Source organism: Netta rufina (genome assembly GCF_964035555.1).
Source record: "Netta rufina genome assembly, chromosome: 1".
Lineage (NCBI taxonomy): Eukaryota > Metazoa > Chordata > Aves > Anseriformes > Anatidae > Netta > Netta rufina.
In genome coordinates, this window is record NC_140123.1 from 119,481,379 (window position 1) to 119,604,176 (window position 122,798).

At 46.6% G+C, this 122,798-nt stretch overlaps 4 protein-coding genes across 4 annotated transcripts; 3 read left to right on the top strand and 1 right to left on the bottom strand.

Moving 5' to 3' along the window:
• Positions 1–10,897: 10,897 nt before the first annotated feature.
• Positions 10,898–50,276, top strand: BOC (BOC cell adhesion associated, oncogene regulated; the record flags this gene model as incomplete). Its single annotated transcript, XM_084302033.1, is given in 20 exon segments — positions 10,898–10,969; positions 10,971–10,998; positions 33,962–34,135; positions 34,455–34,733; positions 37,577–37,723; positions 38,179–38,322; positions 38,563–38,856; positions 39,528–39,800; positions 40,313–40,611; positions 42,335–42,500; positions 43,219–43,329; positions 44,018–44,224; positions 45,033–45,214; positions 46,289–46,394; positions 46,590–46,712; positions 47,307–47,528; positions 47,927–48,150; positions 48,707–48,786; positions 49,291–49,488; positions 50,066–50,276. Coding segments are annotated over 20 exon segments (3,510 nt in total). The 3' UTR covers positions 50,247–50,276.
• A 405-nt stretch (positions 50,277–50,681) lies between these two features.
• On the bottom strand, positions 50,682–93,388 carry CFAP44 (cilia and flagella associated protein 44; the record flags this gene model as incomplete). The annotated part of the gene is given in 38 exon segments (XM_084295421.1): positions 50,682–50,696; positions 52,262–52,513; positions 52,884–53,018; positions 54,337–54,503; positions 55,209–55,410; positions 56,344–56,460; positions 57,600–57,730; positions 59,115–59,225; positions 60,197–60,389; positions 60,823–61,026; positions 62,352–62,855; positions 65,044–65,221; positions 65,867–66,029; positions 66,429–66,622; positions 67,601–67,731; positions 68,061–68,223; positions 68,651–68,706; positions 70,579–70,849; positions 71,778–71,923; positions 72,402–72,620; positions 73,480–73,632; positions 75,351–75,461; positions 76,825–77,034; positions 78,812–78,906; positions 80,144–80,243; positions 81,243–81,290; positions 81,660–81,815; positions 83,046–83,210; positions 83,720–83,834; positions 84,661–84,877; positions 85,201–85,303; positions 86,359–86,521; positions 87,535–87,706; positions 88,407–88,508; positions 88,949–89,035; positions 92,954–93,002; positions 93,004–93,135; positions 93,269–93,388. Coding segments are annotated over 38 exon segments (5,850 nt in total).
• Positions 93,389–94,061: 673 nt separating this feature from the next.
• Positions 94,062–105,937, top strand: ILDR1 (immunoglobulin like domain containing receptor 1; the record flags this gene model as incomplete). Its single annotated transcript, XM_084295541.1, has 8 exons — positions 94,062–94,107; positions 95,786–95,956; positions 97,250–97,399; positions 98,096–98,215; positions 98,369–98,515; positions 102,765–102,896; positions 104,296–105,104; positions 105,896–105,937. 8 exons carry the CDS (start codon positions 94,062–94,064, stop codon positions 105,935–105,937), a joined length of 1,617 nt encoding a protein of 538 aa, XP_084151667.1.
• A 6,070-nt stretch (positions 105,938–112,007) lies between these two features.
• LOC311221870 (apovitellenin-1) lies at positions 112,008–113,335 on the top strand (the record flags this gene model as incomplete). Its single annotated transcript, XM_084305855.1, has 3 exons — positions 112,008–112,068; positions 112,410–112,569; positions 113,236–113,335. The coding sequence occupies 3 exons, from the start codon at positions 112,008–112,010 to the stop codon at positions 113,333–113,335; spliced, it is 321 nt and encodes a 106-aa protein (XP_084161981.1).
• Positions 113,336–122,798: the final 9,463 nt, after the last annotated feature.

Here is a 122,798-nt window from a genome sequence, read left to right on the forward strand (position 1 = left end):
TGCTGCGAGGAGGAGCGATCATTTTCCTTTCTGGGTCTCCCCGCGCTCCCTCCAGCCCTCTGCTCTCTCTTTCCCTCTCATCTATTTCCTTTGACGCCAGGCCCAGGCCCACTGCCAAGTCTCAGATCCATTAGCGAGGTGCCTCGCTGACTGAAGCACAAATCAGGATGGATCCGGGTGCAATTAACAGCTTCTAGCACCTCATCTGGAAGGCATTAGCCTGGCTTTTGGGGGAGGGGGTTATGGGTTGGGAGGAGAAGTGAGAAATAAGAGGGAATGGATATAGATGCCAAACAGAATAAATAAGCTATTTCTGCCCCTCTTAGGAACCACCATCCAGCATCTGACAGCAGCACACAAGCAGATGTGCAGTCGCCATCAGCGGGGAGTGCAGTTACTCCCAATGATGTCCCAAAGCAAGGCTTGTGGTTATGGGACCTGTAAGTACACTTTGGTCTACCTTGTCCTCATCTTCCTATGGTGCTCTATTCCGTCTGGCTCTCAGTGTACTAAAATCCCTAACAGCATGATGCTCTGGTGTCTCTCTTGCACTAGGAGAGCCAAGACAGACCAGCATATATTGGTTATGGTGGCCCATAGGTGTATTGTAGACCAAGAAGCCACAGATAATACAATTCTCACCTGAACAAATACATTGGCCTTCACCCAGCCTCGTACATACCATCGAGGAAACCTCTGGTAATGCTCTCAGCAGAGACAAAGGCCAGCCCCACTCCTCACCAGCTTGCTTGGGGTGCACAAATGCACAAGTGTCTGTGGCTCTCGGGCAGCCTCAGCCCTAATCTAAAGGGATAAGGCAAGCCTACTTGTGGTGTAGCCGTCACGCTCCCAGACAGGGCATGCTGTTTTCTAAAATGGTGTACGCTGGGGGGAAAACAAACACCAATTGCCCTCTCCTCGTGTGGCAGAGCCCGCTAGCCTGCAAGGCAAGGGAGCCTGGCTTTTATTTACACATCTGGGTGCGATCCCAGTGCCCAGGCGCCAGCTCCCCGTGCCACAGCTCACAAGGTTTTCCACTTCCAGGGCCACCTGCTGATGGCCAGAGGCTGAGGAAGCCAAGGCGTCCTCCGAGCCAGTGATCTCATGTTATTCCTGCACAGGCAGCAGCTGGAAGTAGCTGGAGACAGCCCTCAGAGTAATTTTTCCTATGCCGGCTGTTGCCAAACGATGGTCTGTGGAGCCCTGCTGGTTGGTGAGCTCATGGAAAGCCATCTGCACCTGGGCTCAGGGGCCATCCGGCCGAAACGGTGGTGACATAGGTGCGGGGCTGCGTAGGGGAAATGTGGAGGGCTGGTATTTGTTGGTTCAAGGAGCCTGGGACGTGTTGTTACAGCCGGTGCTCTCTGTCGTATTCCTGCTGGCAGACACACGTATGGCAAGTGGATGCAGAGGGCAGCGAGGGGGAGTGGATGCGCTCGGCCGTGCCTTGCTGCCTGCGGAGGAGGACGCATGCTCGCGCTCGGCCGGCGGCTGCCTGCACATATTCCCTTGTTTTCCCGGCTGGGATGGAGGGAGAAGGCCTGGTTTCGGTTAAGCCCTTGGTCACACGAAGATGCCTTTCCTATTACTCTTTTGTTTTCCCTTCCCAGTACTGTTCCCGTTTAACTCTTCCAGCTCTCCCCCGGGGTGCAGCTCACCCTTCCCGAGGGATGGCCCCAGGCAGGGGCAATTCGGGAGCAAGGGGCGGTCGTGGGGGTCCAGGGCTGGAGCCCCCCAACCCCACATACAGGCTTGAAGAAGCTGGTGCAGGGGAGGATGACAGTGCTGGGAAGAGCTGGGGTGCCAGGAGGAAGATACTCCAATGCCACAGTGCTGAGCTGTGGTGGAAATACCTAATGAGTCAGTCACGGTGTTATCATGGCTGAATTTGGCTCCAAACTCCAAATCTGCGAAGGGGGAGCGCTGAGGGGGGGGCAGAAAAGAAAACATGTGAAGGCCTTTTCAAAACCAAAGACCACAAGAAAAAACTTCCTATAAACAAATCAAATGGAAATATTTTTTTAGTTCTATAAACATTTCCCCTTGAAGCGTTCAACCCAAATATTGCATCACTGTGCTAAGACATAAACAAAGCGTACAGTGAAAGAGATGCACACCAACAATAGACTAGCCTGTTTGCCTTGTCCGGGCTGTGAGAAGTGCAAAAAATAAACAAACAGGGCAAAGAGTGACAAGCAGAAGAGAGAGATGCCTGAGGAGTGCTTGTCTGAGCTTTTGAGGGAGGGGAGACCCCCACCACTACCAATTCCCACTGAAGTTCAAGGAGGAAATTCGGCTCCTTCGGGGTCCTGAGGAAATCCCAGGTCACAGGACACAGGGCAGATCGGCCAGATGGCAAGGTGGCCCCAGGGTTTTCCCCAAATACATTAACCCTTTGTAGGGTTGTTTAAAAAAATGTGTTTTACGCAAATATCTCTTGGGTAGAGATATATTAATTTTGTGGTGATGGTAATGGTGGTAGCACGAACAAAAACGGCCAAGCTGAGCTGTGTTTGATACTGCTGTCGTGCTTCCCTACAGGAAGTCCAGCCTCTTGACCATGGAGAGGTTGTTGTCCTCTGAGCAGCAGCGAGCAGGCCTTCAGAAGGGGGCAGGGTCTGGGGGCCTGGTTTTTAGTTTGGATGCACTCTAGGAGGAAGAATTTGGCACTAAATGAGAAAATCTGACATCCCACACACACCCAAGAAACATGCCTGAGAGGCAACAGCGTTGGGTCATGCTGGGGGCCTCAGGGCTGTATTTTGCTCTGTCTTCTTTGGGTATAAGTACCTCTAATATGGCACAGCCTCATTTTTCATGTTTTGGAGACATGCTATGACCCCACGCACGAAGATCCTCAGTGATGGCACACAGAGAGACCTGGACAAGGACGGGATGGGAGGATGAGGCAGCAGAAGCAGGTAAGGGATGAGGTGGTGAGCACCATAGCACAACCACATGAGACAATTCGCTTATCATTCAGTATCATGGTCTAACTGGGACTGGTATATCACTCACCCCTCACAAGCACGCTGTAGGATCTCCTGTTATGTCTCTCCTACCAAGAGAGACAGGCAAGGAGCTGCACAAGGAGCTGCTCTGGTGGGAGGGGAATTCCCTGTCCTTGCAGCTCACGCAAGGGACACTGTAGGAAAGGCCACAAAAAAAAAAAAAAGCAAGCTGCCCCGCAGTTCAGTCTCATGGGAAAGCTTCACTACCAGAAAGCTGGTATAACTTGAAACCTCTCGAGCAAACTGACCCTATATTCTGATGAGAGGAAAGAGGAAGGAGATTATGCTTGATCGCTCAGCTGGGGTCACTCTGCTTGGTCAGTGCAATGAGCAGAAGAAACCTGGATTTCCCTGGTGGCTTTATGCCCTCACTCCACGAGTGCTCAGCAACCCCAGCCACGTGGTATGCAGGCCTGCATGGTACAGCAAACCCTCGGAGAGCATTTGATCTGCCCAGGCTCCCTACAAAAGCTTCTTGATGCGTGCTTTGGTCTCGTCAAAATGACTTCAGGTGCTGCTGCAGGAGGTGATTTACGAGAGGAGGCCAGAAGAAAGGGCCTCACACACTTCTCGCGTTACATTGCCTCCACACCGCTGGGAATTTGGGGGCGCCTGCACCCGGGTAGCTGAGGGAGAACTGGGCCCAAACTCAGACTATCTGCCTGACCAACAGGCAGGACCAAAGGGCTGCGAGCACTAAGCAGGGGTGGTCCAAAACAGCAGGCCCAAGTAGGCCCAGAAGTAACGAGGAGAGCTGTTCCTGTACCACCAAAAACCCGAGTTGTACGGAAAGGATTGCTCCCCTTTTTTGCCTTCCACAAGGAGCCTGCGGGCATGGTCTGTGCCAGGCAGGAGGGGATTGCATGGATCTTGGCCTCGGTGCCACCAGGCAGGCTACGCAAGGGTGTTGGGAGCACCGATGGCTCGCAGGGCTTCAGGAGGTGGTCCACAACTGGGTCACAGCATCCTCCTCCAAGTCCTCCCCCCGTACCCTCATGCCTCGTGCAACATCTAACACATGCAGCCAAATGAAACAGCGGCAAATAAAAGCAGTTGGGGAATTAAAAAAAAAAAAAAAAAAAAAAAAAAGCAGAATTTCAAAGCTTTGGCTGATCTTTCTTTGGCAGCGCACGCTGGCTGCTGTGTGGTATCACTCTGTGAAAGAATCTGTGGATTTTTTATTATTTTTTTTTTCTTCACCCAAAGGTTAGTTTGTTCTCTGGATTAAAAAAGGCTCAGAAACACTAAGCTGTATAACCTTTTAAAGTCCATCTAACCCTTGTCCTCAGAAACCGTATACCCCTGAGCACCGCGGCCTTGCTATCAGCCGTGCTTCTCTTTTCTAAAGGGGGACCTGGTTTCTAAAGTTACAAAGAAATGCCTGGGAGGTGCTTTGCTATCCTGCTCTTTAACATGCAACGGGAGTGTGTGTGTGCACAGCCTAATGAGAGGACAAAACCGGGCAGACGCGCGGAGAGGCACGGAGCTGTAAGAGCAGCTTTCTTTTACACGGTCCGCAGATTGCAGTGGGGTGTCAGCCTTTGGTTTCCGAGACAAAAGTAGCATTTTGGAGGGGAGAGCGTTAAAGGAGTAACGCAGGCAGGCAATGCGTAGCCAGCCTAACCCGAAGGAGAGGCACTTCAAGCAGTTCAGAAGTCAGGGGCTGCAAGTCTAAACACCAGAGGGCTGGGATATTGCTGAGGGTGGTATGAAAGGGTCGCTCCAGGAATAATGAACAAAGATAGAAAGGCAGGTTGGTACCACTATGATATTTTAGGAGATGCCTCTGTCTGAGCTGGACAAGAGCACACCAGGGAGCACCCCTCTCCTAGGGCAGTCTCTTGCGGGCTCCCCAGGTTTGGCTAGCTGCAGGGACACGGCTGCACAAGATCAGCTTATGAAGGGTGGCATCTCTGATGTTCCTTGAGAGGTGAGGAACCTCCCCTGGCCAGGGGGGCCTCCAGGAGAGGGGAGTTGTCCTCGAAGGACTAGGGGCTAGCCGAGTAGGACCCACCTGCACTACGGGTGCTTCCCCACATGCCTCGTCATCTCCAGGCTGGGCTGTGGGCTCACAGATTTTTTTCCAGGCTGTTTCTCCGGGATCCCTGACAGAGCCCATCAGAGCTGCCTTTTATCAGCACTGCATGCCCTAGCGAGCCTGACCCGGCTCAAAAGTACTCCGTGCAGGGTCAATCCGGATGGATTTCACGCTGGGGATGCAGGTGATGGCAGGGTGGGGGCACGGGGACAGACAGGGGGCTGGCGGGGACAAGGACTTTTTGGAGGGCTCTTCCAAGGGGCAGAACAAGGCACAGGTGATGAAAAAGAAGGAAGGCAAGGCAACAGGTGTGTGGGGAAGCGGTGGAGGAGGAGAGATTACGGGTAAATAATAGGTGAATAGACCGACTGCCACAAAGAGAGAATGTGATGTAAAGGAGATCTGCATGCCTTAAAACGTAAGCTCCCTTGCTGATAGACATGACAGGTAGCTATTTATCATCAGTGTAATTACTCGGGGACTGCACCCCAGCTAAAGGGGTCTTTTCAGCCTTCAGCATTAACCCAGAACACCTTTAGGATGCCTCCCTATCTTGGCTGTTGATGTCTGTAAACCCCAAAAGACTTACTTCAGATTAAGGGAATCAGTAAAAAGTGTGAAATCCTAAACCCTGTAGTGATGGGAATAAGACTCCTATTGACTATATGGTAGCACCAGATTTCCACGCAGCATCTCCACAGAGAAAAAAAAGTGGTTCCTCTGGCATGAGAAGGAACTGCTTTTTTGCATCACTGTCCCAGCAAAAGAGGAAATGCACGGCCTTGATTTTATGTTCTGTCCCATCAGGCTTATAACTCTGAGGTGGATTTTGGTGATGAAGCCACAGGCAGGAGGGCAGGTGTTGAAGAATCAGCGTGAGCTCTTTCTGCACACACCAGGTTCGTGGTGCTCCTGTGTCCATGCTCAGGACTTCCCATACTGCTCTGTGGTCATGATCATAAACGTGGCTGCATTGGCACGATCCTGCATTGGAAAGCAGGATCTCAGGGGGAAAAAAGACTGTTTACTTAGGGTGTTTGAGCTCCTTACTCAAGCAAAAAGTTTTGCCTTTTGCACGGGATTATTTCCAATTAGCAAAGGCTTTGCTTAAAGACCCTGTCCCCCACCTAAAATGCTTAGTGGCATTGTAAAGCACACCCCAAATACAAGATGATCTCTCCAACTGTAGATTCCTGAACTTTTTAAGACAAGGAGACAAATGAACATGAACTTGACCATCTCATAGACCTGGAAGCCCTGGAGTCCAAATATTTTTTATCAATGAGCCGACCACTAACAGAATGATACTTCTTTAGAAAGTCCCCATTATGCATATAATGCGACACCAGGAGTGTAGGCACAGCTATACCTACATGTAACACATTTTATACCAATATAACTTTCACTGTGCAAAAGGAGAATGACACATTTCTGGGGGAATCTTTCTTATATGCTGGTTTTACAGTGTCTGAAATAGGGACTGTAACGATAAAACCACCCTGTTGCCAGCCCCTACCCGAAACCAGGCAGATCTACCACCAGTTTACCCTTCAGGTTACAAGAATTACACCACACACGTATTCTGAAATAACATCTCAGCCAAAGTGGGACATCTCTGTCCGACTTCAGGGCGAGCTTCTCACAAGCAAGTCTAAGTCCCTGACTTGGGCCCTAGTGGTGAAACTAAACTGACCTCAGGCTGGTTGAGTTTACTCCCGCACAGATTTCCTAATATAGCCAGGCCCTATCTCTTGTCATCCCGTCCCACCCCCCTCTTTAATTTGGCTCTCTTGAGTTTTGATGACTGAATTGCTTCCTTCTTTCTTTCTCTGATTACTTTCTTAATCTTCTGCCCCTGCAAGATGCTTAGATCCTGAATCCCTGTACAAATACACTTTCCTTTCTAAGCTGTTCACCAGCCAAACAAGGTTTTATTTGTTTATTTAATTTGACAAGCCGGGAGAGAAATGATCCCATTTCCTATGGATTATCGAAGTAACAAATAGCTTTACAAGAGGGTAAACAAAGCAAAACTCATGCTGAAACCCCTTTGAACCAGGGGCTTCCCATTCGCTTCCCCACTTGGGTTGGAGGCTGCTGCCCTCGGACCAGCCAGCTCCTGGAGATGCATCCTTGCCACTTTCTTGTCCTCTCTCATCAGACTCATCATGAATTCCCTACAAGGCAGCCACATGGCTTTGAGGGGGGCTTTCTGCACCTTGCCTTTGGCTCCATGGCCCAATGCCTCCCGTGGGAACAGGAAAACCTGGGGGCAAGTCCAGGAGCCTCGATGGAGGCAGGAATGCTGCACGGATTTTTGCTGGGAGTTTCACTTGACTCAAAGGCTGGGCCTGGACATCTGGAAGCATCACTGTGCACACACCTCCTGCAATGTGTATTTCTGAAAAGAGAGAGGCACAAATTTGGGCTAAAATTTACAGAGAGTCAGTTAGTAGTGCTGATTTCCCCAGGAAAACAGCCAGGACAGCAGCGTGCAGGTCACCATTTTTTCGGGGAGCCCAGGTTTGGGGGCTGGGGGCTGCCTGTCTCTCCCCCACCCCCAGCATCCCCGTCTGTTTATTGCTCCGTCCATAATTGGGAGGCATGTGTGGATGAATTAAACATAGCAGGGCGGATGAGAAAACTCTCCCTCTTAGCTGGCTGAATGAGCAAATTTAACTGAGCCTGTTACCCACTGCGTATCGTGCCGACATGCCAGGGTCCGGTTTCCTTTGAGCTCGCCCTTTCATGCGGAGTCCCTCGGTGCCCCCCGCCTTGCTCCGCACAATGTCAAACAGCTGGAGCTCCTGCGGCCCCGAGGAGGAGCCTTTGCATCCGACAGCAGCAGCAGTGGGAATTTTGCCTGGGATCGCAGAGGGCTGGGGCCAAGGATCGGGATGCTCCGGCACCTCCCGAGGGGGACGGGTCCCCCCCAGCCGCAGCTTGCCCATAGTAAAAGCTTCCTTAAACCCTACAGAATGGGGCTAAAGGAGGGGTTTTTGGCTTTCTCGCTGCTTTGAACTTCAGCCAGGTCAATGACAACCTGAGGGCAGTTCTGGTGGGTGGTTTGAAGTAAAGGGGTGCCAGCCTAGAGCCCGTGAGCTCATCTGTGGGTGCACAGGGGACATGGCTGCATGAACCCGCTTCCTACTTCATCCCCAAGGCATTTCGTAGAGTGATGTGGGAAGAATAGTAAATGAAGGGTGCTGCTGCACCCCACGTTTCCTCCTCTCTGCGGATAAACAGGGAATGCAATCCTGTGGGGCCGCAATCCTGGCCTTTTTTTTTTTTTTTTTTTTTTTTTTTCCTAGCATGAAACAAGCCCCAGGGCACTTCTTTGCACAGGGTAGCTTTATTTCTTCTCCCTCGCCTCTTTCTTCCCACCTCTGTAAGCCTAAAACTCGTCAGGGCTAATTCAATTCCTGTTTTAATTTAGGACAGTTTACGACTGCTCTAAATTAGGAAACCGCTGCTTTTCAGATAAGGCAGGTGCTAGAGGTCTCAGCACTTGTAAAAATTAGCCCACTTAGTGAGGTGTCTACATATGGATTTAGCACCTAAGGGCTGTGTTGCTGGGCAATGAAAAGAAAAAGCTTGGACTCTGGGAAACAGATCTTTAAAAGATAATTGGACAGCAAAGTTAATGCTGGGGAGGAAGGAAGTTTGTGTTCAACTTGGTAAGCCTGCCCATTCATGTGCAAGTCAAGGAGCCATCAGCACATATTTCCTTGGAACTCCAGAAACCCCGCAGACGAATGAGTTTTGAAATTTTCAGTACCCCATCATAAAATGAGGAAACGAGAAACTCAAAACCAAGCAGAAACAACATCATCAACAAAAATCAGATTTAAAAACTGTATCACGCGTATCATCTATGCCCTGTGCATGGCAAAGGTGTGAGAAACCTGTTCATAGTTCGTAAACAGTCCTAGTCTGACCTTGCAGCGGCAGCAGATTTGTTTCAAACTTGTCTTTATTGCAGGACTTTTAAAGGATTTCCCAGCACCTCTGGGGTAATTTTACTAGCTTGTGTGTTGTTGGGCACATATACATCCTTTGGAGTGGAGGGAGGCAGGGAGCAGGAGCTGGTTTGGTTTAATCGCAGGGATTGGTGTCTTTGCCTTTTTTGAAGATTTGTGCCTGAAATGATTTACCCAAGGGTAAGCACTTGCCAGGGGGGATGGTTGGAAGAAAAAGTCTTCTTCTTGTCTCACTTTTCTCCACGTCCCCTTCAGAGAAGCTGTATTTGAGGGTTAATTTGTGGAGGAAACTGGTCTGCGAGGCAGTGATGGAGATGTTTGAACTCCATTCACACAACTGGGGAAACTGAGGCACGCAGTGTCGACCGGGACTTGCCCAGTCGCACCCTGCAAGCCATCACCAGAGCCTGGAGGAAGGATCTAACTCTCCTGCAGACATGCAACACGCAGAGCTGAGCATAACACAGAAACCTGGCATGGCTCGGTGTTGGCAGGTTTGCCAGAAAGAGCAGGGATGGCTGAAGAAGCTGCCCGGCTTGTGAGGCTGCGGGTCAGGGCATGCCGGGGCACGGTTGCTCATAGGTACCTCCGGCGGGTGCCTGCTGCTGAGCTGGCAGACCCGTAGGAAAGCTGTCCGACCCCTTGAATTTCAACAGGTGCTTGGCGAAACTTCCACACAACTTTCCCAGCGTGGTCCCTACAGGGCGACGAGGTCAATCAGAAGGTCTACCACAACACCTCACGTGATATCCACCCCCAGATGCTCTCACAGCCTGAACATCGCCTCCTACAACCCCAAACCCCTCAGTCCCTGATGCCCACGGTGGCACTGCCTGTCCCTCCCGACCCCATGCTGAGGCAGCCGCTCCGTGTGGTGAGCTCTGGCGGCCATCTCCCCTCCGGGCCTGGGGGAGCCATGGCCCTGCCGCCACCATCCCGCTGGCCACCCCGTTGTTGCCCTAGCCGCCACGGTGGCCTCCCTCCTTGTCAGGCCAAACTTTTCGGCCCAACTTTCCCGCTTCCGCCTGCCGGGGGGAGTGCGGCAGCCGGGCGGGCAGCAGCCCCGTGGGTGCCGGCGGCCTCCCTTCGGGGTAGGCAGCGGCCAGATGATGCTGGTTATTGTTATTGCTGGGGGTGTGTGTGTGTGTGAGGGTGAACAAGCGGCCGCTGCCTTGCTTTTTGGGGAAGGGAGTTGAATTTTGTGTTTTCTCCCTCCTCTGGCTCCTCCTCTTCATCCCTCCTCCTCCTCAGGGGGAGGGGAGGAGGGAGAGGCGCTGGGGCAGGAGTAGCCGGAGCAGGGAATTGTTTGGGAGTTCAGTCATCCAAAAGCCGTCTCCCGTATGGAGGGTCTGGCTCCCCGCGTCCTCGCTCCCCTTCCCTCCTCCTCCTCCTCCTCCTCCTCCTCCTCCTTCTCCTCCTCCTCCTCCTCCTCCTCCACCCGTGCTGCTCTCCCCGCCGTGCCTCAGCTCCGCATATAACCAGCCGCAAAACACCGCCGGCAACCCCCAAGTCAAGGGCCCCCACCTTCCCCTCCCTTTTTCCCCCCAAAACAGGCTTTTTTTCCTTTCTCTCTCTCTTTTTTTTTTTTTTTTTCCTCTTTTTATTATTACTATTTTTCTTTTCTCTGTGTGTGTGTGCTGAATTCCCCGCAGATCCGGCCTGGAAGTTGCCAGCTCCTGGAGTTAAGCCTCTTTGTTGCTTCGCTCAATTTCGGGCACGGTCGCGTTCCCCCCGCCTGCTGGGCCGGAGCCCCCGGTGAGTGAAGCGGAGGGGAGCGGGCCAGGGGGGCGTCCAGCCAAAGGGGCGAGGGGCTTTCCCCCTCCTCAGCCCCCTGGCTTTGTGCCGGAGTTGGGGAAGTTGCCGTCGGGATGCCGGGAAGGGGTCAGCGGGCGCGCCAAGGAGGTGACAAGAGAAGAGCGATGTCCCGCCGGCCCCAGCCTGTGCGGGGTTTGGGTTTGTGCTGGGGCAGGTGGGATTTGGGGAGCGGGTCAGCCTCCCCCAGCCCTTCCTCCTCGGCCAGGCGGCGTTAATGGAGGGCCCGGAGCACATCCACACCGCGGTGCTCCGGCGCTTTGCTTAAAACTTCCCCTAAAGCTTGGTCCACGACATCTCCCTGTCCTCGCCACCGGCTGGCCGAGGAGTGCGGTGGAGAGAGGGAGAAGGAAAAGAGCTGTGCAAAAAAAAAAAAAAAAAAAGAAAATGTTTTCGTCTCCTGTTGCTCCAGCTCTTGTCAAAAGCAGATGGGAGTTTGCAGGCAAGTCGCAGCCCCTGCAAACACAACCAAATACACTTTGGTTTGTGCTGTGTGAAGGGGCTTTGCTCCTGCAAAGACGAGCGTGGGTGGGTAATCCGTGAGCAAAATTTCAGTCCTTCTCTTGTGCAACGGTAGATTTTTATCGCTGGTGCAAGGACGAGGCGCGATTTGGGTTGGGGGAAGTGACTTTCTGCTCTGCGGCGGGATGCTGGAGGAGTCGTGCGTGTGCGCCTTGCTGCTGGTGCTGGAGCTTTGGCAGGTCTCGGTGGTGGCTGCAACTAGCAAATGTGCTGGGGACAAAGCGGGATGCAGCATTTGTAGCCATGTCCAAATGAGACTTTTCCCAGTGCTCTGCATATGCTAATAATTACTTTGAAAAGTAACAAGGGGCTTTTCCCAATACCTCCAGCTGGCAAAAGGTATTTAATAGAAATCTGGTGTCTTTGAGCGCTTCCTCGGCTAATTCTGGCACCCTGAGTGTGATTTCACTGGCATTATGGGAAAGGCAGTTCAGGTCTATTAAAGGTTTTTTTTGTCCTTGTTTGTTTTAAAGAAACTCTCTTGACCTCTCTGCAGCGTTATGCAAGTGGGATAACAGGCTTCCACACACACTGTGTGCCCGCCCGTAATTCCAGGCATGTCTTAAATTGTTTGATTTCCTTGGTGTCCAGTTCTAATTTCTATATCCCTACCACGGTATCTTTTGGGTACGTTAATTCGCAATCTGCCGTTAAAGTTTATTTTCCCATGGGCTAAAAAACTATCGTGGAAAATATTAGAAGAATGTGGGTGCTTTTGCGAGTAGGGCTTTAACTTTGTTTTCTTGTTTTGAACTGCCTCAGTGTGCCTACGTTTGAAGGAGGGCTCCTACATATATATGCATAAATACATACATGCACGTGGTTTTTTCAGTGGGTTGGATATTGAGGTTTATGGCTCTGGCAAGGACTTCAGCAGAAACATTTCACGGGTTTGCAATGAAGATTTGTTCTGTTTATTTAAGTGACCTAAAGAAATGAAGGTGAAATAACTTCCCTCACTAATGGGAGTCATCTTGGGACCTTCTAAAGTAAATAGGACAATTAGGGAGAGCTGTGAGCTCCCTGCTGAGTGAGTGATATTCTCTGACAAGAAATAAATGGAGTTTTGTTCTATGTACTTTTTTAAACCCTCCCACCCCCTCCCAGCTACAATTACAGAGGCTCATCCCACACTACAACACAGACAAGAGGTGTTTGCTGTGAGGGTTGGAGTCAGGTAGGGAGCAGTCCTCCCCGCTGGGGAAAATGAGGCAGGTTCATCTGAAGAGTGCACAAGGGTCCTGTGCAGATTTGGAAAGTAAGTTCAATTTCTCCTCTCTCTCGTACATACATGCACACCCATGACACCTTTCTTTGAGAGATATCCCAGCACAAACAGCTGACACCACAAACATCTCTTCTCTGCTTGGTGCAAAGGAGAACTTTTACAGGTGAATATATGTGCTACAAACTGGCATGTGAGTCTTATGGATGCTCTGTAGCCCTGTGGTCTGGAAAATATAGCTTTTTTGTATCATGTACTGACACGATATTCCCAGTAAGTACAGGATGAGAGGCTCTTCACCACTGCAAAGTGAAGCTGGGTGCCTGGTGTTTGCAGAGGCCTTCCCAGCCAGTCGGGTGTGAGACTCTCAGTTTGGAGTTTTGCTGTTTTAGAGGACAGGTGAATTATTGCCCAGTGCAGGTGGGGTTGGGAAGCGAGCAGCCTGCTCTGTCCCCACTCCCCTCAGAGATGCTGAGGGGACACTTCCTTCCCTCAGTTAAGAAAGCTAATCTGTTTAGAGCAGACCTGATATTTTATTGTTTCTCTCCTTCCTTACGGGCTGACCATGCTTGACTAAAATACCAGGCAAGGTATGAGCAACAGGAGGAAAGACCCTCTTCAGGTGGATGCAGAGGTTTGGATGTTGAGCTGTCAGGACTGTGACCAATGCACATGCGTTGCATGAGCTTAAACAATTTCCCTCATAGCCCCGTGCCTCAGTTTCCCCCTGCAGAAAATAGGACTGAAGCCTGTGCAGGTGGGGTGAGTTGCCACCCAAATTGCCATCAAGAGCAGTGTCCCTTGTGTCTCAGGGCAGAGCTCAGACACACCAGGGGACACAAGCTTGGCCATGCTCCTCTGCACCTCCAAAATCTTTCCCTGTGCCCAGGTGGAGACAGGCCATCTCCCAAAGGGCCCCTTACCTACCAGGTTGGTAAGTCTCAGTCACTCAGCCCTCAAAAAGTCCCAGCAGCAGTAGGCCAGAGTAACTCTGGGTTCACACGAGTTTCTTGGGCAATAAATAATGGTCAGCTGGTCATTTTAGTGCCTGAAACTCTGTGCCTCAGATGTATGAGGAGCAATTCCCCTGGACTTCTTTGACGTGCAAGGGTATTTTGATGTGTTACTGCTTGCGTCTTGTGGACCAGGGATTGCAAATCTCTTGGTTTAAACCATAGCCTCCCAGGCTAGGAGCTCTGCCCTGCAAAGTCTGCTGCTGGGATGGGGTATCCCACAACGCAGAAGCTCTCTTGCAAAACCTTCAGAGACTTCCTGTTTCTGGTTAGACTGAAAACATCCTGAGGGAAAAACCTGCTGCTGTGTACTTTGGTGCTCCTGTGGTCAAGGCTCAGCTTAAAAGGTTGTTAAGTATTCCAGCTCCTAGGCCACAAGGACAATTTGCAGGGTAATGAATAAAGGGATTGCAGGTCCCGGTGAAGACCGGCTTCCATTTTTTATTTTTTTTTTCTCCTAAATGTATTTTTGAGCAACTGTTCGACCAAATGCATCGCAAGCATCTTTCCTGATTTCCTGGTGCCTGGTTCAGTCCTTCTTGGCCCTGAATCCCACGGCATTGTTCCCGCTGCTCCCTTGGCTGAGCGCAGCGCTCGCAGGATGGGAAGCCTCCAAAATTTGCTTTGCACGCACATTTGCGCGCAAGGCTCCTTCAAATCTGCTCTCCACAGGAGCGTGGGGTGGGCTCCAGCAGCACAGCAGAGACAAAAGGGGCTGGAGCACGGTGGAAGCGGAGGAGCTCGGAGAGTTGTTTGTTGTAGGGGAAAAGCCTGCGGTGCTGAAGCTGCCGCGGGCAGTGCGGGGTTTTGTACGTAAACAGGGAAGGACAGATCCCTGCCCTGAGGAGCCTGCATGCTCCTTTTATTAAAAGGGCCCCTTTTCTTCCCTGCAAGAGGACGAGCAGGCTGAGGGGCTCAGCTGTGCCTGATGGAGTTGTTAGCAGAGCACCTGGCACAGAGGAGGCTCAGTGGCTGAGAGGGGCTCTCGGGCTGCTCTTGTGCCTTACAGGAGCACTCGAGCAGGAGCCAGTGCCAATTTATTTTGGCTCTGCCGGGACCGATGGAGGAAAATGTGCTTCGGGGAGCGTGTGGGACGTGCTCGAGCTTCTTCGCCCTCTTTGTGGGCAGTGTGCCAGCACAGAGGTGAGAGCCAAATTTTACCCTCCCTTTCAGCTCGGCTGCTCCGGGGATGCTGCAGCCCCGTGGCCAAAACCTTCCCCGAGCTCCCCTTGGACGTGGGGCTGGGGATTGCACCTTGTGCCCGTGCAGCGGGTCGGAGGCTGGCTGGGCATCGTCCAAACCACGCAGCAGCATGTTGCTGCTATGAAAACCCGCTGCCGTGGGGATCACAAGAGGTTTGGGGCTGTGGTGTGTGTCTGTGAGAGCCAGATGGTGGCTTGGAAAGTGGGCACCTTCTGTGAGCTCCTGCTCCTGGCAGAGGGAGCGAGTCTTTCACCCTGAGCCCTGTGATGGCGATGCCATTTTTGCTCTGCAAGGTCTGCGCTGGATGGAAAAGGGATTAGCCAGCCAGTCCTGCACTTGTGCAGAGCTGTGGCCCTACAGCCCTGCCAAGTGCAAGGATGGGTTTGCTGCCTGCCATGCCAGCGAGTCTGAACAAGCTTCTGTGTCTAAAGGCTGTGCATCGGGCTCTTCTGCCCCTTAAATCCTAAAAGTGGAGAGAAAAAGGGTGTGAAGGTCCCTGTCAGAGTTGCGTTGGCAGCTTTCAGGTATCACAGGGAGGTTGCTTTTTGTTTTATTGCCTAATTAACAGAGGACAGGTGAGGCAGAGCTCAATGTTGGGCTTGGTGTGGTAAAGAAAGCTTGTGCAGATGCAAACCTACTGAGGTAGTGTTTGAGAAATAAACCTCAAATGTGGGTGCACTGGCCTGAAATATACCATTTATATGCAAAAAGCAGCTTCCTTTGGTAATGTCACTCTCACTTATTGTGCTACTTTGAGGAAGAGCAGCTACCCAGCTCAGTGATGCCAGCCTTTTAGGGCAGGAGAGCTGGCTTTGGTTCTTTGCATCCCGATTCCCCCCCGGCTTAGGGCAAGTTTCCTCACTTCTCCACCTGCACAACCTGAGAGCGGCGCTTCCCTGCCTCCTTGTGGTGCCGAGGGTAGGGCTGCTGGAGATCCGCAGAGGCCGTGGCTTTGCTGGCTGCCACAAAAACCCTCTCGGATTAGGACCGCCGTGGGTTTCGGCTGCTGCGGTCGCCTCAGGGGACGTCCACCCGTGCGTGCGGGGTGGATGTGGGCTCTGGTTTTGCTCTGGGGGCAGGCTGGCTGTCCAGCTGGAGAGGAGCCGCTCGCTGAGCAGGACCCGTGGGGAGCCTAGCGTAGGTAGCAGCCCTGCAGCTGCAGCAAATTTATGGCTGCAGCCAGCGGTGGTACAGAGAGGCCATTGTAGTCTTATGTACTACTGTACAGTGTGTATCTCGACAAGCAAAGTGGCTCCTGTTTTTTTTTTTTTTTTCCCTCCTCCTCTCCATCCCTCCGTGTCTAGCTTTATGAAGTTCCACCCCTTAAATTGCAAATTTGGCCTTATCTTCAAAGAAGCCCTCTGGTGCCAAGCTTTTAAAGGTAGGTAGGAGGCAAGAGCAAAAACATCAAATCCATTAACAGCCCGGTTGCCAGAGAAAATGTTTTTTAAAACAAAATCTGAAAGTTTAGTGTTCGAGATCCAACACCAAGATTGAATACAAGTATGGGCCTTGTCCCCGGAGAGTGGCAGTACTGGGAATATGCTGGCAGAGACCACGGAACGAGGATTCTTGTGCATGCACGCACACAAATAGACAATTATTTGGAAGCCAATGGCGTTCTGGATGCTGAATAATAATTTACTTCAGCTAGCGCCTTCTGTCCCAAGTTGCTCCCTGGGCTGTAGCTGACGTGGAGCCTTCTCGTGGCTCCAGCCCTCTGCTGGATGGCAGTCCCCTCTGGGGCAGGAAGGTGGTGCTTGCTTGCACGTTTCTTGGCCGTGGGTGGTAAAAGGGACGAGCTGGCCCCGCTTCTTCAGAGCCCGCTGCTGTGCCTGAGCGATTCCTTTGGCCCCCCTGAATCTAAGCTGATGGTGAATGTGATTTATTTGTTGTTTTTCCCCCTCACCGAAAGCTGCTTGTTGAACAAACCCAAGCACTGTCAGGTTGAAGGGGTGGCTTCGAGTCACGGTGTCCGGAGATGTTTTCAGAAACGCGCTGGGTGGGATTTTTCAGGAGCACCTGGCGTGACTTAATGGCATGGTGGAGAGTTTCTGCCAGCCTTTGCATCCCCGTGGGGACTTCCTTACCCCTCAGCTGGCCAAGCTGGACATCTGGCATGTAGCTCTTGGGCACCTCTGGAGCCTGATGCTTGTGGGGTGAGACAGGGCTGTGAGAAGACGGAGCACAGAGGGCTCCTAAGAGAGGCATGAAGCTGCTCTAGATGTGTCCACCATCACCAGGGACACATCCAAAGCTGGAGCTGGCCTGAAGCAGAGAGATCTTTGCTTCAGAGGAGGCGAGGAGTAGACCTTGTGTGCCAACTTGTGCCTGAGCACTTGACCTAATGGTGTAGAGGAAGAGTGTGAGACAGCACAAGGGTGACTTGCTTTGGAGGCCCTTGCCCCTCTTGCACCACCTCAGCAGTGGTGAACATTGCACGAGTAGCTTAGTGCCTTGGCACCTGAGCTCCAGGTCCTGTTGGAGACTTCTGCCCAGCCAGCAGAGAGGGAGAAGGTCTCAGGTTGATGGTCAGCCATGCTCGGTGACCGTGCAGCCCGTGGGCTCCACAAACACGCAGCACAAGCTGTGGGACACTGCTGACTGCCTCATGGAGTCTGCTGGCTTTTGTGCAAGCAAGGGTCAACTATTTGTGTTAACACACTAGGTTAAGCAGGAACATACGTGCTGTTTGTACAGTGGTAGGGTTTTCCTCATGATTGCCTGGCTGCAGATTTGGGGTGGAGGGAGAAGAAGCACAAAGTGGACAATGTCAAGAGCAAAGTGGCAAGTCCATGTTTATCACTGATGCCTGACCACCTCGCCTGCTCTCTGCCCTATAATCTGCCTCCCCTGGGACAGCTTTGGACACCCCTACCATCCGAGCCACTTCAAAGAACCACCTTCCCAAAAATTTCCCAAACGAGTGACCAAGCAAACAAGCACGGATTTCAGCAGCCACAAAAATCTGAGCGTAACCCAGTTTGTGCGTAGCCGAAGCATTGAAGATAAGTAGAGGTTTCTTAACACTGGCTCCCTGGGCAAAGGCCTGAGGAAGGTCTGCCATGCCACCACTGTATTCCAAAACCTAAATTATTATTTGTATTGTAGTAGTGTCTACAAGGTTTAACTGAGACGGGGACCCAGCCACGTTAGACGCTGTTGAAACAGCAAGACAAAAGCAGGACCAGAGATGAAAACAAAGCATGAAGAAGGACTTGTGTGCCTTGGGGTCACTCAGCACATTGGGGTTGGAGCTTACTATGGACACTGTGTTGCCTGATACCCAGCCCCGTGCTCCATCCTCCACCTTGCCCTGCTCTTCAGAAGAGCATCATTGGGGATATTTTGCCTCAGAGCTCTCTTCAGCTGAGAGTTGTCCATAGCAGAGTTTCATCTTCATTAGCCCTTGCATCAGTCACCGAAGGATGGTGGCTCCAGTGAGTGGTTGTCCACCTGGGGCCCCTGGCACTGCAGGTGTTGTTGGTAGTGTCTTGCCCCTGCAGGACTTGGTGGCTGAGGGGAAGGGAATGACTTCGGTTCTCTCCTGTCAGCTGGTTTTTGGTTGTGGTGTGGTGCTTTGAAGGATAGCTGGGAGAGCGGGGAGCCAGCGTAATGAAAGTGCGTGCTGCGAGCAAAACGGTCTTGCTGCATAAATACCGCGTGCCTTCTTTCTCCGGGGGTCTGGGACTGTGCTCCTCCTGCTCTGGAGGCACTTAATTTTAGCACACGAGCCAAGGATGAGCTCTAGCAGACACTGCCAAGGCCAAGCCCACATGCTGCAGCCCAGATGCAAGAGGACGCGCTGCTTGCTGCTCTGCAGTCAGCACATAAATACCGTGTGTTGCAGGGAGGTGCAGGAGGAGGGATGAGGAATAAAAGAGGTGCTCTTCCTGAGAGCTCCCGACCGCGTTGAACATTGGGCTGGGGACGTGCTGGGTGCCTGGATGCCCAGCTCCTGCTTGGTGCAGGTAGCCCGGGATGCTGTGGGGTGGGGAAGATACCAAAAAAAAAAAAAAAATGGGTTGTGCCACCCATCTCTCCTCATGCTTAGTGAAAATAACATCTCCCTTCTTCCCAGCATACGCATCCCTCTCAGTTCTGCTTTCTTCTCGGACTTGGCAGTGGGAAATGATACTGGGATTACAGTGGGTCCTGCGAACGCGCGCCCGTTCCCCAAGCACGTGCTGCCTCCTAAAGGATGTGGGGGCTGCTGCTGGGCCCTCACGCTTCCCTCCTTCCCAATTTCCTGGCTTCAATTCACCCTCTTCTGCCTGAGGTCCCTGTGCCGGGGCCGAGCAAGGCTTGTTGGGCCATATCCCGAGCGCCCCTGTCCTTACTTGTTCTGGGGAGGGCTGATAAGGCACCGCTGGCGGTGCCTCCGCGCTGCTGGAGCGCGACCCGAGGCGAGCGCAGGGTGCTGGCGTGTCGGAGCGGGTTTGGGGAGCCCTTGCCCAGGCAGGCAAGGCTGCAGCCTCCCCGGAGGCCGCTCTTGGAGACAGACCAGCCTCCCTGGAAAGGGGAGCCATGGCTCCGCTTCCCTCCTTCCCCTCATTACCCGCAGATCGGGGCCCAGGGGTCCAGAGGTGAACTTATCAGCATTTCAGATCTCCCGACGCTGGGCCTGGAGGTGTTTGTGTGGGCCTGGAGGCGTTTGTGTGGACCCAGCTCCCTTCAGGCGGCCGGAGGAGAGGCTCAGCAAGGCTGGCAGACACGGCGTGTGGCAGGCCAGGAGGCTTCAGCAGGACATCTCTGAGCAAGGCAGCCTTGGCAGGGAGCCCGCAGCCTGGAGCCTCCAGGGCTTTCTGCTGAAGCAGTCGATAAGTAAAAGCTGCTGGTAGATAAGGGATAGGAAGGCAGATCCTAAAATAGAGAGCATTGGAAAGTCACGCCTGGGGTGGCCTTCAAGGGATCGCCTCCACCACAGACTCCTCGCGTGCTGTTCTTGAAGGTCTCCTTAACTACTGAGGCCCTTATTGGGGGCTGTAAAATAAATAAATAAATAAATAAATCGTTTTCCATGTAACACTTCTGTAGTCAATAGAGAAAGCTGGCAGAGGTTTCTCTGTGGCTTTTATAGCAGGGGCTCCCCAGGGGCTTTGCTGAGGTACAGAGCCCCAGAGGCTGCGAGGGGTCTGTTCCCCTCTTGCACGAGGGAGGACGCCCCTACCAGATGTTTGTTATCGGCAGGGCAGGGGGGGCTGGAAAACAGACAGACTTCAGCTGGCGAGAAGCACAGAGGGAAATTATCATCGTTTCCCTATTAGGCTTGTAGAGGGAGTGCTGGAAGCTGCTTTTTGTCCCGTTGTTACACTTCATGTTTAGATAGCTTATCTCTTTCATGAGAGACTTAAATCCTGAAGCGTGTTGTAGATGTGACTACCTGAGTGTGGTTTGCTTTATCCATCCCAGAACAGAACATGGCAGATGCACAACAGGACTAAAAATCATGGAGCAGCATCTCCTCAAAACCGAGGAGTACTTTCATCCTAAAAGAGTTTATGGCATTTTGCAAGTTAACAAATGATCACTGTTTTCCATACTGATACGTCTGAGATTGGATTTCCCTTGTATGGACGAGTTTTCCCAGTTGCTAAAGAGTGAGGAAAAAGTCTTTCTTCCTTCCCACTTCTCACATTGCCTGTGTGGTCTGTAGCAAGTGACGGTATATAGTGTACTTTGGAGGGGATGGTGTTGGGGTAGGTACTGAGCTGGTCTACAGATGACTTTGCACGGAACAGTGAAAGTTTTTTCTAGGGGTATTTGGTGCTATGGGACAGTCACAGACTTCCCTTCTCAAAGAAGGCGTTGACAGGCTCTGTAAGCAATTAGAGAGGCATTCTTTGAGGCAGAGGATGTCTTTTTATTGCAGTTCTGTAGAGTACCTAATGCTGTTGTCTTAAAAGAACCTCTGTAAAATAAGAGACTCGAATGTTCCCTATTTTCCTTTACTGGACAGGTAACGTGAGGATCTTTGGAAGACCCAAAGAGTTTTGTTTCTTTTTCCCTAATAGACAACTGAGCAAATACCAGAGGCCGCATCTTTCAAGAATTTCTTGTGCTCATCGGCGTACATTAAGAAATGGATGCTAGATTCCTGCCTGCTCTGCATCTCCCACTGCCAGCCCCCCAGGGCCTGGTGGCTGGTTATGGTGTGTCACTGCTTCTGCCCGGTCTCCTCCCTGGGTACAGTCCTCTCCAAAAGTGACTAAGCACATAAAGCAAGGATTGGGTCGTTGGTTTTTTGGTCTATTTTTTTTTTTTTCTTCCCCTATTCTAGCACAGACATTGACCACAGTCATGCATTTGTTTTTTCTCTCTTACTTCCAAATGCAGTCACATAACAATAGCTTGGAAAAAAAAAAAATATTGGAAGCAATTTGGTCGTGGATTTGTTTCCTTTTTTGGGCTAGGAGAAGTGGCTGAGCGTTGGGGTGAGGAGGCCTGGAGCTCCGAGCCATCTTTCTCTGGGTTTAATGGGCTCCATCCTGCTCAAACGAGAAGCGCTGTGGAAAGCCATCCTTTTGGGGGCAAGCACTTCCATTGCTCTGTGTGCAGGGCCTCGGGCTGGGGGCCTTTTTTTCCTCAGCTGGCTCCAAGACATGATTTGCTATTTACGTAACAGCCAAGTCTTGCACAGACGCTGCTGAACAGGCTTTGTCTGGCGGACAGGGGAAGGGCTGGGGGAGAAATGCTGCTTCCCCTGTCAGACTTCTTCTCAAGTGGGTGGCTGTTTGCTTTCCTTAGTAGATCGCTAATAGAAGGTGGTGGGTGTTGTTGTAATCCTTACTATTTTACGTAGGACGTCACGACAGGTGGTGGTTTTGAATATTTATTTTTTTTTACAGCTGTAGAAACAGATTACTCGCTAAAAGAAGTTGACAAGGATGGAGGAGTGAGAGCTGATGAGGGATGGGATGATCTGGTATGAGGAAGACAGGTCAGGGTGCCGGGTGGTACCCTCACAAGGAATGGGAGAAGTGTTTTGCAGACAGGACTGGGGGATATCTTTGGGTCCTGAGAGAAGCCACCACCTTTTGCAAGAAGGCCATCAGGTGGGACAAGAACGAGACCGGCACGCTGGTCAGGAGGGTGCTCGGCTGTTAAAATCCCAAACAATGCAGGCAATGAAATCCTGCAATTTTATCCATGGTTCAGTGGATTTGGTCCTTATGGGAGGGAAAGCGTCAGCAAGCGGAGCTTACACATACCAGAGAGGGAATGCCACTTGCAAAAGGCTAGAGCAGTAGGTGAAGTTCTCAGATCACAGGAAGTTTCCTTAAAGTATTTATTTATTTATGGCTTTGCTGAAAAAAAAAAATAAAAATTTGCAACCAGCTGTGTTTAAAAATATACCAGTAACGAGATACTTAGAGAAAAGGAGTCAATCTCTCCCCCTCCTGACGTGTTGACCACGGCAGGGCCCGGCAGCCTCCAGCGCCAGCCTGGGGCTCTGGGGGATCGCCCTCTGGCCCTGCTCCAGGGGCAGCCAGGGCTGGCTTTGCCCGGGCTGCTGAGGAGCCTTGAACTGTCTCTGACAGCCCCAGTGGGGAAATGCGGGAATGAGGAGGAGGAGGAGGGGAAGCCGAGGGCTTTTGTACTGAGGGAACAAAAAAACATCCTCCGCGCGTCCCCGGCTTCAGGATCTGCAGGCTGTCCAAACTGGCTTGCGTTTTCTGTGGTGATTTTTTTTCCCCCTCTCCTTAAACGCTTCTTTAACTGATGTGATTGTTGTGTTTTTGGCTGGAGGGTGTCTGTTTGGGAGCCTGAAGCCGTCTGGGGCTCATCTTTTGGCCCGTCCAGCTGACTTTCAAAGTACACACAACCCCCTTCCTCTAGGACTCCCGGTGGCTTTGCTGAGGCCAGGCCTTCGTGTTTGGCGCTGAAGGCAGAGAGGCCACCAAACAGGCCAGCTGGCTGGGCTGCGTCCTCCAACCTTCTTCCCATGAGGTCTCAGGGGGTGGTTTGGCCTTGTGGCAAAACCTTTTGGGGGTAAAATATTCAGAGTGTGGCCCAGGGACCAGCACAAGATAGGAGCATTTGGTCTCCACCAGCCCTGGGTGCCCCTTTCTTCCATCCAGGAGAGCTGCAGCTTATGGGAGAGGTGAAAAACGTATCCAGTGGTAGGCAGGAAAACATTTTGAGGAAGAAGGTGCTTCTGGTGACGGTCTGGACAGGCAAAGCAAGTTAGGTTTGGGCCTAGGTGGAGGGTTGTGTGGAGAAGTCTCGTCTCCTCTGGGCCCGTTGGTTTTGGCCCCAAGATGACACGACATATCACAAGGGAAAAACCTCTCCCCTCTGTTTCCTTTCTCCACCACTGGTAGCTAATCAAGATTCAGTTTTAATGACTTCCCTCTACTCTCTCTGCTTCCTCTCCCCCTGCCCCACACATGCCTTTTTTTATATTATTTTTTAATGCATTTCTTTTTGGCAGGAGTTAAAACGCGAGAAGCATTTGGACCAAGATGAAACCAGTCGAGGAACATGTTGGGCAGTGCAATGCTTTGTTCTGAGTTCAGGGGGAGAAGAGGGGGAAGCGAGGGGAGGGAGGGATGTCATTTCCCAGATGGGGACCCTGCCAAAGATGTTCTTGCTTTGGAAAGCAAAGAGCGGTTTTGAGGTTATACCAGCTTTAACCCTTCGTCATTCCACTTCTGTCACGCAGGGAAGCTCCAAAGTTGTAGTCCTAAAATGTTGGCCACTTTTTTGCTGTGTAGCCCAGGTGACCTGAACAGTCCCAAGCCAAAGTTCGCTGTTGTGACTGAGGACTGACGGCAGCCCCAGGTTCTTACTGCTGGAAAACAGAGAGTGGATGAGAAATCTGCGTTTGTTTATCAGCGAGGGTCCAGAAATGGTGTGGTTGCTGTTCAGAAAACAAAATCAGCTTTCTCCTCGTGGGGAGTCGGGACTGCTGTGCCGTTTCCTGCCCTGCCAAAAGCACCTGGTGGGATTTGGGATGCTGCTGAACTCTGCTTCAGCTGTTCCCATCAGGGGGCCTCATGATGTGCAAGATGCTTTGAAAACACCTTGTCCTTCAGTGCCTGGGGCCAGAGGAGCCCTGCCAGGGGGGCATTGGAGGGCATGGCAGGGTGTGAAGCCTACACAGGCATATTCTGCTGTACAGGCGACTGCCTTGGGCCACAAATACCACCACGGTACGTGGGCTGCTGATTTAATTGCCCCAGGGATGTTGCCCAGTAGCTGAGGGTGAGAATACAGGGAAGGGAAAGTTAAAGCCACGGGATCTTTTCATTAAGATGTTTTCTTGTAGCACTTGTGTCAGGTCTCCAGAGGAGGTCATGCTCCTCCTGATTAAAAAACCCTAGGGCTCAATCTGTGGTGTTGGGCAGTTTGATGGTGTGGAGACTTGGACCAATGGCATAAACACCCTGATGATACAAAATGCATAAATGTCCCATAGTATACACCCAGGCAGAGAGTTCGTGGCTGCTAAACCTGAAAGATCTTTCTTCATGGGGACCAGCAGTCTCTCTAGCCCTCCAATCTCTCATAACCCCCTTTCATCCAGATAGGGGGAAAATAACTTTCCTAATCCCCCCACAAACCTCTTGAACATAGCCACGACCTTCATCTCCAAAGAAGGTGTCAGTAACTTTGGTCTGGAGACCATAAGCTTCCTCTCCCCAACAGCTGTGGCAGCAATGTGTGAATTTTTGGTCTCTTGCACGTAGCTCAGATGGTCCCAGATGTGCCACGGGGTGGCTACAGCAGCAAGGCTGTGGGTGCAGTGGTCACCAGGAGCAATGTGGCCAGTGCTGGCCTTGAAACATGCCTTGTGTCCTGCGTGCTTCTTTCTAGGCTGCCGAGAGGGGCCTGATCTGGAGCAAATGAATATCTGTGATATTGGGTTTCACCTGTCGGGGTGGGGTGGAACCATGGATAGGGAGCACTGACCGACGGGCAGGCTTTTGAGTGAGTGGGAAGCAAAGTTTCCCTCCTGTGCTCCACTGCACGACTAAAAGACATTTCCTTTGCCTCCTCAGTCTGCTCTGCCTGCACCTACCTGGCTCTCTGACAGTATTTTGAAGGCGTGACTTGCTTCTCGTTCTGCTGACCTAGTGGTGGTCTTCCTCTTGTAGCTCAGCCCCCTGGCTCCACGATGGGCTCGGGTGGGCTGCGACAGCCGACCACGGGGCGCTGGCACACGGTGGCACGTTGCCTCGGCTGCTGCTCCTTCCTTCCCTGTTTGCTTAGTTCTTGGCAGCCGGCTGTCTGAATGTTTGTAGCTCAATGTTGTTTGAACGCTGCAGTGTTTGCTTGACAAACACTTTCCCCGGAGTCTGTGATTATGGAAAGTTTAGTCTGACGAGGCCCGCTGAATTATCCTGTTCTCTGTTGTCAATAATCTCTTGGATGTTGTCTCCCTTAACCGCAATATTTTGTGTGTGGTGCAAATTCTTTTCTTTCCCCTTGTTGTAATCAGCCTGCCCCTCCCTGCTTGGTTCAGCTGATGAAGCTGTAACCCTAGGATGCTGACATCTGTACTTTGCTAATCCAGAAATCCTGGGGCTACCAGGAAGCAGGATAAATAATAAGACCGCATACCTGTCTGGCACCTGAGAATCCCAAGCAGCCTGACGCACGTACTGCTTGCACCGCCTGGGGTTTGCCATTCCTGTTTCCTCAGCCCGGGAAGCTGAGGCACAAGGTAGGGCCATGTTTTGTCCAAAAGATGAAGTGAAATGTGGAGTCATAACCTCTGTGACCGAGTTGCTGTCCCTCTTTGTCTTCCAAAATGTGAACCCTCAAAAGAAAGCGATTGGAGCGGGCTGCGCGGTTTCAAGCAAGGCTTTATTTGCAGTGATCCACGGCCGTTTTGGCACCCCAAAAATCCAATCAGAGAGGAAAAAAAGCAATTGTGGGATTTCTCCAGGGTAAGTTGCATTCCTTGGCTGCGGCCAGACGTCCCTAACGTGGCTCGCAGGAGGGGCGATGTCAAAGCACCGTGTCTTGTGGTCAGCTCGGTGGTTTGGGGTGATGCTGAGGGACAAGCGCTCGCGGTGGTTCTGGGGAGGGGAAAGACCTCGCTGTGCTTCAGGGGAGGTAATGAGACCCCTGGAAATCTGCCTGCAGGGGGCCGAGTGGCCAGGCTGGGCCGCTGCTGGTTTCCTTACCACCTCCAAGCCATGGGCCTGCCAAAATAACCAGGGCTGGCTTACAGCTTTGGGTGGAAACCACAGGCAAACCACGTCGAATCGCTGGACTCTACCCCAAACCAGGCAACGTGCACGGGCTCCTGTTTAGCATCACTCGGGGATGACTGGGGACAGGAGAGAGACGGAGGAAAGCTGGGGTGGCTCCGGCGTTGACATGAGGCCGTAGGTAGCCTGCAAATGCCTTTCCCACGGCTGGATCATACCGGTGAGAGCCGAATAATGCCCCAGCAGACATCCCCTGGGAGCTGGGGTGTAAGAGGAGGAATATTTTGTCTGCAGCCCTTTCAGAAAGGGACAGTTGGGGGGTGGGGGGAAGGAAAAAAAAAAAAAAAAAAGGCTGGCGAGATGAGGATTAGGGTGAATGTGTGCCCTCGAGGCACGTAATCTCCGCTGAGGCTTTGGGGAAGTTGGGTCGGTGATCGGGGGCCGACCCCCTGCAGCAGGGATAGGAAACCCTCGGGCTGAGAAAGCCCCGGGGGGTAAAAGCGTATTTGTTTTTCTCCTGCTGCATCAAGAATATACATGGCAGGGAGGCAAGCGTGTGCAAAAACACGCTATAGGGAAGGGGGGGACGAGCACGGTGCCGAATAGCTCAGGAAATGTAAAAGAGCTGCATCCACGCAGAGCACGAGAGCGGCACCCTCACGTACATGCCCGGGTTTTTAATGCGTCGCACTCTTCCCTTGGTGCTGGGGCTCCCCCAGCTCTTTTCACTCTGCCCTTTCCTCCTCTTCCCCCTTCTCCCATGTGCTTTTATTCCTCCCGCGAGCAGAGCAGCGTGCGCCAAATCCAACTTCACAGCTGGCTCGGCTCCACGTGTTTGTTTTCTGTGCCTGCGCGGCGCTTGCCAGCGCCGCTTGCGCCCTTGCTCCGAGGTGGAGGCAGGGGGGGGAGAGAGCAGGGGCGGTGGGGAGGGAAACAGGAGCAGGCTGCTGCTTTCCAAACCCTTATTTGTTTAAAGCTTAAGCCTGTTTGAGAGCGCCTTTTTGGAGTGAGGGGTAAGTGGCAGGGGCGGGATGCGGGGGAATGGAGAAAGTAAACTGTGTGTCAAGGAAAGCAAACTTTGCAGCTGGAATTGCTGCTGGTGCTCATTGTGTGAAGGGGCCGGGGAGGTGCCTCCGGCTCCGGGGACGTGCCGGCCCTCTCGGCGCGGACACGAGCGTAAAAGGATGAGGATGGAGAGCAGGGAGCTGGTGAGGGACCGGCACCGTGCCACAGCGCTGGCGGCTGGCACATGGGTGCTGCTGCCCAGCGAGTGCTGGTGGTGGGTCCGCATCGAGCACGGCAGCATTTGGAGAAGTGTTCATTACTGGGATGATAAATGGGGCAGAAGGGTGCACAGAAATTACCTTAAACAACAACAAAAAAGCATCGGGATGCAGGGCAGTGTGACAGCTGGGTGCTGAGCCCATGCCCCACCTAGGTGCTGGGCACCAGCCGGGGGGTTTTCTGTGGGTGCTCATCAATGTCCCTTTATTTTGCTGCCCTCGAGCTTCCTCTTGTGTTTTTTGGAGCAGTGACATGTTTTCCTGGGGAAATCAGTCCCAGCAGAGAGTCCTAGAGGCTTTTGACCTGCTCCCATAACCAAAATGATGATTGCTGGTGAGAAGCATTTGAGTGACAGCAATGGAGAGGAAAAACTCCCATTCATTACCAACCTCTAAAAAAAAAAAAAAAAGGTAAAACCCCTCTTAAATACGATCTTCAAAGGCCAGGAAAAATGGACTTGTGCTCTTTTGCATCCCAGCAACAAGTCGTTGCTGAAAGGAGTGCAAACGAGAAGGCAGTTTTTCTTTATGGTGGTGATGGGGATGCCTCTAAAGCCAGCCATCTGGGGATTAAACTTTGTATTGACGTTACTGGCGAGCACTTTGTCCTGTCTCTTTTGTATGCTCTTCTGGATTTTGATGTCAACTGTGTTAAACTAGCCTTGCACTTGTTAATGCAATTTCTGGGCCTGCTCCCATTGAAGTCGTGGCAAAGATCACGCCGAGTTTGGAGGCAGCAGGATCAAGTCCTCTGCTACGATCATCTCAGTGCGCTGTTTTAGCAGGTATTTCTGACGTGTATTTCATATAGGCTTGGTTGTTTTTTTTTGACTGTTAATGCTGCAACTGTTGTAGGTGCCCTCGCTGCCAAATACACCCAGGACAAAGGCTCAAAAGCTAGGAAAGTAGCCAAGGCTTCTCTCTCTGCCCCATCAGGAAACTTTCCCCATTGCCACTGCCCCCAAGCAAAGCTTAACAGTTTGTCGCTGGCACTTTCTATGGGCTTTTCTGGTTTGGGGAGGGTTGTTTGTTTGTTTGCTTTTTCACTCTGTTATTGTTCCTAATTTGACACGGTGAAGATTTTTCTATTGTTCGTAGACAAAGAATTTTTATTCAAAAAAAAAAAAAAAAAAAAAGGAGCTTGGAGGTAGGTTCGTGCTTAAGCATGTAAAGAAGAGGGCTGCTCTCAGCAAGAGTGGTTTGCTCTCTGCGATGAAGATCCCACAATTAAGCGAAGTGTAGGTGAGCCCTTGACTTCCTCGTCGCTGTTTAATTGTCCTGATTCGAGCTTTCTGCCACCTCTGTTCCCCGCTTTCCTTTGGTGTCTCACAGGGCTCTCCCCCCCGCGTTATTTTCCCTGCTTCTCGCCGGGCCTGTCTCCTCGCTGACCTCTCCCTAACCCAAGAGGCAATTAAAGCCTCAACCTCAAGACTTCGAGTTTTGTTTTTTTGTTTGGAGAGGATGAGAAAGGAAAAACAAAAGCGGTGGTGCCCTGACTCGTGTAAACTAGCCACAGGCACATCTGTGGCGGCGCGATGACGGCTCCCGGCGGGAGCTGCCCGGCCCTCCCAGCGCTCTGCTCCCCGCGGCTCTTGGCGGAGGGGGGGGGACGACAGCGACCTGATGCCCCACTCGTGTCTGGGGGAAATTTGGGCTCCGTGGCAGGCAGGTTGTGCATCCTTCCCACCTCGAGGTTGGTACTGAGTGGCTAGGGCCTGGTGGAAATGGCTCGTGGGGGTGCTTTGCAGCCCTGAAGCCCTCCTGATGTGTTAGGAGGTCTGTGCGGTGCTACCAGCAGCTCTGCAGAGCTGTGAAATGCTGGCCAGCCTCTTAGGGCACGCCAAAGCAGAGGCAAGTGCTTCATGCTTGGCCCTGCCTCTCCAAGTAGGAAAAGACGTGGATGGATAAGTTTTTTGTTACCCCTTGCATCAAACATCCTAAGGCGAGTAGCGCTCCTAGCCTGTGGTTTGAAGTCTCTAGGGCGTGGGGTGGTTTTTGCTCTGCTTTGTGCAGCATCTGTCTGCAGCTGTGCCTGCACTGACAGTGGGCTCTGGCTTGAATTGCGACGTGAACGATAAAAACGAGTGTCATTTGCACAAGGCTGGGGTGCCGGGGTTGACCAACAAGCATGCAGTGCGGTACATTCCCAGGCTGGCAGGACGGATGGTGGTTTTCACAGCACACCTGGGGCAGCGGGTGTGCTGTGAAATTCCTGCTCCATCCTCCGCCACAGAGCTGCAATGCAGAGCCCCACATCAGCCGGCCTTCCCTGCTGCTCCAGGAGCTGGATTAACACCACGATAGCTCCTCAGGTTGGACCCAAAACAGGACCAAGCCTCAACCCCAAAGTGGGGCTAAGGCTTTCGGCTGGAGGCACACCCCGTTGCAGCCCCAGCGAGCGCTCTGGGCACGCCGTAGCGGGTTGGAGAAGGAGCCAGCGAGCCGCCGGGCTTGTTGCAGCAACAACATCTGTTTCCTGGGTGCACTTTGTCTCTGAAGAGCCCGCTCAGCACGCTCCATCTGCGCCCTTCTTGTTTTTTGTTTTTTTTTTTTTTTTTCTTGTGCCGTGCTTCGAAGCGCCGGCCAGGACGGGGGGCTCCGGGGTGCTGGGAGAGCCCGGCCGGGCAGCCCCCATCCTCGCCCCCCTGTCCCCATCCCCGGCCATCCCTTCTGGGAGCCCCCAGCCTCTCCAGATTAGAGCTCTCCAGGGACTGGGGGGGGGCTTTTGAAAGGAAGAAAGGGAAAAAGGGGGGTGTGGGGTGGGGAGGGGAGGGAGGAAAAGGGAGAAGGGAGGGGGGGGGGAGGAAAAAAGAAAGAGGGGGAGCAGAAGAATGAAAACAGACCCAAGGGGCAATAGTCCCTCGAGCCATTTCACTGCATTACAATGAATATGGACTCTATTAAGCTCCGTTCTGCCTGTTAGTGTTTCCCAGGGCAACACAGCTCCCATATGGCAAGCATGCAGCAGATTAGGATGGGCCTCCGGGCTTCATTGAGGGCCCGGGGCTTGACTGGCAGTTGAACCCCATTCCTCCCCCCCCCCTCCTCCTCCTCACACTTGACACTGCCTGTGTTTATCTAAAGGGGAAAAAAAAAAAGGGGCCGGGGTGGGAGAAGGGGGCATTTGGGGGGTTATTGTCCCGGGCAATGGGAGAGGGCAGGGAATAGGGGTGGGAGGGGGTCGGGGGGGGGGGGGGGGTTGCAGCCCCTCATACATATGCAGGAGGGGCCGTGAATGGGCAGAGGAGAAATAAAGCAGATGGAATTCGTGTTAAAGAACAGCCACAATCGCCCTCGGAAAACCAGCAGAGAAAAGCGGGCGGCCTTCAAGGAGCGCGGGGAGCAGCGTTTATCCAATTAGCAGGGTTGTCAGATTGAATTTACTCAGGCCGGAGCCGGGGGGGGGGACGGGGACGAGGGAAATTAAGTGCCGAGGGCATGGTGGGGGGGGTGCCTTGGCTTGGCTTGGCTGCCTTGCTGTGGTAGTTTCGTCTTTTCAAAGGCCCTAGGTGGTTTTGGGGCTCTTCGCGCCCTGCTGCTGCTTCCAGGCCCTGTGATGCCACCGGGGGCTGGTGTGGGAAGGGGTTGCCCGTGGGGCTTCGTCCTGAGGAGATTTAAGGAGAAAGTCCCAGATCGATCACAGTGAGTTGTGTTTGGTGGACGTGAGCAGCTCTGCTCAACAAGTAGGAGCTGTTTTACTTGCCAGTTTGTTTTGTGTCCTTTAGGCAGGTGTCTATCGCCACCGAATTGCTCGGGACTGGCCTGGGGGAAATCTGTGGTGTTTTTTTTTTTAGGGCCAGCTGGCGCCCAGGTGTGATCTGTAGTTAGCAGGCCAGCTCGCTGTTTTGCAGGGTGGTGATGCCGTGCCAGCTTTGGCTCTGGGTGTTTTCCTTCCCCTAGCTGTGAGCACAAAGTTATCCCACAGAACTGCTGACCTGCGCGGGTGTCTCACCTTGTGTGGTGGCTTTTCTCAGAGGAGACACCAGCGATTTGGGGTCCAAGAACCACTTGCCTGCTGGGGTGGACATCCCAGGAGGAAAGCTTTTGGCTTCCAGCCCTGCCGTTGCTTCATGACAGGGCCTTACACAAGGTGGGCTTCTCAGCAGGCCCTCACGTTACCTCAGCTGTGAAGGGAATGGGTGCTGCGGCTCTTCCTTCTTCACCTTCCTTATCAGTGCCTTAAGCTCTGATAACCAAAAACCACCCAGCCCTCTCTTGTATTAGAAACTGAAGGTTACAGGCAACATTGGCATGATGCAAAAAATGCTTCTTGTGAGGAGCTTGAATCCCAAAGCAGAGATCTGGGTTTGCCCCTGCCCAACCCACTAGTACCTAGCCTCAGCCCCTTCCCCTTCACCCCATCCGTCCCCACCTGCAGGCAGGCTGTGTCCCCATCCCCCCCGTCAGGTTTTGGCCTTTTCTGCGTCTGCCCATGCTGCTGGGGACAGGCCAGGGGCTGGTTTCTATTTGGGCCCCTTGTAAATCACAGGCGGCGTGGCTGTAATGAGGGCTGCCCGGCCGGCCCTCGTTAAGCAGGAGGGGGCTCGGGGCTGTGGGCAGCGTTTCCTCAGTAAAACCTTCAGCTTCTAATCACCCAACACCTCTCACCCAACGCCTTTAATTCGGGCCCCTTTCCCCCTTCCAGCCTTCGCCTCCCTTCCCTCTCACGGCCTCCCCTCGCCATCCCCGTCCCGCTCCTCGCCCTCAGCGAGGGGGGCTTCGGCATGGGGCAGGGGTCTTTGGGGTGGGGCGGGAAGCGGAGCCGACAGGTTTTACACCCCCCTGCCGTCCCCCCCATCTGACGAAGCCCTCGTTAATTCGGTTCTCCTAATGGCCCCTCCTTTGATTTACTGGGCTGGCTGAGGGGAGCTTCGAGCCTTCGCTCCCCTGACAGGAAATTGTTATTTCAACCTGACAGGAAAGAATTAAAAATAAATAAGTAAATAACTCCCCCCCAACACCAGCCCCCCTTTGGAGCTCTTCCCATCCCTTTAACTCCTTCTTTTCCTCCAGCAGAGGCTGGTGGCCACAGAAGTGCCAGCAGCCGGGGACGTCGCACCCGGGGCTGCCGGGCGGATCGAAAGCCGCCCGATTAATAAAGTTCCTCGCTCTGCACCACTGCAGGCTGCTTAAGGGCAGCGCTTTCAAAAGGGGTCAGCTCCCATTTAGGCATCGAAATAAGTTGGTCGCCTATTCAGGAGAGCTCAGCATGTCAAGCACTGAATGCTTTTGAAAATCTGGCTTCAATTGTGGAAGCTGAGAATTTCGAAATCTGGCCCCGGATCCTAATAGTCCTTTTTGGAGTTGATGTTTTCATTCATTTTCCTCATTATTTTTTATGCCGGACATTTACTTTTTGTCCTTCGCTCAGCTGTGAAAGAAATGGCCACATGTCCCCATTTGGAGCTCATATTCTGCCCGGAGGTTTGGGGAGGCACCGTACACTTGTTGTAGCACACCTTCTCTCCTCGCTCTCCGCTCGGTGCTGGTCCATCCACCAAATTTTGGCCTCACCACCTCCCACCTATTGCCCTTCTTCTCTCCACAGACCTGGGGACGGCCAGTTGGGTCCTTGCCTCCATGTGCCTGGGTGGTCTTTGCTCGTGAAGGGTCCATCGCGTGTCTGCGCCCTTGGCTCTGCCCCGCTGGCCAGAGGCGTTGCTGCAGGGAGGTCTGGTTGGGAACCTCTTCGCCGCCCCCCTCCCCCTGCATGGGCTCGGAGGAGTCCAACCCTTTTCCGTCCAACATTTTCCCATCCTGCTGCCAAACCCATCCAGAGAGGGCGAGTGAGTCAGCTTTGCTCCGTGGGCTTCTTCCAGCACCGAGGAGCAAGGCTCGAGTCCTACCCCAAAATGATTCTTCTGCTTTGGTGGAAGGCTGGCCGTCCCCGGTGTGCCTCCTGGGGTGAGGTAGAAACCCAGATTTGAAGCCTAACCCAACGCAAAGTCTTTTCTAGGTTAAGGTGGCACATCAGTGGTGTCAACGGAGGTACTGCTCTGCTAGGGGAGGACCTTGGGCACTTCTACTGCCGTGGTCAGTGGTGGCTGAGGCACAAGGGAGGATGCTTTGGTAGCGGCCTTGGGTGGAGAAATGAACTGGAGTGACTCAGATGCTCTCCATGCCGATAGCTGGAGGATCTCCAGCCACAGTTTGTGCTGGTTAGCGGGCAAAATGCCTCAAAGCCAAATTCTTGAGGCTCTTCCCTCCTCGGGGAGGAGAGCGGTACTGGGAAGGACAAGACACGTGGGAGGGAGGTTGCCGTGTTATCGCTTTGGCGCTGGTGGTTACCCACAGAGGATTTCCACATGTCAGGGAGCTGTGGGCTGCAGCAGTGTGGCTGCAGCTGCCCTTTCTGGGAGCCTGCAGGGTCTACAGCAGCTCCTAGGGACATACCAAGCGTGACCTAATTCGCCTCTCGGCAGAGCTTGTTATCTTGGGCTCTTTTTGACTGGGATGGGTATGGAAAGGAGGTGCTCAAACTGGTTCTTGCTTGAGCCATGTAGATCTTTGGTCCCTCTTGCCAGCTTTGTTCGCGTTGCTGTTCGTTCCTTGCGATGGGTGGCCTTGGGCTTCGCGTTTTTGGAAGATTGTTGATGCCTTCAAACGTGAACCTGGTGGTTTGTCCAGGCAGGTAGTCAACTCCAAATGGGCTGCGCGTTTCAGGCTGAGTAGTTAATCTTAACTCTGCCATCTTTGTTTTTGTCACCTGCAGGAAGCCGCTGCCGCACCTCCACCACATCCCTTGAAGCAGCTTATGGGACCCTTCCCTGGGCGCCTCTGCCCCAGGAGACACCGCATGGGATGGCAATGACACGTGGAAAGAAGAGACCCATGTCCCCCGTCCCTTGCCTCCTCCTCGCAGCCGCTAGCTGCTTTGCCCAACTGAGTGAGTGTTTTGCTCTTTTATATTCTGTTTTATTTATGGTTTGTCTCGAGGCAAGCTGAGCTGCTGGGATCCCACTTCCTTCTGGCTTTATATGCTCCTCAAAGGGAGAAGGGATGACAGGTGGGGCAGGACATCCCTGCCAAGGAGAAATGAGGCTGCTGTGCATCTCCAAGTCCTAGTAGAGGAGGATGAGGAGCTGAGGGGAGGGTGAGGCACGTGTAGAAGCGATGGGGAATGCAAAATGCAGCAGCACTGCAGGTTTTTCCTTTTACCGAGACTCACGGGGCTTTCCTCCTGCTGTTTCTTTCTCTCCGTGCAGGTGAATCTCTGCAGGTCACTGTGCAGCCCGCCTCCATTGTCCAAAAATTCGGGGGCCCGGTCAGCCTGGGGTGTGTGGTGGACCCACCCGGCGTGAACCTCACCTGGAGACTGAACGGGAAGGAGCTGGCCGGGTCGGACGAGGCGCTGGGTGTCCGGGTCGAGCGAGGGAAGCTCGTCGTGGCAGCCCTCAACAACCGCACCGTGGGGCGGTACCAGTGCATCGCTCGTGTGCCCGAGGGAGTCATCGCCAGCGTCCCCGCGGTGGTCACGCTAGCTAGTGAGTAGCTTCGGCCTTCTGCCACCCCCTGCGCTGCCCAGGCCTCTGCTCACCCATCCTGAGAGGTTTTCATAAGCTCCCTCGCTCGCTCTGGCAGGAAAGGAGGGCTCCTTGGATTTTTCAGTACGCTTCGCCTTCACGGCAAGGGGGAGCGTGGGGCTAACTAAGCCTTAAGAAAGCACCGAAGTGAAGATGTTTGTGTGGAGTGGGGGCTGGTTTGGCTTTAAAGCCAAGAGCGATTGGCTTGTCACTGATACATTAATCAGAAGTGAAATGTTTAGGCCAGGCTGGGTGGGAGGAGGAGGAGGAGGAGGAGGTGAGGGGGAGTTGCTGCGCTCCGAAGCGGGGCGGGAGGGGGCTGTCACGGGGCCGAACCCGTCGGGGGATTTGGCCTGAGCTCCACGCCGAGATTAAGTTTCGGAGAACGCATTCCAGAGCAGAAAGGGGGCTGTGTGCGCTGGTGGCCTGATAGAGGGGAGGGGAGAGGTGGATGGGGTTACCAAGGACATGGTTTGCATTTAGGAGAGCAGAGCACGGCAGTTTGGGGGTCTTCCTGGGTCTGGCATCAGCGGTGGGCAGGAGACGGGTCCTACAGCACCAGAAGGTCCCCGAGGTTGTGTGGCCGCCTCGGATGGGGAAGGCTTGGAAAGCTGTGAGTGAAGAGAGAGAAGGGGCAGCCCTGGAAAGAAATAGGGCTGAAGGTGTAGGAGGGGCTGACATTGCCATTGGCACCTTGGGCTTCTCCCAGGGCACTGGCTTCAAAAAGTCTTGGGAGAAAACCCTCTGAAAGTCTTGGCCCCAGCCTAAAATCGCTTTTGGAGGTGGAGGAGAGAAACTGGAAGGTGAACGAAAAAAAAGCAGGAGGCAGAAAGGAGTGTTTTCCAGCTTATGATTTCGGTTGATTTTGGAAGCGGATCAGGACTCGCTGGAAAAAGCGTCCTGCTAGGTTTTGAGGGTCGTAGGTAACATCTGGCCAACTTTGGGGCTCTTTCTCGCCTCCTCCCTTGGAGGAAACCCCCTCGAGTGCCCCAGGTGCTGCGTGCCCAGTCCCTCAGGGCCCCCTCGGCCTCGCTGGCGACAGCCTCAGGGCCACGGGGCAGAGGTGGTGTGAGGAGGGGAGAGAAGGAAAACACAGGTGCTGCCTGCGGAGGCCAGGGGGAGCAGGGCTCGGGGAGGCACCTGGGGCTCGTGAGCAAGCAGGGGTCTGTAGGGCAGCCCGGGTGTGCCCGCGAGGGCCGAGGAGAGGACTTTCACCTCGAGGGCCTGCTTTTTATTTCCTCAGGCTCCTTCTCCCGCGTTATTTATGGCCTCCCATTCATTTAATCCGCTCCGTCTCGCTGCTTGGCCCCCGGCCGCGGGCCGCAGCTGGTTTCGCTCCCCGCTGACAGCGGCGCAGGCAGCTTGCGGGGCTGACCCTCCTCACGCCTCCGAGCGGGCGGATGGACGCGAGCAAGGGCCCTCTGCTCACGCTCCTTCATGCTCACAGACACCAAAATCAGAATAATTGTAAGCCCCGTTAGCCCCTTCGCAGCCGGGAGCAAGTTTCTCCCAGCCACCGGGGTGCGGCGGGGCCGTGGGGCTGCGCAGAGGCCATGTGCATGTGCAGCTCCCTGCCAGCGGTGCTGGGGCCGATGCCTTGGCTCCGAAATCTTCGTTTGGCCGTGATGAACACAGACCACCAAGGCGCACATTAATTTCCCCGATGCTCGTTTATATTTTGGCGATGGGAGAAGCATGTGCGATGCGGGCAGGCGGACGCTGGGCTCTCTCTCGCCCCTTCTCCACCTCCTGCCATTTCTGCGGCTCTCGCTCTTTTTTTATTCCTTGATCGAGGATAAAAAAAAAAAAAAAGTGAAGAGGGGAAAATGCCCGGCACCCTGCCCCTCCCCAGCGGGAACTTTCGTTGCTGGAGGAGCGCGGGGCGCCGCCAGCTTTTCACAAGTGAAGAGTTAACCTTCATCTGGCTTTAATACCCAGTGGAAACATGGCTCCCCTCCTCGGCCTGTCTTAAAGGATTAATGGCATTGCTGCAGCTCGCCCTTATTCCTTCTTTTTGGTATTATTATTTTATTATTATTATTTATTTTTTTTTCTTTAATTGAACGGTGCCAAGAAATTCCAGGAGTATGAAAGCATGTGCGCTGCAAATCATTTTTATGACATTGCAAAACCTCCCCTCCCCTGCTCGGCCTCCTCCCCTCCCCTCGGACCCGGGCACGGGAACACTCGCTCCCCCAGCAGCCGCCCGGCAGCCCCTCCGCGCCGCCTTCGGGGAGGCTTTCTCGCCGCCCTGCCAAGAGGGCTGGTTTTTATTTAAACCCCATCAAGGATCTTGCTTTAATCAGAAAGTCTGCTTGAGAAATTTCATGTCACTTTTCCATGACTGTGGGTGGGAGAAGCTCGGAGCCAGCCTTGTCTCTTGCTCTTGGAGCGCTGCTATGTTTCCCAGAGAACAAAAACACATTTTTTTGCCGGCTTGGCTGCCAAGGGGAGGCTGCGTGGAGCCCGCCCTCCACGAGCCCTCGTGCCCCCCAGCTCTCCAAACTGCCCACGGGCACTTGGATGGGTTCAGAGGGGCCAGCCGAGCGCAGGGCGGGTGCCCTCATCCTGGTGTAGCAGCTGCTGCCTGCCCTGGCAGGGGCAGGTGCCCCCTATTTGCACTTTCTGGCTCCCTGTTTCCATATTTCTTTTGTACAAAGGGTGCCCTGAGCAGAGAGGCCGGCTGCTGGAGCTCTGGAAGAGCACAGGGCAGCTCTGGCTGCAAGAGCTGCTCGCTGGGAACAGCTCCCGTCCTCTGCTGGCACCAGGCAAGCAGCCCTGTCGTTGTTTTGTTCCCTGTGCAGATCTCAAGGACTTCAAGTTTGACGGCCAGCACGTGATCGAGGTGGACGAGGGCAACACGGCCGTCATCGCCTGCGACCTGCCCGAGAGCCACCCCAAGGCCCAGGTGCGCTACAGCGTGAAGCACGAGTGGCTGGAGGCCTCCCGAGGTGAGCACCAAAGGGTCTGTCCCCCCGTGTCCCCCCACAGCCTCAATTTTACCTTTCCCTGCCAGCAGCAGCACTGTCTGCCTCCCTCTTGTCCCTTTTTGGCCAGTTTGAGGACGGGCTCTTTTAGGGTGTAACATCAGCTTGTGGAAGGGGGAAGGAAGCAGAATTAGGTGATGTGCCATGGTGCTCTTCATTGGGCATCCCTGTACGTCTGTGCAGCGTTCCTCTAGCCCAAGATGTTTCTGGACGTGGGGAATTTTTAAAAACTTGAGTCTCGATTCGACAGCTTCACTCCATCTGCTGCAGGCACTTGTGGCGAGCTGGCTTCAGCCACGGCGCTCTTCCTTCCACAATTGCATCACTGCTTCTCCTGATGTGTGAACAAAAAGGGCACAGTGTTTCTTCTGGGACACACACCTTATGACCATGCACCATTTCCTCTTCTCTCCCTGCAGACAATTACCTTATCATGCCATCTGGGAACCTGCAGATTGTCAACGCCAGCCAGGAGGATGAGGGGACCTACAAATGTGCTGCCTACAACCCCGTGACGCAGGAGGTGAAAACCTCCGTGTCCAGCGAGAGGCTCCGCGTGAGACGTAAGCCGCTCTCCTTTCTTTGCATGTCTGAGCCATTCTGGCCCTGGGTGCACATACAAAGTATGCTCCTGGGATCGCTGTGCCTTCCTCAGGATTTATTTTTGGTGTCATACGAGGAAAGGTCCTCAGTCGTTCAGCAAGACTCCTTGGGAAGACTACAAAGTCATTCCCTTAAAGTATGACTTGATCCTGCACTGCCGCCTTCCTTCCCACCTACCTCCTTCCTCCTCTCGTCACCAGGCTCCACGGCGGAGGCAGCTCGGATCATCTACCCCCCCGAGGCTCAGACCATCATCGTCACCAAAGGCCAAAGCCTCATCCTGGAGTGCGTGGCCAGCGGGATCCCCCCGCCGCGGGTCACCTGGGCCAAGGACGGCTCCAGCGTCTCGGCGTTCAACAAGACGCGCTTCCTGCTCAGCAACCTCCTCATCGACCCCACCAGCGAGGAGGACTCGGGGACCTACAGCTGCACGGCGGACAACGGGGTCGGCGAGGCCGGAGCCGCGTTCATCTTCTACAACGTGCAGGTGTTCGGTGAGTAGCCCTTGTTTGAGGAGGGGCTTGGGCTTTCCCCACTGCTTGCGGGTTCCAGTTCTGAGGAGATGGGATGAATTCTGGCTTGAGGGTGGTGGTTCCTCCTTCCTGGCTCCCAGCGTGAGCTGGAGGTGATGGATCCTCCCTCCTGTGGGGAAGGTTTACTCTAACACTCTCTAGTGGAGGACTGGCCACTTCTCAGATATATTTGAGCTAGATAATAGCAAAGAGATGAGTGTCCTGCTTTTCACTCTGTTCTGTAGGAAAGCTCTCTGAGGGGTGAGAAACATAAGGGGTACCACGCCTTCCATGTTTCTACCACACATCCTTCTCCTTCTCACGAGCATTAGGGAGGATAAGCCCATGTTTTGTTAGATTTCATCTCATCCAAGTGCTGAAGTGTTATTGGCACGAGCACAAGCTTTGCAGAGTGATGTTTCAGCTAAGAGAAATGGGACTCATAGGTGCCTGCTGTCATCATGTGGCTCAGAGGGACACCTCTGTGCGGTCGATGTGGATGCTAAAGGGGAATACCACATCCATGTGGGACCCCTCAAAGCTAGCAGGACTGGCAGGGAGGGTCGAGAACCTACAGAGAACAGCGCAAAGCCACGACGCTGCCGTGCTCCCTGCCAGGCGCTGCTCAGCAGCCGTGCTTTTTCCCCTGGCAGAGCCCCCGGAGGTCACGATGGAGCTGTCCCAGCAGATCATCCCCTGGGGCCAGAGCGCCAAGTTCACCTGCGAGGTGCGGGGGAACCCCCAGCCCTCCGTCGTGTGGCTGCGCAACGCCGTGCCCCTCTCCGCCAGCCACCGGCTCCGGCTCTCCCGCCGGGCGCTGCGCCTGGTCAGCGTGGGGCCCGAGGACGATGGCATCTACCAGTGCATGGCAGAGAACGAGGTCGGCAGCGCGCAGGCCATGGTGCAGCTGAGGACAGCCCGGCCAGGTCAGTCCCTCTCTGGGAGCTTGTGGGCACTCGGTGGTGGAGCCCTAACGCACGGGGAAAGAGCAGAGGGGAGCAGGAGAAAGTTGGGGTATCACCCTCCTGCTTGGGTTTGAGCTCTTCCTTCCTTTTCACCCTACACGCTGAGGGTTTCTGGAGGTGCCACCTGTTTCCTTGGACCCTGATGGACTTCTCCAGGGTATGAGGGGCTAGGAAGCCCTCAGAGAGGTGTAGGAAGCCCTATTTGGCCAAGGCCTGTTCTGGGAGAGTCCCCAGCGAGACATTATGTTAATGCCAGGAGAAAAAGCTTGTTTCTAACACCTTTTGGCGTGGCACAGCCAGCAGCACCATCTGGGACCTGATACCTCTAAGGGACTTGTGGTGCAGCGTGGGGATAGCTCTGGTCTTCGGAGAGGAATCTGGGGGCTTCTCACAGCTCTGTCCTCGCCACAGGACTGGGTCAGGCCTTTCCCCTGCCCTTACCACCCAGTCACTTTCAACATTTTGCCTTTCAGGAGCTACCCTTAACCCTGGGCGAGATGCCCGGCCGGGCTCAGCTCAGCCACCCACGCCGCCTTCCCGGGAGGGTGCCTTAAAGCTGCCCCTGGATAAAGCTGGGCTGCCGAAGCCTGGGAGCACCCCGCTGGCAGCGGCTGCACAGTGCGCAGCCAGCAGGGAGCTGGTGTCTCCAGCCGAGGCCCCCGTCATCCTCAGCTCTCCCCGCACGTCGAAGACAGACAGCTACGACCTGGTGTGGAGACCCCGGCCGGACAGCAGAGCCCCCATCCTCTACTACGTGGTGAAGCACCGCAAGGTAGCGATTGCCATTTTGCCCTACTCGTGTTCTTTCTTCCGTGCTGGTCTCCAGGTGGGCTGCGAGCCTTGGATTTGTTTGTTTAATACCTGTATTTCCTTTGGGTAGGCAGAGGGTTGCAATGGAGAGGTAGGTTTTGCTCTGGGCTTTGAGTATGGTTCAGATCTGGTGTGTTTTTGATTCCTAGCTACTGCAAGGCACCATTTTATGTGAAAATATGTATCTGTTTTCCTGGAGTTGCTTGACTTCATGAACATACGATGTAACAGAAGGCTTCTATAACACCACCATGTTCTTGATTTCTTTCTAAACAAAACTTAGGCTGAGGGTTTCAGCCATCTCTTTACATAGCCCTTTAAAACAAAGACAGAAGATGCCAACGCAAGAGCACAACAGGGCAAGTTTAAAAAAAAATAAATAAAAACAACACAAAAAATGCCAAAATCCTCACCAGACTGCAGGGTCTAGTTGTCTGCCAGGAGGAGGTTTGTCCCCCAGTGGTGTATCATGTAACAAGCAGTGCTGCCTGCAATCTTAACTCGCAGGCTGGAGTTTGTCCATATTTTATTTGTTTTTCAGCGCTTCACCTGGAAGGGGCTGCAGGGCAGTGGAGGTCACCATGGGTCACTGCAGTTTGCAGTAATATGTTTTCAGTGTAGTCCAAATTCTCAGCTGGAGACTCTTTCTTGGGACGCTGAAGGATTGTGTGGAAAGGAATTAGTCCCAATAACCCTTAAACTTGTTTAGAAAGAGGCTCTTTCTATGCGATCTGTAGGATCAAGTTATATAATGATCTGGTTTTAACATCTCTGACTGGAAAAGCGTGTTTGTGGAGAGGGAAGGAATCAATTCAGCAACAAAAGAAAAGGCTCTTTGTGTGAAAGATGGCTAAGGAAAGTAAAACCTAATGACAGGAGGCTTAAAATTGTGCCGGGCAAGGGTCTGTTTCTCTTCTGGAAACTATCTGCGGCTGTCTCTTTCCCCTGTTCGTGCGCTGACCCTAAATTCTCAGCAGCCTGCAAGCAGTCAGATGCCGTGCAGCCATTATCTTTGTTTCTTAAGAATTTCTCTTTTTCTTCCCTGGATATTAGCAGTCTTGAGGGCTCCCCTCCCTGGCCTCACAGCTCCGCGGGCTCAGGAATAAAAATAAAACGAGGCAGGCATTAATCAGTCAGTGTCAAATGCTGGGAGAAGATGAATGATACAGCAGAGGCCTGGCATTTCCGTTTTGTTGCGTTGCCTGCATTGCTAATGCTCCTTTCGGCACCGGGTCACTTCGGTGTCCTGTGTGTTTGCTTGAAAAAATATTATTCTTGCAGCTGGGGAGAAGGAGGAGAGTCCCACCTTCCCTCCCGCTCCTCATGGGGCGGCAGGACATCACCAGAAAATATTATTTCCGCGTCTTTGTGGGAGCTCTGGGAGTACGTGATCTGTTCCCTGCATAAGGTGCTGTGGTTCCACCACAAAATGTTAGAGGTGAGGCTTCAGAGCCTTAACTCTGCCCTTCACCAAGCATCCTCCAGCTTCCCCAAATCCTACTGTGTAATCAAAGCCCAGGCAGGCTTTGAACGCTCCCTCAGCTCTGCAAAATCGGGCTGAAAACATCTCCCCCCTGCGCAGACAGGAGGAGGTTTAGCCCCACTCGATCCACGACCCCAAGGGAACGTTTCTGGGCTCGGTGCTGGCCCCCAGCTTTGCGACGCCTGCCTTGGTCTCTCAGCAGGTCACCAACGCCTCGGACAGCTGGGCAGTGAGGGACGTCCCGGCCTCGCAGCACCGCCTGACGCTCACCAGGCTGGACCCCGGGAGCCTCTACGAGGTGGAGATGGCCGCCCACAACTGTGCCGGCGAGGGACAGACGGCCATGGTGACCTTCCGGACTGGTAAAGGTCCAGCCTGGCCCCGGGTGTTTTGCTCTGAGTTAAGGGAGGGCCCCTCCAAGCGTCCTTCCTCCCTCCGTGGCTCAGTTGGACACCTGCAGAAGCGAAGCAAATAGGCCTGGGGGGGCTGTCAGGAGGTTGTTAATCCATCCTCTGCCTTTGGGGGTTATTCCTGAGCTGTCTTTGTCCAATCTGTTCATAAAACCTTGTCCTGCACTGAAGTGCATGAAGCATGAAGCACTGGCTGCACCACCAAAAGGCTGCTCCAAATGTCTAAGCTCAGTCCCCCTGTCCCACGCTGCTTATCCTGTCCCCCAGCAAGGGTGGGGAATGGCATTCCCTTCCTTGAAACCTTCCCCATGGTGCTGGGCCTGCTCACGTATCCTCTCAGACCCCTGCACTGTGCTAATTACCACCTCCTCGGGCAGCAATCTAGCAACAGGATTTCCAGAAAACCAATTAAAAGTTTTTAGAAAATTAAATATTAGCAGGGGCAAAAAAAAAAAAAAAGAAAAAAAGAAAAAAGCAATTAACAGTAGAACAGCTCTGCCCCTTTAGCTTCGGTTCCTGGCTGCAAGTTGAGCACGTTGAAGCCCTAGGGCAGTTTGAGTCCAAGGAGTATTTACCTCAGCATCACAGCTGGGAATCTCTTCTTTATTCACGACAGCAACAATTAACTCTGACCTGCATTGCCGTGTCCCTGATGCCATCTCTCCTTTCCGTGCAGGCCGGCGTCCAAAACCAGAGATCGTTGCCAGCAAAGAGCAGCAAATCCAGAGGGATGACCCCGGCACGAGCACCCAGAGCAGTAACCAGTCCGACAACAGCCGCCTGTCCCGTAAGGCTCTGCCTGGGCTGGGTGGGCACGGAGGGAGTGTGAGGGGCCCCGGGTTGGTGCTGGGGTCAGAGTCAGTTAGGGTAGGAGGTTGCTCCATTTGGGCGTTTTGCTGCATTGGAGGAACACCAGGTCCTGCCTGGTTAATCCAATTTGTTGTTTCTCACCCTGGGCCCACCTCTGGTAGTCACCGGTGCCATCATCCCTTCTGTAATTGATGCGTTCCCTTTGCTTTCATCCCCACAGCTCCGTCCATCTCTTTCCTTCCCATCTTTTGACTGGTTTTGTATCAGGCTTTATTTCTGCAGTTCAGAACTCTTCCACATTTCCTCCTCAGCTGGTTTCTCTCAGCCTTTCCTGTTTTCACCTCCTACACCTGTCTGTCCCCTTCCTGTCCAGTCGGGCCTCTCCCCCTGCATCTCCAGCCCTGTGCCCATACCTCTCGGTGCTGCCCCTCCTGTGATGGGTGTACACACCACAAACCTCATCTCTCCCTGCTCGAGCTGGGAGAGGAAAAGGAGCGAGGTGCAAACAGGAGTAAAAGATGTCTGGAGAGACTGAAAGGAGCAAGGATTTGGGGGTGCCAGCTCTAATGAAGAGGCAGTCCTTCACCCGCTTACCTCTGAGCTACGGGATCCTCCAGACACGGTGAGAGGAGCGTGTTTCATGTCTTTGATGTCCACTTTTGCAGCCCCAGAGGCCCCGGATCGTCCAACCATCTCCATGGCATCGGAGACATCTGTGTACGTGACCTGGATCCCGCGGGGGAACGGCGGGTTTCCCATCCAGTCTTTCCGCGTGGAGTACAAGAAGCTGAAGAAGCTGGGGGACTGGGTCCTGGCCACCAGCGACATTCCTCCCTCCCGCCTCTCCGTGGAAATCCCCGGCCTGGAGAAAGGTAGGCAGGTGTTTTCCTCCCCACATCCTGGGGGGCTGTGGGAGAGCTCTGCGGCCCCTGTAGGGTGGCCAGGCAGCTGCCGCAGCTCTCACTCGGCCCTGCCCTGTGGGATCCGAACAAAGCCGCCCCAGCTCCAGCCTGGGCTGCTTGGGGAAAAGCTGCAGATGCTTCTCCAATTTCTCCAGCTGCAGAGACCAGCGTAGATTTGACCTCCCTCAGGGAGGCTTGCACATGCTTTTCTGCCTTACAGGACAGTTACTGAAAGCATGAGTGCCTTGTCTGTGCCTTTTACTAGACAGGACAGAGCTTTCTTTCCTTAGCCGCAGGCAAGGCAGACGGACACACAATTCCCATTGCACTTCAGATGAGAAAAAAGGCATCGCTGAGTGGGACAGCTTTAAAGGACAAAATATCTACCCAAACTAAAAGAGCGAAAAAATGATGTTTGGTTAAACGTTATTTAGGCTTAGAGCTTTTATCTGAGATTTCTGTGCCTGATTGTCCCGTAGTAGAGGACGGACACCATCCCATAGCTGCTCAGGGGTAAGGACAGCCTTTCAACCACCCCCACATACCTTCCATAACTGTGACCCGGCCTGTAGACCATCCAGACAGGAATTGGGGGAGGCAAATAAAAGCAGGCTCAGTCTAGCACGTGGCTGAAATCTGGTCATGCAGTATTTATATTCAATCAAAGCCTGGCTGTAGTCTCTCCACCTTCTGGAGATGTGGCCTGTGCTGACAGCAGAAGCCTTGGAAGACATCAGCGCTGTCTGGGTCAAACTCTTATCTCCCGTTTCTCCCCTAGGCACTTCCTATAAGTTCCGTGTCCGAGCACTGAACATCCTGGGGGAGAGCGAGCCCAGTGCTGCGTCCCGGCCGTACGTGGTGTCTGGGTACAGCAACCGCGTCTACGAGCGCCCCGTGGCCGGGCCGTACATCACCTTCACAGACGCCATCAACGAGACCACCATCATGCTCAAGTGGATGGTAAGGTTTGTAGGGGGGAAAGAGCTCTGAAGGTGCAGGCGTGTGGGGGCTACCTGCCTGGCTTACAGATCTTCCGGGTTACCCCACTGGAGCCTGTCGGCAGCACGAATGGATTGGGGAGCCGACAGATCTCACAGACAGCAAGGGTCGGGCTTGGGCCACGTAGAAGTGGAGGAAGTCAGAGAGCCTAGGAAGCTGTTTTCATCTGAATCCAGCGTTGTGCACAGGAGGCATTTCAGTGGATAACCTCAGGGTCTCGACCATTTCATCCAACAAGCACGGTTCAGCCACGCTGGGAGTGGCTGCTTGCTCCCCTGGCCAAATTCCTGGAATCCATTAGCACCTCTGTCTGCTCCTGTAGCTCCCAGCAGACGTGTCCTTCACTGTCACTTGCTGAATAGCAGCTGGAAGTGCTGGTAATCGTTTACAGCAGTCCAGCCCAGAGGATTTTTAGGAGCAGGCAGGATCTTTCGGATCACAAGCCCAGATCTAAGTGTTTCCAACAGCTTATTCAGAGGGGTGCATCACCCTCTTTTCTCTCCCAACTTCTTCTGGTTCGAAATTGCTACAGGGCAGGATGGGCACTGCTGTTATTGTAAACACAGTAGCTGCTATAGCACTGGGTGAAATACAGCATGAGCACATGGAGCTGGGGCAGTACAGCTTCGGGTGGAGGAGGAGCAGAGCTGTCCACACAAACACGAGACTTCTCCAGTCACTGGCTCATGGCAAGAGAGCTGCTGTGTGTCTGGAAGCGGTGAGACTATAGAGTCAAGGTGAAGGTGTGTTTGTCCTCGGCCAGCTGAGTCACTGCTGCTAGGTGCAGAGTATGGGATGTTTGGGTTGACAGGGACCAGATTCATGGCCTGCCTGTTACCTGAGAGCATAAAATAGCAATGAGCTCCTGGAAGAAAACCCTTACTGTGAAAACCAGCAGCAAGGCAAGGAAGAGCTCCCTGCGGGTCTTCCTCCTACCTCATCCCTTTTATCCTGACTCTTCCTTGCCCAGCACAGTACGGATACCACAGCACAGGCATCACTGCTAATTTCTTCCCTCTCTCCCATTCTCTGCAGTACATTCCTGCCAGCAACAACAACACGCCCATCCATGGCTTTTACATCTACTACCGCCCCACCGACAGTGACAACGACAGCGACTACAAGAAGGACGTGGTGGAAGGTAAGAGATTTTGGAGATTGGTCCTAGCTCTTGATTTCTTCTATAAGAATATCTGGCCAGAAGGAGCCTTGTATACCAAAGGCACGAGGCTGCTGCTGCTGGCTGGTCCTGCTTCGCTTAGCTCTGCTGCAGTAGTGGGCCAGCTGCAAGTTCCCCACAGGAGCTAAAGACACCTCGTGTGTGTTCCCTCCTCAGGAGACCGCTACTGGCACTCCATCAGCCACCTGCAGCCAGAAACCTCGTATGACATCAAGATGCAGTGCTTCAATGAGGGCGGCGAAAGCGAGTTCAGCAACGTGATGATCTGTGAAACCAAAGGTGAGCAGCTGCACAGGTACCAGCCCTGCCTGACCGTACGCCATCCACACTCAGGCAAGGAGGTGGAGGTGGAACAGAAGAGCAGGCTCGGCTTGATGCTGGCGCTCAGTTTGTGTATACACCCGTACCAGTACTCACAGACACCTGGTGCAGCCCTGTGAGTCCGTCAGCATTTCCCTCAGAGCAGCACTGACCTTTTCCTAAGTGCCACGCAGATGGTGGCTGGAACCAGAAGGGCTAACTCCCCCTTGCTGGTCTCAACTGCTGTGCTTGATTATAAGCGAGTCCCATCTCGTCTTCCAAGCAGCTGCACTGTTGCAACAGGGACAGCATTAAGTCCAAGTGGGTGTTTTGGAGGCTTTCCCTTTTTCATGTGCTTTAGCAGCCCAAGAGCCTGGCAGATCTGTAAAGCAAGCACAAAGAACTCATCTGTATGGCAAAATGCTTCAGCCCGGGAAATCCTCTGGCATCCAGAAGCGCTTCTTCAAAGCCACTGCAGAAGCCTGTTCACTCCACAGAAGTGCAGACATCCCTGGAGAGTGCTGCTCTTGCTCCTGCCCTGTCTGTGTCTCACTCTGTCTCTTTCCTTCACAGCTCGGAAGTCTCTTGGTCTGCCAGGTCGTCTTCCACCCTCAACGGTGGCCCCCCAGCAGCATCCCCCGCTCAGCGGCGGGCACAGCGGCCTGGGGACAGGAGCCATGGTGGCTCGTTCCAGCGACTTGCCGTACTTGATTGTGGGCGTCGTGCTGGGCTCCATTGTGCTCCTCATCGTGGCCTTCATCCCCTTTTGCCTTTGGAGAGCTTGGTCCAAGCAGAGTGAGTGTCCTTTCTTGAGGGCTGATGTACAAGGTGTGCTCACCCTGTGGGTTAGATCTGATCCTAGGTGTAGTTGGGTCAGACATAGAATGTGAAGGCTGCACCTTCTGGGAAGCGGGGAGAAGGGTGGGCAAAGGACAAGTTCCAAGTGTCCCGTAGAAGTCCTCTGTGAAGAGAAAAGCTACCGGTCTGTCCCTTGTCCTGTTTACCTTGTTGAGAAGGAACCCTGGGACTAGAAGAGGTGGCGAGCAGCACTTTGTGCAGGGCCTCTTTCCATCATTTGTCTCCAAGGGTGCTTAGAGTGCCCGATACCTGCCTGACAGGACAGCAGCTCACTTCAAGAAGCTCAGCTTTACCTCTGCTTTTGGTCTCAGATTTCCTTTTTATTTCCTCTGCAGAGCAAACCATCGACATGGGCTTCCCGGGAGCTGGGCTGCTGGTATCATCCTGCCAGTACACCATGGTGCCCCTGAGGGCCATCTCTGCTCCTCGTGCCAACGGCCACCCCTACGTCAACGGGCAGCCCTACGCCAACGGGGCGCATCTGAACGGCATCTGCCCCTCTGCTGGAGTGGGCTATGCGGGCACCAAGCCCCGAGACTACAGCCCAGACATGCAGCAGGTACGGCCGCAGCTGCAGTTAACAGCTGATTTGACTTGAGCTGGAGGCCATGGTTGCAGTGGGAGGTTTGTAGCATGCATAAGTGCCCAAACTGGCTCCTTTCTTACATGCAAGTTCCCCAGAGACCTAGGATGAGCAGGAACGTCTCCAAATCACTCGTGATGAGGTGGTTTCCTGGGGCAGTGGCTCTTAAAGTACAGAAGAGGCAGTGGGCAAAAGCTACTCTTAATGGATATGGTTCCTGTTTCTCCTAAACAAAGCTTAGAGGGACTGGCAACGTTGATGATTCTGTGTGTAAATGGTACCACAAAGCAAGGCAGTGCCACCACTGAGACTGTGCATTGGTTATCAAGAGCCAGTAATTCAGCAGTAAGCATGAAGTGAGTTTTTCAGCTCAGTTCTGCTCTATCTGCTATGGCAAAAGAAACAGTTTTGGCTTTACCTACTAAGCAACAGCTTCACCATTCTGCCCCATGGCTCTGGTTCTGCTGGGGATCAGCACCTAGCTCTTAATGCTGCTTTGTGGCACCACTGAGATTCTTCTCTCTCATTCCAGTCACATGAGGAGACCAACGCCTTGCTGCAGGCACGAGTGCTGCAAAACGGGAGTGCCCAGCGAGACTACCAACCCTCCAGGTTAGTCCTGGCTGATGGAGGGGGAGGACGAAACGATCCAGTGGGGCCCACCAGAAAATACCTGTTCACAGAAGTTAGCCCTCAGCGTGCTCTCTTGTCTGTCCCGGTTCATTTGGGAAACAAAACTATGCTTCTAAGCAGGAGACTAAAAAGTACAAAGAGAGAAACCAGCATCTGTAGCTGGATGCTGATAAACAGATGCTCAGAATCTGGCTAGTCGCAGGCGCTCTGTCTTGCTGTTCACACTTCAAGTCATTATTTATTCCCCCGCTCCCTGGGAGGCATTACTCCTCCCAGCTCCTGTGGCACTCACCAAGTTTTGAATGGTTGATACCAGTTTCCATCACCTCATTCCCATCCCACAAGTATATCCCAATTTCCCCTCATTTATGAATGTTTTGTCATTCCATTGATGCAGCTAGCTGCTACATAGATCATCTCTTTCAAGGAGGAAACATCTGTGCATAGTACTAAACTTCTTTCTTTGTCTGTCTGCCTCCCCAGATTGCCCAGTTCCAGACCAGAAGACAGCTCTTTCCTCTACAGCCTCCCAGATGACTCCACTCACCAGCTTCTCCAGCCACAAGACGACTGTCCTCACCTTCAAGAGCACTTCATTGGCCTGCATCATCCAGTGATGGGCAGCAAAGTTGGAGGCCCTAGTTTGGATGCTCGGCGGGATCCGCTGTTCCACCAAGGTCAGTGGGCTGGAAAACTCAGTGCTCATTGGTTTGGGCTGATCTTGAGGGCAAATCTTACCAGAGAGCCTTTCTGATGGCTTTGTTCATGCTCATTTCTATGGTGCAAAGACTTAATAATGTGTAGAGCAGCTTAAAAAAGGCCACACCAGCAGTTGGGGACTGTAAATTGCCTGGGACAGTCGTACAGAACAGATTTCTCAGTTCTCTGAGAACATGAAACTGTATGCTGCTGGAAGGGCACACACCTACCTGCAGTTGCAGCAGAGGCACTGTCCCTTAGTCCTTCATCACGCATCTTCCAGACCACCAGTCCAGCACCAAAGTCCCTGAAGAATTAAAAGAATCCCTTCCCCTAGGACATGATCCATTGATCCACCCCTCCTGTAGCGTGGATTAAACTCATTGTGTGCAAGCGTAGGTTTAAACTCTCACGTAGATAGGCCTTTTAGAATGCAGCTCTTTGTCTTTGATCAGAGCACCTGTCCTCATAAAATGGACTGCTGAGAAGAAAGCTACCACAGCACCTCTCATTTCTGCGTGCATTTTAAAGATCTCTCGCTCCTCTGTCTTTCAGGAAGCCCTTGCTGCCTAGGCCTAGTGCCAGTTGAAGAGGTAGAAAGACTAGACTGCTGCCAGTCCAGAGGAGACCTCCACCCCCAGAATCCAGTCATCACATCCTTGAGTCAGGACCTACCAGGACATCTGAACAGCAGCCCGCCACCGCTGAGGCCCTTAGAGACTCATTCTCCTACCAGTTAGGGACCAAGCTGCCTTTTGCAAAGACTTATTCTAAAGAGAAAAAGAGAATGGGTATTTATTTTTGTATAACACCCCTATTTATATATTTATGCACTTGTATATAGATGTATATGTGCCTTTTATAATGCTACGGAGACAGAAGGTATCCTCAGCAAGGCAATGGGAGGGCTGAAGGAACAAGGCCACAGCTATCCGTGGCACGGGGCTGTTGGTCAGAGCACAAGACTGAACCAGCAGCACGAGACATCGCAAGACACGGGGCCAAACAGAGCTGCCACCACCGAGATCTAGCACCCTCTTGCAGCGAGGGCTTCACGCAAGATAACGCTACCAGGAAGGTCTTTTCTCCTCGCCCACAGGAAGGCATGTCCTGGGAACACGCTCCTGCGGGTGGCCTGGAGTTACGCACTCTGCCTAATCAACTTAAACAACCCTTCACATAGACGCCATCTGTAAAGACAAACCCACGCTTTAACACCTAAAATAAAGGCTTAAGTCTTTTCTGGGGCTGGCTGTACGCTAAATCCTCCCACAGAATGAACCTACGCTTTTTTTTTTTTTCCCTTGCAGGAATATAGCAAACAGGATACCTGGGGAAAGGTGCCATCTCCCTGCAGCTAGAGTTTCCAGTAGGCCAGCCAAGTGAACCTTCTCAATGCTGAACTCAGGAGAAGAGGGACTGCCAGTGCCTGTGCCAGTTAAGTGATGTGAGACCTGTAGGGGGAGCAGAGCTAGAGGAGATTTTAATTCATCTCCAAGGATAGATACATAAAATTTGGGGTGGACACCCAAATCCCTGACCCCCCAACATCCTGGGGGTTTTGCTGCTTCAGAAACTTCCAGCATCCAGGTTTGGGGATAAGGCTGTTTTTTTTTTCCCCCCCTGAGGAAACAAAATGCACAGCACCTTCATAGGGACCACTGAAAAGGCTGCCAGCACGAATGCCTTTCACTGGGTTGTGCTGAAGCCAGCGGGGGCAGTTCTTGTGCCTGGCAAGGATACAGTTGGATCCTGCCTCAAGGTATACCTAGCAGAGGAGTAATGACCAGGGAGGGAGCAGGGAAGAGGAGCAAGAGCAGCTGTGGGTTGTTCAAGCTGTTTAATTTAAAAACAGCAACAACTTCCAAACTTTCCTGTACACTGTTAGCAATGTACATGTTTGCAATGTTCTTACATTGCAACAAAACCCTTCCACTTTGGGGTTGAAGGAACTCTTCACGGTAAGACAAGGTAAGTGCTATAAATGGTTGCTCACTGTCAGCATCCCAAGTGCCAGAGTTAAAAACATTATTTTTATATATATTATATATATATACATATATAAAAAACTGAAAATAGACAAAGCCTGGCTCTGCTCTCAGTCTGGTCTACTGCTGCAAGCCAGAATTAAAGGCTAACTTCACTGCCCATCTGTTGCTACAGCCTCTTCATGCCAAGTAAGTCTGACACCTGCACTGTAGTGAGTTTCCCACTTCTGTAGAGCGGGCAGGTCTCTAATTGGCACCATACCCATCTGAGAACGCACTGTAGGCCCAGGGACAAAGGTCTCCTTGCCTTCTCCAACCACACAGCACTTCCCATCTCAAGAAAACTGCTGTTGCTGCTAGGATGTTCAACAAATAATAAGATGCATGCCCAAGACAGACCTCCGTTACCAGTTCTGAGAACACAGGTACCAAAGATAGTTTCAGATGGACAAAACTTTCTCATACCCAGCCTTCCAAAGCCCCTTTTTGTGCTGAGAGCTACGAACAGGCATACACAGCTGCACATGCAATACACATACACAGAGCATCTGTCCAGTGCAGAGCTCTGAATGGATTGATAACACCATTTACTGGTTGCATTTGCCCATTTTTATTCCACATCTGCCACTATAGTCATATTTTGACAGGGAAAACCCTTTACAACTAACCCCCTGCTTAGCCAAAACAATACATTTTGCACTTCTAGGTATTACTACAGCTGCAGTTAAATACATCAATTTTTAAGGGACACTGGGGCTGTTAGTTACCGTACATGGTGTAAGAACAGGGAAGGGTTCAGAGAGTGTCTCAGAGTCCTGTGGTGATGAAGGCTGTAGAAAGAAGCACCCATCTTTTCTGGCTAGGAGACTGAATTGTTCTCTCACGCATCCATCTTTTCTTCTGAGAAGATTGATTTCTTCCCTTAGGAGGGCAATGTCATGAGCCCCGTGTTTCAGCAGTGACTCCATCCTGGCCTTCTCTTTGATGTCCGTACTTCGGGGGCCCTGAAACTCTGCTCCCTGTAAAGAGAGAAAAAATAGCTCCTATAAAACACTCAAGAATTAAGAGTGGAAACATATTTCCTTTGGGAAAGTGAGGCTGTCCAAGACCCAGGACAGCTTCATGACTATGCCACAGTCCAAACTCTTCCAAAGTCAGATTGAGGGACTGTCAACTGAGGCTCAGTCTGACTTATTCCCTAATACTTTGGTCTCAAAGAATACACCTTAACTCATTTGGCTGTTTGCATGTATCAAAGGAATAGTTTTGACTTCATGCAAGACATTTTCTAATTAGAAATAACAGGAGTTTGTTTTGGTATCAGAAAGCATCTAAGAAATTACCAGAGAATTTAAAATATGGCCTACTTTAGGGAAATAACAAGCTTACTAGATCATCATTTAGTGAATCCAGCATAGTTTCAAGTTGCTGCTTTTCAAGGCAGAAGCGGTTCAGCTGCTGCAGCTTTCTGGTATTTTCCTTTGTCAGCATCATCAGCTTCTGCTGCAGGTCAAATGTTCTTTTCTAGAATGATTAAAAAAAAGTTGAACTAGGTTGAGAAAGGATAATCAATGTGAATGAAATAGGGAACAAGTGCTAAGCAGAATATGTCACAGAAAGAGGTAAACAACAAACTGATCCTACATACACCAATGTGATCCCACAATATGTTTAATGCAATATCTTTCTTTTTTTTTTCTTTTTTTTTTTTTTTTCTATTATTGCAAATAACTAAGCATTTTGTTTAAAGCAGTTAGGCAAAAACATGGGAAAGAGAAAACTGTTAGGTACATACTATGCCATATGCATGTGAGGTATTAAGCTGCCTCCTACACCTGCCACAAACCAGCATAAGAGACACAGAAGTCTGGGGCTATGACTTTCCACTTTGAAATCTGGCTCTCGTACCCAAGTCCAGGAGGAGGAGGGGGTTCTTTGCATAGCTACAAACACAGGACAAGCAGGAGAGCAAGGAGCTGCTGGAAATCTGAACACTCTGCCTTCCTGAAAACGTGTCATGCTGTATAAACATGCGAGGAACGGACAGGACAGTTCATTACAAACCAACTTGTGCCCTTCTGGAGTTCATTACAGAAGCCTTAAAACACATCTAGATGTGTGCTGTGTTGAATGACACCAGACTCACTTCCCTAAGGAGCAATGTGTATCCCACATCAAGGCTAACCTCAAAACATGGTAGCGATTTACATGAACAGAAAAAAAGTAGAAATCATGAAACCTATTATGTACATACATATATATATATAAGGATAAAGGTGATGATGCTTTACTGCTCAGGAGGGGTGGGGGAAGATCTCAGTCAAACAATTTAAACAAGACATGATACTTGCTCATAGAGATAGTTTCTGGATCTCTTGAGATCATCACATTTTCTGTTTATTCTCTCCATATTTTTAAAAAGACAATGACAGCACTCTGTAAGGCCAGCATAAGAGCGTTGCCTGTTTGTACTACAGTAGCTGCGCCTTAGGCCTCCCAGACAGGGACAAGCACTTTTCATACTGCACAGTCTAGTGTCTGAGACATAAGCCAGCACTGCCCTGCACTCAAATAGTTTGTCACCAGATGCGATGGGAGGAGGCAGTAGGTACTGAATGCCAGCTGAAAACCAAAGGAAAGCACTCTGGAAGAACTGAAGGATGCATTTGAGGAAAGTGTTGTTGTTTAAAAAAAAAAAATAATTAAAAAAAAAAGTGTTGTCAAGAAAATAGGATGAATACATTCACAAAAAATGTTAGTGTAGCTATTCAGCCCCAGCAAATGAAGCCCTAATAGAATAACAGAGTCAAATATATGCCCTCCTCCTATTCCTGCTCCTTACCTCCCACTCTTTGAGTTCCTGGGAGTGCTCATATTCTTTCTGCATTATTTCTACTTCCAATTCTTCCAAGCATATGTTAACAGAGCGTGCTTGAACTGCTTCAAAATCAACCATCCGGCCAAACTTCAGCATCATTATCCGATTGCACTCCTCTTCCAGTTGTGATTCTGTGAAATGGTAGAACTGCTTTCCATTGATTAATAAGAATTTACCTCCAGCTTTCTGTCTAAGCTTGGTGGCATACGCTATAGAATAAATAATTCACACAAAGCCACACAGAAATCACAACAGCATATTGCCATTGGTTCTTGCCCGTGATCACACCTGTGTTGTCACAAAGCCACACTCTCAGCCAGTCCTAGTGAGCCACCTCCACACCACGGACTTCATAAAAGGCTTCAGTGGGCTGGGAGAAGGGGGTTTGGTGGTGGTAGACACCAGGACATCTCTGGGTCTGTTTCCCCATTTTATGTTTGTAAATGTTTTGAATAGAGCTTTTATAGTTCTTATGTTACACGGATAAGGAACTTGCATGAAAAGCTTATGTGGCTTTTCCAAAAGAACTTTTTTCTAGCAGCTCCTGCATAGAGCCAGAAATAGCAATTGTGTGTCCTGATTCCCAGTGTCTCATCTCAGTCAGCTCTCCTTTTACTAAGTTCCCAAATTATTTAACATAGCCTAATGACTCTGCAGTGCTGGAGAACTACCAATACTTCATCAGAACAATCCACCCGATCCCCTCTGGTTTATTTTCTGCAGTAACCAGCTGTGACATTTGGGTGAGAGTAAAGACAGACATCTGCTGAGTGACCCACACCCAGAGAGGGGACAGCATAAGCACTAGAAGGCTGTGTTTGGAGTCTGTTACTCACGGCGAATATTTATCTCCATCTCCTTTTTGTCCTGGATAAGTTGCTTATATTGCTGCTGTGCCTTCTTATACATCTCTCTCTGCATTATTTTTTCATTACGTAGGTCCACAATTCTCTTCTGCAGATACTCTAAGGACTGGTTGGTAAATACCAGGGCTTGGGAGAGGTCACTGGGTATCTCCCCATTAACGAAGTATTCCACCTGTCAGAAGCAGAAATTACCCATAAACAAGGCTAATTTGACTTGTTAAGGGCACCGATGATCACTCTGGACAACAAATGTATAAGAATTTGAAAACTAAGGAATGAGATAATAGTGTGGGCACAGTTCTCATGTTTTGGGCCAGGGAATTACTACCACTCAGCAGCTCAAAGGCCACTTAGATCTGTGATGATTCCCTGTATACAAAGCTGTCTTCCTTTCTGTAGCACTGGAAATAGAGTAGGGGACTCCCTGTTGAGTGTCTCTGTGCTGCTGAATGAACTGAGACCTGCAGAATTGCATAGACAGAAGAGTGACAGGCTCTGCTTTCTTACCAACATTGTAATGCAGGTAGGGAGAACAAATGGAGAGAGCTGAGTTTGCTTCAGAGGTGTATGAGCCACAAGAGGCAAAAGCCTATGTTTTGTCTCTGAGGACAAGATGCAGCCCAGAGGAAATAACAGTATTGTGTTGAGTTTTCATCTTCATTTTCTACTAATCATCCCTGGGATAACAGCTGCACAGATGGATACATTTTTGCATACAATTCAGCATTCTTGAATTGGGAAAAACTCCCATGACTTTCAGTAGTTTGTTGGTGGTGGTTTTGTTTCTTTGTTTTATTGGTTTTGTTTTCAGGAGAATATCAGCAAACATAGACCTGAAGGAATATTCCATGCCAAACCTATAAAACACTTGAAGGCTGCACACATTTCAGCAACGTGCTGCCCCTACCTGTCCTTACTTGAAGGAAAACAAACCTAGAGGAAATAGCATTATGAAGTTCAATTAATGACACTGTCACTCCAAGGAGACTATAGTAAATTAGGAAGTAGAAGCTCAAAAAACGAATAACACTACTGTTTAGATATACATAGGCCATTCTGCACCTGTCAAAAGTAAAAGTAATAAACACATGAAATCTTGAATTACCTGATGAAGTTTTAAAGGCACAACTGCGTATAACTCATTAAGTTTCTGCTGCTTTTCCCACTGAAAGGTGTCCAGTTCCCTCTCTGCTGTGTTCAGACTGGCTTCTACTGCTTTTGCCTGCAGAAAGACAAATTGTGGACAGACAAAAACCTTACAGTGCTCAAATACACAAGACAGCAAGGATCTGTGTTAGAGTCCTTGATCTGAAGGAAAAGAAGCATGGAAAAAATGCTCTTTTTTTCCATGTATTATGACAGATGAGTTTCATAGGTTAACATGAGGCTCATCTATGTATTCAAACAAAATTCTATGCTGAATACTTTTGTACACATGTACACTTACATATATCTCCTTACTTGAGAAGCCCTGTATGTATCAAGAGACAGTTTCTTTGTTTAGTGTCCAATACACTTCTAGATCAACAGAGTCTGCAAGATATTTTTTTATTGTTTTATGCCTGGAAATGCTTATTGATTCTGCATGAGAAAGAAACAATTCAAACTCAAATGTCAGACCCCAGGGTGAATGTGTGGCAGCTGGCACTTAGGAAAGCCTTTAAAAACTAAACAAAAAACGTTGTAAGTTAAGCATATTTGCTGGGACATTTTTGAGACACAATAAAAGCAAGCCTTGCATAATGGTATTTTGGCAGAACTCTCCCTCTATCCCAGAAAACCCTTTAAATTAAGATATTTTTGAATTAATATAAATCAAATGTCTTGATGAATGCAGGAGCTCAAAAAAGCTAAAAGGAAAACTTGCACCAAGTGAGTTTATTCAATAATTACTATGACAAAGAGCAGAAGAAAATAACTAAAAGCAAAAGAAACAGATGGAAGGATAGCATTTTTATGGTTTATTTTAGTATGCATGTGTGTTAGGGTGACTCTTTATATTCTCCAACCCCATACACATGCACACGGGATGGGCCAAGCTGCACCAGGCATTGCATCTGAATCAGAGTCTGGTTTCTGCTGCTGCATATGGTTAGACAGTTGGGAAGAAACTGGACCAAAAACCTGGATCCAGCCCCCTACCAGCTAAGGGCAGACCACCTTGATTGACGCTTTCCAGGAGGATGGGTGACCCATGGTGAGCTGCCTCCTGCCTGGGTGCTAGCATGGTTATCTCTACCCAAACTGAGGCCACGTAAAAGGTTATGATTTCCATTTTAAATCTTAGCCAAAACCAATAGCACAACATTTTCATTGTACTGGAGCCAGCTCATGCCTTCTGAGAAGACAACAGCACCATACCATTTTGACCAAGACGTTATATTTCTTTCTGAGGTTAGCAGCAACTCTCTTCTCCTTCGTTAAAGACTCTTCAATGTCTAACCACTTCTCCCGGAGCTGGATGGTGTTTTGGAAGAGCGCCTTATCACAGTCTGAGAAGAAAAGGGTCAGAGGATAGCTTAGTTTCATTACGACTGTACAGTAGCTACAAGCTTGAGCTACTAGCTTCTCCTAATGTGCAGGTTGCCCAGCATTTCCCATAATAAGACCATGTTCTTGATTCCTTAGAGCTTTGTCAACTTAAATGTTATGGGCCAAATTCCTCCATGAGAGGATAGGTGTCTTGGATGGATCTTTTTTCTTTATATTCAGTCAAGACAGTTTGTTTCCAGAAGTAAGACTAAATGCATCAAATAAGGCTAAATGCATATTAAAGCCAAGTGCTCAAAAGTTAGCCTTTGTAACTAATTCAGTCCCAGTAATTAATACATGTTCCAGTACAATCTTTAGTTACGTGAACATGTAGTTGTTTATCTGTGAATTTCTACCTGGTGCAGCAATTTCAGTCATACTAATTAATTCAGCACTATTAACACAAATTAATTCACATTAAAAAAAAGGCAAGGCAAATTACACTTAAAGACCATATATGGAGAGGCTGATATAATGTCATTTCCCCATTAAATCAGTAATTTGGATTTTTTTTAATAAAAATTAAAAAATGTTCTATATTTCTTCCCAACGTTTCTCTGAAAAAGGAGATGGACAAGGAGTTAAGAAAGAATTCAATTTATGAAAATGAAAAAATCCAATATGAAAAAAAAAAAAAAAAGGTAATTTACTGGTAAATTCTAGCAGGAAAAAAAAAAAAAAAAAGCAGTGTTGTTAAGTGGTCACTGATATCTCACTCAAAGATCTTAAAAAAACAAACAAACCATAAAATAGTTAAACTCCTTCAAAAGAAAAGAAGAGCTTGCTTGCTTTTACTGAATGAATTAATTAATGAATTAATGAATGAAGAGGATTTTGCAAAGCTCCTACCTTTTCAGATGATTAGAGAAGCCTAGAAACATGCAATTACTGCATAAATCCACGAGGTGGTAACAAAGAGCTTAATTTAACATTACTGTAGTGTCCCCACAGATCTTCCCTGAACAGGGATCCAGCTAGGCCTGGCGGCAGGTTTCCGGAGAGCAGCTGCAGCCTCACTCCAGCTCCGCTTCTGTGAGGAGCCTTTTCTCTCCAGAAACACAGCCATGAAATGCTGAATGGTGATTTACATAAAATAATTATTTTTTAGCACTTAGAGAAGTTTTATTTTTCCAAACTTTTTAATTACTGTACCCTCTACTGTCAGCGGTTCCATTATCTTCACTGAGATTTCCTGGGGACAAATACTGCACCCAGGAGGACTGGGCATATTCTGGCCCTTAATGGCATTTATGTGAGGTGAATAATGAAAAATTCCTTTTAAAAATACAATATTGTCCCGAAAGCTCAACAAGTACTCAACCCAACGAAATGATATCTTAGTACTCTTTGGACAAACGGAGACATCAAAGACTTCATCTTCAGATCTAGAATCTTCTTCATCACTCCCCAAGGTGGACTCTTCATCACTCTCCCATTCACTCTCATATTTCTCATCTGGAAGAAAAGGACAGTACTGCTGATTTGCAGAACACCCCTCAAATTCACTAGCTGTGCATTATGTGAATGGGCTGGTGAACACATCCCCAAAAATCAACAAAGAAGGACCCATTTTGCATTCATTTGATAATTTAACAGGAAGAAAAAAAAATGTGGGAGAGAGAAATCACCTAGTAGTGCCAAATGCACAAACACAGGCAATTTTTTTTGAGACTTTCTTCAATTTTTCCTCTCTTTATGTGGGTTAAGAATTTGGAATTTAAACCTTGTAGGTTTACCATTCTTCTACAGAGATCAAACAACCAAGCAAAATGCACAGAAACACAAAACTGTCACAAAAGCATCACTGTTGATTGCACTTTTTGCTAATCATGTCCCAGTAGAAATCAAAAGCCAAGTCAAAGAGAGGGTGCAAGTGTTTTAGCCCAGTAAGACTGCCTGGCCTTAACAATTAAAACCTAGTCACTAAAATAAATGAAATCCTTTCATAATATGTTTAGTCGTGTGACTAATAGATGATAGCAGATTAGGTCTGTGATCTCTCATTAGTCAATGGACAGATTAAAGGAGAATGTCACGAATATGGCAGACTAATCACTTATCCATAGCTCCCATTGGCACAGCACAGGAAGCAGCTATTTAAAGCTTTGCCTCTTCTTCATACCAATTATCAATCCTCAATATTGACATACAGGAAGTAGGTTGTAGGAGCTGCGATCAGACCAAATATAATCATGTTAGAGGCTGAATTACACCGTTATCATCATTCAGGTTGGCTTCCATAGAACATGGGGTGGTACAGAAACAAAACTCAGGTAGGTGGGTTTTGTTTTTTTTTGTTCTATTTGTTTTTTTGAACCGAGTTCAGCATTGGATGTATCTGGGGATCCAGCTAGACTGAGGCACGTTTACTTTACTGCACAGAAGTATGCACAACAAATCCAAACAATTAGAACAGCATCTCCAACCTGCTTCTCTTTTTACTTTTTTTTCCATGCACTTGATTTTCTTCTTCAGAACCTTGGTCAGAAAACGGGCGAACTTGTTGTTTTCTCCAAGGGATGCTCGGAAGCTGGCATAAAGAGCTTTCTTATGTTCCTGAAGCTTTACAATCTCAGAATTTGTATCCTCCATCAGTGCAAGGTAGCTGTTCACTTTTGACTAAAAACAAAACAAAAAAAAACTTCTTTAGTCAACAGGCACACAACCTTTGAACTTTTATGTAGGTAAGACGTTATCAGTGAAGATCTGGAAATGCAAAACTTGACTTTCTCTCTTTGAATTCCTGCTCCGATCAAGCAAAACCCAGAAGTATGTTCTTAAATTAAAGTATATGATTTGTCATTGACTCCACATCATGAAGAAACTATAAAAATATGACTACTTAGACTGTGAAAAGATTAACTATTGGAAGTTAAAAGCAACCATCCTAGGCTGATCACCAAGAGTTTCTTGCTTTTCCAAATTTAGCACTAGATATTAGATCAGTGCTAAAAGGAAGGAAAGAGAAGCCACCATTTATCTGATGCCTTACTTTCTTTTCAGACCACTCATCAGCAGTATTTTTAAGTCCAGGCACACATGGCCTACATACCTGCGTGGCCTCCTGCTCACTGCGGAGGGTGGTAACACGCCCCTGGAGATCATTCTCAGTTTTCTCAACATCATTCAGGATAAGCAGCTCTTCATACCACGTGATGTAGCGCAGGTCAGCATGCTTCATCTGCACATCCAGCTGCAGTTTCTTGTGCCGCAGGACACGAAGTTCAGCATCAAAGTTTATCACCAGTGCATTGATCTGGAGTGAAAGAAAACTGCAAATGAGGAACGAGGAGAGTATTCGGAGTAGAGTTAAACATGTAAAGCAAGAGAAAGGAGCAGAAGGAAAAAATTCTTTCTGTCAAGTCAACAACTTGCTCATGCTATCCACTAATGATTACTGAAGCACTTAAAAAGACAAAGTTAACTCCAATTATTTCTATACTCTCGGTATAACAACACAAAAATCATCAGGGCTTCACAGGGATGTTTCACTGCATCTGTAGTCTGTAGTACATTTAAGGAGTCCATGTAACAACCCAGACATAGCAATAATTACTGTCTTCTGCCTTGGCACACTTCTCTCAGAATACCTGACAGCTCTTCCCTTAGACATTTACAGTTAAATCAGTACTAGCTGCTGCCATCGTGGCCATATATATATCTATGTGATGGTCATAGCAGCATTTGGATATTCTCTCAAAACCTCCATACACATGAACATAAGGGTATCTGTGTCAGATTAAACCAAAGAGTCAATGACCAACAACAGATATTAGAGAAAAGAAGGTATGAAATGGAGCCAACAACTGAATGGTGATACACCTCTGGCAAGCTCCTCTCTGTACCCTCCTAAACTCTGATTTATGGACATCCTGAGCTTGCAGTACTATGTTTGCATTTAACATCTTGAATGGATTTTTTTCTTCCAGAGTTTATCAAATTGTAGCTACACCCACATCCAAAATTTAGTTATTGGTTGCATAGGAACAACAAGCTTTCCACCTCACCATTTCATTTGGTCTCTCTCCTTCTTTTAAGAGCTGATTGACACTCTCCTTTTCTTATGCTATTCATAATTTTATCACCTCTGGTACATTCCTTTCAGTAGTCCTTTTTCCAGACTAAGGATGTCTTATAAAGAAGCTTTCTCATGACTTTAAACCTGGCACTTTTAAAATTATTAAGACTACAGTGTCAGGACAAGTCATGTTACTTAAAAGCTGAGAACTTCATGAATCATAGCAAAAAAATAAGAATCAGATCTATTGCTTGGACTCAAAAAGTGATTAAGAGAAAAAAAAATCTAACGTGTTATTTGCCTTTTTTTTTTTTTTGGCCACTGAGCTCATAGTTTCACATAACAATCAATAACAAATTAGAAATCTGATTTTCAATTTATTATAGTTAGCACAGAGGTCACTCTTACAGATTTATACTGATTTACCCTGTAAATTTGTACTAGATATCATTTTCCTGAAATTCTGAAAGGCGTGAGTATCTGCAGTCCTAAGACAGGAGGAAAGGGGTTCATTTCTGATTGAGATTGTTCAATATGAAAAAAAATAACTTCTGATTTCCTACCTTTTTAATCAAGGAATCCTGCAAGTATAGGTTTTTTATCTTCTCCCTCTTTAAAATTTCCAGTTCCATTTCAGTTGGCTCTGCCTTCTCAATCTCAAAAAGCTTTTTCTGCTCTACGACCACAGATGGCGTTATTTTCACTGGGTGTTCTCTTGCAGGCTGTGTCACGGGGCCAGACTCTTTAAGGGAAGAATGCTTTAGAAAACTACGCCTAGGTGCACCAGATGAGGGAGACTCTTCCAATGGTTCCTGGAACTTTGCCTTGGCCTCCTGCTCCTGTTTGAACTTAAGGAGGATGTCAGTGTCATATTCAAATCTTTTTTCTGGAACCTCATCTGGGTGTAACTGAGGGATCGGGGGAAGAGGGAGATGTTCTGATAAATCCAACGCTGCCTGTATGGATTTCAATTCTTGCACTAAACACTTGATTTCATCAATAACAGAAACCTTGAAATCCCGCAAGGACAAGATCTGTTTGTTCATATTCACTTTCTTCTTATAAATCTGTAAAGAACAAAAAATTTAGTAGGATTTTCCCAGTGATATTTACATAATATGAAGTCTTCCCCAACACAGGTTATGGAGAAGAGGCTTGTCATACTGACCTTCCTTCTTTCCATACTAGCTTTCTTTACTGTACCACCTCCACACTCGTGTTTTTAACCAGCTTTCTCTCTCCGTTTTTAAAAACTGTGGAACCACCTCTCTAAATCTTCTTTAAAAGAAAATCTTAGAAGAGTAGAAATGAGGCTTCCCCTCTCTCTCCTGACTTGATTGTCAATTTTCTGCACTGCTTCAACATCTCACGTCAATAAATTCACAAGGACTGTGATAATTAGCTGTGGGTTTTAGAGGATTAGTCATTTGGGCTGTCTCTCATTAAATACAGAGAGCATCTCAGCTTTGATACACGGCTCTCTTCTCAGGCATATTGTACAATTCATATAAAAACAAAGAGAAAATTAGATCTCTTTATTTTGTAAAACAAAATTTCCAACCCAAGAGCAAAGGAACTACACCTGAGAAGACCTTTAGCACTCTTAAATGCACAGGTGTACGGAGATCTAGACTTCTTGGACAGTCCTTGAAACAAAGCAGTTATCTCATATAAACACCAAAGACACTGAAGCAGTCCTTCACAAACATAGGTTCTGGAATGCAGATGTGATTCTCGTCAATAAAATAAGTGAAATTGAAGCTGAAATCACAATCACTGCAGGCAGTTAGAAATGGAACAAAGTTCTGAATTTTCAAAGTATAGTTGATAGCAGTATTAAAAGCAAGAAAGTAACATCCTTTCAAATGCTTTTGGATTTGATAAAAAGCCACTAGATGTCCAAAACAAATCCTTTCCAGGCCTTCCAGCAATCTGGAGTGCCAAAGTCAACTCAGACAATTTTGGCATTAGGTGAATATTTTTCCCCAACTTGAGGTGAAGATCTACTAACCCGAGAAGTCACACTTGAATCAGATGTAAAAACAGAATCATAGAATCATTTAGGTTGGAAAAGACCTTGGCAGAATCCTCTCTAATCTTTATAAAATAAAACAATCTTATACATCAGGCATCTGAAGTAACTGGAATACTTCATCTGTATAAATCAGGGTTTTAAAACTAGAACTATTCCTTTTGCTTGCTTTGGCTTGTCCAACCAAGTCAGGTTAACCACTTGGTATCTAGTAACATCAGCACCACAATCTAGTCCTGGAGCCCAAGCATGAGATTAAAGCAACCCAACAAATTCCCTAAGACTGTGGCATTGCTTCTGTAATGCTGAGACCTCACTGCCAAAGCAACCCAGGCTAAAAGGAGCCTGAGACTAGGCAACATGTTTGAGAGGATAAGACTATGGAAGATTCATGGCCACAGAATATGATGATATGATGCAGTGAAGAGGCTCCTCTGTCAGTAGGAAAGCCAAGAAATAAGCCTCCATACCAAAAAGTAACTTGACAGTTCCAGGTTAAATGAATACATTTCTTCATTGTCGTTTTTTCTAAAGAAATTCATCATCCCTCTTTTACACCCCAGATAAATAAAATGAGAAATAGAAGCTGGGAGTGAGAAAGGGTGCTGGCAGAAGTCGCAAGGAAAGCGGCAAAGTTACTGCACAACGTTTGAGCTTGTTGGGTCTTTCTGGTTAAAAGACATGAAGTAGCTGTAGGAGTTCTGTTGCAGGAAGGCAGTTCCAGAACATCTAGTTTCCCAGAAAGCTCCAATATTTAGTACCCAGAAGCAGTGATTACTGAAGCGCATATATGAAGAGGCTATGCTAAAAAGACCTATCTTTGCTCATACCCCCGTTTTTGTAAAGGTATTTCATAGCAGGGATTAGCTCAGTGTTGTAAGGAAAGCATCAGTCACTAGATGGTAAGACTTTTAAACCTTTAAAAAAAAAAAAAAAAAAGGCATCTTCCTGCTGAAATACTGGAAAATGTGGCTTTTTTGCATAAAAAGAGCCATCTGAGAGTTATCCTGGATTGATTCAGTTTTGAGTTTGGTGAAGCACTAACAGTCCACAAGAGAAAGGCTCGTTTGTAACTAAATCTGAATTGACACAGTCTGTCCTTCAACGGCTCTTCCCACAACCACTTCAATTTCCTTTCAAAAAAACGTATTCAGCATTTAATCAACTATCCTCCCTCCCGTAAAATGGCAGAAATATCCACATCAGTGAATCAGTTTACATACCAACACTTCCAAGGATTCAAGCTGCTTCACCTTCATTTCAGTTTTCATTTGTTCGTGCTGAGGGACTCTGTAATCAGTGGCAGTCTTCAGCTTATAACACCCCATGTTTTCCCGTGCTTCTTTAATGGCCTGAACATCTTCGGGGTTTTCATAGTCATCACTAGGCTTGCTCTTGTATCTGGTAGGTACAAAACGAAGATGAACTTTAAGACAGAAAACATTCAGATGGGGACAGAAAGCATACAGTATAAAACAGGGTCACTTCATACCTTCTGATGCATGCAGAAAGGCTCAGGAGGATCAAGAAAGAATCACATACCTCTTTCAGAAAACAGTGACTACTTTGGAAAGGATATCTTTGCACATTTGAAAGAAAAATTCAGACATTTCCCTCCTTCCCCCCCAAAAAAAACCCAACACACTAGTAGGTAATGGCCTTCATGTGTAACTAACTTAACCCACAGCTCTTGCAGCATCTGGTATATCTGGTGCTGGTAGGGTTAACTGAAGAGGCTGACTGTGATGGTCTAGGTGTCCCTAAATCATGATTGATTTAGATACCCTCTTAATCCCTATATGAAGATGCAGCCACGTAGCTGAATTCAAGTTGTTTAATGTTTTAGAAGAACCATGGAAATTAAAAGATTTCAATTGTCTCTTGAGACCCTAAGGTACACAGAGCCTCATGTATTTTAAATTTCACCCATTAGGAATATAAGAAACTAGGCAGAGATTTGATAGTGCCATATAACAGCTAAATAGTATCGTTTGACCTCAGACAAGATGCAGAACTAAAAGGACACAGAGTCCAATTAAGACTCACAGTTCTTCCCACTCCGCTTTCCTCTTCATTATCTTAGCTTTCACCTTGTTGGATTTCTCAGCAATTCTTCTGATTTGCTTACGTCTGTTTTCTATAAAACGTGCTGTTGGCTTTTGGACCTCTGACTTCACCTTTTCAGCCTCCTCCTCAAAAACTCTAGCATCTGAACAAAAAAATAACCATGTGAAAATGTAAATACCATGCAACACAGTACAATCTCAACTACTGGAAACTCCCTGGGACAGCTTTTGTAAAGCTGGTGTCCACCAGGATAGTTCCACTGTAGCGGATGTTCTGAACATATTCATGCTCTTTGAATCAGCTCTTAGTCAAGTTCTACCCACAGTATTGACAGATGATTGCTGACATTGCATTAAATGTGGAAAACTACGTATGTATGTTACAATGTATGTAGGTACTAAAAAACAACAGTTATATATCTTTACCCATACCAGGAGGAATTACCATTTCTTTAGCCTGAACTCAGGAAAACAAACTGAGATGAAAGACAAAAGCATATTACTGGGAATCTGTAAAAGGCCATCATTAACCCTATGCTTACGCTTTGCCTCTTTGATGGTCTCCTTTTTTTCCATCTTTTTCCATGCCCGCTTAAGTACTGTCTTCCTCCAAGATGGATGTTCCTTATCTTGGCGGTACTTCTCAGAGAGTGTTAGAAGTCTGTAGGTGGAAATCTGATGATTGCTTTGAATCGCATGAACAACAACAGTGTCAAATTCCAGTGAGGACCGAAACCTGAAGAGGTAAATTAGACAAAACTGTCTGGTGTCAGTAGGTGCAAGCTACCATTTTTCCTTCAACAAAAGGACCCGAGTAAAGCAGTTTACTTATTACATACACATTCATTACATACAAATACAGTAACTACATAAGAGCACGATGACATCTGACACCATCTATTGACTTTTATCTGATGTAGGAATACAGACGCTCAAGAATAAATACAGTAACACTGCTCCCAATATCAAAACTTATACCAGGTTCTACATGAGAGCATCTTTCATTTTCCATGAAGGGCTGCTTAAAAATATGTTCATTCAATTCTCCTTTCCAGTTGTACACTCTGTTTTTGTACACTCTGTGTACAACTGTGACTAAATGGGTTTTGTTATTGTGTATTATTTCTATTGTGCATTTATTTTTATGAATTCATCTTTTCCTATAAGAAGAGCAACCAAAAACGCACTGCTTTGTGCTTTAACTTGCGTTCTTGAGGAAGTTAATTTCATAACTTTAAACTGTATAGAGAATATTGTGTTAACAATGACACAAAAGTATTTGACAGACATGCAGCGTACTTGAAAAATGGGAGTTTGTTTCATAGGTTGCACTTCAAAGCTCCAATAAGAATTCCTGGTTCTTAGTGACATTTACTGGCAAAACGCAAGCAAACTTATTCTCCTCCCAACAACAACAACAACAACAACAACAAAAGACCACTTTTCTTCTTAAAGAAGTAAATCAGAATTAAGCTGCTTCCTTGATAAGAACATCTGAATTTTGACCAAGGATTCAAAAGAAGCACACCCAAAAATCAATGTATACTTTTGTGTATGTTTCAAATCAAATAAGGGCATAATCATAAGAGAAGAATATAAATGTTTATTATATGAGAGGAAAAAATATATATTTTTCCTTGTGGTAGGTACAAATCAGTAAATAATAAGCCCCGTGCAAGGTCAGTGGGAGACGTAGAAGTAAAGAGGTACTTACCAATTTCGTAGTTTCTGCAGTCCAATCAAGTTTTTCTCATGCTCCCAAGCTAGTTCCTTTTCCACTAACTGGATTTTCTGTGCTGTCTGCCTATTCAGATCCTCAAAGATCCTATGGTCCATCTCGTACTGCTGCAGAAGCACAGAAGACCCAGCATCACACTATCTTATCTGCTAAGTTTTGCTAAGAAATATTTTGGACCTGATGCCAGCATTTCATGCACATTGGCACAATTATTTATTTCAGGAGCTATTCAGATCTCCACAGAGAATCACTTTTTTTTCCCCACCACATGCTTCTTAAATGGCACAAATCATCAGCTATGATTTAGAAATCTTGCAAAATTACACAGTCAAGTGCATTAACCCATAGCACTAGACATCTTTGGCCCCAACACATAGGGCAGCACCATTTTAGAAGGTACCTCTTATGGTAAATGATTTATGAAAAACAAACATACGTCTCTGTGCAGCTGCATGTGCTTTGGCAACTCCTGATTCTTCTGAATCAGAAGAAGAAACTCTTCTCTCAGAGCAGTTAACTCCTCTCTTTTCTTGCTTTTTTTGTCTTCAGCTTCCTTCATGATCCGTTCATACTCCTCTTTCTGCTTGACTTCCTCAATGCTGAAAATGCAAGTAGGAAATTGTATTATCCCAATGGAATAGAGGAAAGATTAAAGTTTATGTAACCTTCTAGATTTCCTTGATGGGCTTAAACTTCCAGTGAACTCAGCAGCCCTGAAGGTAACTTAGGAAGCAGCCACTTACTGTATATTTATACAGCCCTAACATAATGGGACTTTGACCTCCACTTTGTGTTGTCTCTGTAGTCTCAAGTTAAATAAGTCTCACAGTACCATATTTGAATTAGTTCCACAGAAAAGTAGAAGAAATGGAAAGGAAGTCTGACAAAACTTTGTGCGTAATGAGGAAATAATCCAAATTCAGTGTGATCACCTCTTCCCTTAAAAAGAAAAAGGAGGTATGTGGTCTGAAGAAAGAGCTTTCAACAGTTGGACATCTCTTTCATCATTACCCAAGCATCTCTTACTTGTAGGCATTGGGATCCTCAATGTCTTCAGCAGCTTTCTCCATCTCAAGACCACTCTGGAATAAAAATGTCTTGCCTTTAAACAAGCAATAATAGTTTCAACAGACAATAAAGCTTTTACAAACATTAAGGCAGAGTTTCCATTGCCTCTCAGAAAAACAAAAGAACCCTTCACGATCAATATTGCTCTACTGGTCTTAAATACCAGGCTTTGATGTTTCAAGAACAAGAAACAATTAAGTTGGCTTACATGTAAAAGAACAAAAAGAAGAAAAAAAAGAACAAAAAAATGAAGCTGAGTTCTTGGGGACAGAGAACAGAAATTCTATAATCTCCTCATCAACATTAACCCCTAAATCACTGCTTGTCCCAACTTCACTCTGTCCCATAACATCTTTGATTCTCCATCCCACAGACCCAATTCTCTTGCCTCTTCTAACTGCCAGGCTGACAAGAGACATCATATCCCGGGCTAATTCCAAGTTACACGTGTAATTCATCTGGTTTGCTTCTGCTGACTGTGTAATGGGTTCACAATTATTAGCTGTGAGGAATGACAGATGGATGGACAGTGCAGTCATACAAGCCTCATTTCCTTAGGAAATCATGCTCTAAGACAAGAGGGGGGTCTATCACCCTACAGTGAATACAGTGGTACTAAATTGATCTGTAATTTAACTCAATTAGTTTCAGAGGACTTGTATTTGATTCTCTAGGAATCTCATTAAGTTTAATGATGATGGAATTTTTAAAATCTTCCACATGACTTAAAACTAGAATAGATACTTAATGAAGATTTACTTTGATAAGGAAAAAACTCTATTAGGGTGGTCATTAAGCAGCGTTCCTAGCCTGCACAATAGCAATTAACTGTAAAGATCTTTATATAGAGCTACTTACATATTCAAAATGATATAACTGTATGTATGCTTTATAATTGTATGTTAATTACTACTTGTAATACAGGAGCTAGCAAGGCTCTGATACCACAGGTTTCCATCATTCACTTAGTTTAAAAAAATACTTTGGAGTCCACTCCTAGTGTTATATATTCTTGTGATACTGGAATTGCAACTAGCCTTGAACAATTTAACCAAATTACTAAAATCCCAATTTCCTCTGTCTCCCTCACTATGCATCTTTCAAAAACTAGCTACTGACTGATATTAAAAATATTTAAAAGTTGCATCTATTTTATCTTGACACTTTAAAATTTTAACTGTACCAAATGTATAACCAATACAGATTTCATTGCACATGACAGTACTTCTTTACTCAACAGATCTCATTACTTTTTTCAAGTTAGATATGTTTCATTGTACAACACTGAAACAGTATCATCATCATGCTACGCAATTTTGCGAATTTAAAAAAATCCAACTTATGAATTGTACAATAAATGGTACCAAAAGCATTGAGAAACTATACATTTGGTATTCTCCAATGTTATTTCTAGAATCCCCATCGAGAGCAGAATCATACTCTACTGGAATAAAATCAAAGACAGATATTAATTTTGCCAAATCCTTGTAGTATTTCCATCCTAGGTATGCCTATGATTATACATTTGAGTGAGAAAAAGATACTACAACATGATATATGAACCACACATACTATGTGTATTTGGAGAAAAACACAAAACATTGAGAAGGAGCGATGCAGTTATTGCAAAATATACCTTAATAAACAAGCAATATAACTCTTCTCCCAAATCGTTTGGGAAACCTCAGCTTTTGCTATAAAAGATCTATGATGCCAATTAATTGAACCGGATTTTGGCCATATGCTGTAGTTTCATAGCAAACAGACCTAGTTCAGTGAAAGAAGGTGGCACAGTATGTATGTATTCAGAGTTGTTCTATAATCAGAATTATAATTCTCCATATGATAGAAACAAGAGTTTGGGAGATCTTCATTTAGTGACTTACCCTAGGAGAGGGGATTTTGGCTTTCAGCTCTTTGTGAACATCCTCTGGAGACAAGATGTTGAAGGTAAAAATGTTTCCATCTTCACCACAGGTAATCAGAAACCTATCATCATAACTAGAACAGATTCCCCGGATCTGGCCATAATCATTGTCGTGTACATTGAAGGACCAGTATTCCTTCAGGGTATTTGCTGAGAGGTCTTTATCTTGAAGAGCATAAACACGCAGTGCTCCATTCTGCATCCCACAGAACATCAATAGTCTGCTGGTACTGTCAAATAAGCAACCAGAAACAATAATAGAAAGTAACTCGCAACAAGTAAGGCCACAACTCAAAACACGATGCTTCTAAAGAAGAGCTAATCTAGCTGAATAAATGTAGACTTTCCAACTTTTGCTTTGTGTGTGCAAAGTATTTGGACCATTTAAAGTACGTGTGGTACTACTGCAGCCTTTTTCCCAGCTGTTTGCTCAGTAATGTTCTAGCATCTACTGGGTATCGCAGAACTGGACTCAGCCCTCAATTGGACAGTGTAGAAGACACCAAGTTTAGAGATTAAAAAAAAAACAGTTTTCCCTCCCCAGTCCTCATCTACTAGGGATGGTGGCCAACTGGAATGCAGCCAGCTGTAGATTAAAGTCTGAACTAAACCTGCCTCCTTAGAATCAGCTCATGCCTGGTCTTACAGGAAACACTGGGAGACTGAAATTAGCTCACTCGTTTCATTTGTGCAGTTCACAGAATGTCCTGGGAAGCCTCTACTCTTTAGACAAGAGAGAAAGACTGATCCCTCCATGTTCTCCTCAAGGACTAATTGTGTCCCCTCTTTGCTAGCTAGCGAAGAGAACCAGTGGTCTGGTGATCATAATTTGCAATCCAATTAAAAGGATAGTGGAGACTTCTAATGGTTCTTCTGGAGATCTTCAAGCTAGGATGTGTGAGCCTTAATCAATACTTAATTAGAAATCAGACATTTTCATCTTGAAGGGCTTTTAAAGATATTCTGTCAGATACACTGTCCAATTGCGTTCATTATGAATTTTAAGTGAAACTCGGTGCCTGAGGAACCATGGAGAGTACCTGCGTACTAGAACTGACCCACAATTAAAAAGGGACAAAGCAGTGTACCCTTCTCCTTTCCAAGTTCAGTATCATCAAGCTTTGTAACAAAGCTATCTGTTACACTAAACTGTTTTACCAGAATGAGATCCGGTGGATGGGATTGTTGTCAGTATCCTCAATAGGAATAACTTCAAAGGGTTCATCTTGCCTTTGTTCAGGGTCCTCTTGGTGCTGATTTGAGGAGAACGCACAATGATAGAGGAATCCTGAGTCATATCCACCCTGAAGAGAAGGACCATAAAGAAATGTTGACAGAAGAACAAAGATGCAGCTGACCAGGTAAATGCAATCTTCTAAATAATTTTTCCTTTCTTAAGGATCTACTGTGGGATAAGAAATGTTACTTCCAAACAACTAGAGATCTTATTTACCCATAGAGAAAATCTATAATGATCACTAGCAATACAACCCATCCTACCAATCTGTTAAATTCTACCTTCTGCTAGTGAGGGGGTAGGTTAGCCTTTGTGCCCAATTCAGGCATCACAAAGAATAGTACCTATTAGAAATTTACTGAGCAATCTGAGCTGGAGCGGCACTACTGATTTAATTCAAAAACATCACTGAAAACATCAGCTATGGCAGGAAATCCATGTCCTAGAGATGGCAGGTTTCAAATGAGTTTTCTAAGATACCCAGATGTGAGGGGAAGGTTGCCACATCTTGCGATCCCATCAATATGAAATAAAAATTGATTTACCAAGGAAAGCCAAAATTTCCCTGGTGCTGAATAAAAACCACAGAGAATGGGACTGGGCTCCTCTGGTATGTAGAGAGGTGGCAATGGCTCTTCTTCAGGTTCCTCTTCAGGTTCTTCTTCTATGTCCTTTCCCATCTCCTGTTGCTGCTTTATCCATTCAAGCCTTGCTTTCTCCTTCTCCTGCTTTTTTTTCTCTCTCAGTGCAATCTCCTCTTCCAGCTGTTAAAACAAATAGTGAAACACAGAGACATGAAACTGACTGGAGGAGCCTAATAAATGCAATCCAAGAAGGTCCTGGCATTATATACACAGAATATCCAAAGAAATCTCTTTTCCTTCAACTAATTTCAGTGCTTCACCATCCTTACTGTTAAATAGCTTTCCTTTCATTTTATATAAAACATCCTTGTTGCAACTTATTAATTATTGCTCTATTCCCAAATGGGAAAAAAAAAAAAAAGAGGGGGACAATTAATATTCTTTCTCTCTGTAGAAGCCTTTTCTATTTTTTAAAAGAATTACGGTGTCTCCCAACAATGTTACCTGATTTGGACCAAAAAGCTAGTTCTTATTCAGAAATACATAAATCTCAATATCGAATGCTTGTTTTTCACATAAAAAACAATGCCCCTCTTAAGTTATAACAGCATAAAAATGTCAGAAATATATAACTGCCAAAAATAAAAAAGATTTCATGTTTGCCTTAAGAGAGACCACATAGGTGTTTTATGACTGCTCAGAGGAATTTCCTACAGGGCTACCATCAACCACAAGAAACATACTTTTTCTGAATATTACCAAAATGAAGATATTTTAAAAACTAATGTGCTAACTTCACTTTCACTAACATTATCTTCTAATTCCAATAGAAATACATGTCATGCTGACAGTTTTCTACTTGAATCAACAAACAGTAACTCGTAAATCCAAATGTTGTAACACAACCACAGATGGACTCTATCTTGCCTTCCTCTCTAAGAAGCTTAGCAAAAATCATATGCTTTAATACAGGGAGTAGAATTTTTTTAGATAGTTTTGTCCTCTGAACATGAAATTCCTCCACAGGAGAGTGCTTTACCTTGATTCGGGATTTAATGCTATAAAAATGAAAGTACTGTGTTGGCAGGTTTTTGATTTGGTAGGTGGATGCTGTATCCTGTTCCTCAGGGACAGGAGTAGGAACCTGGAGAACAAAGCCATTCTCACAAAGGATGAGCAGCATGCTCTCCACCTGTACAAAAACACATAAAATACAAGTATGGGGCAGGTGTACAAATGGAATTGGGAGAAAGGGAAAAAAGTCAGTAGATGAACAGGCACAAAACCAAACTCCAGCCAGGCAGCATTAACTCTTAATTGTGGTGTCATTTAAGTGGACACTTTTAAATGGACACTAGAAATCGCTGAGCCTTTCCTATCCTGTGTATCTCAGGCAAAGTTAAGGAAATTGAAGTCCTTGCCATATACAAAACAGCTATCATTCTGACACCATCTAGCAAGGAAGCATCACAATGGTATTTTGGGATTTTGGCTAAATTGAAGGCTAGATCTGACCCATAAGTTAGGAGGTAAGATTTTATTTTGGTAATTGCTTGAAAATTTGTATTTTTCTATACTATCCAAAACCCTTAATACCTTCAAGACTGGGCTGGGAATCTTGCCAGATGCTATTTACCTTTCAGTTTGTTTGTTTGGGTTTTTTAAATTTCTGCTACCTGTCAGGTCCCTTAAAATACCAAGTAAGGAAGAATAGCCAAGGTGAAGGTAATAATTTTTCAGCGTTTTGAGATTTTAAAAGGCAACTCTTTATGTAGTTTCAATTTTCATAAGCTATCTGGAGAACAGAGAGAGTCTTATTTATCTGAACCGTCACTAAAAATGTGCAGAGGGGGTATATTAGAGTTGCTATGGAAACCTTAGCTAGGAATTATATGGTTCTTGTATAAAATTTCAGCCTCACAAACACATTCATTAGATTTATAGTCTTTAATTACCATGGTGCTCATTTTAAAGAGGGAAAAAAAAATACTCAGATGCGTTAATCATGTTTAGCCAGTGTTCATATCCAGCAGTGGAGACCTAATACTGATAAACACAATTACTAAGAGGAACCTGAAAAAATCAAACACACATTGTGTGATTTTTAGTAGTAGGGAGTATCTTGTCCTCAAGGAAAGGACCCAAAATGTAAATGTCAGACCAAGATCTGTCATTTTTATAGTAAGACAGAGTTCATATCAGCAACAGTTCTTTTGCAGCACAGTTTTTATCTGTTCTCACAAACAAGTAATAGCTACAGTTTGCTGTTGCACACCATTTTAATGCATCCTGGTGGCCTGTATTTAATACTTTGTCAGTATTAAATACAAATAACTATCTCCCTTCTAAATAAGATTACTGGACTGAAAAAAAATCACAAGTTACACTAACCTCATCAGACTTTTAAAATAAGTATTAGCAAGAATCTATTTGAATAATTTTGAACAACTTCAAATAGAGAACACAAGTTCTGAGAAGTACCCAAAAGTTTTCTGAAAGCTTTGTCTGCAATTGCCTGTTTTAACGTCAGCAAGAGGCATAGGCAAAAATACTCAAGTAATGCTTTTGAGGAAAAAAAGGAAAGAAAAAAGAAAGACATTCCAAAAGTTAAGGCACCTGTCAGCTCAAGGCAGCGACTCAAAACAGTGACCGAAATTCTGTGGTTTACATGTTTCTGCTCTTGATTATCCAAAGTCCAAACTATGTCTAAATTAACTGAATCAGACATACAGCTACACACAATCTATCTGTCATTCTGAAGCAGCATGCAAAACAAAGCAGCAAAACATCTTTTGCAGTGTCTATAGAGAACATGGCTAGAGTGATAGATCTTTGTTTTCAATGGAAATTCTTTTCAAAATGACATTCTGACACTGTAGGGAAGGAAAAAAACAAACATGTGTTACTCACATGAGAAGGTGGAGACCACTGTAATGCCTGCACAGGCCCAGGAACGTGGATAAATCCAATTGGCTCATACTTGTCTTCAACAGCAAAAAAGAAAACTGTTTTGTCTTTACTCTATGAAGAAGAGAGAAAAGAAAAAGAGATGATGACTGAATGAAAGCTGACCAAAAAACCTGTAGTACTGCATGAAACACATACTTCAGATGTTTTGTGGTTAGACACGAGGACCTACAAGTGCCTTGGAACTTAGAATTGGATTTCCATACTGATTACAGTGGGAGGGGGAATAAAAATCCTGCTCATCTTCCTCCAGGGCCCTGACTGCACTCATAGGCTTTAACCACTGTGATGTGCCTCTGCTGGCATCTCCATCTATGCATGTTCTGCCCATTGCCCCAGGAGCTCACCTAAACCTTGGGCCCAGGTCTTCAGCCCTGGCATGAGCTATGTCATAGGCATGCCTGTTTCCAGCCCGGTATCCTGCTGTTCCCAAGCAATACTCTGGATTTCCTCCTTTGATTTCTTACGTGTCTTGTTACTTTGCCTTTGACTCATGATTGCTGGACTGTTGGTGGAAGTGTTTGCTGTCACCAGCCCTGCTCTGCTCACCTAGCTCAGGCCCTGTGGGATTGTGCCCTGTGTTGGAGCACTGCCCTTGCTTGTGTTGAGGCCACCACAGTGGAGCAGCCCCACTGTTCCTGCTCCCAGAAAACCCTCATATTAGGAACGGCTCTCTGAAGTACTCCCTGAGTTCTTCTCTTCACCTTCTGCTTTCATTTATATTTCTCTCATCTCAGTATCGCATATATTTACAGTGCAATGCTGTCATGCACCTGCTTGTTACAGAGGTGATTTGTAAGACATGACGGCACAGGCTGATCTCAGATACTAAGAAAATCCAGAACTGGTGCACAAGATGAAGCACGGCAGCTTGAATTTTGCACTAAATGAAATACATGGCAATCAAGGAATATGAAACTGCAACTGAACTGCTCATGGCTGAAGGCCAGGTTTTAAAAAGAGACACCCCACTGACTAGAAGTCATTTCAAAGCCTAGCAGGCACACTGACAACCTGATCGGTCAATCATGCTGTCACGCAAACCAGTGTTGGGTAGCAGCTGGAGTGCTGCCAAGGTGGTGTACAAATGAACTTGCTTTTACTAAATCCAAAGTACTACTAAACTAATTCCAAAATAAGCCAAATACATCTTCAAAATGGATTACAGAATTCATACTAAACAGTCTAGTAATTCACAGAATGATGGTATGGATTGCACGGTTGGTTTCCTTCATGCAACAAAGGTATGTGCAAACAGATCCATCTCTTCCCCCAGCACTACAGAGAACTACAAGAAACGATCAACAGCAATAATGGAAGCATAACTGCATTGTCAGTAACCAAACTTTGCCTTATTTCTTTAAATAATCTCTACAGTTGTGGACTAATAAAAATAACCAAATGAAGTGATACATACCCCTGTGGCAAGGACATCTCCATTTTGTTCATAAGCCAAGGCTGTAACTGCAGCAGTATGAGGTTTGAAAGCTTGTTTCAGATTTATCTCTGCGTTACCTATATTGGTCCGTCCTCTGAGAGCAGCCAGTCCTTTGGGATCATAAATTTCAATTATGCGGACAACGCCATCTTCAAAGCCCACAGCAATTAGACCTCCTTTAGGATTTACCTTTGAGTGGAAGAAGGAAGAAAAAAAAATCACAACGTACATCAGTGAGTTTAGAATAAAAATCTGTGTCACGTCTTTTGGTGTTAAACTCTAACTCACCTTACACAAACACAGCGTTAAAGCACAAAGAATGTTCCATACATGGGAAATCTTGTTTATCCTTTCTAATATGCTACCATAAAGGGAGGGGGAAGACTAGGGGTGGGAGGAGGTTGTTTTAATTTTTTTTATATATATTTTTTATTATTTTTTTTTTTTACTCATGACATGCCATTGGGACTGGCAGTGTCAGTGAGGATGTCTTTGCAATTTATAAGCAAAAGTCATTTCATACTGATACGCATATATATCACCATCTTCTTAAGCAGAAGAGTTGGAAGCCAAAAAGGAATTAGTATACTACCCTGAATATAATATTTGACATTGAATGTGAGCACGATTTATGAAGAGATGAGAGAACAGATTTTGTGACATCCAACAGGATCCCAAGATCCTTCTCTGCGGAACTGCTTTCCAGCTGGTAGGCTCCCAAGCAGTACTCATGTCTGTGGTATTCCTCCCCAGATGCGGGACTTTGCATTTTCCCTTGTTGAACTTCATGAGATTCCTCTCAGCCTGAATCCACAGCCTGTCCAGGTTCCTCCAAACGGCAGTACAGCTATCTGGTCTATTAATCTGGCCTCTCCTTTCCAGTTTTGTATCATCCGCAAACATACTGGCACTCTGGGCACCCAGCATCCAGGTCATTAATGAGGAGCACTGGTCCCTGTAACGACCCCTGGGGTACACAACTAGAGACTTGCTTCTAACTGGACTTTGTGCTGCTGATTGCTGCCCTCTGGGGCCTGGCTATTCAGGCAGTTTAAAATCCATATCACTGTTCACTTACCTAACCTGCACTTTGCCAGCTTGCCTATGAGGATGTAACAGGATACAGGTGTTTCAAAATATTTGGGACAAAATTTTCTTGGCACAAGTTTTCATTCAAGCACTTTGAACTATGGGTAAGTATCTAGCTAGCTTCTTTTAAAATCCCCTTAGACTAAGTACTTCTGATTTTTTCAGCCTATGCTTAGTACCAACTTTTTTAAAACTGATCTGAAACAGTTCTGTCATGTACACTTTATTGTGCTGATCAGCTTACCTCTTGAACGTACAGGTCATCACCTAATAGCATCCCTGCAGGTCTGCATGACAAGAATTATAGTCACAAGACTATAATGATGACTACCCTTGCCTTGGAAATTCAAGTGAAGCACTTTCCTCCATAAATTTACTTACAACGAAGCTGCCAGGCTTGCTATGTTTCCTTAAGAACATAACTAGACACTATTTTAATTAAAATTAGCAAATATGTCTAAAACTGATAGACCCCACACTCTACAAATGATCAGTTCTGGTGACATTTTTTTATGATTAATCTCCAAATGTTTGTGGATTGTCTGTGCTGTCATTTTGAAATGTGTTAACTAACTCATTTTAATTGACAATTACTTGGTTTGGATTAAATAGAAGCTGTTAGCCTATAAACTATCATTTCTTCCTGGACTGCATACAGAGATTTGATTTTAAAATCTCACGAAGACACAAAGTTGGATACATGACAATCCACAGTAAAGCCAAACTGTGCATATATATACTATATACACACATACTACTACAGTAAATTCCAACACGGTCTAAACAGTAACTTATTTAAGGTTTTGTATTCTGAGCATCTTTCTTTATGCTTGCAGGCTCTTTATGAATTTTTCTTAACACACAAACAAAAACTTACAACACGAGGTGCCCATGTCAGTGCTGTTCCTCCTTGTTTAAATTGAATTTCACTCAGCTGCCTGTTGCTGATGAAATCATAGATACGCACTGACCCTGTGTGGAAAGGAAACAATAGGGATTTATTTCTTGCAGTGCCGTTTCCGTTTTAAGATTCATGGTAAAACGTCTACATGTATTTATTTGAATGAAAAGCAGAATGGAAAGTTATTAATTTTTCTCTTTGAGTACCAAACGTCCATCTGGAAAGACATTCCTGGTGGATACAGAGTACCACAGCTATCATGGTGCTCATCAACAAAACAAGCTTTCTTCACTCTTCAGCTTACACACTCCCATGAGTTGTCACGGCTGAGGGGTGTAATAAGAAGTCCCGTGCTGACCACCATGTGCAGTTTTTGAGTAATCACAGAACTGTGGCCTACTCTAAGGGAAATTTGTACTGTCAACAGAGGAAAAGAAGATATGCTATGAACTGGAATTGCCTAAGGAGCAAACTATTTAAATAGATGAAAATGGGAGATTGTCCAAAAAAATCAATTTTCAAAGGTGAAATTAACAGATTGGTAGATATATACGTTGGTCTGCATAAAATTCCATTCCAGATGGCATATATCTTAAGTATCATTTGCTCAACTGGTACAAGTTTGTCTTCAGGCTAGAGGTGCATATATATTGTATAACACAGGCAAATTACAAGATACGGCTGACAAGAATTGAGTTAAAGACCTTGTGGCATTTTCTGAGCAGCATGAATGACATTGTTAATGTTCTGGCCTGTGGTTCTTTCAAACCATGGTAAAGCTAACAGTAAGAAGCCTAAATAGCTGTATTTATATAAGTTAAACTAATCTCTGTAATTACACATTAGCTGTTGTTGAGAGCAAGATAGTTATTGCATTTTCTAAGAAAGCCACAAATATTAATTCATAATGACTTACACAATACTAGAAATGTATGTAATTCCTTATAAAATAAAGACCCCAACACTTATCAATCCAGAAACTTCAATACAAATGCTGTTATTCAACACAAATGTCATCTTTCCAGCTGTTCCTTCAAATCAAACAAAATTTACAAAGCTTCCCATTAAAAACTTCTCTCTTTAATATCCCAGGCTTATAAGATTAAGCATTCCCGGTGTATTATTTCAAAACTTTGATGATTTGTCTTAACTGTAAAAGAACTGATCCAAGAATAACAGTTGATGGTAAATTGACTTTTCAAAAGCAAATACACAACTTCAGTTCAAAACGGAATAGTTCCAAAACTAAGCATCGTTGCTCTGCAAAAACAGCGATGACAGTGGTATCAGAGGAAAGGAATTACTTACGATCGAGAGCAGTGGTGGCCATAAGGTATGTCACAGGAGAGACACTCACAGCCTCAATCCTTCCGGAGTGAAAGGTATACAGGCACTCTGGATCACGGGTCTGCAGTGCAAAACAGAAACCCAGAAATTCTGCTATGTGCTGGAGTTGCATTTATTACCAGCTGTACCTTTGGCAGGCATGAATTCCTTGTTTTAAAAATCAAATGTTCATGAGAAGATCATGAATGAATTAGTATAGGAACATTAAGCTGTTTCAAAATCCCATCATTTTCTATGTGTAAATAAGGGGAAATACAGGAAAACCACTTTCATTAAGTGGTTTCAGACCTGAAATGAGTATTTTCAATAGAGTTGTTGCTCTAAAGGCAAAGAAAATGCTCCCAGTCCTAGGCTTATACTGCCTTGGAAATCTTTTCATCATCCAAGGAATTCTAGTACTTGTCATTTATCTTTTACTTTAGTTTTTATACCATGTTTTATACATCTCTTTTTACCACGAAATTCTTGGAACATTATTTATCTGTTAGCCCAGAACTTTATTCCAATCAAGGAGAAAGCTCCAATTTACTTCAACGTATTCTGGAATGAAAACTAAATGCCCCTATTTTACCTTTTTCATTTCTTTCTTCATCAAAAACATCTCCAGCAGTAATACTAGTAGCCAGCTGGATAAAACATATCAAGTGTACTTCGTCTTCTCCTTTTTTTTCCCTAGTTCTTCATGTCATTTACAAGCAACAGTAATGACTGTCTCAAATACACCTAACTAGATAGGGTATGTAAGTACTCCTTGAACTCAATTCCTGCACTCATACAAATTTTATTTCCAGTTTATGATAATAAAATTCCTTTAAGATAAATTTTAGTTGCCAAATTCAAATTAAGGAAGCAAAAATCAATAATTACTTTTGATAATCCTGCACAATCATTATTGTCAATAATGTTATGAAAATATTTTTTTCAAAAGAATTTCTTATCAATGCTAAAATTTCCAGCTTGCAACTTCAGTAAGCACAAAGTTCATTGTAGATGAATCCCATATAGTTAAATGAAGTAACTGCAAAGGAATTGAAATAAATCCAAAGAAAAATGAACTTACCATATTTGAAAAAGTCAAATCCAGCTTCCAGATTGCTCCATTGGCATCCTGAAGAAGCAAAACCAAAACATGTAACCTGAATATTTTCAAACTCAACATGGAAGTAAAATTGCCCACAAGGACTCCTCAAAAGTTCCTCAATGATTATCACTGTGAAACGGAAATGACTGAAGGTAGTGCTATTGGTCCTATCAGTTCTATCCATCAGTTCAGAGAATAGAACTCGGATAATAGATTTTGACATTTTCCTACTCTTACACAGCTCTGGCTCTGCAAGTCATAATCTCACGTGTTACCGAGATCGAAATCTACAGAAAAGAGATATACTGACCTGTAAGGTACTCCTGCTATAACTAAGCATTACTTCTCTCATTCTGTGTTTCTCCACAGGGCTGTATCTACTTGAGTGCATCTTACCTGAGCATACCAAATGGGCTGTCCATTGTCAAGAACTTTTGACATGAAATTCAGACTGACGTTCTTGCCAACCTGAAGTTCATTCATAGGTTCCACCTCCAATAACCCTGTGTCATCCACAGAATCAGCAGCATCTATTGCCTCAAAGTTCCACACCTTCATGGAATGAAAACAAAAAATTAGAAAGAAAAGAAAAAAAAAGAAAAATGACTGGGCTTTTATCAGGTCAGAGCATGTTTTCATATACAATTGAAATGGAAATCCAAAATAATAAGAAACCAGGGGATGGTAGAATCTATAGGTGAAGATGACACCCGTCACATATGCCTCACTGTTCAGAATCTAACCCGAAACAGTGAGAATCAGCAAATATTATCTCATACAGTTGGGTGCAATGCAAAGTATATGCAAAAGTTCCCTCTGCAATTCTGATATAACAGTAGATTAAATACAGCCCTGGCACTGGCAGAACTATACATGGCAACCTCAGAGCTACAGAAATTAAATATCTGACAGCTCTGAGCATTGCTCATACTGAGGCAGCACGGAAGAAAGAATGGGAAATCCAATGCACCCATGTTCTTCTCTGTGGTATAAGTCAGTTGGCACCTTGGAATCAGGTGAATTTTCCTAACGGGCTAAGATTAATTTATGAAATACAACAACAAAAACAGGGTGTTTGGAACCTTCTGTTGTCTAGAATAGCTTCCTGATGATTATCTGGGTCTATAAAACATGAGCAGAAGACACGTCTTCCCTTAAAGAGCAAGTAAACAAAATAGCAAAATCCTTGACAATTGACAGATGAGATCAGAAACTGGTATAGATACATAAACCATTTTGACCTTAATTTATAGAATTGTGTGTTAACTTCAGGATGCCCAATGCTTTTTCTTTGATTGTTCTTCTATTTCATTGCATATATCTCTGAGATAAAATGAAATAGAAATTAACTAATAACTTTAATAACCTCAGCACTAAAATAATCAGAAAATTTATTTCAAGTATTGCCATAGTTTATCATTTGAAATAACACCAATGTATTACTAGGTCTGAAAATTATAAAAATTAACCAAAACAACATATGAAAAAAAGTGTTAGAATGCAGGGAAGACCAAAGCTTTTAAAGAATCACTGAAAATTATTTTGATTTATTTTAGTAGAAGGTGATTTTTTTAAAATTTTTTTTTTTACCACTGTGAAACAGAAAATGTTGTGTAAACAATACTTGATTCAAATATTTACACTGGAGATGTGTCTGACTTTTTTTTTTTTAGAACAGAATACATTCTTATAAAGCAACTGTAATGGAAAAATGCCCCTATAAATGAGCTCCACTTCCTGACCAAAAATGTGCACACCTAAAGGCACAGCAAAAGAACTCACCCGAATGAAGCCATCTTGCCCAACAGTGGTAAGTTCTCCTTCGTCCAAAACTAACTGGGTGATAGGGCCACTGTGACAAGGCTTGTGTCCAGCTCGACAGAGCTCTACTTTGATGAGGCCCCCTTCCCAAAGCAGCAAGTTGCCCCACTCAGCCCCTGAGATAACCTTCAATGCAAAGGAAGAGAAGCACTTAAGCACCTGCACTTAACCATACAGAAATATATGCAAAAATGAGATTAACATTTGTGGCTTCCTTGTACAAAAGCATTAAATTAATAGCAATGTACAGATATTTCCAAGAGAAGGTGTAAAGGGAGACACGATTCACCTTTTTAGGAATATGACATCATTTACATGCACTGAAATGGTTGAGATTAGGGCTAACACACTTTTTATTACATTAAGTACATTAAGGTTTTCACTACCCCATTAGAGAAGCCCCAGCTCTAAGCCAGAGATCTTTTGTCTGGGAACTACAATATTAACCATACTTTTCAATTATTACAATGCAAGCATTTTCTTTGGCAAATTAATGTCAATATTAGCTTATCAGAGCAGTGCACTGAGGGTCTAATTCATATCACTTAGAAGCAAATAGTAATTCTCCAACTAACTCAGTAGACTTTATATCAAAACCTGAGAGGACAAAATCAATTAAACTTGTTCTGACTTACCTTCCCATCAGGTAGCTCCACATACCCTATAATGTCAGTCACTGATGTTTTTCCAAACCTGCCCAAAGCTCCTTGCAACTTAAGACCACTGAATGTGAGAGCCATCTTCCAGAACCTGAGTATAGAAAACACATTCTTCTCTGATGCAAGGCTTCCTAGACATGCTCTTTACTCTCTCAGACATTATTATAATCTTACCAGGCATTCCATTTTATGATGTTCATTTATTATTCTTTTTCACAGGAGACCTTGGGTTTTTCTTTTTAAAATGAGATATAAAACTTTGTAACCTCACAAACTTCCATATCCTACCTCTATGAAAAACATGGGAGGAGGATTTGGCATGGATAGAATGAAGACTATGCTGTTATTTAAAATAAGTGTAACACCCATAGCTATATCCTTCCTTATACAACCAATACATGTAATTATAATAACATCTATTATAGCCTTGCTATCTCCACTGTATGATGTTCAACTTTGTAAATCCAAGGGACTAAGTCCCTTGCTAAATTTCATACAAGTACCACCATGAACTGGGGCATGACTGTAAAATCTCAGTGAGCAAAAACTTTTATCATAGATCTTCAAAGCTATTCCTATTTATTTTATAAATAGGAATATATATTTTATTTATTTTATAAATAGGAATAGCTTTGAAGATCTATGATAAAGTTTGAAGCTCTCATTTATTTTTTTATTAGAAAAGAATCTATGAATTTACCAAAGGAGGCAGTGTGTGGAAGTATATCTTTCATAAAGTTCATTGCGAGTTTTTAGTGGTATCAGTGGCTTAAAGAACTTTCTTGTTTTTGTAATCGCAATAGGTAAAATAACATTCACTGCTGGTGCACGTTTGCTAACAATACATTCCTGCTAGTCACCATCTAGATATTATGACTTTAGAGTTGATACGTATTAATCATAATTGGCAAACCTACCTGATGTGTCCTACTCCCACTGTAGTTAGCTGTTCCTCATTATCAGGAGAAAATGTGACCCTGTAAACATCCTGTGAAAAAGCTTTTGACCTTAACACAATCTTTTCTTGTTTCCAGTCCCAGATAGTCAACATGTAGTCAGGGCTGCTTCCAATACTGGCCAACAAAGTGCCAGCACGGTTGAAATCGCCAAAAACATAGGCTTTCTCTGTTCCACCTGAAGAAACGTACAAGCCCCAGTCCACACATGCATGGAAAAGAGGAAAAAACAATAGGAAAATATGTTTAAAAGGAGCTCAATGTTCACTGCGGGTTTTTTTTTTCCTACTACTTAATAGTTCTCAGTTGGCTATTTCTACTGAATAAAGGCTTTCTCCAGTCCAATAATGAAAAAGCTGGAAACCAGTGTTTCCTATTCTGCTGGGAAGTACGAAAGGGTTGTAATTCTTTCTAAACTTAAAGTGGACCACTACTCCATCTGCTGGGATCTATAAACACTGGCCCATTTGCGTAAAATGAAAATAGTTCTTATTACACTACCTCGTAGTATTCTGTAGGGCCTCAGTGAAGGATAGTCGTAGATGATGAGGTTTGGTTTCTCTCCTTTTTCTCCTACTGCGAAGTACTGCTTAGTAGGGTGTGCCTTGAAAAAACAAAAGTCCTGTTGCATGTTGTAATGACATCTTTGTCTTTATTCTGACAGTTAAGTCATTGTATTTGCTCACACATTAGTCAAAAGATATTGCTTTAAGTACTAGGTTGCATTTTTCTGTATGTTTGTCCTGAACAACTGCCAATCTATTGCTCAATACCAGAATCAAGTCACTATACAAACACAACGGTAAAACCATTATGCACACAAAATGGAATTATTGTGCATATACTGCAGAATCATGATGAATTGTGAAACTGTACAATAATCTCCTTTATTATACATCCTTTTGCTATTTCTACCTCACTCAACCCACCGGCTGATTATACCATGTGCATCATTTGGGCCAGCAGCCATCTATGTGGAAAGCTGCAGAAAAGCCATCCTGAATTTTGTTCTGAAGATAGACAGATGTACCTTAATTCTCCATGAAAGGCTGCTTACAATGGAGCAGAACAATCTGAGGCTGGTATCCTGAAAGCCTTGCTCATATGGAATACTACATGCTCACATGGAATACAACTGAGAGATGGCAGAGCTGTTCACAGGGAAACGTGCCACAAAACCAGAGACAACGTTTGAGACTCAGGCTTTTCAATGGAGTTTTGCTGGAGTGAAACAAGATACTTCTTCTCTTCATTTACCTAGGTACTTAATTTTCTAAATTTTAACTGCAGGCAAGACACTAAGTTAGTATCAGCTGTGAACAGGAGAAGTTCAAGTGTTCAACAAAAAAAGTTGTTGAGCCAAAATATTAAAATAAGAAAATATGAATGCAATAGGGGCTAAAATGAATCCTAGCTGGCACATGTCAGTCCTTTAAGGTACCTGGGCCTGAGACAGGTACAGAGATATTTGTGCTCTGCCAATCATACTGACAGGCTGAGTAGCTTGCACTGCATGGTCCACACATCCCTTTAATCCATACCATTTTCTTATGTATATGTGCAACTACAGAATACTCCATTAAGCAACCAAGAGATGATGCCACTTTATAGAGAGGGACTAGCATCCTAAAACAAGAAAAGAAAAAAAAAAAGCCATACCGTTATAAACCCAATTCCACCTCCACTGCTGCTCCGGAGATAGCTTTGAGATTCAGTTTTCAGGTCCAGGAGCACTACCTGGTTGCCTGCTATATACAGCAGTGTTTGGCTGTCCATTGCCATCAGGTTTACGCTTCTTTTGCAGTCATATCCAAAAGAATGTCTGAGAAGAATGTAATAAGGAAAAGCTTTGACACTGGCTTTCTAGAAAAGCTTACTAAGTGGACAGAAATGCTTAAATCAATACTGAGACGAATACTTAGCCTGGTGACTAAAAGGCTGATGGCAATAGTTTTCTTCAATATACAGTGAAGGTAAACTATATCAAGTCTCTATAACTGAGGGGAAGGCAGAAGTGTAGACCTTCTATAACCTGTGATCCATCCTTCCATCTCCATTACAGGGTACACTTCTTGCCTCTGCTGGACTCTTTGGGGCTGCAAGGAATTCATATTCTAACAGTTCAGCAATCCATTTTCAAACGAAGTATAAGAAATGTGCATCAGATTACTCGTAACTATTGTACAGTTGAGATTTCAAACCAAGGAGCTACTCAGGCTCACTTCTTTGATGTCTACAGGCAGATGTAGAGAAGGGGAAATCCAGTCTTCAACAGCAACTTCTCTGTGTCTGCAGAGAAACCCACTAACACTTGTGAAAGTCACATATCATATCCAACTTGACTGTACCTAGCAAAGAACTTATTATAGCTCTCAATTGATTGGCATCACTTCCTTCATTCCACCAACTTAGGTCTTTTGAGCAGCAAGCTACAAATCTACATAGTTTCTTCTGCACTTCTTCCTTAGCAGTTCTGTGACGAAATATGAGGTACACACCCCCAGCTGCTTGGGGAACAACAGTATATAAAGGCAGAGCTTTGCTGGGGATATTCTTACCCTAGTTCTCTGCCTAATCACATTACCTTGACTGATCTAGTCCTATGGTATTACTTACTAAAGTAATAATTATGCCTAATAAGTAATATTTATGAGGCCTAGACAATGTTGAAGATTAAACTCATCCAGGACCATGACTGGTCAGGATTCCTAACTGTTTCAACCAAAGGTATCCTACGAACACCACACAGGTACTCCATATTATACAATTTTAAGAACGCATATTAGGAAATCCTTAGCTTTAAATCTGCACAATTTTACTCAACTGAAAGGATACTCAAGAGTAAGAAGGTTAATTGGTATCCCAGAGTCTTCAGTGACAAATGGCCGTGAATGTACATCTTCACCGTTATAGAAGAAAGTTTCCGATATTTTCTTTTCTATCTTCTCAGGGCCTTTTTCTGCCTCTGGGGCTACTTCAGTACTATCTTCTTCTTCCAAATCATCTGCTGCATGTCAAAAGTGGGAATATAAAGAAAATTTATACTCGGCATAGATCAGCATAGCTAAAAATGGGGGCATTTTGTCTTAGTGACAACCTGTCCTGAACAGCCTATAGCAAGCCCTCACTCCAGCTTTTAAAGACTTCACTGTAAATAATCGAATCTGAAGAACTTGCAGGAAAAAAAAGATTGAGAATGTTTTAAAAACATTGCTTTTAATACTGAAGTTGTTCAGCTTTCTTTGGTGCTTAGGTCTCTGCTTTAGAAACCAAATAGTATTGCAAATATCTCTTTTCAGCAGCTACTGAATGTACATAATCATAGAAAACTAGTAAAAGCACATATTCTGCTTTTTTTCACATACAGCAGACCACCATAAGATATAATTGTTCCAGAAAATGCATACTTGATAAAAGTGCATTCAAGTTAGATACCTCAGACTGAATTCCTATTACCTATTTTGCAAGCTTTTAATCTTATCTATTTTTTTTCCTCAACCAACAGAGGTGTCAGATACCAGCAAGGGGAAGGAATAAAATGAAGTACATGAGGTAAGCCAAAGAAAATGAGCAGTGAAACTCAGCTGCAATGTGATGGCACCAGTCTGAGATGCTGTTTATAACAACAGCAGCCAAAAAGGAAAACTAGAAAGCAGTGGGATATTTAAGTTTAAGCCAACGTCTCTTCAGTGGAAAGCAGTACCCACCAATGCTCTCTGTGTCTGATACCCCTTCCTCCCCTTCCTCCACATCTTCCTCCTGTTCCTCTGCAGGTGGTGACTCCTTTGGAAGACTAGTTCTGCTTTCTTCTGCAAAGGAAAATTGGGATCATTGTCTCTTGGGTATGAATTCATTTGACTAATTTAATACAGTTCTACAGTAGTAAAAATTAAAAAAAAAAAATCCCTTCTATCAAAAAATGGACTTCCTGCTGTTTAGCATCAAGTATAGGCAGAAGCTTGCTTTCTGATAACTATATTTTAAAACTTAGGAGGAGGAAGGAAAGAAACACATCCCATAACAGGAAAAAGGTATAATAGAAAGATCAAACAAATGCCAAAGTAACATGCCAACGTAAGCGTCAAAAATCTTTCAAAGATCCACAGGAGACTCGCTAGTGGGTTCTGTTACCCATGCTATCTAAATCTAGCGTGTTAGATGACATGCAGGGTGGACTCAAATAGACACTGGACAGAAGCAGCTGTAGGTTCACTACTGGAATCACTGTATAACAGCAGAAAATACTCACGCACACCACTGGGATCTGCCTGTGTACCTTCTGCTGGCTTCTCATCTGCTCCCTCCTGTTCACCTGGAGATGACATGTCTTCTTTACCTGGTGGCAGTAAAGAGGAATTTCTAGTATTTTTGCCTTCATCTGCCAGGTAGACTATTTTCATTTCCTCTCAAATGCTCTGAGATTCCCAAATATAATTGTGCTCTGTCTGTATACTACAAATATGAATAATCCTAGGATTTGTCCTACTTTACAGGGTGAATCCGTTGTTTCAGTTTTTAAACCTCTGGGCTCTGTGTACATGGCTACAGACAGACTTTCATCTAAATACCGTGTAACAAGGGAAACGAGAGATGCACACCTTTTTGGGCTTCTATTTAGGGTACTGGGGTGAGATTTGTTTCTGAGAGAACAAAGCTGTTCTTCCACCTTTCTGGTAGACTTCATAAAAATATCAGTAGACAGATATTCTGGGATCATCAGACATCTTGAATGGAGAAGCAGGAGAGATGAATCCTTAAAAAAAAAAAAAAGTTTTAATTTTTATAGAATGTTTCTTCAAAACATTCTATACTGAGTTAATAAAATTAACACAATTTATAAAAAAAAAGAAAAAAGAAAATAAACTGCTTAACTAACTCCCTCCATCAATTCTTCAGCTTTCAGACTATTATTTCCAGAGTGCTACAATTTCCCTAGTTACCCCTGTCCTCTGGGGTGGGAAAATTGGAATTTTTCAAACACAAACCAAGCATGTTGATCATTTATATAAATTTCTCTCTGAAAGAAGCCAAAGAAGATAAATGTTGTGTTTATTCTAAATTTGTTCACTTTTTGATTTCAAATATGGTCTCTATTACAAAAATAAAAATAAAAAATAAAAAAATAAAATGAACATGGGAGCAATTTTGTACAAATACTAAAGCTGTAAAATATGATCAGAATTCAGGAAATTCATTAGTTGAATGAAAAGAAATCTAAATATTTAGAATAGCCAGAATGAAAGTGAATTTCTTTGTACGTGTGAGTTGGACTTCAATAGCAAGAGAAAGTCCCTAAAAATGCATTTCCCGTTTCCGGCATTGAGTCAGAAGCCATTTGAAAAAAAGATCTTTCGAGGTGTCTCAGTCTTTTCAGGTATTTCATGAAAAACAAAGTGTCCAAACATAATGCCACCCTCCAGAAAGACAGTGAAGGCAAAGAAATATTGCAGATGTGTTATTCATGTCACTACATGGTCAACCCACCCTACACAATCTTCATCTGAAGGCTCTGAAGCTTTTCCAGAGTCTGACTTTGCTGCATAATTTCATTTAAGATTTAAAATGAGCTTTTACTGCTCGGGAATGCTGAGAAAGACTTGAAAATAGCCATGCAGAAAGTTTTAAATTCAGAAAACAAATCAAAAGAGAACAATTCCAATATATCTCCAAACATTTAAATGAAATTCATGAGTTTTTAGTGATGTAGTAGAACTGGTATCATTGCAGTTGAAGGAATAGTTTCGCACTAGTTGCATAAATATATGGTGGAGTGTTCAGAGACCTGGATTCTCACTCCAAACCCTGTAACGATGTGAACAATTTGCAGCAGCCATTTCACCTTTGGCTGTCTCGCTTATCTCTTGTGAAAAATGAGATAATAACACTTACCCTTCTTAGCAAAGTGTTTTGATATCCATAGAGAAAAGTGCTATAACATTTCACATTATTGTAACTAATTAGCAATCATTTATCTTCTAAAAATTAAGACTAGGAGTAGTTTTCATTATAAATTAATTCAACTCTGGAAAATGCTTTAGGCTGAAAGAGGGTCTGAACATTTCTGCCTGCATCGATATCTGGGTTCCAGTCATAGAAAGCTACTGCAGTGTTCACTGTGCATGTTACTGTGATGGCATTCAAACACTGTGCCAATAAAAATAATAATAATAATTTAATTTGATTTTAAGACTGTGGGGAGGTTCAAGAGAGGGATGTCCACTTTTGTTGCAGATTCTGGGTTTCATGGATTGACTGATCCAAGAAAACTTCCATGCACGTTCACTGTGACAAAGGCATGCATCTCTCTGAATGCTGATTTTATTTTCCTGTATATATTTCACAAGAAAGTTTTCCTAAATAGCCTCGAAATAAGACTTTTGATACTGAAAGCCGAGACAGTGGAAAGTAAAGCAACTATGACAGTTCTAGTGGGGAAAAAACAGGCTGGTAATCAGAAATTTTTGTCAACCCTAATCATACCGTATGCCTGACCACAACGCTTTTATTTTTTCCCCTTCCAATCCTAGTAATTCAACAAACTGACTTAGAATGCTGTACCAGATCCATATCAGTTCTACTGCCTTGCTTTCTGACAACTCACTCAGGAGTGAATTCAGGTTTTCTTTGATTCAGTGACCAGTGCGACAAACTGTGAACTCAGGCAATTTAAGGGAAAATGAAGTTTTGCTGTTCTCTTGGCTATGTTCTCAAAAGCCGTAGATCACCTCAGAATGGAGAAATGCATTCATTCGGGTATGTTCTCTCAGTTATTTCAAAACTAAGATGGCTCGTTGGTAATTTTGCTGCCACACAGAATCCTTACACACAGAAGCTTCTTCAAAAATTCTCAGTAAATTTGGACATTAAGAGAACTCTCTTTCCAGGCAACTGTTTCATTTATGCCTTTATTCATCGTGAAGGAACTCAGCTGATCCTAAGACTCTGTTTCCCTGTATTGATTCCAGTCCTGACTCCTTTTAGCACAGTACTATAAGCTTCATGGGCTGGCCACTGCTGTCTTTCTGGCCTGGAGGTAACACTGACCTAAGGATTGAAACGCTCTGCTATCGTGAGAGTTGTCTGCCATGGGGAATTACTTTTCATCTGTCCCAGGCTAAAGCGTCTTCCTCAAGTCTAGCTCTGCTTTGGAAATGTCAGATTTCTCGCTATCTGTCAAATCATGCTTGTTTAACTCAAGATATAGTTCTCTCAGCAATTTTTTCTGCCTCTTCCTTTATTATTATTATTTTTTTTTAATGAAAACCACCACACTATTCAACAACTAAGAATTCCTTTTAGCCTTCAGACCACATCACAGCACATCAGCACTTTACTGGGCCAATGATAGGAATGCGTGCAAACAACAGAGTTTTTCAAAGCTTAACTTCACTCAAAAAGAAATTAAAATCTTTAAAGTGTTCATATACACAAATATATGAGGCTTTAGCTTTCCCGTCCTGTCGGTGTGTCACTATGTGTCTGCATGACCAGAAGTTTACTATTAAGAGTCAGTGCCAGGCAATCAACGCAAAATCCCAAGGAAATCATTTTTCATAATAGAGTAGTGCTGTCTCTTATAATACGAGACTTGAGAGAGATGAGACTAACAGACAACACCAATTCTTGCAGCAATTAAGGTGAAGCATATAAAATATTTACTAGCTAGAGACTGAGGCAGCAAGGACAGAGCTACAACGAAGGATTGAGACACATCACCTTTATTACAGCCTCGTTATCTCTTCTGATACCCAACAGAGAGAGAAAAGAAGGGGACGGGAGAGATCTGCTTAGAACCAGGCTGTTGTTGCGGATATTCAAAGCATTTTCCTACGCAATGGGAGAAATCAAACCAAACTCTGATTTCCAGCCCGGCGACCAACCCAGCCCTTTGCATGCTCACGCAAGCAGACGTGCCGAGTCTGTGAGAGCCTGCCCCTGCGAATAAAGGTTAGTTACTGGTTTTCTATTAAAGGAAAACACGGAGCGTGCGGTATCACCGCGGCTACTCATTAACTAGGGGAAAGCCATAAAAACGAGCTGCAGCGGGCAGTAAAATTAACTGTCCCTTCACACCCAGAAAGGCAAAACCAACAAAGCCCACCACTCTTCAGCGGCAGGGGATTGCCCACGCCAGCTGCAGAGCTCCCCTCGTGTTTTAATGCGGGGATTTTGGGGCCAGGGGCTCCCTTCATGGCAGGGGGGTGCCCACAGGGCAGGGGGGGCCCCTCACGGACCCAGCCCCGCCGCCCCCTACCTGGGGCCGGCTCCAGCGCGGCGTCCGCGGTCTCCAGGCAACGGCCCCGGCGGCGCGCGGAGCACCATGGGAGATGTAGTTCGGGGGGCAGCGAGGGTGGCGCTGCTCCCACCATGATTTAGAGAGGGGTTTGTGTGGGTTTGGGGCTTTTTTTTTGGAAAGGAAGATGCCTTTGAGGCAGCCTTTTCAAAAAATAAGCGGAAAACCTACTTGACTCCCCAAACTTTGCGCGTTTTCAAATATTTCCTGAAGTATTCGCATGCATGAATGCAGTTGAAATGAGGCGAGCTTTACAGCGCGGGGCTGCCTTCCTACCTGCTCCCACACGGTGGTCGGTGTTTCTGAAGACAGCAGAGCCCGCACAAAAATCTGTATTGAGGTCTCCATCCGTATCCATTTGTCCCATGGATAATGGTGGCTTGAGTTCTGCCCCATGGCTGCCGTCAGGAGGGGTGCTGCTCGGCATGGTGTGGGTGCAGTACCCACAGGAGTCATTCCACACCTGTGTAAAGTGCCTTGTGGGCACAGTTCAGCTCAACACTCAACCCCATCCTCGCCATCTCCTCCAGAAACAACAGCCACTAAAGATGTGACCCCAACGATGGCCCTACCAGAGCCACTAAGAAGCCAAGACCACACCAACACTCCCCTGCATCCCACAGCTCCCACATGGGGCTGAAATGCTCCTGGGCACAGGTGGGAGCCCTTCCACACCAGATTTCCTCTCACAGTAGCTTCTGGGGAAGAAATCTGCAAACCCAGAGCTCCAGGATCAAAATGCCTCCACCTGAGCTCCAGGAGAGCAGCCACCTGCCACCTCCCGCTGTGGAGGTTGGCTGTCAGCCACCACCACCTACACACTATATATATATATATATATAAATATATACGTGTATTATATGTATATGTAATATGTATATATTTTAAAGCGGTTCCTGAAGCTGTGAGGCCAGTATCTGCCCGCCCAGGTGCGGAGGAGGAGGAGGAGGCGGGGGCGGGCGGCAGGGAGGGGACAGGTGGCACGGGAAGGGGAGGACCCGGGCCAGACCCGGCCGGTGCTGGAGGAAGAGGAGGAGGAGGAGGAGGAAGAAGAAGCAGCCGCCCCGCCATGGCCCTGCTGCCGGCCTGCCTGCTGCTGGCCTGCCTGCCGGCCGGTGAGTGCAACAGGGCGGCGGGATGGGGGCTGCCAGCCTCCCCTTCCTCCCCCCCCCCCCGCACACCTTGGGGCGAGCGGGCTGGGGTTGAGGGCATGGGGTCGCCCCCTTTTTGCCCAGTTTGGGGTTAGGGTGGCCTGGCCCCGGTCCTGAGCTTTTCTTGGGGCAGGGCGGAGGAGCAGTGCCCGTCCCGGCAGGACGCACGGGGTGGTTTCGGTGCCCTAAAGGTGCGGCCGGCTCCCGGCCCAGCAGGAAGCGGCCTCGCCTCGGGGCAGGGAACAGGCACGGGGGGAGGGCTCTTGCACCTCGGCCACATGGGGTCTGGGAGCTTGGGGTCTGCTTTTGGGGACTGAAACCATCTCTGTGCCGCTGGGGTTTGAAAGGAGACCTTTCAAACAGAGCTTTGGTTTCAGTAAGTGAAAGTTACGCAGGGGTTTTGCGTTTCCATGAGCCTCAGCAGGTCACGATTCTTATGGGAAAGATCCGTTTGGTTGCCACCGACATCAAGGTTTTGAGGGTTCGGATTTTGGTTTGGTTTCTTGTGGTTTCCCACACAGATCCTGTGCATCAGCTGCTTCACAACGAAAGCAGAAACAAAGTGCATACAACTCAACATACAATGTGATTAAACAAGAGCCACTGCGACTAATCACCAGCCCTTGTCTTGCTACAGCACTGTAAAAACTACATTAGCCTTGCTTTTGCTGGAATTCTGCACAGCTGCTGCTATTTCTGTATTTAAGTGTCTGTGTGTATGTTTTATTTTTCAGAAAAGCCTTGAACTCAGAGTTTACCAGGTCCTCTCTGTGTTCACATGGCATTTTTTAAGCAAAAGAGCTCTCTCTGCTGTGCTTCGAGTTGGTTGGCCAAGAGTCTTACTTCAAGCTAGAAACTGAGCAAGCACTGCACTGCCAGTATCCTACTGCAACGACTTGTTGAGGCAATGCTGCACCTCCAGCTATATGGTTTCTACCTGGTAGAAACTGCCTGGAGCATACTCCATGCAGCCTAGGAGGATAGTGAAAGAGGGATGCTTGCAGATGCGATCCAGATGTTATTACATATTCCCTTATCCCTGTGCTTATCCTAAATATATGGAATAAAGGGAAAGACTTTGAATACGCAATCCAAATCAAGTGCTTGTTCGTGACCCTTTTGGTTGGTGCCCTCCAGACCTCCCCCTTTCCTTCACTCCTTCCCTGCTGTCATGCTCCCCGGTCAAGAAAGCACCTAGCATAGTACTATAAGCCATGCCTTGTTCTCTGGGATGAATTCCGAACAGGGCATCCTACACTCACTCTGTGCTGTTTGTATTGCCTTATCAAAGGCAACTGGTGATAACTTCACTATTGTTTATGACAAGCACAACTTACTCTATTATCAAAGTTTAAACAAGATAGAAATGTTTCTGGAGTGTGGCTAAAATAAAGCATAGCTTATGAGAAACTTCGTAAAGACTTGCTCAGTGGATGCTGTTGCTTGGGTAGAAAATGCTGTGGAAGTTTTTGTGAATGAGTTCTAACCATGCACAACAACAGCTTCGTTAAAATGAGGTGTTGTAGACGCCCGTGTGAGGTAAAGAGAAGCGTTATTTCAGTTGTGAGTCTGGTCCAGAGTGAAAGTTATGATGTGATGTCTGCTCCTGAGGGCTGACTGCCTTCTGTTTTCTTGTTTGCAGGTTGTCTCTCCCTGCTGGTGAGTGTGCAGGATACTGAGCGTTACACCACCTTATTTGCCAGCGTCATTCTCAAGTGTGATTACAGCACCTCAGCACAGCTGCAGGATGTCGTGGTGACCTGGCGCTTCAAATCCTTCTGCAAGGACCCTATCTTCGACTACTACTCAGCCTGTGAGTGTCAGGGGTGTCCTCCAAAGACAATGGAAAAAGAAGGGGCAAATGGAGATTTTCAAATGGAAAACAAGGGGCAGGCAGACTTACTGGGGAATACAGGCTTTTGACCTCTTCCTAACCACAAGCCAGGTCTGGTTGGTGGTATTTCCCCAGGCTCCAAGAAAAAGAGGTTATGTCTCTGATTTTCTCTGCAATGTCAAGGCTTTATGATCCTGTTTCATAGAAATCCCAGCCAAATCAGTTCATCTGTCCTCCTTGTCATCATACCAGCAGGCAGTGAGATTCAGCTGTGTTTGACGCACCTCAAACTTGGCAGCCCCTCCTGCTTCTGCTTATTTGTCCCACAACAGGTGGACTTGATGATTCCATGATGGGGCACAGGGTTGGAGCTAGAGTCCAGTTACTGGGTGTTACTGATTTTAGGAAGAAATACATGCGTTTTGGAGGGCAGAAAGACTTCTAAGTGATAGCATTTAGTACCTGCAGCAGTGCTCCACGTGCAGACATTGTGGTGTGTGCAGCCTTGTTTCAGGGATGTTTCTGGTTCTTAAGATGGTATGTTTAAGATGGTCAACCTTAGCTTAATTTTGCCCTTAAAAATGAATTCACAATTTGTCTTTTCTTCTCTTCATTGCAAACAGATAATGCTGTCTGAATGCTGTCTCCTCAAATCTCAGCTTCCAAATGCCTGGCTGTTAGATTATACCATGAATCTCTCAAGAGAGAGACAGAAATTGCCTCTAGTCCTCCGTTAATGCTGTTGGGCCTCTCCACATAATCCTGAACTGGATTGGAACCCAGATGATGGGTTCTTTTTTGTCTTTAGGAACCCCACAACATGTAATGGCATACAGGAGGGATAGGGAGATAATTCCAACAGCAGTTCATGTATGTTTAGATACTTTGGTAAACACACTTATGGTTTTATTCCAGTAGTCCTGGGAGTTCTGTGACTTTTTTCTTTGCAGTTTATCTTCACATTGGTACCTGCCCTTTTCCCTACCATTATTAGCTTCTTTCCATTGTTCTTTCTGTTGAGCACATGAGCTATCTCCACTGCAGCTCCTACATTCTCAAAATCTGCCATTCCTGTGGCTCTACGTTTGTTTGCTTTTAAGCATCCCAAAGCAACTTGTCCTTGCCATTTTGAAGCCATGCTTTCTATTACTGAACAAAAGCAAATGCACATGCACATTCAAGAATTTTCAAAAAGTTTTCATACTGCTTACCAAGGGGATAAAAAAATAAATTTGAAATAACTTGGCATCTTTTCTGGTGATGTGTTTATAGCGTACCAGGCCGGTTTAGCTCTTGGCCAGGACCCTTCTGATGACTGCAACGACAGCCAGCGGAAGGTGCGCGTTGTCATCCAGAAATACGGACAGAATGAGCCTGTGCTGGGCGTGGACTACCGGCAGCGGAAGATCACCATCCAGAACCGTGAGTGGCTTGGCCTCACAGGCAGTGAGCTCAGTAACTATCCCATAGCTGGGCCTATTAAGTGATGAGAAGCATAAATGGGGCTGCCATCTGGAGCCATACGTACTCTGTGAGGTGGCAATGGAACAAGAATTATGAAGGGCCAGCTCCCTTGTACCCGACTGGCCCAAGGGTGCTGGGGGTATTACAAACTAAGGCTGAGTTGAGGATGTCTGAGCATTTTGCTGAAGGGCAAAGGTAAGCTGAGGAGTCTGGAGGCCAGAAAACAGTTTTCCTCTAAGTACTGCGTGGTTCTCCACTCCATGCTGCCCCTGGAGCAATAGCTGTTGCTACTGCCAGGGAGCTACTGGGATGTCTGACCTAATGGGGACCGTGATCTCTGTTCCAAAACCAGTGTTGGCAGCATCCATTTTAACACCCATCACCTGGTAGCACTCTGGTATTTTCATGGCACAAAGAATTAGCCACACCTGTAAGTATTGTTGCCTTCCAGCAAGACGAAAAGAACTGGCAGTTACTGCTATTTACAGATGTTCTCAGTGGTCTCAGAGGGGATTGTCTGAAAGTGATGGCTACCCTTGGGGAGAGGGGAGATGCTGTACTGAATGTTGGCTGCAGGCAGAGGACCCTCCTAGAATGGGGTCTGGAAGTGTCAGTCCCAAATAGTCTGCTGACCTCTCAGTCCTTCTTCCACAGGGGCAGACCTTGTCGTCAGTGAGGTCATGTGGTGGGACCATGGCGTGTACTACTGCACTGTGGAAGCACCAGGAGATACCTCAGGCGATCCAGACAAAGAAGTTAAGCTAATTGTGCTGCGTAAGTGCCAGTGCTCTGTTGCCTGGGTAGCAGATATCTCCTCCTGTTCGCTTCCTCTCCACCCAAAGATTTCTCCAGTGGTGGAGAGGTACTTTGTAATTTTCTGCGCCCAGGTACATAAGGATCCTCTTTCTCTCTCCGTTTCTCCCACAGACTGGCTCACAGTACTCCTCATCGTCCTTGGTGGCCTCCTCCTCCTCCTGCTGATAGGAATATGCTGGTGCCAGTGCTGCCCCCAGTATTGCTGCTGCCACATTCGGTGTGTCTGCTGCCCAACCCAGTGCTGCTGTAATGAGGAAGGTGAGGTACCAGCAAATATGTCTATTCATGGCTTCTGCAAAGAGAAAAGCCTGAGATGCAGCTTGCTCAGTTCCACTTTCTCCCTCCAGTTCATTGTCCGTATAGACTGAGGCATTTATATGGACAATGTAACGTTCATAACAACTTCATTTGAGACTAGAGACAGAGAGAGAAGGGGAGCTAGGGACGTGGATCCCATCTTGCACCTCCACGTCCTACTTTCAAGAGTTCGCCCCCACTGCCACCTCATTGCCAGCTTTACCCATGTCATCCAGGGCATGGTCACTGGCCTTTTGTGAGTAGCTCAAGACTGTTTTCATCTCTGTTTTGTGGTTCTCATGCCTGTGCACACGAGGAAGGCAAGCAAATACCTTGTCCTTATTGTGATGTTACTCTCCAAACTGGCCTAATCTTGAAGTGTGTTGCTCCGAGAGGTACTTGTATAAAAATTGGATTTTTGTTTCTTATTGTCATTTTCGGAGATACCTCTTTCACGAGAAAAAGGTTTGTTTGTTTGTTTGATTTTTTTATGGGGGGAAGGAAGTGAGAAAGATGGTCTGTCGTGGTGGTCAACACTGCAAATGCTTTCTGAAACTTATCAGCAACACAAGGTAGAATACCCCTGCAGTTTACACAATTTGATAGAAACAAAATGCAGCAAATGCATTTACGTACCACTGAAATCATCAGTTTCTTCCCTGGATGCTGCAAGAAGATTTGTGAACAAGGAGCTGTGTTTCTGGTTTCCTTTTAACTGCAAAAGAATTACTTGGTATACCTTGGGTGTTAGTAGGCTTTCTAAGAGCTAAAAGAAGCACCTGTGAGAGGTTTAGATGGAAGTTTAATCTGTTTAGCCTTTGCAAAGAACCACCAGACGACCTCATTTGCTAAAGGCAAAACCAAACACAATGCTTTCTGGGGCTTTATGGGCTGTCAAGTGAAACATATGGTGGTGAGGACGCTAAGCAAATTTGGCAGAGAAATTACTTTCCATGAGGGGAGAGAGGTGATAGAGATGAAAGACTCACACCTCCAGACTTCCTAGTTTTCATCAAAAAAGGATTCTGAAAACACATGAGCTTTTCTGGAGGGTTTTCTTTTCTGTAGGAGGTGATGGCGCGCTCCAGAGTGATGCTTTTGTCTTGCCTGCCTCCTGCATGATAAACATGAGGCATTCTTGCGTGGTTCCCAAAACCTCACCCTGCTCACGAGAGAAAGTACAGGTTCAGCCTCCTTGACTGGCTGCTGGATTCTGTGACTGTGATTTCCATCCCAGATGCCTGCCCTCTTTATCATCCACTTTGCAAGGGATCCTTATGATTGCTCCCTTGCTTCAGTGCTCCTTCACTTCATCCTGCATCTGACTGACTTTTTGGCCTTCAGGAAATGAATTGGAGACTTAAAAAACAAAAGAAGATTGAGATGGGAAGCATCTCAAAAACCAGTCCTGAGGAATAACAGTTCCACACAACTGAAGAGAAGGTGAAAAAATCCTCAGTTAAATCTTAGAATTACAACCCAAGTTGTGGTTGATTTCTTCCCACTTACTGGCCACTAGAGGGTAGCCTAGGTCTGCTGAATGGGCATAGAATACACTGAGGCAAAGTAATGCTGGATGTTTTAAGTCAGGTCATCAGCTAACGTGATTTTGAACCTAGTAATAGAAGTGATTTGTTTGGGTAATTCAGAATTGGTGTTACAGAAATATTAAACATGCCCCAGGGGCAAGCCAATTATACTCCCCATGGAAAACTCTGTGAAAAGTCTGCTAGTACAGATACTGTGGTAAATACATGTTTGACCTCCTTCTGTTCCTATTAGTTCGTTTTCTCCCGTGGACTTCTCCTACTAATGAATTGGTGCACAAGGATGTATTTGCACCAGGGTCTAAGTTGGAAAGTAAATTTTTAGAATTGGATTATTGTCCTGGCAGCTGTAAAGTCTGTCAAAGGTAAAGAACAAACTTTCTCTGCAGGGAATGGGTGGAAGAAACAACAAAACATCCTGCCAGAGTTTTTCAGCAGGTATGTTTTGGAACTAGGGTGAAGATAAAAATGTTCACAAGCACTTTAGAAAAGAGATCTGTAACTTTACCTCCATTTTTTAAGTTGAGGGAACCAGAGTGCGTAGTTCAGTGAGTTCCAGTATCAGTTTCAAACTGGAAGGCAAAGTGTCTGGAGGAGGGAGAGAAGATGAGGTTATTGGAGTAAGTCTAAGATAATTCTGCATTTGTTCAACTCTAGGGATAGATCAGAGAATCACTGGCACAGAATTACTTTGGTCCTAGCGAGTGTCTTCATACCCTAAGGAGGAGAACCTGCAGTGCAGTTGTTATGCTTGTAGCTGCTGGGTATTTCACTGCTCAGGCCAGACTGCATTCAAAACCCAGGTGCTAGAACATTCTCAATTTGATAACCAGAGGAGTGGGAGAAGAACACGAGGCCTTTCTCTTCCTTTTCTGCCTCTTCATTTTCTTTTTTCTCTTCCTTCCAAGTTTGAAAGCTGAACTGGAGGAGAATCCCTTGGGGAAAAAAAGTAATGATTGAAGTTTGACATAAAATTCTTGAAAACTGCTACCTCAGACCACACTGCTTTGAAGAAAAATCACAGTATTTGGATTAAACCCCCTGAAGCACCCAGTTGTGTAGTTCGCTCTGTTTGGAGCCAAGCTGGAGAGGGGGAAGTAGCATGCAGTGAAGAACAAAGTGGAGCTGCATGAACTGGGGGGAAAGGAAAGGCTGTGTGGAGAGGCATGATCAGTCCCTGTTATTCCACAAGTGATGCTCCGTGTAAATTTAGTGAAACTGCTAAAGGAAGGCGTATGTACCATCTGTTTAAGAAATGAAGTGCCACGTGAGATGAAGGGAGGAGTTGAGACCCAAAGAGCACGCAGTCTAAATGTTGCTTGCCACAGATGAACCCAGGGGGCAGAATTAATTGGAGCTTAGCTGTAGCCTGGTTTCATAAAGAAGGAAGACTTATGTAGTAAGCCTGTCTATCCCCAGTCTCTTCCCCTCCAGTAACTTTTAATTTTGTCAACTTCAGCCAGATTTATCAGAGGGGTAAATGTCTCAAAGGCAATTACATTCCTTTCTCCTGAAACATATGGGCAAGAATGTTCTGTTAGTGCCTTACAGGAGAAGAGGCTGCAGTGAAATTCTGCCTCTTCTGAGGCTTCAGAGAAGCCATATAAGAGAAATTCTGCAGAAGTCCCAATTACAGAAAAGTTTCACAGAGTAGTGAAAGACAAACCATGCAGAGTTGGGCTTTGTAAGGTCTGGGGCTTGCAGAATTTGCTGTACACTTGAGTTTTGATTGTACGTGGTAGAAGGAGTAAGATGTTTTTAGCTATTCTCCCACCCCCCAAAAAAAAAAAAAATCATCGATGAGTGATGGTTTTGAAGACAGAGGTGGTAGGATTGTCTCTGTAGAGATGGAAGTGCTGAAAAGGTGAAGTGGGATTGGAGCCTGACCCCCTTGGTATAGGGGTCTGGAGTTTAGTGGTGGAAAAACAGTGAGGGAGAGGAATTTCCATAGAGTTTGCTCTTTTGTCTCACAGGACATTGCAGCTGAGAATATGAAATCTAGTTTGTTCACTAATTTGACCACCCTGTCCAAAGGGGTTTAAGTTTAGCAGTCAATGCTGAGGTAAAACAGAGAGAGGGACAACAAGAGCAGTTGAAAGACTAGGCAGGGAGAAGCTGAGTGCTTTGTCTGTGGAACAGAGAGGAAACAATTAAGGCTTCTGAGTGTGGTGTGGAAGATAAGATCTGGATAAAGCCTGCATGAAGGGGGCAAGAAAGGTCTCATTTAGCTCTGGAGGACCAATGGAAAACTGAAAGTTTTAAGAGAGAAAAGTGTGCTATATGTCCTGCTGTCTGAGCTGTTATTTCACGCCTTTCTACGACTGTACTCATAATGAGATGGCAGGCAGAAGCCCTGCATTTGGTTACGTGCTGTGTACTTAATCATAGTGCTATTTGTTCCCAGTTCCTGGAAATGTACCCTAAATGTCTGGCAGTAACCCTTTCCTTCAGTTTTAGGTATCTTTTTTGAAGCCATACAACTTCGTGTTGAAATTTCCTATTCTTTATTTTTAACCTTTGTCACCGGTTGGCAAGGGCTTTTCATTCTGTGAATTTTACGTACCTGATCACATTCAAAGGCTGTAGTCTTGTCAAGCAAAACGGCATGTGTACTGCAAGCTGGGCAAGGGGGAGTTGCTCTAAGCTTTCTTCCTCTTTTACAGCCCTGGAACGGCATCGGTTCGTGAAGCAGGCTCAGGCACTCGCGCCTTGGATGTCACCTAATGTGTTCTATGAAGGTGGTGATAGGAACTCGCAGCTTTCCTCTTACCAGCTGAACCCTCTACTGCAACGAGGTGAGGTCACGGGCATCATTTCAGAGGGAAACCGGGATGAGAAGCAGGACACTTCTCAGGCAGGTTCAGCAGTGAGGCTTCATCCTCTCTTGCAGAAGTGAGGAAGATGTTCCTAGCATGACAGCTCTGCAACATCTGTAGTGCTCTTTAGACTTGCCTGGGTGGATAAAGACAGGATATCTGTCTTAAACGTCTTGCTAGACTCAGTGCTGGTGAAGTAGTTTAATGCTAACTAAGGCATAGCTTGTGCTACCCCACAGTGACTGCAGGGTAAATATACCCAGCTTATCTCCCTTCGTGTGGTAGAGGAGGGTACTGTCTCTTTGTTCTGCTGTGCTGGTCACGGTCAACTCCTTATAGCCAACATTGACATGACAGGAGAGGTGCAATTTGTTTGAGTTCTTATCAAATGTCTAGTCTTCATATGATTGAGGGCAAACTCCCTCCCGTGCAATAGATCTAGCCTGCAAGCAGTGAAGAATAAAGGACTCGTTGCTGAACGTGGAAGAACTTGCTAGATGTTCTGCCCCAAAATCCTACATCAGTGGTATATGTTTCTGCCTTAATAGAGGAGGAAAGATGGAGTATATGAAACTGTAGAGAAATAAGTAATAAAATAACTTACTCATTTAATAATCCCAGAAAATTAGGGGATTTCAATATAATTGTAAAACAGAATGCACTGAGACTTCTGAAGGAAATGCATGTGCATCCTGGCAGAGTACAAGGAACAACTACATTCCTCAGGCTGTTTCTTAGCATGTTTCAGGTCAACTTTGAAATTTTAGAGGTGCTGAGTGGAAGGAAACTCTAAGGTCATCTCGTGCTGACTCTTGCTTACAGCAGGACTGACTCCAGACTCAGTCATATTAGCTGTGGTTTTGTCCAGCTGAGTCCTGGAAACCTGCAAGGATGGCGATTCCATGACCTTTTAGGGTAACTGTTCCAGAGCAGCACCAGCTTCCTAGTGAAGAAACGTGTGTGTTTATGTGCATTTGTATTACAAAAAAAAAACTTTTTCAGTATTGATCCATATTACTTCCAGTTCAGTGAAATCTAAGAGGAAACGCTGAACTTTCTCTAATGTAAAAAAATATATTAAGAAAAAAATGGTGTCAACGCTGTAGGAAAAAAACATGTTCCTCTCTGAACGCGTTTCTTGGTGTTCTGGATGACTTTTATTTCTTGCCTCTGTGCTGCTCAAAACATAGATCCTGGCTGCAACTTACCAGTTACTACACTTTACAACCGCCCAAGGTAAGGTGTAGTGCTTGAGTTTGAAGAGCTCTTGCAGTGAGGAAGAGAAGAGAGGCTCAGAAGGGATTTAGCCAAAAACATGAGTTTTTTTCTTTATTGCTTCTCCTTGACTTGCTGCATTCCCATGTTCTTTTATCCTTAGATGTGTCTCTGCACAACAGCCTCCCGCTGGCGCAGCCACCAGCTCAACTTGCCCCTAACAAGGGTGTTTTGGACTACCTGGAGTCTGAAATCCAAAAGCTGAGCCTGTCGCAGCCCCAGCCACCCCCCCACCAGCGGCAGGCCATGCAGCCCAGCCTGCTATCCTCCCTGGGCTCTGATGTGGTGCCACGCAGCCTAACAGGACCTCCTCCTCTGCTCGCCGACCGCGTCCCCTCCTCCCATGGGGGCAGCAACTCCTCACGGCCACCCAGAGATGCCCGCAGCCCCAGGCCTTGGGATTCAGCAGCAGAGAACAGGAGGGAAAATCGGAGGTGGCCCTTGGCGTCCAGCGGGGATTCTCGTTCCAGCTACAGTCGGGAGCCCCGGGACAGGCAGCGAGAGGATTATCCACAGCGGCAGAGGGCAGGCGGCTACACCAGCAGGCCCCAGCACTCCAGGCGGGATGCGTCACCCCCCCGCCGGACTGAGAGGGGCAAGAGCAGCAGCAGCAGCTGCAGTTTCTATTCGGAGGAGCCCAGGGAGCGCCCTGGCCACCATCGGGGTGGGAGGCGAGAGTACCAGCAGCACGCCGGGAGGAGCAATAGCTCGGGTCAGCGGAGGCACAGCTACTCTCCTCCGTCCCGCCGGGGCTCCTGGAGTTCCTCAGAGGAGCACGACCACGTCCCAGCGGCCAACCGCAGGCGGCGCAATCGGTCTCGGGACTGGCCAGAAAAACCCCCCAGTTACCGCTCGCTAGAAATCGTCCCAGATCGGGACAGCAAGCACAGGGACGGCATGGGACTGCGGTCGGTGAGTCAGCTGCCCTTTTTGCCCTCCCGCCGAAGGGAAGAGCCGGGTTCTGGGGTTGGGAGTGAATGATTGTTATTTTCTGCAGCCTGTTTCCCTGCCTTCAAACGTGTGTTGCATGGCTCTAGTGTGTTCAGGGACAAAGTGAGAAGCTAAATAAAGTAGGTCACCTATCACATCCCACAAAGGATGACATGTTATACCCTCTCACTGCTGCCCCTACTTAGAGCCATTTGGGGTTCTGTGTGCTAGCATCAAGGTAAGATGCCTGAAGCTGCATGAAATAGGCTTTTAAGATCACGGGTGGCTGTAGTGGTGGGAAATGCGTGATCCTTCAGGCCAGGTGGGTGAGAGTGACTTCCTTGTTGCAGCTCCTGAGGACTGGATTTGCATTATATGGGCAGTGAATAGCTATTGTTCACATCTCATCGTGCCAGTTCACACTGGGACCGTATTTCAGCCAGCATCCTGTATGTGAGAAGTTTCATATCCAATTGCTAGTTTCTGAGACACCACATTCTCCCTTTTAAAAAATAGATTTTTTTTAAAAAACAAACAAAAAAAAAGTTAAATGTCCGTTACTGCCTACATGCAGTATTTTACCAGGTGGCAGCCTTCAAAAACGGCTGCATTTTGCATATAACAATTTTCCCCTCTGAATTTTTTAAGGAAATGGAGCTCTAGAACCAGCTGGGATGTATGGGTGGTTTTGTTGTGGTGCTCAGAGCAGGTAGGAAGAAGCGTGTTTTCCGTCCATCCTTCCTTGTTCCTGAATCTTTTATTTTCTCTTGCAGGACAGAGGGAGTTCCCACAGTGCAAGAAGCATAGTCATTTAATGCCACTGCTGAAAGAACTGGGATTCCCAGTGGACTCCTCTTAGCTTTTCAGCTATGTGGGTTGGAACGGCTGCTTTTAATTGAACAGGCAACCAGCAACCAAGACAAAAGATGAAGCTACTTCCCCTTAAACTTGTGACCCTGAAGAATTTATGTCTAGTGACCACGAAAGCAATATGTAATGCCTTTTTGTTACTGCTTTGATTTGGAGACTTAAGTTTTTAATGGGCTGTGGTCCACTGAAAATTTTCTATTGGAAACAGCAGAATTTTTTAATAAACAGTGTATTCCCAGACTTCAAAGAGAGACATCAGTTGCCTTCGTTAGGTACCCTGGCCCTACAAGGAGCCCAGTCTGTAGAATGCTGGTCCTTTGCACACCAGTTACTGGAGAATGACTCAGATAATCGCAGAGCTGTGAAGTCACAGAACACTAGAATAATTTTAAGTTGGAGGAGGCCTCTGGAGCTCATCTGATCAGGCCCCCTCAGAGTCTGGTGCAGGGAAGTACAACATCTCCTTTCGTAGGCCCTCTGTTATACTTCAGAATATGTAAAATTTCTGCTTCTGCCTGGCTATTCAGCATAGTTAGGCGTTTGCTTCCTTTTGTCTCTGGTAAGCCTCTCTCCCTAAAAGAAGAATCACAGTGACAGAAGGATGTACAACTGCCTTAATAAGGGCTGACAGGCACAATTGAAAGTTGCCACCTCATTCATCCTATATTGACTGAAACACCCTATCCTAAGCTTAGACCTTGATACCTATAGTGATGCTTGTTCTAGCCTTCAAAGCAGACTTGATTTTATTTGTAAATATAACAGGCTAAATTTACCAAAGCTTGGTTGACCCCACAGGGACTGAGCAGGGTATGACTGATGTCCCTCATATGGTGAACCAGAACTTCCTTCAGCTCTAGGAAGCATGACTTTGATGGTTGTATGCTTCCTGAGCTATCTACTCTTTTTTTATGCGTTTTATGTTCTCCCTTTGCTCGCTGTGCCATGTATTATATACATGGGGTGGGATAAAGGGCTCTGAAGAAGTCTTACAGTCACAATTTTTACTGTTGTCTTCTTGATCTTTACCCTGACACACCAGTTCTGAATACATGGTGTATCTGATCTACAGCTAGGTTGTAGGGTTTTCTTATCTCCTACCTTGCAACCTGAACACAGGATTTCTCTGTGCTTTGAGACCAGCTGCAAAGGGGAACGGCTTACCATTTCTCTTTGTGATTCATCCCTTGTTTTCATTTAAGATGTGCTGGAAAAATTGATGTTCTCTGGGTGTTGTAGTTGCATGCTGGCAGCTTCCACAGGAAACTGGCTTGCCAAAGGCACTTCTGGATTCAAGACTCAACTGTTAGCAAGGAGCTTTAGGAGCATCTTGTGAATTATTGTGTAACCCAGAGGCACTAGAGATTGGCCAGTGTTAATCACTGTATCGCCCAGCTTATTTCCCAACCAGTGCCACATGGGACACTTTCAATTATTTGTTCTTTTATGTCCCTGTTACTGGTGTCCCTGGAAGACTGACTTGGGCATGCTTTCATTTTGCCCACCTCCCTTTTTCTTTTCTTTCAACAATGATGGGAAACATCATGCTAGAAGCAAGCACTCCTAGCTGGATATCTGATGCAGTTGCTGATCGACCAAAGACTACAGTGGAGAGCACCCATTTTCCTACAGTTTCTTGGCTGACACTGCTTATTTCTGATACCTTTGTATGGAGATAGAGCAGCAGGATCCACTAGCTTCTCAACCCAGCCTAAATGTCCAGGCTTCGGGGAATGCCCCTTTCTCCTTCAAGAGCAGAGCCTATTGGGACATCAGTTGTGATCCTGATATGGTAGCGTGGGGAAGAGTTTCCTTTCCTTAATGTTTAAGTGTGTATAAGCCAACACATGTCCAGCAAGTTTTACTAAGAAAACCTAGATGATTGTGTGTAACAGCAGCAGTGGTTGAAGCATGATGCGCTAGTGTGAGCACGACAACTGCAGAGGTTGCATTTTTTTGATCTAAATACCGTGAAAGAGCCTTCCATCGCTACTTGTCACCATGGGCCCCATGCTTGTGCTAGGGTGACTAACTGTAGATTGTGTGAATTCACACAATTCGTGCTGTGTGAAAGTCTGAAGAGTTTTATCTTCATCATGCTTGAGCTGCTCTTCAGTCACTTTGTTCACAGTTACAAAAATGTTAAACAAAACTCTTCAGGGAAAAGTGATTATATCTCAGACTTAATTCTGTGACTTAAACTGCAGACAGAAGTCGATTAGGTTTTCCAGCAGGGAAGCAGAAATGGTACCAGGTTTGCGAAGATCTGGTCCACAGAACACTGTAGTTCATAAAGCACCAGTCGGTGGGCTGTGAAACAATTAAAAAGGGAATCTATAAATGCATGCTTTGCAACTGACAGCAGGCAGAAAAGCTGGAAGGAAATAGGCTACATCTTAAATGCTCATTTCTCTTTTTAATTGGCTATAAATGAAAGTCTTCGCAACAGCACTGCTCAATGCTATGTATATTCCTTTTTTTTTTTTTTTTTTTCCCAGTAAGATTACCAGATCTTTGACTTTTTTTTTTAAAAGAGAGATTGAATTGAGTAGGTCAAATACTACACACTGAAAGAAGTAATGGTAGGAAATGGCCTAGCCTCATTCTTTCTAGGCTGTAACTTACTGGTGTTTAATTTTTTAGCCATTCCAAAGAGCTGATGTTCATGTGTCAGCCCATTTGTGGTGAAAGAAATTGGACGTGTTTCTTATTTGAGAGTTATTGTCACTCTAGGCTTTTGTTTCTTCCTGTCACACAGCTGAAGGAACGTACCTTACCATCAAGAATTAATTTCCTTTATCAAGAGTGCCTTGATAACTCCTGTGGCTATCCTAATTAAAACAATAATGTAATGAGTGAGTGACCATGTCCCATGGGGCAGATAAGAACACCCATGCTGCTTCTTTCAGCTGCTTTCTACCTCAGGCCAGAGATTCATCACAAAAGATTATTTTTTTTTAAAGTAATAAATTATTTTTTCTTTGATTCAGAAAGGCCTTGCAATACCTGGCTTTCTTGCTTATTTGCAGAGCACCCTGCCATTCCAGGATGCCATTCCAGGAACGGGGGGCAAGGGCTGCTGCTTGTGCAATCATTGATCTGGGCTTGGCAATTGCCTGTTTGGCAGTAGAAAGTGCTGAAAGGCCCAGTTGCTATCTCTGGGGTTGTGTTCATGATAGCGCTAGGTAAAGTTAGGCTAACTTGGTGGGGAGGGTAAGTTGCCTCGTGATAGCAAGCACAATGCGAAGCTCCATGGTTGTACATATCCCTACACAGGGCAGCTAAACCCCCTTGGTGTTACTACCTCGAGCAGCACATCAGTATAAAATACCCCTTTAGTATGGTCAGAGACTGCCATTTGTTGACCCGACGTAGGAGAAAGATGATGTGATGTTAATTAACACCCATAGTAATAACTGCTTGTTGCTATTTCTGTTAAGTTTAATGCCTATAATGTGCCTCGTACTGGTGTTCTCAATGTTACTGCAGCTGTAAGAGCAGATGGTAAATGTGTAGATTCTTTTCAATGATTGCTGAATGTACCATTAAAATATAAGGGAACTTACAAACTGTTGCTCCTGTGTCTTCTTCCTAGACCCTAAATTGCTTTTGAGTATTTTCACCAGAAGTGGAACTGAAAATTCTCTGTTCTGACTTCTGGAAATAACCTCGTTAGACATTAGTAAGAATTTTCTGTTGCTATTTTTTGGACAAAAGTGCAATATGATTTGTTTCCATGAGGTTTTTTTTTGTTTGTTTGTTTGTTTTTTGTCAATGTTTGTAATAGTTGTTTCAGGAGGGTTTTTCGTATTTTCAGGAGTTTTTTTTTTTTAACTTTTATTAAAAAAAAAAAATAATAAATCTTTTCACCAAGAAAGTAGGAAAATTGTCTGGGAACCCACTGGCAACCCTCTTGAATTGATGTGCCCTGAGTTGTATCGCTGCTGCAATCGCTGACTTGGCTGCCCTGGCTGTGGTAGGGGAACTCTTGCTTTCTGACTGGGCCCATTTCCCCAGGCAGCCTGGGGAGGAATTAAATTTCCCCAGTCCATGTTTTGACAGCTGGCTCAGGTGCATGCCCATCTCGTCAGCCTGTGCAAAAAGGTTTGGATATGGGGACAGAAGAACTGCGAGAGTGCTGCATGGATGTGCGCGCTCACCTGCGTGCCTCAGTTGGTTAATGGATGTGTTGGAAACAAAGGGTGAAATATGGATGAGTGTAATAGCCACAAATAATTTGCATCTGTCAGTGCAGTGAGGTTATGGCATGGGCCTTCCCACAGGAGCACTGGAAGCAAAATTCAGCCCAGCTCCAGCTACTGTTAATGTGGAATTTGGTCAGCTTATGAAAGGGGCCTCCATGACATGGTTGCCTGAAAAGTAGGGGACTCAGTGACCCAGGAGCTGCCTTCCACGTCTCCTAGGCTCGGGTCAGACTGACCCTCCGTTACCAAATCCCAACAACAGCAAAAGAGCAAATGGGGAAACAAAGCAGGACCTTTGACCCCTTGCTATCTCTATATTAGCTCTGCATAAATGCCGGTGTCTCAGATGAGCATCTACCTCAGCTTCGGCCTGAGAGAGAGAACGCAGGACAGGTAAGAGCTGCACTGCCTGTTCTGGGTGGCATGGACTTTGTGACTGGTGTACGTAGGACGGAGAGAAGCGAGTGGAGGGGGAAGAGGGTGGGAGTGCTTGAGCAACCTGGACTGAAGTTGAGTGATGGATGCTTCATAGGAGGGCCGAGCCCATGGTAGAGATTACAGAGTTTCAGTGTTGGAAGATGTCTAACTTTTTTCACAGCTGCTCTCAACAGAGGGTCTACAGGCTTTAAAGCAGGTAAGATCCCCTCTTTATGCTCCTGGGAAGAAGATTTATAACTTTTATCTACAGAGGGAGAATTTGTCTCTAGGATTAACAATCAAGGGAGGGTGGTAACTGAGGAACTGCTGCCAGTTGGCAAATGTCTGGTGAAGATGGAGATGTAACTTTCTGAGGTAATCTGTGCTTAGAAGGAGAACAAAATGGGAACAAACTGTCTTACTGTGGAATAAGAGGGAGCGCTGACTAGTGCCGCTATCTGGAACAGGATTTAGCAAAGTATTCATAAGGAATAGGCTTGCAGCCTTCTTCTTGCCACTGCAGATCTTAGTACTGCAATGTTTACTTCATGTTGTTCTGACATGTCATGCTGTAAGTCAGGCTGTAATCAATTTTAACTTCTAAAAACCTTTCTAAGAACACTGTGTTTGAAAATCTTGTTTAGATGCAATGTCATCCTTTCAATGTACTAAGTAGCAACTTTTCAAGAGTTCCTCTGCCTTTTTTAATAGACAAAAGGATATTGGATGAGGCTAAAGTTTGTACTTATTCCCTTCTAAAAATGTGTTCTGCTTGGGTTGCCAGCTGATTCACTAATCACAGCGTGGAAAAGAGAAGGACCTGGTTGAGTCTTTTCTAGCTCAAGACAAAATACTCAGATCACTGGGTCATTCAGATCATTTTATATGAAGCACTAACTAGCACAAGATTCCATACAGCCATTTGCAAAAGATCAAACCAAAATTCCCTTAACTGACTTTTTGCAGTTGTACCTATGTGTTGAAGAAGTCTATTCTGATCACTGCCAGTTTTAGTTGTTTGCTCAAATACCGAAACAAGGAATTTTAGTTCTCTTATTAAAAAAAAAAAAAAATCAATTATATATATTTTTATAATAAAAAAAGTGATTGTAACTGCCACAGATTCCTTGGAACTCTGAAAGTTATCATTCATTGTGGATATTTGCTATTATACAAATAAAAGAATACTTTTCTTTGTGCAATCTTTTCCTCACTCCTTCAAAAGAAATGCACCAAATGATCTTTCCTGCTTCCTTTTTCATTTATTTGTTAGGTTTGTTGCACGAATGTGGTGTTTAACAGACGTGTTTTATTTCTCTGAAAACAAACAAAGCATTGTGTTGTGATTCCAGCAGGTCTCCAGGTGTGCGGGGCTGAACTGGGACCGCAAACCATGGTGCAATACAGGGCATTGGTGATAGCTCTGATCCTGCTCCTTAGCACCACCGTTCCCGGTACGTCTGAAAAGCTTTTATGACGGGTTTTAACTTGCCTTAGAGAAGTCTGTTCCATCCATAAGGTAAAACCATGAATTTACGGTGCTAGCTAGAGTGAAACCAGACAGTAGGAGCTTGGTGTACAAACCATCCATACCTGGTGCAAATATTCTAGCATGTAAAGCCTATGACTCAAGTACCCCCAAATTAGCAATGAGGTGCTGTTGGATGCTGCTAGAGCAAATCAAATTCTGGGGGAGGCTGTGAACCTGAGAGTTTCATGTCTCTTCCCATTGCGTGTGGGGGAAGATATCAGAGGGACTGGAGAAACCTCATGTTTTTTGCCTCCTCCTTCGCAGAAGTGCACTCAAAGTCCATCTTTGAGAGAGACCGTCGTGACTGGTTGGTCATCCCCGATGCAATTGCAGCTTACATCTACGAAACTGTGAACAAGATGTCCCCTAGAGTTGGTCAGTTCTTGGCGGATGCTGCCCAGACTCCAGTAGTTGTTGGGACCAGGTATGGAGAATCTGCGCTAGTATTGCAATAGCCGTGGGTGGAGAGGGAGAGGGAGGAGGGGGAGAAAGAACAGATTAATGCACTATCTGTAGAAGGAGACCCAAGGGGCAATGAATCAACCAAAGCCTGATGTGACTATAATGAAAAGCGATGTTGATATGGTTTTGTATCACAGTGCAACCTCTTCCCAGGGATGCACATTGAATACAATACTCATGGGGATAGCAAATACTTATCTTTAGACATGAGTAGTGAGAGAGAGGCCACTGGCTAGTGGGGCATCAAGCCCCCCTGGAAGGAGCTGGGTAGGTGGAGTGGTGCTGTTTGGGAAGGGCTGAGTACTGAAGGTGCCAGCAAACACTGGTGGCACTCAGTTCACAGAGTTGGTTCTAACTGTAAATATATATTCCTCAAAGAAGGGGAAAGAATTTCCTCCTGAAAGGAAAAGTAAGGTGACCCAGGAGATACAGTTTCATCTAAGTCATAGAAAATACATACTGCCTATTCCTATCTTCTGAGGAAAACCCCTCTAGAAGTGCTGAGGAGCATTGCACTCTCAATGAAAAAGGCAGTGTGAAAGAAGGGTAGTTTGATAACTACTGCAGATGCAGACTGCCCTCACTCACATACGTGTATATCTTACCACATATGCCGTTGTCTCTGCAGGACCTTCCTCATCAGAGAAACAACCAAACTCAGTTTACTGGCCGAACAGCTGATGGAAAAAATAAAGAACCTGTGGTATACAAAAGTGCTAGGCTACTAGTCAGAAGAAGACAAGTCAGTGTTTCCTGATGTAAGTTGGTAGCATCCTGCAGTGTCCTCTTCCCCCTGCCCCTTCTACGGACCCAGATCAGTCAATAACACAGAATCGATGCTCCTGTTAATGCCACTAGAGGGAACCCAGCGTCAAAGACCCAAGGATGGAAGAAACCTGCTGAAGTCTCCCCCGAAAAAAAAGTAGTAATAAAAATAAAGCTGCTGGGCATGGGGAAGGCAATGAGATTGCAGAGCTCTTCTGTAGCCAAATCTTGAAAATTAATTCCTCCTGAATGACTTGGCTATTGACCCTCTAATAAAAAAATTCTTGTTGTTACACTTCTTTAGGTTTCCTACTTGTATTGATTGTTATTAAATCACATCCACCTTGGCACCGCATTGTGCTGAGAACATAGCTGCAATTCGCAATAAGTCGTTGCAGGCTGTAGTAACAAACCCTGACAGTACAGGCACATTTAACTAAGCTCAGGCTCCTCTTGGTGGGTGGGGGAACAGGACAGGATGGGATGACTACCTGAACATCTTTTCGGGTAGCCACAGCATGGCAATCATAACCTCACATCAAGACAGACAATGGAGTGCTGAGTCCTACTGATTGGGCTCCTTGGTTAGGTAAGAAGCAAGCAGGTGCACCTGCATCAAGTGTCTGAAGATTTCAAATCACTTGGGAAAACAAGTGCCAGTAAACCAAACTGTGCCTCAGTTTGAGTAGGACTCTGAAAGCACAATTCATCATCCAAGCAGGGAGGGAGCCCTTCCAAAGGAGAAAGGAGGGGAAAATCCCTCAGTAGGTTCAGGATGGAGGGTGATCAGTTTAAGAGATGGGCGCCTATGCCCAGAGCTGTTTTTGAAGACCTAGAAGGTCCTTGCCAGCCCTGTGTAACTGTGCCTTATCTCAGATACCCATGTTAAGTAAAGAAATCCACCTACCTGGTCATCAAGGAAGGAGAAACAAGTAGGCGATGTCTGAAATCACAGCGGGAGACCGCAGCAGAAGCTAAAACAAGACACTGCTAGTCACGAGATCTAGCAGTCACGGGCACATGTGCAGGGCTACTGCTCAGAAGGGAGAGCATTTCTACGGCTGACAAAAGGAGATTTGCCTAAAAACTGCAAAGCAGCACTGCTGTCCTTTAGGGCACACCTCTGTTTGGTTTCCACTCGCTGGGGTCAGAGTTACAGGAGTGTCACTGCCCATACTGCGGTCCCTGCTGGCTCTTGGCTTGTCCTCCCTCTTGGAGTAGCCCAGCACTTGCTGCTCCCTGACACTATTTCTAGGTTATCTGGTAATCAGCAATAAGTAGGGGAAGCAGCAAAAGGGGGACATTAGTATTCAGTTGTCATGGACGTATGGAAGAGAGCAAGGGGAAAAGTGGGGGGTGACAGAGGAGGAAGAAGCAAAAGAGGTTGAAGGAAGAAGAATCAGCAGCCTCAAGGTAATCCCGTCCAATAGCTGACAAAAGACTAAATAACAGACAACAGCTATATTTCATCCTGTATCTCTGCACGAACCTCCCACTAGTGTTGGTGGAAGAGCTGCCCTGTCTCTACAAGCACAGTTCTAGCCTTGGATTTTACCCTGCAGTTCACAATTTACAACAGCATTTGACCTTGTCAAGAGACCAGGCTTTGCCATTGTCAAGCTTCAGTACTTGTATTGCTTGGGCAGCCTTGTAATGGGGGAATAAAGTCCTAATTGAGCAGGAAAGCTTTCTTTGGCATGGAACACTGGATACTGAAAATGTACGTATCCACTTTCTTTCTTATGGGTCAGAAAGACTTATTGGCAGCAGTACCTGATTCTCCAAAGTTTCCTGTTGTCCCACTCTCAACTTCCTCTTCTAAGGTCTCCCGTACAAAAGGAGTTTGCTTCAGCACAAACCCAAACGTGCTCTATCTGTTGTCCTGTTGGAGCTATTTGGCAGGCTGCAAATAATACAGCACAGTGATCTTTTGGGCAAATGGGACTCCTGTGTTTTGGGGGTTGTTTGTTTCTTAATTATTAGTTGGATCAGCTATTGATGTAAATTTGCACTTAACCAGTTGTCTTGAGTAACAAATCTCTTTTCACATTTTCTGCCTCTCAGCAGGTACGCGGCACCATGCACAGCTGGAGTGAAATCAGTCCCTATGCAGCACAGCAAGCTCTTTCACCTTTAGCTACTTCACCACTTTTGCAGACCTATTTTGCAGATTTCTTTATTGCTGCCAGTTTTGCTTAGACAAGTTCTGCTTCCCTGGTCACGCATGAATGTGCCACATGCATATATGAATTACAGTAATGCATCAATACTGAGAAAAAGGCTTAGAAAATCGCAGTTTGTGCTGATAAGCGTATTGACCACATGAAAAAAAAAAAAAAAAAAAAAAAAAAAGAAACTTCAGTCCTTTCTGCTACAGAAATAATTTCCTACCTGCTTGTTTTGCATGTCTGCTCAGCCTCTCTCTTTCTTCCCAAATGTAACCCTTGCAGGCAAAGCTCTGTAGCTTACATCCGCTCCTGCATTCCCCATCCTGCAACTTCTCAGGACATGGCTTGTTCTTGCTGCTTGGGCACTCCAGGTGTATTTCCTTCTTAAAAGAATGAAAGTCATGAGTCTTATGAAAGAGCCTGAATGTAGAGTTGTGAGTAATGGTAAGTGGTGCTTCAGACTTCTCTTTGTATGTGCTGCTAAAAAAACAAATGGTAAGGAAAAGTTTGGAAAGTAGAGGGGAATTCACCTTGTGTTTTGAGCTGGTTGTATTGCTTTGTCAATGCAACCCGATGTCACTCTACTGAATTGTGGCATAGCTGAAGCAGAGCAGCACTCGCTGTGAATTCCATGCTAAAACTGAATGAAGTTTTTATATTTTGTTAAACACACATGTAACCTGTTCATTCCTCTGCAGTGTAACCTCCAGAAAATCTTAGCCAGCCACATTTGATATCTGATCAGTTTTCGTATACGGGCAAAACTGAATCAGCACGGAGATCTCTGATTCTCCCGAATCTCACAATCACTGAGTTATCTGAGCACTTGTGTCCTTTAAAAGAAGTAAACAGAAAACTTCTCGGGTGGCTAATCTGCTGCATAATCTACAAAGTAGGACAATCTACGAAATAAAAAACCTGCCACTGCCACTTGTGACCCTTTTAATCAATCTTTTATCTTTTTTAAAGGATTTTTTAATCTTTTGGCAAGTTCTTTAAAAGCGGAAACTAGCAGCTGAGATCTGGCACAGCATTCAGGCTGGGACTAGGTAGAAAAAAAAAAAAAAAAGGAAAAAAAAAAAGCATTTTATCCCAACAGGGATCCTGGGGCAAACTGATGGGACTGGTAGTGAAGGGGTCTTACATTTTACTCTCAAATTATTTCACATCTGCTCAGTGGGAATAAACAGCTTGATCTTAATCTGCCTGTAATTTCTTTGTAAAATAGAGGTGGAAAACGCTTCCCAGGCGATGCCCCTGAAAGTTCACTGAGTGCCCCGACATTCTTGGAGAGACTTTGTGAGGAAAGTGTTTGCTTGGGTTGATATTCACGCTACAGAAACTTTCTTTGTGAGTAATCATCATTCACTTACCAGCTTTGGGAAGGCTTGTGGTATAACTGGTTCAACTGAATCCATTGAGATGAAACCTTCAGAGCTGTCCGTTTGCTGTCGTTTCTGAGAGGGATGAATAACACCTCGGGTGTTCCTGATCTCTGCAAAAAACAACACCCTTTCTTGGTAAATACCTACCCTGCTGAGTGCTTTATGCTGTTTTCTGTTGCTCAGCCTGCTGATGGCACGGAACTTTTTGCTTTTTTACGTATCCCAGCTCCCTTTACCTGCAGGACATGGCAAAATCACACCTTGCTGCTGACAGAGCACAGCTGCGCGGGGGGAGGGCTGACAACCAGCGGCAGCCCTTGGGAAGCAGCAAGCCGAAACATCAAATTTACCCCCTCCGACGCCCCTTTTTGCCACCTTTCTCCCCTCAGGGCTCGGTGGGCACGGTGTGTGTGTGTATATGGAGGGGGGGGGGAGCCGCCAAGCCCTTGCGTGCCAGGCGCCGGCCGGAGATCACTCAGCGCCGCTCTCTCTTTCAGCCGCAACCCGCTCTCCCCCGCCGCCGCGGCCGGCCCTGACTCAAAGCAGCACCGCTGCCGAGCTCCCTTCGCACGCGAGGCCGCCTCCCCCGGCCCCAAACCCGGCCCCAAACCCGGTCCACGTCCCGGTGTCGGTCCCGGATCCGCCACACTCGGGTCCCGATGCGGCGGAGCGGCCGCGGCGCTCAGGTAGGGCTGGGGCGAGCAGCGCTCTGCGCCATGCCGGCTTCGAGGGGGGAGCGGGCATGGGGAGAGTGGGGTCAGAGCACGAGGAGGAAGGAGCGGTTCTGCCCCAATCTCCCTCCTGCTTTATGGCCAGGCTGGGTGGGGAGGACCCCCTGGGGTTGTTTCCACGCCGAAGTTGGGTTTTTGGGGTTGCGCTGCGAGGCGGGGGCTGCTTTCGGTTGGGTGTGACGGCGCTGTGGGGTGAGCGGGGAGCCCGGCCGGCCCCATAGTGCAGCATCCCGCTGTGTCTGCTTTGGGTTTTGGGGGGGACGCGGGGCGAGGCGATTCTGCAAAGAAAAATGCTTCGAGAAGCATTTCCGTTTTCGCTATTCCGGACCTAAACAAGCACAGCGTCAGGGGCTGCAGGTGTGAGCTAACCGCCCTAGAGCTGTAGGATATCGAGGTGGCAGGGACCCACAAGGATGCCCTGAGAGTAGCCGAGATAAAACTGGCTTCATTAACGTGCCATGAACACTGCGGTGTCTGAGCACAGGCCATCGCATCAGGTACCTCATCATGCCTCGTGGGAGGCCGTGTCTCTGAAAAAGACTTTGCAGAGATGGTTCCCTATAGCCCCAAGTGGCACTGATTGTGCCAGCAGAATAAATACACACAGGTGTAGCTGAGGAGTGTGTCAGCGAAGAGCACAGCTCTGCCATTTCCACAGCCACTTGCACCAGGTCTGCAGCAGCACCCCCAGCGAACCTGCTTCAGACACTGCGTTGGAGGCTGCTCGGGTCAGGGCCTGCAGGGGACTGTAAAGAGAAAACATGCAACTCATCCTTTGCGAACGGCTTTATTTTAGTCCTGGCTTTTATTTTTATGGTTTATATTTTTGTCCTGGCTGCTCCGTTCCCTCCAGAGGTTCCTGTGTCCCTGGCCTATACCAGGGACATCGCGCCGGGGTCCACAAAATGGCGCACGTGGTGCCGCGAAGGCGGCGGCGGCATCTGCAGGACCCGGCTGCTTTCTGTTGTGGTCAGTAAAATGCTGGGCTCTTCTTTTGCGAATAAAACAAAAAAAGAGAAAAAATAGAAAGGCCTAGTCTTGTTAATAGTTAGAGGTCGCACTGGTATTCTTAGTTTCATGCTGTCTTTTTTGGGAGGAGGAGGGGAGGTGACGCTGCCATTGTTGCTGTGAGCTAATTCAACATTTTTAGGTTTCCCCTGCTTCTAGCTTCTGAGCTGCTCTGCTCAGTGCAAAAGTGTGAAGGCTCTTGTGTTTCTCCTGTTTGGGTGTCAAAAACTGCTGGAGTTATGTGCAGGTGCTGCTGTTTTAGCTATTTAAGCAACTCATTGAGTTGTTTAGCAGGTAAAAGCTTGCAGTGGTTTTAGATTTAAAAGGAGCTTGTAGATTTCTAACAAAGTTGACTTGAAATTAGTTACATTTCATATGTAACAACTCTAGTAGATACCACATGTGGGAGAGAATGCGAGTTTTATTTTTAGTTAACCATTCTACCAAATAACAGTTTGATACCTCAGAAAAACAAAGATCATTTGTGTAAAACCAATGCTCACACGACATTTTATACTCTAATATTTATTGAGAATCAGTTCTTCATCCAAAATAGTGCTGAAATGATTCCAAATGATTTCTTTAAAAAATGTGTCACATGAAAGTACATTTTCTTGCCTTGACCCTAGTGATGGGGCTGATCTGCATCTGCTCAGAAGAGGCTAGCGCTGCAAATAGGGCAGAAAATACCAACTTTCAGCTTCCGTGTCTGTAAAAGCAACCTTTGCCCATGTAAACTCTGTCCTCATCCTCCTCAGCGACTTCTTACGAGCAGTTCGGTTTAAATTTTTTCCACTTGAATGGTGAGCTCCTTTTGCTTCATTACACGTTATTGCCGAGGGTGCACTGGGTGACAGACGGAGGGAGGAAAAAAAACCCGTCTGCATCGCGTCGCCTCAGCGGGTGTCTGTAGCTTTTGCCAGCCCACATGCAGTGCTGGAAATAGGCTGGAGGCAGTTGCCTTCGCTCAACCTGGAGAAAAATGCTTGTGGTGAAAGGCAAGATAGAAGAGTACCAGGCAGTGCTGCAAGTTTTTTGGGTGGCTCACTGGCTGCCAGCCCCCATGGAGGGTTGGCAAGCAGTACAGGCACTGCTAACTCATGCCATGGCCAGACATGGCATCAAAATCCTGAGCATGAAGGGTTTGGGTTGGAAGGGACCTTAAAGAGTATCTAATTCTAACCCCCCTGCCATGGGCAGGGACACCTCCCACCAGCCCAGGCTGCCCAAAGCCCCATCCAGCCTGGCCTTGAGCACCTCCAGGGATGGGGCACCCACAGCTTCTCTGAGCAACCTGTGCCAGGGCCTCACCGCCGTCAAAGGAAAGAATTTATTCCTACAGTCTAATCTAACCCTGCCCTTCTTTATTTTAAAACTACCCTTTTTTGGTTTAGAAGTACTTCCCTGCTCCGCAAGCACTTGCTGCCACAGGGTGCGGATGTTTGTGGTGTCACTGCCATGACCCAGCAAGTGACAGAGCTGGCTGGCACAACCCAGCGAGCTGGCGCTTTGCTGGTGCTGATGGCTGGGTACGGCCTCACAGCCCATCAGCTTTCTTTTTAATCGGAGGTTTCTTTTCATTCCTGTTTGCAAAGAAAGCACGTGTGGTTTGAGGATAAACCAGCAAGTTCAAGAGCGAGGAAAAGGACTTTCTAAACAGATCTGTGTGGGATTTCATGATTTTCAACGCATTGATTGAATTCTGAGGAGAAGTGAATTGCTACCAGTATGTGTTTTTTTTGTCAGATACGTGTCAAGAACAGTTGACGTGTATTTGCTGGTGATCTAGACAATTTCCTGAGGTCTCCTCCAGCTGTGCTGCACTGGTAATGACACTGGCATTAAAACATGAGTCAGAAAACACGGTGACTTTGTTAAAATAAAAGGAAGGCTGCCTGTTTTTGTCCTGGCTGCCAACAGGAGCCATTCTCCATGGCTGCAACCAGCAACCGTCGACAGCTCTTGGCAGGCACCAACACTATGGCTTCTTACCGTGGCACCACGTGTGTCTCGCACACCAAATACACCCTACCCACCGTGGGGCAGGAGGCCCTGCTTTATTTTCTGGCCTCGTAAAAATGCAGGCACTGCCATGTAAAGGCCGGGTTCAGCACAAGATAAATCGACAGCTGCTTGCTGTTGCTGTTCTAGTTTAATTATACATGTAAGACTGAAAACGTATACTTGGGTCGTCGTTCACTCTGTGCAGTGTTTTGGAAATCCTGTTTTTATTGTAATCTTCCTTTTTCACTTCCTCTGGACCTTTTATTGATTTAGGGCAGATGCTATCCTATCAGGTCTTATGACAAATACAGATTTTATTTATTTATTTACTGAGATGCTTAGCTTCTCTTTCCAGCTCTGGCTTTCACGTCTGGCTGAAGTAAGCATTGTCCAGGGATGTGGCCCAGGGAAGGCATCCGGAGAAGGGAGACCGAGCCTTCAAACACATGAAGCAAACTCATGGACCACTGGTGTTTGGCTGGGTATGAACTGGCTTATGTGGACTGTGAGTGAGGACATGGGTTTAGGACACCTGAGCTGCTTTCAGCTGGCTGGTTCGCAGGATTGGTGTGGTTGAAGAAACGCCAGCATGCACTTCAGTGTCAACTTGCAGCCCAAGCAGATTGTCCCAGTCACCCGGGGCTTGTTCATCCATCACTGAGATTCCCATCGCCATCACCTGCTGAATGGCAATTTGGGGAAGTTGTGGCCGATGCCATCAGGGAACTGAGCCCAGCAGCACAGCCCCGAGCATCTATTCAGATGCCTCTTGTCTTTGCGGGGGGCTGTGTAATTATAGGAGTTCCATGGGACCTCAGGCTGTTTGGAGATGAATCACTAGCATGAACTCTGAAAGAGGGCACGCTGATCCCTCTGAGTTCACTGCTGGCTGCGCAGTCTGTGGGTTAGGCTTTCGGTCTTATCATGCAGCCAAACCCCAACTCTCTTGAAGTTAGCCCTATAAAACTCCGGATGATTCCAGTGAAAACAGGAGTTTCCCCACCGACTTTAAGTGGCATTTGTGTGACAGTGGGGTTAGGGATTTAGAAGCGTCACAAGTCCAGTTGCCAAAGTCCTTGAAAAATAAGAATAGTGGGAGGGTTGCATCACCTTTCAGCAAGGATTTTGGATGTTTCTAATAGCCTCGGGATGGTTGCAGTCTCTGCAGGAGCTGTGCAGGTGGGAGCATGCTACACTGCTATTGCTTTATCCTCTCAAAACTTTAGCCCTAGACGCTGTGGGGTTATCAGGGTTATTTCAGGATTATCCTTCGCTTCCTCCAGCTAGATCTTCTCCCTTTTTGCACAGCAACCTTGTTCTAAAATGTCTTCTCTTCTCAGATGCCAGCCTAGTTTCTCATGGGCACCTTGTTTTAGCACACCTCCTGTCTGCTGCATGCCCTGCTCTGATCCTGCAAAGAAGCAGGTGCTCTCCAGGTCTCTCCGTGCCCTTAATTCTCTTGATTTTTCTCTCAGCTGACTTCTCTGTACCAGCAAGGTGTGCACATGTTTTTTTTTTAATTACCTGACTATTCCTAAGTGCCCTGAGGTGCTACGTTCTTTGATGGGAAATCAAAATAGCCGGGTGCCATTCACCTCACCTCCAGCTGAGCTGCTGGGAAGCCTTGGGCATGCAATTGCACTTTTCGGTGCAGTCACCTGCCTTCTCTTTGCCTCCTAACACCCCTCCATCTGTACTGTCCTGGCCGGTGATGAGGAGGGCAGAGGTTTACGTGCATGTATTTCTTGAGAGCTGTCGAGCTCCCACCCTTACCTGCAACATTTCCTTCGGTGGCATGATTGCACGCGTGGCGGGCAACTCCCACAGGTTCAAAGCTGTGCAAAAAAAAAAGCGTGCATCTCTTCTTTTCTTTTTTTTTTTTATGGTTTTTATGTTTTGCTGCGTGTGAAGCGTGGGTAGGTATTTGTGTGGTTCCCAGAGGAGGGAGGGTGAGGAGGGGGTGACGGGGGAAATGGGTGGTAAGGACCGGGGCTGTGTGGTCATGCAGGTGTTTCGGCAGCGCGCAGGGGGAAGTCGAGCGAGTGGTCAAGTCAGGTGCGTGTGACTGTATATGGCAAATATATCGATTTATACGTGGTGTTCTTCAGCGCAAAAACTCTTCTTTGCATT